Source organism: Mytilus trossulus, chromosome 14 (assembly GCF_036588685.1).
Source record: "Mytilus trossulus isolate FHL-02 chromosome 14, PNRI_Mtr1.1.1.hap1, whole genome shotgun sequence".
Lineage (NCBI taxonomy): Eukaryota > Metazoa > Mollusca > Bivalvia > Mytilida > Mytilidae > Mytilus > Mytilus trossulus.
In genome coordinates this window covers 81,512,688-81,656,866 of record NC_086386.1, presented here as the reverse complement: position 1 = coordinate 81,656,866, position 144,179 = coordinate 81,512,688, and the positions used below count along the sequence as shown (strand labels likewise).

Genomic DNA, 144,179 nt, shown 5'->3' with positions numbered 1-144,179 from the left:
TTAAACTTTCAAAAATGGATTCCTCATCCAAACTTTGTCTTTATGGGAAATTAAAAAATAATTGTCAGTCTGATGAATATTTAAATTGCAATAATTGTATACATAGGCAGTTACTCTCAAAATTTAGACTAAGTGATAATGTGATAAATCACTAAGCATTGAATTAGGAAGGTACAGAAACATTCCAAGAGCACAAAGATTATGTAAAAAATGTGAAGTCCTAGATAATGAATTTCATTTCTTTTTGTATTGTGACATTAACATACAGCCCGTAACAGAGAAGTGATCGAATTGGTGTTTCTTTACCGTCAAAATTAGCTACGTCATCGACAAACTTAATTGAGTAGTGACCGATGTTACGGCCAGAAATCGCCTTTAAATTGTAGCCAACAAAAGACACAAATCAATAGTAAAATTTAACAATATTTAATATACAAAAGTTTACAAAAGGTATTACACAAATATTACTGTTAACTTAACTGTCAAAATATGAGTCCACTCTTTTATCTGTATCCGGAAATCTTTCGGAATCCAATCTGAATATTATATTCACTACTAAGGTCACAATCTAGTATGATGTTGTTTGTAGAATAAAAGTGTCAATCCAAATGCTGTGAATACTAATGTCTATCAATGTCTATGTCCAAGTTTAATTATGAGAGTTTAACTTTAGTGTCTGTATATATAGTGTTGTCATGGAAAATTCTAGAACACTCTATAATGGAACATTGTGGAAAATCCTGGAAACTTACAACGTAAGTTTCTGGAATAACGTAGAAGTTTAAATTACGCATCTTTTATAAGGATCATTCTAGAAAGTTCCAATCATTCTGTGATTGTTCCAGTGATTCCTAAACTGCACAGTTATATAATTATTTGGTAAACAACTATCAGGCCATACAACACAAATAAGGCCAACATAAATAAACATAATAATTACAATATCATAACACCGAACTATTGGTACTTTAACGTTAAAAAGATTTACAATGCTGACAAACTTTCATGTGTCGATAATGAAGTTTAATACCGATAATATTGAAAATAATTCTAATGATATGAAACAAAATATGTCCATGCACCATCGATTGGGCGAAAAGTAGTCCTTTCTTCAAAGTCAGAACAGAAAAAAAGGTTTATGGAAGGACGTCTTGATAGTATTATTTCCTTTACAATTTTACCCCAAAATAAAAGAAATATACTGGTAAACAATTAAAAAGGTGTTTGATAGGAATGAAGTCCTTTATTTTTTCGGACTAATGTGTACCGTATGCGTGATGGATTTGAATTCAAACAATAACTTTGAAATGTTTTCTCATATGTATACACAAAATGGAGGACTGGTATTTGTACTTCTGTAAGAATATGTCTTCGTCCGTTTCATATGCCATACTTTGTTCTAGTACTAGAACACACCCGTGATATCGCGGGTCCGTGACTGAAGTAAAGTATATATAACTATGCGCAAGCCTTATTTTAGTCAGTTTAGTATGCTGATTATAAGATACGCAGTTTTCTCTGCTTTCAAATCTTCCTCTTTGAACCCGTCAAACTGGAACTTAACAATTATTGGTAATATTAAAATTATTTGGAAAACAAAAGGTCCTGGGATTGAGTATTTTTTAATCAACAGCATTGTCCTTTATGAGTAATAAATAAAGTTGAATCCTTTGATTTGCTGTTTTACGTCATACCCGTTAACAAATTGAAAACTGTACCTATACGCCTTATTTTTAGTCCAGATTTTTTAGTATTCGTATTGTTATCTTACAAAGTCTTACTTATTAAAATACTACAATAAGTAACAATTTGACAATTTAGTAGTGTCAACCGTGTGATTATGACCCGTGTTTTAATCCTGAATACACCGTTTAGTGGTGCGCCTGTCAGATGCGGAACGTACAGATAAGGTAATAGGTAACAGGTGAATATACTATTGGTATCGGTATAGGACTCGATGCGGAACATCTTAATTATTGGCAATATTAATTACGTGGAAAACAAAAGGGCCTGGAGTGGTGTAATTTCTAATCTACACCTTTGTTCTATATTAGTTATATATAAAGTTGAATTCTTTGATTCGTCGTTTTTACGTGATGACGGCTGACAAATTGGACCTCGTAATTTTAGTATTACAGATAGTTTAAACGGGAAAATTTTGTTCAGATATTTTTTTAATATGACAAAATAACGAGCAAAACTATTTCTTGCAATGGCACACACAGAGAATATTTTTTTAGTAAAAATCAGTAAAAAATAAATTCTCCAAAATATACCATGGCCAGGACCTGACAGTATTTAGCAGTGTACAAATAAAAATCGTCCGGAAAACTACGCTTGCTGTCATTTTGATGGATCATGCACATTTCACCTATTACCCATAAACAACATATTAGGTTCTCAATTACTAAAACAAGTTCTATAAGATAGTTCCAAATCAGAGTAAACATATTAACTTCCTTATATACAGTCGAATTTGTCTATAGGGTACACAAAGCTAGTTCTTAAAACGTTTGTATCAGGGAAAACATTTTTCTTTGACTTTTAAAACATGTAGGGTAAACGGATTTCCTAACCATTCACTTATAATATTCCGTATTTCTGATTTTTTGTTCGATAACGTAAATTATACGAATTTTTGTATGACTACGTGAACTTGTGCCTTTTTTTTTTTGCTGGTCTTTAGGAAGACAATTTACAATTGTGCAGTGAACGGAGGCACTTATACATAACCTTATAATTCTATTTGGAAACAAAAATAAATTCCCAATATATACATGTAGTATATGTCGTGTACATGATTGGATTTTGTAGATATAACTACCGCACAGAAAAAGTATCGTGGATTTCGAGGCTTTCATATTCAAGGTTTTGAATTCTACCCTTGTTGAAAACCTGTAGAGTTCTTTACAGTTCCTTAAAACATCAATTATTTTTTTGTAAATTGGGTGCCGTCTCCCTGAACATACTAACACTTAAGTCATATCTTTTCATTTTCATATTTTTTTCACTGTTTGTCTCTGTTGTCTTGATTGTTGGAACGATTAGTGGTACATGTATCTAACAATATTCACGAAAACTTTCTGAGAATTATGAATATTTCTTCTCTGTCAGATATGGATCATTACCAATGATAAAATGAAATGCCGTACATCACATCTTATAGAGGTTTAAATTTCAAATATTCGTCAATAACTTAAGATATATAGCAATTTTGTCTACAGCACTTCAAATGTTAAAGGGTACATGTGTATTTTTTACTTCGATTTGAAGGAAATTTATATCAGTTTTTTCTGTGACAAAGTACAAGCATGTCGGTATTGCAACAATGTATGATTGACATTATCCCGGGGACATAATAAACAGATAGGTATGAAAAAGAAAAGATATGGGGTATTCTGTATCAGACGAAAGAAAAACTATTACAGTGTCGAATCTCATAAATATTCACAGTGCAAGCAGTGTATAATAAATAATCGGTGATTTCTAAAATTAAATGAGCCTGGATACAGTGATGCAAATAATTCTTTATAACAACTTCAAAGAAACAATGTATAAACTACGGGGCCGTAGTGATAGTCCGACAGCTCAATAGTCCGACGGTTCGATGGTCCGACAGCTCGATGGTCCGACGGTTCGATAGTCCGACGGTTCGATAGTCCGACATATCATACCGGATATGATATAAATAGGTTACACTACAGACCTAAAAATGGTCCCTTAATCATTAAACTAAAACTTTTAGGAAATCCATTGAAGAATTAAAAAGTTATTTTAGTTTTAATACATCGACACATATACGGGCCCAGGTCATTTCATGTCCACTTTCAGGTCGTTGGTGTATCCCGATATGGACTTCTTAGCCCCTAAGAAAGACCGTATACAATAAAGATCGACCTGTTTTGGAAGAGAAAGTCGCTTAATTACACCACATTCGCCAATTAGTTGAAGCGTTAAATAAAGAAAGATGCTTATTAAACACAGGGTACATTTTATATTTCAAAAACATTTACAGCTATAGGTATATTCGACGTTCCGAATCCTCTAGTCCTATTAAATAAACCTTCGTAGGTATATATCGTCTTTATTCGACGTTTTTAATCGGATCTTTTTACTATCAATTCTGAACGGGCTCCATTCTGAACCACGAGACTTTTGATTGTTAAAAAAAATAAATCCGATAAGACAGCTGTGAACGGATCCAGTGACGAGAAGACGGACCTTAGGACGAACGAACAAACTTATATTAAGCCTTCTGTGTCTTAACACAAAACCGGAAGTTAGATTTCTACTTCTAATTGAAGAAATCATCTTACTATAAGCACAATGGCACAAATCGACAATTCTACCAAAATAGCTTCCTGCGGGAGCTTATAAAAGCTCCTACATTTGAGGGAAATTCATTGTTTATATTAATCAATATTATTAGTACCATCCAAATTTAGCTTAGCTATAAATGTTTCAGCATAAACCTGTGCGAGACGTATTGATTATGATCATTCTATTTGGTTAAAGTTGATTGATGTATATGCAGGTGCTTACCCTTCCGGAGCACATAGGATCACTCCGGTTTTTGGCGGCGTTCTAGTTTCTTAAGTCTTCAGTTTTCATATTTCTATGTTTTGCTTTGTGTACTATTGTTTGTCTATTTGTCTGGGTTTTTTTTTTGTAGCCATGGCGTTGTCAGTTTATTTTTGACTTATTAGTTTGAATGTCCCTCTGGTATCCTTCGCCTCTCTTTTATGAATTGCTATTTCATTTTTATGATTGTTTTTTCTGTATGATACGACACCTAAGTTAAATTACACATTTTGTCGGACTAAAAAATAATTTCTTTGTATATTCTTGTGATTCCTTACTTACTCAGTTGTTATTCATTAATATTGCTTACTAATTATCAAGGTTTACGCTTCATATTAAAATAAGACAATGTGTTTGTGATTGCCAACGACACAACTCTCCATACAAGACCACATGTCGTTAAAGTAAGCAATTATAGCTAGGTTACTGTATGATCTTCAACTTGGAGAATCGGATAACACTATAAAGCAATTGGGGGCTTCATAAAGGGCCCCTAAATTACCAGTATGACCAGTATAAAACAATTCAGATGAGAAAACCAATAAAAGAAAAACAAGCGTGAATATACAGCAACAAACAAAAACCACAGCCGGGTTAAACATTTTTCTGGATCCAAGATTCCCTTAGACAGTGGTGGTATACAGCACGATAAAAATCAGTTGAAAACGACCAAAAATCAGTTAAAAACGACCACAAATCATCAAATTGATATAGGCCAAATAAACATTTAACAATTATAATTATATTAAATAATTTGATAACAATTACACAATAAAACATACAGTACCATGAGTCCGTTTCCTGGTGTAAGTGGTATAGCGTTATCGCAAATATTTCTTTTGTTCTTTGCATTTTTGTTGGGTTTTTTTTTTTTTTGGGGGGGGGGGGGGGGTAACGGCATTTAGTTCTTGTATTTGCATTAGAAGAAGAATGTGTTACTAATCCGTTTGTGCTTTTTTTTGCATTTGTTGGTGATGTATTTCATTAATCAAATATTTTCATGCAAAACACTATAATCAAATTTGGAATGATTTACTAGTATCTTTGAAAAATATCACAAATTGTCAGCAAAAATTCAGTAGTTTTCATAACTAAATAGTTTTATCAAAAAGTTCACTTTTAAAATTACACAATGTTTAAAGAAAATACAACAATGTGTCAAAACTGAACCACTCCATAGCACACTGCGTTCCAGTATTGGTCTAAATTTCTCGTTCCATTATTATATTCCTCTTTCAATCTCATCATCCGTGCTTCTAGACTTCGCCATTTGCTTTTTCTTTTCGTGTAAGTAGTCTGTAGTGTAACCTATTTAAATCATATCCGGTGTGATATGTCGGACTATCGAACGGTCGGACTATAGAACCGTCGGACTATCGAACTGTCGGATTATCGAACCGTCGGACTATTGAACCGTCGGACTATCGAACCGTCGGACTGTCGAGCGGTCCCCATAAAGGGGCACTACAGCATGTACAGTGCAATTCGTTCTTGTTGTATGTAAACGTAAGCTATATTTGCATTCTCATGGAAACGAAAGAATAGAGATTGTAGACGATATAAAGAAAAAACTTCGACATAAACAATGAAAACTTACACATTGGACATGAAATATTTTGTCGATGAAGACAATTAAATTATGTCACTTCTGAAATAAGTTTGTCGATAACGGAACTTATTCTGACGGTAAAGAAACGCGAATTCGATCACTACTCTGTAACGGGCTGTATTTACAAGAAATCTACCCATATATGTGTTTAATTATAGCCAGTTGTGTAAGATGTCAATATCAGTGAAAATACATCTACCTCTCATGTAATCTTAGTAATTCCGAATACATCTATGGACCCATTTCCCATGTTATAATAGGAGATCTTAACATCGTCCAAGACCGAGAGTTAAAATAATTTCTCAGTAAAGGACCTAAATATCGTTCCCTGTCAATTTTTCGTTGGAATAAGTGTTGTAATATCATTCACGACTCACTCCGTACTTACTGTTTGAAATAGATAAAACGGGAAAAGGCTGACTCTTTTTTTAAATCAGTAATGAACATAGTTGTAATTACGTATTCAATATTTTAAAGAATATTTTTCTCTTACCATAAAAAACATAAAAAACATATTTTTCGTAGCAAACACAAACTAAAAGAACTAGCAACTATTAATTATATATATTAGTTACATATAAATATACTAAATAAATAAATGATTTGGAAAATACTTTAAAGGTATAAACAGTTATGAGAATTCAGTATGCAATTTTGTTCTATCCGGGCTCTCTAGTTCTAAACCTTGGTTCCGTCTGGGTTTTTTTTTGGTTCTGAGCCTTGGTTCTATCCGGGTTCTTTAGTTGGAAACCAAAGTAACTGGTTCAACATCCGGGTTGTTTGCTTATAGCAACCAAACTTCTTGGTTCCATCTGGGTTCCATTATCACTGAACTAGTATATATTTGTTTAGGGGCCAGCTGAAGGACGCCTCCGGGTGCGGGAATTTCTCGCTACATTGAAGACCTGTTGGTGACCTTCTGCTGTTGTGTTTTTTTATTTGGTCGGGTTGTTGTCTCTTTGACACATTCCCCATTTCCATTCTCAATTTTATCTATTCTAATGTTCCCGTTGAACTTGGAGATGACAACCGCAAGTATCCGAATATAAAGACAATGTCGGTAAAAGACGCTGTCATTAAATTGTTTTATAACATTAAACATTTCTGCATCGACGGATAATGGAGCTGTAAGGTATGTATCTTCTCATTTTAATTACTTTGATTAGAAAACTAGACAAAAATAAAGCATCGTATAGATTTTAAAAAATAAACCAAAATATATATTCATTATATCGAACATCCTTTTATCTATAAATCGGTCGTTCCGTTTTCATTTATTTTCCTTTACTCATCCCTTCTTTTCTTTTTATATTTCTAGAAGTTTTAAAAACACCAAATTAGGACAGGTCATTCAATTGGCAAAAACATATGCATCTAGCCACTTGACAACTTGCATATATATTTGATTAAACATTTATTTTCAAGTTCGACTGAATTTTATTTAATTGGCTTTGTAATTTCAGATTTGATAGAAGTACTTGTAACAAATCATTTTGATAAAAACACTGAATGTAGTAAGACATGTGAAGAGAAAGCGATGATTAATTTAAGTTTGAATGCTTTAATTAGTGGGAAAATAAGCTATAAAATATTACAAAAATGTATATGTACAATAAATTTGTCAAATTTGACACTCCATGTGAAGGGCATGCATATAATAAAGGGACCTTCAACAATGAACAAAGTTCATATCGCATAGTTACGTGTAGCTATAAAAGGCACCGAATGACAATGTAAAACAATTAAAATGAGAAAACTAACGGCCTACTTTATGTACAAAAAAGGAACGAAAAACAAATAAGTAACACATAAACAAGCGACAACCACTGATTTACAAGCTCCTGGCATGGGAGAGGTACATACATAATAAGGCGGGATTAAACATGTTAGCGTGATTCCAACCTTTCCCCTAACCGGGAACAATGCTTATTACCACAAAACACAAAATCAAATTTGAAATTTGAAAAAAGCGTCACTTTTACCGTTTCTGAGTGATCATGCCCCTGTATAAACATTGAAAATGCTGAATTTTCGTTTCAGTCCACATAAATAGGTTTATCTCTATCAAATGTTTGTAGCCCCTAAATCAAGTTCAATATTGGCGTCACTTTACTGATGACGAGCTATTAGATATAAGAAGATGTGGTACGAGTACCAATGATACAAATGTCAACACGGGGCCTTAAGAGAGGAATGAGTTATTAGATATAAGAAGATTTGGTACGAGTACCAATGCTACAAATGTCAACAGACAGGAATGAGTTATTAGATATAAGAAGATGTGGTACGAGTACCAGTGATACAAATGTCAACACGGGGCCTTAAGACAGGAATGAGTAAGATGTGGTACGAGTACCAATGATACAAATGTCAACACGGGGCCTAAAGAAAGGAAAAATCTGTTATTTCCATTATCTAACTTTAATTTGCCTCTACCAATTGTTATGAATCTTATACACAATGCTTATGGTCACAAAACGGTAAAAACTACATGAACCCTGCATCTATATATGTATGTGGAAGATAATTCAGGGTTTTTTTTCACGCGGGAGCATCTGTGGTCGTTAGACATATACTACATTTCTTAACTTCTATTAAATTTAACTTCTAATAAAAGTAACTTATATAATTTTTATTCATGATATCAGTACAGTTGGGTAGCAGACAGTTATATTTCAAGTTTAATGTGACCAGTTTGATTGAACTCTCTGCCTAAGTGTACTTTAAAGGTTCTTTGCACTGAGTTCGGATTATTGATATGCGTATAACTTCTGTGTGTACACGTGTGTCATTTGGTTTAACGAGAGAAATGATCGTGAAAGAACATCCAACGGGGGTCAAGTATAGCGAGACGATCGTGAAAGCTCTGGTACCGGATCTTGAAAGAATTTTAATGTAAATTAGTCTAGGTCAGAATCTGTAAAAAGATCGCTTAATTTTCAAAACGCGGAACAAATCCGAACAAAAAAATATGCCTGTAAAAATGGTTCAACTTCCTCAACATTACTGTGCAATAATATAAGTAAAATATGCAGTTCTTTACGAAAAAAAAACCAACACAAAAGGCGCAATTCATGACTATGATTTATTTTTAGAAAAAAACACGCTATTTGTACCTATAATGGTCATATTTCAATATATCCTGATAAATTTGAAATTTAATCTTTGGTGTATCTGATAGTACAGTAAAATAAAAGTATGTTCTTCCCTTGAAAGCTTGTTTACGAAAACCTTGAATGTTGTTGAATTTTCATCAAACTTGATCGTGAAAGATCAGGCAACGCATTATTTTGATCGTGAAAGATAATGCGTGACCAGACTTAATACTAATAATCAGTTATCAATATTTCTTTTACCAGTTTATATACCTGCAACTGGTTGAAACCTGTAAATATTTTGATTAGAATTAACAGTTGTTTTTTTATATTCAACTCTTTACATCGAAAGTTAAATAAAAACAACTAAAAACGTGTCTAAATCAATGTGACAAATTCAGCTCTGAGAATCGGTCTAGTACAATTCAGGCAGACCGCCATTATTTAGCCAATAACATGTGTATGCAACGTTGAAATCAAAATATTAACCATAAACCAAAATCTTACAACAATAAACAGTATCTTTCATGAACAATTTGAGATTGAATTTTAGTGAAGATTGCATGTCAACCAAATTTGTGATTTTTTTGTAAAATTTTGTGAAAAAATGCATATTTTCAATTTTTCTGAAAATGGGATTTTTGCTGAATTACCACATTTTCTCTGGTGTTTTTCAGAAAGTGCAAATGTGTAAAGAATAGGTAGCACTGTAGTTATGAAGTTTGGATACTACTTTACCAAATTTAATAGAAAAATGTATGGGATTTTTTTTAGTTTTATCACCATAGCAACCGATTTTCCCCTTGGAAACAGAGTTTTCATTTGCAGAATATTGCAGTTTAAGAGCTTAAATGTCCTGAATTTTTCATAACCGATAAAAAAAATACATAAAAGCTAACGCAAACTTTAAACTACAATCGTTAAGTGTTGTTGACCTCAATTGTTACCACGGAAAGACATAGTATCCATAGCAACATCCACTAAAAACCTGCATAAAAGAAATTTATGTAAAAAAAATATATAAAAAAATGGTTCAAATTGGAATATGACTTCATTCTTTGCTTCACTCAAAGTCTTGTCTGGGATTTTTTCTTCAGATTGTTCAATAAATGTAATATGTCATGAAAAGGGCTTGGACAAAGTGGGGAGGGGATAAGTTTTTTTTTTAAATGTTGCATACAAGTGGATACTTGAAAAGATAATTGCATTTCGACGTCCGAAGAAACATTGGTTTTCGCACTATTACTTTAGTGTAAGTTAATAGAAATCTATGAAATTTTAACACACGGTTATTTACCACAAAAAGAAGGTTGGGATTGATTTTAAGAGTTTTGGTCCCTATAGTTTAGGAATAAGGGGCCAAAAGGGGGCCCATTTATACATTTTTCTTGGTTTTCACACAATAACTTCAGTATAAGTATATAGAAATCTATAAAATGCAAACACAATGTTAAAGAACACTAAAGAAAGGTTGGGATTGATTTCGGGAGTTTTGGTCCCAAAAGTTTAGGAATTAGGGACCAAAAAGGGGCCCAATTAAGCATTTTTCTTGGTTTTCGCACCATAACTTTAGTTGAAGTACTAGTAAATAGAAATCTATGAAATTTTAACACAAGGTTTATGACCATAAAGGAAGTTTAGGATTTATTTTGGGAGTTTTGGTCCCAACAGTTTAGTAATAAGGGACCAAAAGGGTCAAAATTAAATTTTGTTTGATTTCATCAAAAATTGAATAATTAGGGTTTTTAAATATTTTCTGCATCTGTCCCTATAACCTTTACAAAAGACTGCATTAATCCCGAGATTTGGAATGGAACCACTAAGCTGAGAATGTCTGCATAAATACAAGATTAATAGCAGTTATAATTTGAAAACAAATTCCACATATTCAATTAACTGCAACACTAGAAACAGCGCAGTACATACCAATCTTATTTTTCTTTGTAATTATCAATGTTTTTTAGTCCCAACAAGTTGTAAACATTCATGAATACAAGACTTCAGTATCCCATGTGGAATGAAAAAAGTAAATTTCCAATGTCCCACTCTTTGTGCACACATTTGATCGATTCAAGGTACAAGGGCAAAAACTAAAATAAACACTTTCGTGCCGCAATTTTTTATTTTTTTTGGGGCCGGGGGGGGGGGGACTTGTAGTAGGTTTAACCCGTGTTCGTCAGTACATTAGTTGTCACAAAGTTAGTTTCTATTTTATAATTTTTGTTTGCCTCAATCAAATCTTATGAAACATGTACACACAGAGATCAAGTTTGAATTTTATTGGTTTCACTGTTAACTGTATAATTTGCCTTCTATGGCCTGGTTAACTTAAGAAATTTCTAAAAGTTACCATTTGATCTTAGGAGAACCTTTCTGGAGCCCTCTTTTCGTCATACATACACTACTTTATTTTTCAACTTTCATGTAGGTAGATTTTTTTTATCTTTTCGGAATAATGGTATGTAACCGTCTCATTAACAATTATACCACATCTTCTTTTTAAAATTAACAGAAAAGATAAAAAAAAATATGTATGTATGACGAAAAGAGGGCTCCAGAAAGGTTCTCAAATGGTAACTTTAAGAAATTTCTTTAGTTAACCAGGCATGCATGCTATTATTCCGACAGCCCATTGGTCCGACAGTCCATTTGTCCGACAGCCCATTAGTCCGACAGCCCTTTGGTCGGACAACCCATTAGTCCGAAAACCTATTTGTCCGACAGCACATTAGTCCGACAACCAATTAGTCTGACAACCCTTTAGAACAACAACCCAATAGTCCGACAATCCATTGCTCCGACAGCCCAATAGTCCAACACTTATCAAGTCAAGCATAAGGGTAACAGGATAAATGAAATTGTCTGTCTGTATTATTACGTTTAGATATAAAAACATGTTTTAAAGAAATAATTCCGTATATATAACATCAGACTTAGGTAGTTCGAATACTTTCTATATACTCAATTCGAAATCTGTATATAGAATAAAACAGAACAGAATATTTCATTTTTCCAAATTAAAGGGTCTATACAGAGCATATAAACAACATTTTCGGCTCTCCCTTGACACCATTTGCGATTATGGTCTTGAGGAAACGATGATAGTCCGTCGGACGGGGACGATAAATGGCTGACCCGTGTTAAGAGAGAGCCACATCTCTTGCACGTTAAAGACACCCTTGTAGATTTCGAAAAAGAGTAGGCTAATGCCGCTACAAGACAGCACTCGCACCCGCAAAGTGGAGAGGGATTAATATAAGTTGCAAAACTTGTTTCCCAATCCACTATAAATAAATATGTTTAAACTATATAAACAACCGGTGATGGTGCAAACTACTGATGATACCTCGCCCAAATGTTTAGTTTTTGAGTTTTGAATCTGAAAAAAAAGCATCACACAGTATAGCTGACTAATACAAATCCCGAATCCAATTTTCAGAAATCATTGTATTTAATTGTAGTTCCTCAAAAAAATATGACGATTTTTTTTAACTTGGCTGTCATGTGAAAAGTGTTCGGTAAACAGGAAGTGGTTTAGTGATGAATCTGAAAACTTATCACACGATATAGCCGACTTCAATAAACCTTTCAGAAATCCTTGTAATGTAGTTCATGAAAAAATTCAACGAAAATATTCATGGGACGGAGGGATGAACTGGACGGTTGGAAGGACGGACAGACAGACAGAGGCAAAACAGTATATCCCACTTTTTTTCTGTGAAAAAAAAAAAACAGTTTTTGGTTTTTGGTGAACTGTTTGGATATGCTTCAACTCAGAATCATCATATTGTTAAACAATGTAGGTGCCCACTATATACAGGTGTTGGATGATTTGGGCGATCATTGGAACTACTATGTTGCCATGGAAACTACACCAAAATTTTCAAAATTCTCAAAATGCTCAAAACTTCATGAAACTTCACAGTAATGATGAGCAACGTTGGAAGATGTGGCATTTGGAGTTGAAATTTCCAAAATAGGTCTCGTTACCATGGAAACAATAAGAATTTTGAGCAAACTGGATGAAACTTTACAGGAATGGTAACTGGCATAGGCAGAGTTGGATTTTGAAGTTGGAATTTTCAAAATGGCCGCCGTAGCCATGGAAACAGCAAAAATATCAAAAATTTCAAAATGTTCAAACTTAATGAAACTTTGCAAAAATGTTACTAGACATCTGTAGATATTCTCTTTGACTTTAGAATTGTCAAAATGGCTGCCGCTTACCTGGCAATAGGGGGAAGGGTGCCATCCGTTATTGCTAGCAATTACAAATCTAGTTGTTAACACTCTTATATCTGGTAATAGTTCTAAATTTGTTGAGGTAAAATTATCTTTTTATGACCTATCTATATGTGTTTGTGCTCAACCGATCCTTTTATTTCATGTTCGATACCCATTTGTTCCTTATTTGTTTTTTATACGTTCTACCTTTTAACTGCTTTATGACCGTATGTTTGAAGATGGATCTTGGTTCGACGGGATGAAATCACCGTGTTATCGCTTGGATAAAAAAAGAAGATGTGGTATGATTGCAAATGAGTCAACACTCCACAATAGACCAAAATGACACCAAAATTATCAACTATAGGTCACTGTACGGCCTTCAACAATTAGCATAGCCCAAACCGTGTAGTCACCAATAAAAGGCCCAGACATGACAACCTCAAACAATTCAAACAACAAAACTGACGGCCGTATTTCATATGCAAAAAAATAAACGGAAAACAAATATGTAACACAAAAACAAACGTTAACTACTTAATTTCAGGCTCTTGTCTAGGGACAGGCACATACTAACATAATGTGGTAGGGTTAAACATGTTAGCAGGGTGTACATCGTTTTGGAGCATGATATTACCTTGTTTAATTCGTTCCATCACTCGATTATAATTCGCTTATAATACGTGCATCATACGTTGCACCTTTTAAAACATGATTTTCAATTGTTTTGTTGTCTCTGGTGGTAGATTTGGGTTCTTAAAGGTGATATAACTCTATAAGCGCATATGTACCCGTTCCAGCGCTCGGATAATACCCTGTTAAATATTCGTTACTTCGCTTTTAATACGTGTGTTGTACGTTGCACCTTTTAGAATAGGATTTCTTATAGATGAAATACCCCTATTAGCGTGTATGTACTCGTAACGAATAGGGAAGAGGGAATAGGTAACGAATAGGGAATAGGTAACGAATAGGGAATAGGGAATAGGTAACGAATAGGGAATAGGGAATAGGGAATAGGTAACGAATAGGTAACGATTAGGGAATAGGGAATAGGTAACGAATAGGGAATAGGGAATAACCAACTTGACGCCCATTCAGTTTCCCCCATAATAGTCAAGTTTTCTTGTGTAAACATCGAGATGTGCTAGAAATGTGCTGAAAGAATTCCTCCCTCAAATTGTTATGAAGTGAGCATTCGATTGAAAAATGACACTCATCCTCAACTCTATCAGCTGTACATTACTATTTTTCAATTCTTAATGTAATGGGTGAGCACTGATTCTTAACTAACATATGCACTACCTTTCTTAAAATCTATATGTATTAGCGCCACATATTTTATTTTATTTTTCTTCCAATGTTTGCGGTACAACGCAAACCTTTGCGAAATAATGAAAACCTTTCTTTATCTATTTCTTTTTTAAGATTCATAGGAAACAGTTGTTATTAATAGAGGAGGCTGTGTATATTAAAATGTATTACTATTGTAGTCATTGCAAAGTAAAATCCTTGAATAATTAGATCATATCATTGACTTCAATAATGAGCAGAATAATATAAGAAAATGTGGTATGAATGCCAATAAGAAAACTCTTTATCTAAGTCACTATTCCTGATAGAAAACCATCATAGGCCAAAGTACGGTTTTCGACACGGAACATTAGCTTACACTGCATGAACAACAAACTATAAAGGCCCCCCAGAAACGATATCCTTGTTACTACTCGTATATATATTACAAAGAAAATTGAGTAAATTGCGGTTATACAAAAATCAACCCTGCTAATATAGCTATAACCAAATATAAATATACTACCAAAGTAAGCTCTCGTTGTGTAAAGTAGGTTGGCAAGAAATCTATATAGAATGAAGATGTTTTATTAATAAAATTATGTTCTCTCTATTTAAATTGCTATCCAAGCATCTTAAAAATACTTCATTATATCGAAATGAAAATTCAACGACTTTCTATCAAAGAATCTTGATCATATTCTGAGATTTTAAAAGAAAAATGTTTCCTTATTAAAAATTCATTTTTAAGCAGAAAGATAAATCTGTCCATTTGTCTTGGAGTTTCACAATTGTATGACATTATTTTGGATCTTTCAATTTAAATTTCAGTGGATATCGACAGGGGATTAATAAAGGAATCAAAACAGTAAAAATATATACAGATCAATGTGCTTGATTTCGAGATATTATCCATTTGAAATTTGGGCGGGAAAATAGTCTCTCTTGACTTTTCATAGCTATTTTATTGACAAGTTTACATTCTCAAAACTATCAAAAAGTAATTTGAATTCCTAAAACTTTTACAGATTGCTTATCATTATACATGTAAAAGATTTATAAAAAGATAAATGGGGTCAATGCCATTTTTTTTAAGGCATTCAAATGATTAAACCTGAGGTTTCCGAGGATCTGACAAAAAATCAAAAACATGGCAAGAGAACTGCAATGTACCTTAACTAACTTCTGAAGCTAAACCCAAGTTTTAGATTATCGATCTTATATATATATAATTTCTGAAGAAAAAAAATGATTCTATTTATAATAAGGCTCTTCGACCAAATCATAATCTTTTATAGAATCTACATGTACGATATGTTTAAAAAATAAACCTACCACGCCCCCTTTTTTCTAACCTTAAAACCATATTATTACATTATATATTACATTTGTTGAACATTATGAAATAAACAGAATAGACTGTTAGTGAAGCAAAGCAGTCATATTCCAATTTGAAAATAAACACCTTCTATTAATGTATTTTTTACATAAGTTTCTATTTATGCAATTTCAGAGTGGATGTTGCTAAGGATAATATGTGTTTCCATGGTAACAATTGAAGTCAACAACACTTGAGGATTGTAATTTAAAGTTTGCGTTAGCTTTTATGTATTTTTCTTATCAGAAAAATTCAGGACATTTAAGCTCTTAAACTGCAATATTCTGCAAATGAAAACTCCGTTCCAAGGAAAAAATCGGTTGCTATGGTGATAAAACTAAAAAAAAATCCCACACATTTTTCTATTAAATTTGGTAAAGTAGTATCCAAACTTCATAACTACAGTGCTCACTATTTTGTACACATTTGCACTTTTCTGAAAAACACCAGAGAAAATGTGGTAATTCAGCAAAAATCCCATTCTTAGAAAAGTTGAAAATATGCATTTTTTCACAAAATTTTACAAAAAAATCACAAATTTGGTTGACATGCAATCTTCACTTAAATGAAGCTTAAATCAAGTTCTTTCAATGTTACATATGAAAATTAATGAAAAATACATTATTCTATTCATAATCAGGCTCTGAATTGTGGTGATTTAGCTGATTTTTGAAAGATTTTACCACGCTTAACAACCAAGAAATAGAGTGTCCGTTACCATGGCAACCACTCATATTTTGCCACTCAAAGTTATTTTTTGAGCATTTTTCATTTATTGCTTCTACTAGACCAATTATAGAAAAAATCTGAAACCTTCATGTATCGCACTCAGCCTGGTTCTTACAAAGAGCTGTACTTAATTATCATATAATTGAAAAATAATTTGAACGTCTTCGTAGCTTCTGATCTTTCACGATCCTTTTCACGATCTTCAAAAAAGTAGTACATGATCTTTCACGATAAGAAAAATCAATTTTGTGTAAATATATCTTTTTTTACAAATTTTTTTATGTATCTTTCACGATTCGTTACCAGAGCTTTCACGATCGTCTCGCAACACTTGACCCCCCTTAGATACTATTTCACGATCATTTCTCTCGTTAAACCGAATGCCACCCGTGGCGTAAATATACTCATCATAGATACCAGGACTACATTTAAGTATATACGACGAACGCGCGTTTCGTCTACAAAAGACTCATCAGTAGCGCTCGAATCCAAAAAAAGTAAAAAAGGCCAAACAAAGTACAAAGTTGAAGAGCATTAAATTTTTCAGACGTAAAAGCAGACTATCCGTATCTATATATCTATGAAATGAAATGTAAGGTAAAATGATTGAAACATTTTGCATTATCTATCACAACTGGCAGCACATGGTACCACTGAAGAAATACATTTCTCTGGGATTTTTCACATAAATTAAAAGATTTATTTTTCATTTGAAACCAGCATTTTGAAACATTGAGAATGGAAATGTAGAATGTGTTAAAGTGATAGTTACACGATAAAAGAGCAGAAAGCTGTCGTAGGCCACCAATGGATATTTAACAAAGAGAAAGAGTTCCTCAACCGGAGGTGAGCTTCAGAAGGCCCTAAACAAAAACAAAAACCATCATAAAAATGAACATACGATTAAGATCATAATTAGACTTACAACAAGAGTGCACACGCTGAAATGTCTCGCATTCTTTACTAATCATTGATATTATATTGATAGTCCTAAATATAAAGCTTCACTATAACTATCACATAAACTTAACATAAACCAAGAAAACTAGACATTGAACAATGCGCCATGAAAATGAGGTCAAGGTCAGATGAATAAAATTGAGAATGGAAATGGGGAATGTGTCAAAGAGACAACAACCCGACCAAATAAAAAAACAACAGCAGAAGGTCACCAACAGGTCTTCAATGTAGCGAGAAATTCCTGCACCCGGAGGCGTCCTTCAGCTGCCCCCTAAACAAATATATACTAGTTCAGTGATAATGAACGCCATACTAATTTCCAAATTGTACACAAGAAACTCAAATTAAAATAATACAAGACTAACAAAGGCCAGAGGCTCCTGACTTGGGACAGGCGCAAAAATGCGGCGGGGTTAAACATGTTTGTGAGATCTCAACCCTCCCCATATACCTATGACAATAATACATAAATAACAACAGACTACTAGCAGTTAACTGACATGCCAGCTCCAGACTTCAATTAAACTGACTGACAGATTATGATTTCATCATATGAATATCAGGCACAATCCTTCCCGTTAGGGGTTAAGTATCATACCATCATAACATATATGAGAAGAACATAACCCGTGTCATGCCAACAACTGTTTTTAGAATAAATGTGTTCAGTTCCGACGCAAAGACCTTATCAGTGACTCAATATTAACGTCAAAATATGCAATCTTTAATGACTTGACAACAGTATCGTAATTATATCCCTTCTTAATAAGTCTATTCAAAGGTTTTGTAAGTTTCTGAGGTGAATACTTACACCTTTGTGCTTTATAAAGAATATTTCCATAAAAAAATGGATGTGGAATACCTGAACATATAAGAAGTCTGCATGTTGAGCTGTATTTACGAATGATGTCTTTATACCGATGATAAAATTTAGTAAATGTTTTGACTAGTTTGTGATATCGAAAACCCTGGTGTAATAATTTTTCAGTAATACATAAATTTCTCTCGTTAAAATGCATGCAAGACAGACATGTACAGCTAACAATTCTTCCATACAACAAATATAGTTGAACTATAGTTTAAGAAAAACAGAACAAAACGCAAAACACAACCACTGAGCCTTAAACCGTGAAAATGAGGTCAAGGTCAAATAAAACATGAGCGACTGACATATAGATCATAAAATATTTCCATACATCAAACATAGTTGATTAATTGCATATAGTATAAGAAAAAAATCCAAAACTCAAAAACTAAGCTTTGACCACTGAACCATAAAATAAGGTCAAGGTCAGCTATAAATGTACAGATTGTACATCTAACAATCATTTCATACACCAAATATAGTCGACCTATTGAATACCGTATAAGAAAAACAGACCAAAACACAAAAACGTAACTATAACCACGTCACTGAACCATAAAAAAATGAGACTAAGGTCATATGACACCTGACAGTAGGACATGTACACCTTACAGTCCTTCCATACACCAAATATACTAGACCTGTTACTTATAGTATCTGAAATATGGAATTGATCACCAAAACTTAACCTTGTTTACTGATCCATGAAATGAGGTCGAGGTCAAGTGAAACTGTCTGACCGGCAAGAGGAGCTTGCAAAGTACGCACATACCAAATATATTTATCATATATATATTCCTTAAAATAAGAGAGGATTTAATATTACAAACAATATTTACTTTTTTCAAATCTTCACTGAACCATGAAATAGAGATCAAGGACTTCGACAAGTGACTGACAGAAACCTCGTAACATGAGGCATATATATACAAAGTATGAAGCATCCAGGTCTCCCACCTTCTAAAATATAAAACAAGTTAGCTAACGCCGCCGCTGCCGAATCACTTTCCCTGTGTCGAGCTTTATGCAACAAAAGCCACAGGCTCGACAGAAACAAGAGACTCCTGACTTGGAACAGGCGCAAGAATGTATTTTATCTGCTTCTGAGTCGGGTTGTTGTCTCTTTAATATATACATTACCCATTTCAATTCTCAATTTTATTTGTGACATATCAACCCTCTTCCTATACGTCTAACAAATGTAAAAGAAACAAACACACAGCAATACCCACAGTATAACTCAGTTTAAAAGAAGTTCGAGTCCAATGTCAGAATAATTAACAAAAGAAACTAAGCAAAATGACAATGATTATAAAAAAGAAGATGTGGTATGATTGCCAATGAAACAACTCTCTACAAGAGACAAAATGACACAGAAATATACCATAAAAGATTACCGAACGGTCTTGAACTTGCAATGAACAAAGCCCATATCGTATAGTCAGCTATAAAAAGCCACGAAATGACAATGTATTACAATTCAAACGAGAAAACTAATTAAAGCATAATTTATTGTTCACTTTCATAAATCTTGAACATAAATGAAATCAATTATATAAGATCTATAAAGCAACGGAAATCAAATTTGTATATTCATATGAACTATGATATTTGTAATAACAGTAATATGTTTTTTTTACTTAACGAAGGTAACTCATTTAAGATACAATTGTTAATCTCACACAAGGCCTTCACACATTTAAACAAACAATTCATATAACAAGGCCACATTTAAAAATATTTTGATTTGCCCAAACCCTACCCAAAGGTTGAGACAGTGGGTAGGTAGGTAGGTAGGTAGGCATTTTTTTTTCTTTTTTTCAAAAAGAGAAATGGAAGTATCGGGTGTTTATTATTCTTCATGCCTATCTGATTAAAAAAAACTTCTTCAAATCAGGACAATAAAAGAATTTGAGTAGGCAGCTTTTTCTGGGTAGGTAGCGTTTGGGCAAACAAACCTATTCTTTTTTATGGCCCAATCAATGCATATAGAACAATTATCAATAGATATGTACACAATTACAAATATTTAGGACTCGGAGGTGCGAAGGGGACGCTGAGGTGCGATGGTCACGCTGAAGTGCGATTGTCCGCGCCGAAGTACGATGGTCCGCGCCGAAGTACGATGGTCCGCGACGAAGTACGATGGTCCGCGACGAAATACGATGGTTTGGCTTGACGTTTTTAAAAATATTGTGACGTTTTCAAATACAACGTTACATCAAATACAACAGAATACAGAATAAAACTGGAATTCGCAGGCAGGAGAATAAGATATTGTTGATCAAGTATCATGAAAGTTGGATGTGATGAAGTAAGGGATAAAAAAAAATAACCAACGATTCTAGTCTCGAACAATTTAACGTAATGCAGGTAGATATTACAAAAAAAGTTTAAAACTAGAGCAGGGAGCTTATTCACAAAGCATCCGTTAACTAACGGACCCGTTAATTTAACGGAAATGTTAACGGGTCCGTAAGCTAACGGATGCTTTGTGAATAAGCTCCCAGACGTCAAACGCGGCGTTTTGCATTTGCGCCGATCTGCATTTCATTTGCGCCGATTTTTTCTTTCATTTGCGCCGATTTTTCTTTTCATTTGCGCCGATATTTTTACAGGTAAATAACAGGTAAATTACAGGTGAAATGATATAAGAAGATGTGGTACGAGTGCCAATGAGACAACTCTCTATCCCAGTAATGTTATTTTCATTTATCATTAAAGACCTCTTTCGTCAGCCAGTTGTACATATGAAATGAATTGTCAATCATAACATGTATATAACTGTTGTCTCCTGTTTTAAATCAAAAAGTAAAAACCTATTAAGATAAAAGCACTTTGTTTATACTAAAATGACGAATTAAAAATAAATGTACAGCATTCAAATCCATAAAAACGGAATACATTCAAATCATAAATGCGAGTATGTATAGTAGGCAACACATCTAACATATTCCTTTCTTATGATTTCGTCTCTTCTACATTTGGTGTAATTGTCAATAAAGAAGGCCATCTTTTCTTTGTCTGGCATACGTACTGGTTGTGGCATTTCTAGAGTTCGCATTTTCTCACAAGGGAGCTATTAAACCAAGAATTCCACATGGTGAAGTTGAAATCATCCCTTCGTTAATTTTATGGACGCTATCACGAATTGGTTGACCGTTATGGAATGTGTACGTTGTCTACGAATGTATGAAATTTGTCATCAGAAGGAGCGGAGCGTCAGACAATGTCAAACGTGAAGAAGTCATCGATTTCATTTAGGGAAAGGAATGGAAACCCGAAACATTGGGATAGCCATTTACCAATTGCAATGTCACTTGATTTGTCTTTATACTATGTCCTAGGCCAATTAAAAGTATGAACTTACCTGTAAATCCAATTAGGAAAAAATATAAAATCGGCGCAAATGAAACTAGAGGCTCTAAAGAGCCTGTGTCGCTCACCTTGGTATATGTGAATATTAAACAAAGGAAGCAGATGAATTCATTACAAAATTGTGTTTTGTTGATGGTGATGTGTTTTTAAATCTTACTTTACTAAACAGTCTTGCTGCTTACAATTATCTCTATCTATAATGAAATTGGCCCAGTAGTATCAGTGGAAATGTTAATTAAAAATTTACAAATTTTATGAAAATTGTTAAAAATTGACTATAAAGGACAATAACTCCTTAGGGGGTCAATTGACCATTTCGGTCATGTTGACTTATTTATAGATCCTACTTTGCTGAACATTATTGCTGTTTACAGTTTATCTTTATCTATAATAATATTCCAGATAATAACCAAAAACAGCAAAATTTCCTTAAAATTACCGATTCACGGGCAGCAACCCAACAACAGGTTGTCAGATTCATCTTCCAATTACAGGGCAGATAGATATTGATCTGATAAACAAATTCACCCCAAGTCAGATTGCTCTAAATGCTTTGGTTTTGAGTTATAAGCCAAAAACTGCATTTTACCCCTATGTTCTATTTTTAGCCTTTGTGGCCATCTTGGTTGGTTGACCTGGTCACGCCACACATTTTTTAAACTAGATACCCCAAAGATGATTGTTGCCAAGTTTGGATTAATTTGGCCCAGTAGTTTCAGAGGAGAAGATTTTTGTAAAGAAAACTAAGATTTACGAAAAAATGGTTAAAAATTGACTATAAAGGGCAATAACTCCTAAACAGGTCAACTGACCATTTCGGTCATGTTGACTTATTTGTAGATAATACTTTGTTGAACATTATTGCTGTTTACAGTTTATCTCTATCTATAATAATATTCAAGATAAAAACCAAAAACAGCAAAATTTCCTTAAAATTACCAATTCAGGAGCAGCAACCCAACAACCAATTGACTGATTCATCTGAAAATTTCAGGGCAGATAGATCTTGACCTGATCAACATTTTTATCTCATGTCAAATTTCCTCAAAAGGTTTTGGTTTTTGAGTTATAAGCCAACTAGAGGCTCTAAAGAGCCTGTGTCGCTCACCTTGGTCTATGTGCATATTAAACAAAGGACACAAATGGATTCATGACAAAATTGTATTTTGGTGATGGTGATGTGTTTGAAGTTCTTACTTTACTGAACGGTTTTGCTTCTTACAATTATATCTATCATGAACTTTGCCCATTAGTAACAGAGAACTATATTTGGTAAAAATTTACATAAATTTACCAAATTAATGAAAATTGTTAAAAATTGACTATAAAGGGCAATAACTCCTTAAGGGGTCAATTGACCATTTAGGTCATGTTGACTTATTTGTAGATCTTACTTTGCTGAACATTATTGCTGTTTACAGTTTATCGCTATCTATAATAGTATTCAAGATAACCAAAAACGGCAAAATTTCTTTAAAAATTACCAATTGGAGGGCAGCAACCCAACAACCAGTTGTCCAATGCATCTGAAAAATTCAGGGCAGATAGATATTGACTTGATTAACAATTTAACTTCTTGTCACATTTGCTCTAGATGCTTTGGTTTCATAGTTATAAGCAAACTAGAGGCTCTAAAGAGCCTGTGTCGCTCACCTTGGTCTATGTGCATATTAAACAAAGGACACAAATGGATTCATGACAAAATTGTATTTTGGTGATGGTGATGTGTTTGAAGTTCTTACTTTACTGAACGATTTTGCTTCTTACAATTATATCTATCATGAACTTTGCCCATTAGTAACAGAGAACTATATTTGGTAAAAATTTACATAAATTTACCAAATTAATGAAAATTGTTAAAAATTTACTATAAAGGGCAATAACTCCTTAAGGGGTCAGTTGACCATTTAGGTCATGTTGACTTATTTGTAGATCTTACTTTGCTGAACATTATTGCTGTTTACAGTTTATCGCTATCTATAATAGTATTCAAGATAACCAAAAACGGCAAAATTTCTTTAAAAATTACCAATTGGAGGGCAGCAACCCAACAACCAGTTGTCCAATTCATCTGAAAAATTCAGGGCAGATAGATATTGACTTGATTAACAATTTAACTTCTTGTCAGATTTGCTCTAGATGCTTTGGTTTCATAGTTATAAGCAAAAAACTGCATTTTACCCCTATGTTCTATTTTTAGCCGTGGCGGCCATCTTGGTTGAATGGCCAGGTCATCGGACACATTTTTCAAACTAGATACCCCAAAGATGATTGTGGCCTAGTAGTTTCAGTGGAGATTTTGTAAAAGATTACTTAGATTTATGAAAAATGGTTAAAGATTGACTATAAAGGGCAATAACTCCTAAAGGGGTCAACTGACCATTTTGGTCATGTTGACTTATTTGTAGATCTTACTTTGCTGAACATTATTGCTGTTTACAATTTATCTCTATCTATAATAATATTCAAGATAATAACCAAAAACAGCAAAATTTCCTCAAAATTACCAATTCAGGGGCAGCAACCCAACAACCGATTGACCAATTCATCTGAAAATTTCAGGGCAGATAGTTCTTGACCTGATAAACATTTTTATCCCAAGTCAGATTTCCTCAAAATGCTTTGGTTTTTGAGTTATAAGCCAAAAACTGCATTTTACCCCTATGTTCTATTTTTAGCGGTGGCGGCCATCTTGGTTGGTTGACCAGGTCACGCCACACATTTTTTAAACTAGATACCCCAAAGATGATTGTTGCCAAGTTTGGATTAATTTGGCCCAGTAGTTTCAGAGGAGAAGATTTTTGTAAAAGATTACTTTAATTAACGAAAAATGGTTAAAAATTGACTATAAAGGGCAATAACTCCTAAACGGGTCAACTGACCATTTTGGTCATGTTGACTTATTTGTAGATCTTACTTTGCTGAACATTATTGCTGTTTACAGTTTATCTCTAACTATAATAATATTCAAGATAATAACCAAAAACAGCAAAATTTCTTCAAAATTACCAATTCAGGGGCAGCAACCCAACAACTGATTGACCGATTCATCTGAAAGTTTCAGGGCAGATAGATCTTGACCTGATAAACATTTTTACCCCATGTCAGATTTGCTCTAAATGCTTTGGTTTTTGAGTTATAAGCCAAAAACTGCATTTTACCCCTATGTTCTATTTTTAGCCGTGGCGGCCATCTTGGTTGGTTGACCGGGTCACGCCACACATTTTTTAAACTAGATACCCCAATGATGATTGTGGCCAAGTTTGGTTTGATTTGGCCCAGTAGTTTCAGAGGAGAAGATTTTTGTAAAAGTTAACGACGACGGACGACGACGGACGACGACAGACGACGACAGACGACGGACGACGGACGACGGACGCAAAGTGATGGGAAAAGCTCACTTGGCCCTTCGGGCCAGGTGAGCTAAAAACTGCATTTTACCCCTATGTTCTATTTTTAGCCGTGGCGGCCATCTTGGTTGGTTGACCAGGTCACGCCACACATTTTTAAAACTAAATACCCCAAAGATGATTGTGGCCAAGTTGGGATTAACTTGGCCCAGTAGTTTCAGAGGAGAAGATTTTTGTAAAAGATTACTTTAATTTACGAAAAATGGTTAAAAATTTACTATAAAGGGCAATAACTCCTAAACGGGTCAACTGACCATTTTGGTCATGTTGACTTATTTGTAGATCTTACTTTGCTGAACATTATTGCTGTTTACAGTTTATCTCTATCTATAATAATATTCAAGATAAAAACCAAAAACAGCAAAATTTCGTTAAAATTACCAATTCAGGGGCAGCAACCCAACAACCGATTGACCGATTCATCTGAAAATTTCAGGGCAGATAGATCTTGACCTGATAAACATATTAACCCCATGTCAGATTTGCTCTAAATGCTTTGGTTTTTGAGTTAAAAGCCAAAAACTGCATTTTACCCCTATGTTCTATTTTTAGCCCTGGCGGCCATCTTGGTTGGTTGACCGGGTCACGCCACACATTTTTTGAACTAGATACCCCAATGATGATTGTGGCCAAGTTTGGTTTGATTTGGCCCAGTAGTTTCAGAGGAGAAGATTTTTGTAAAAGTTAACAACGACGACGGACGACGGACGACGGACGCCGGACGCAAAGTGATGGGAAAAGCTCACTTGGCCCTTCGGGCCAGGTGAGCTAAAAATGAAATCGGCGCATATGAAAGAATGAAAATTTTCAAAATCGGCGTAAATGTCATACGCCCGTCAAACCATGGGGAACATAAAAAACTTAAAGTACATGTATGCCTCTCTTTCCGATAAGATTTCCCTCTAAGTTCAGCATTTTTGTGATTTTACTTTTTTCTCACGATTTTGTGTGGAAAATATAATAAAGAACTTACTTAATAGTATAAGCAAGGTTTTGCTATATCAAATATAGAATGTTCTTTTAGTTCCGAGATAAATCCAGATTTGTAAGAACACCGTCACTTAAGCCTCCTTTTTTATATTGTGGTTATAGAATTAAGCGTTCTACAACAAGTAAGGCCGAAAATAACCTGACTGGACCCTATACGTGTACTTCACAATTTATCTTATTTTCCTAAGCGGCGAATCAGCTTATTTCAAAAATGTTGGTGTTGATCGTTACAATTACTATATTTTATTTATATAGATCTACACTGAATCTTTTTTGTTCAATGTTCTACACGATATTTTCTGTTTCCATATATTGATTGATAAAATTAATAATGAATTAGATTAAAACAAATTAAGATAGTAAAGTCTTTGGTCGGAATTGAACAGGAACTAAAAGATATTTCAAATGCGAGGCTAGCAGCTACTTTTGTCAATTTTTAATAATGTATTTTTTTAAACATTTTGTTACTCACATGCAGACAGATCGTCGCACTTCAGCGTAACCACGAAAGCGTATAGTTATCAACAAGTTAGCGTCACAAAGTCACCATCGCACTTCACACTGTTTAAAGCGCCCATTTTATGACGTTATTTTGTCCAACCGTAAGAAAGCAAACCTAACGACTTCCAGTTATATACCCGTAGCTTGTTATACTTATATCTGAGAATTTTAGATTTCTCTATTATTTATATTTTTTATTTTTATAAAGTTTAGTACATATTGCACAACGATCGTGATCGTACCGGCCGTCCATAATGTTTTCTTCGAAAAGCTGAAATTTCCTTTGATGGATAAAAGACCTAGCAGGACAAAATATTTAGTACACTATAGAGTGTAAAATGAGTTAAATTTGAACATAAGGTTACCATAAATAATTTTGTTCATAACAATGGTCATTTATTCCAAGTTACATCAGTCTGAAATAAAACGAAGCAAAGTTGAAAACTGTAGAGATTTGTTAAGCGTGTAATCTCCGTGGAATGGACAATTTTTCAAAAATATCAATTTTAAAAGTTATTTATGTATGTGCCTGTCCCAAGTCAGGAGCCTGTAATTAAGTGGTTTTTCGCTTGTTTATGTGTTACATTTTTGTTTTTCGTTCATTTTTTACATAAATAAGGCCGTTAGTTTTCTCATTTGAATTGTTTTACATTGTCTTATCGGTGCCTTTTATAGCTGACTATGCGGTATGGGATTTTCTCATTGTTGAAGGCCGTGCGGTGACCTATAGTTGTTAATGTTGTGTCATTTTTGTTTTTTTGTGGGTAGTTGTCTCATTGGCAATTATACCACATCTTCTTTTTATATTCACATTCAACAGATCGATATCGATGTCAACATTAAATTTTAGTACAACTCCGATCTTTAGATATACTTATTACGGTTTATAATTTGATAAATGACGAAGTCGTCGAAATGTAACCTCCGTGGAATGTTATCTCCGTTAACATTTTGGTAAAGAGTGATTTCTATCACGTCCGCACTTTTATCGAGAATGACATGCCAAATAAACATATTAGATAGTTATAATGGATGGCGGATATATCACTAACAGATCAATGATATATTGTAACTCAGACGACATAAGAAGACAACATGTAACATTTTTTATAAATTAATTGTTTGAGTGTAACAGAGTTGTTTCTTTCTCAAATCTAGATGAAGAAAAAAGCCGAACCGGATGATTTTATATCAATCGCTATAATGCATGTAAACAATTTAGACCTGTTTTCAATATTTAAGATATGAAGCTTTATGATTAATATACATTTGATACCGAATTCAATACGATTTAACAAGTATGCAATTGCAAGAAGCCATAAAAGTTGCTCTTTCTTTTTTCGTGTTGCATAAGCAGAGAAGCTTTTAATTTCTTTCATCGAACTTAGTTCGTCGGTTGAAAGTGCCTGATATAAATTCCGTTATATTAATTAACATCACCTAGTATAACATTCTTTTCGGAATAAAAAGCAGTTAGATAGATTAAACAAAACTATCGGTCACAATGCTATATATATATATATAATCCAAATACCGTTTCGATCCCTAACATCACTGAAGAGACATTTATTGTCGAAATCCGGATATGGTGTAATAAAGAAATATTGACACCGAATGTTTGTGACACAACATCCTGTCCACAAGTTAACAAATTTTTTTTTCTGTGACGTATTAAATTTATATTAGGATCCATTTTGTTACATCTTGTGATCAATTTTATTTGGCAATCGTCAATGGCAGTCAGCAGGGTTAAAGAACATCAGTTGTTCGACCTGTTAGTCAAATGCGTTTTGTTTAAATATACTTTTTCACTCTTTTGGTCTTTTGGAAAATGTTGTTTGTGCTGTTTTTAGACCCTTCTACAACGAAATTTGTTTGACATGCACACGTATAAAAACTGCGGTTTTTATCCAACGCAGTCATAGGTTTGAACGTAGTTTTCAATTTAGACTCGTTTATATATCTATATATATATATATAAGTACGACTCGACTGAGTCAGTTTTATATATATATATTATAACGGTCTGTATTAGGGGAGGAGATCTACATTTCTGTATTCTGTAACTCTTTTGGCGATGTGTCTCTTTTCAGTTAGAAATATATGCCCTTCTCTGTAAAATTATTGGGTTCAATTCCTGCATTTGAAAACTTCCGTATATAACATTTTGACAATATATATTGTCTTGTCTGTATCAACAACATACGTATGACGACACTTCTCCGTATAGCCCCCCCCCCCCCCCCCCCCCCCACCTTTATACTGTCCCTGTACTGCATAAATAATACCACGTTTAAAATAAGTATAAAACTTGGAGAAAAAAAAGTATTTCAATTTCTTCGAAATAAGTTGGATAGCTGGGATAATAAACAAAAGTAAAGATGATATGAGGTATATTTTATCATATTTTCCTTGTGATTCGAGGTACTAGTAATGAGGAGTTGAACGTTCAGTTTAATAACAGTGACAGTACCGGTACCTAACCGACATTAAGAGAAATCTGATCACCAAAAATATTTTATCATTGATTACTCATTTGTCCAACACAATATAGAAAGAAACATTGCTTATCAATCAATTGTTTTGGTGAATAATGAAATATATTTAATATAAGTAGGTACTAAAAAAATGTTATACCCTAAAAAATTAAAGACAATGTCTTCCGTCCTCGAGCTTCAGTATGAACATTTAAGACGTACGAATTATGACAAAGTTTTGGTTCTGCAAATCCTTACAATTCTAATCAATGATCAATTTATATATTTTGGAATTATCAAGATACCTAAGGTTTTAAACTCCATCAATCAATGTTACATTCGACTGATTTGACTATTTTCTGTGTGTCATTTTCGTCAATAGCTCATCAACTCTTTCTATTCTTTCATATCTTTGGATTTCGAATACTTGTCGCTGGGCGTAAATGATGAAGATAGATAAAAAAAAAAGTGCTCGCTTCGGACGCATGGAATTTATAACTTGTTTTTTTTCGACCATTGTTGCAGATCTTTTTGTTACTTATCGGATTATCGTGGTCTGACATTTTCACAAACATTTTTTTAAGGTGAATAAAATAAAATAATTCCTGACGCAATGCACGAGAAGGATGTAAGGTTAAAATTGCCTACAATAGGAAACGAAATGATAAGTTAACTCATGCAAACCCGTGATTTTGGCGAAAAACAATGATGCTTATGAATGTACAAAATTTGCATCGCTTATTTCATTTGACCAGTTGCGTTTACAACCAATTTGAAAGATCAGCGTTTCTTTCGAAATGATCTACTAAAATATTGTAAATAATGAATTTAATATGCAGAAAACGTAAAGTTTCATTAATCTTTTAATCATGTATTTCTGTTGTTTTCAATTCACCTTATTCTTAAGTTTCAAAATTTATTTTTTAATCTATAATCCACCTCCTATATCTTGGATTATTTCAAATAACTAAAGAAAAAGTATATGATATTCAAGCGGAATACGATGCATAGTACTATAAGACTATTAGTATAAGAGGATCTACAAAGAGAAGCTGTGGTCGTTACGTATATACTGGTTGTTTAAAAATCAAAGTTGCGAGATTAAATAGGCTACAACTAACAAACAAAGAGGATGAATAAAATATCTATGGAAAATGATTTAATATTTTATATTTGCTCGATCATTTTTTTGTCGTGTCTCTCTCGTCATTGTTTTTTTCTATATATTTTTATTGAACCTTCTTAAATTCTTTATCAACGACAACGCGTTACTTCTCATTTATTTTTTTAATATTCTTCTCCCCGTCATAAATCCGCATGAAATATTTGCCACTGTACGTTCAGAAAACATCAATCAATAAATAATATCTCCTCTAAAATTGTATTATTATACTAACTGTAAACATCATCAAATAAGTGATTCGTTTAAATTTTTGTCAGCTATTATTAGTTACACAGTGTTAGTGACCTAAAACGATGAATACGGGGTCAGTAAATTCCACAAGGGATTTGAGCGAAAAGAGAACCTCATATGGAATTTACTGACCCTGTATATATCGTATTAGGTCACTATAACACTGTGTAAAGAATTTATCTTGCCGACTTTTTTTATTAGTTGAATTTTAGACTGGAGTCTCATTTGCAATCATACCACATCTTCTTATTATTATATTAAAGTGTTCAAGTGTTCAGTTTTAAGAAACATACTTCCATTGGTCTGCTAAGAAACTAATAGACACTTCTCGTCTCTCCTATTTGTTTTCTTCAAATTTCCTATACAATGAACAAAAAGGTATTGAGGAATATCAAAGGAAGTAACCCATCAAAGATACAAGATCATACAAGGATTGTGCTTTGGCTTCGAAGGAAATTTTCAAAATTAAAGTTCAGAGCAAGAAATTCATGCGTTATACGCTATACTTGTTCATTTTGAAATTAAAACAGTTGATTTATATATATGTTTTCGATATCAATATGACCACATCAAGGATAATCATCATGGTAACACAGATTGGTAAATAGGATGATGACAAAAAGGAGGAAGATTCAGTGGCAAATTATATGCGTATTCGGGTTGAAAGCATGTTATACATAGAGGGTTAGCAAACTCCATAGGGGGTGAGGCCGGAGGCCGAGTCCCCTTTTATGAATTTTATTCACCCCCTATGGGTCCGCAGGGGGTCAGTAGTTAACCGTATAACGAATTTATCGGACGCTGGACTTTTCTGCGGCGTTTTGTTGAAAAATAAACAATAAAACACAACAACATTAATAGATGACGTCGCCATATAACGCGTCATGAACCCCGTATGAAACTTAGTAACCCCATACGGTCTTATTGGGGGTCACCACGTTACGGCGTTTAACCAATCACAACGTGCTAATTCATATGTGGTCCGATAAAATTTTATAATTTATCCTGCTTTGTACAAGACTAAATGCTGAGTCGATTGTTTATCGTACGAGTTCGCACAGAAAAGGTCGAATTGGAGATTTATCACCTTAATTTGTGTTAAAGAGATAAAAAAAAACTTATATGTATAATAATAATGCAGACATAACTGAATATCATACTTAAATTTCAAATAACAAGAAAAAGAAATAAAGGTTTACGTGAATCAATAAAAGTTTTTAGCATTTTGGCATTGAAAATCACGACGTCAAAGGAAATAAAATGACGTTATATTTTTTTTTTTTTTTTATTGTTTTTCATCTAAACTGTCTCGATCATTAAAAATCAACGGTACGTAGCACATTAGATGCTAAAATTTATAGGGTGGATAGAATACACTTTGAAGATGTTCTATATTCTTTATAAACAAGTTTTGTTGCAATTTATATTTTATCATTTTTTATTCTGACGTTGGGCGCTTTAACGGAGAACAAGTGTTTAAAAATCAAGAACAGCGTGTTACCCAACGATCTTCAGCGTAGTCCATCGCACTTCAGCGTAACCATCGCTGTTCGGAGTACCATCGCACCTCCAAGTTCTACACAAGCATGAATACTGTGTCTGTGTTATAAACACATGTTTTGGTTTATTTCAAAGCACCATTATTTCTTTATGTTGGATTTCTATAGAATATTTTGTAAACTTGAGGTTACATGGTTACTAAACCTTGTACACAGATTAAATAAGGGGAGAAATTTGATTGTTTAACTTCCAGTGAATGTTATTTTCTTATATGCAATGAAATGTTATGTGAACGTTTTCTATAGTACTGAACAGGATAACACTTTACTCTTTCCAAGCATTTCTTTATTTGAAACAGAGATAAATTCTACACATTTGTTTGAAAAGTGCAAATTTACAAAGACTAATAAGGGAAAATAAATGATGGTAATCACCTATGATCTCTTAAATTCTTTGTATCAGTTGGCAACGTATTCCAAATGATTAGACCAGAATATTGAAAGTATGCAGACTTTGGCCTTGGTATATCAAGATGTCCAGATGTTGTTGACCTGCGAAAATAACTATATAGATCACTGCACGCAGTAAAGTACTTGTTACTGGCGCGAGTCCATTCATACATTTAAACATTAAAATGCCTTGAAAATATTTTATCCCCGTAAAAATGGTTATTCAATTAAGTTCTTTAAACATTGATATTTGATAACTAATCAAAAGGCTTATTCAAAATTTATCTTGCTGTGCGTATTTGTAGTTTATGAATCCGCTCAATGTTGAAATTTGCGGTAAAGCCCCATATGGTGCAACAATAATCAAATATTGGTAATATATAACTATTATCATAAAGGATAAGACCTTTACGAGGTAATTATCGTTTTAATCTATTCAGCAGGTATAATCTGCTTGAAAATATTTGGCATACTTTATCTACGTGAATTGACCATGATAGATTTTTATCAATATGGATACCAAGAAGTTCTTCTACTTCCACATTGTCAAATGCAGTTTGATTTTGCGATAACACATGTACACACAAGACATCATTACAATTCTCAAGTTTTCTCTCAGATCCCATAAGCATACATTTGGACTTATTGTTAAATTTATTATCATATTGTTTTTAGCGCACCATTCAATTACGTTTTCTCAAAGTCTTTATTTAAACAAGAGTTTAAGTTTGAAACAGATTTTGATGATGTATGCAAAGTTGTGTCATCTGCATATAGTTCAGACTCTGTGTTCTAATTTAAACGGGAGATCATTTATATAGATGAAGAATAATAAAGGTGGGATCCCAAATGTTACTTAATTGTAACCTGATTCAGTTATTCCAATGTTAACCTTACAATCTATTTGAGAGATAGGAAGACAAACAAAGATTTTTTTTTTAGTCTCGAACGATAACGCTGCTTATAATATCATTATTGTTCGAAGTTAATTTCACTTTGAGGTTCTGAAAAAAATCATCAACTCACTAACATTCCAACTGACTTCATTTTCAGAAAACGACAGCTGTAACAAACATAAACTTTAAGCTACCTCTTTACAAGCAGAACCAAATATAGTGAAAGTCCCAACTATTTACTGGTTTCCAAAGCTAAAACAAAACACCTTACAAATATGTATTTATTTCGTCTTCAAGCCATTGTTCCACTACTAAATTATCTATTTTTCTCACGAGTACACTTGGTACAATACAAAACCTTTATACTTTTTATACGTTCGGGCGATCTAGAGATATAGCGGGAGAAGTGAGATCTCAAAAACATGTTTAACTCCGCCGCTTTTTGCGCCTGTCACAAGTCAAGAGCCTCTGACCTTTGTTAGTCGTGTATGCTTTTTAATTTTAGTTTCTTGTGTAAAGTTGGAGTTAAGTATGACGTCAGTTATCACTGAACTAGTATAAATATCTGTTTTGTGGCCAGCTGAAGGACGCCTCCGGGGCGGGAGTTTTTATCTGCATTGAAGACCTATTGGTGACCTTCTGCTGTTGTCTGTTCTATGGTCGGGTTGTTGTCTCTTTGACACATTCCCCATTTCCATTCTCAATTTTACACATTCAATGTGGCGGGGTTAAACATCTTAGCGGACGACCAACCCGCCCCTAACTTGGGACAGTGATGTAACTGTTCAACGTAAGAACAGATTGTCAACATCAGTTAAAAAAAGGCTCATCAGTTAGATACAAATTGAAATTGATATAACAAAACACAGGGTGGGCGTGGGAGGGTACTTGTACATCCAAATAATGAAAAGACCCTTAGTACAGATCAGAGAGTACTGACAGCTTGTTCAAAGTCAATAACAACTCAGAAAAAGAAAACACGCATCTAAGAGTTATACCACGTTCACAGTTCACACTATGCCTTGCAGAATTTTAGATGCACTTTTTCATTTTTTAGATCTTTACACAATCTATAGAAATAATTTAGTTCTGTGTCATTATTAAACTTTTTTTATTTAATACAACCCCATATTTCTGAACCATATAATAATACAGGTTTCACTGTGTGATCAAAAATGTGCATTAGAGTGGAGATATTAGGTTTATAATTAGTAAAATATTTTGTATATTTAAAGAATGCTTTTAAGCCTTTTTAATATAACATGTTTTGGCTTCTGAAAAGCTGACAGATGCACTAACAGTAACGCCAAGATAAGTATAATGTTGGGTATTTTGGATGTACGTGTATATGAAAGCTGTGCATCTTTAATACGGTCAGATGTATTAAAAACTACAGATTTTTTTTTTTTTAAATTAACTTCTAACCCCCAATTTTGACAATAGATTTCCGGCTTATTTGATGCATTCTGTAAGCTTTTTTTAGATTCAGAAAGCAGTACAAGATCGTCAGCATAAAGAAGACAATTTAATGAAATATTTGATAGCAATACTTGGTCACAGGTTTCATCTAATAAAGATTTAAAATCATTTATAAATATTTTAAAGAGAATTGGGCTAAGATTATCTCAGGCCTGGTCTTACTCCAATATATGATCTAAAGTCTGAAGTTAACATGTTTCGTGTTTTTATACATAGTATGTTATTAGAATATATACTTTTGATTATATTGTAAAAATGAGTTCCAACTCCAATTTTAATAAGTTTATAAAACAGTCCAGTATGATTAACCGTATCAAAAGCTCTTCTAAAGTCAACAAAACATGTATATAATGGTTTCGAACCTTTTTGTGTGTGCTTATCTGTTAGAGTTTTTAAGCCGAAAAGATGATCACTAGTCATTTTACCTTTAGAGAAACCAATTTATTCTTGGGATATTATACCATGCTTTTCTAAATATTTTTCTAATCTGTTATTTAATATTCTAGTAAACAACTTTCCAATATTACTAATTTTTGCAATTCCCCTGTATTTACTAGGTTCTGAGGTGTCACCTGACTTATGTATAGAAAAATTTTACACCAAATTTTAGGAAAAATTCCACAAGTTAGGACATTATTAAACATTTTCAAAAGGGGTTGAGAAAAATGTAGAAAATTATATTTTAACATTTCATTTGATATTTGGTCAAATCCGCAGGCTTTTTTATTGTTTAAAGATTTCAGTGCATCAAGAACCTCTTTTTCTGAGATTTTAAAATCTAGCTCATTAAATTGCTTACATTTCTCTGCTTCAGCTAACAATTTATTTAAATCCTGGTTATTTATATTTTTAGCAGTATACTCAATTCCCTAAAATAGTTCAACCATTCTTCGGCTGACATATTGTCATGCGATTGTACTCTAGAATATCCACCATCCCTTAAAAATTTATTCAGAAGTTTCCAGTATAAGCTTTTGGATTGTTATTGTTTAAAGTATCAAAGTTGATTTACTAAATTTTGTCTATAGAGACGTATTGTGTTTTTTCTAGATTTTCTATAATGCTTTAAAGCACTATAATAAGATGATCGAATATATGGATCTTTATTATATTTTATAAATTTTCTTTATCAATGAGATGCTTTTTTAGGACTGATAGAGATAGATTTTCCCAATTAAGTTTTTTCTTTTTCTTGTTAGATTTTTTAAAACTATGATGTTTCTTTCTTAGACTTTTGTTTGCCACATCATAAATTACCTGATTAAAGTTATTAATTAAAGAATTGATTCCTGATTCTGTTTGATCAACATGTAATTTCATGAAATTGGACAGATCATTCTGAATTTCTGATGAAGACAACACATTTTGGAATTCCGCAGAAGATTTATCAGTCCATATGTATGAAGATTCTGTAGATTTACATTAGGAGTGAATAAGCATGCAACAAATTTAGCCATATTTGGCGAATTAGGTCGTTATCCTCTAATGATAGACATTTTAACAAATATGATAAAATATTGGAAAATAATTTATGTTAAAAATAATATTTTATTAACAAATGCATACTCTCTCTCAAATACATTATCTAAAGCTTGGAATAATTGTTGGGCTAGTAGTATTGATGCTATCTTAAAATTACTTGATTTAAAAGAGTATCAGGTGCTCTCATCTAAAATAAACATTAGAAATATGGTAAAAAAGAAATTATATTTAAAGTATTGCAGCATATAGAAGAAAGAATTATTTATTGATAAAAGACAAAATAAGACCTCTGGAAACAAACTTATCACTTATCGATTATTTAAACCAAATTTTAATTTTGAGCCTTATACTTATTGAAATTACCATATATTCAAAGATGTGTTTTAACAAGATTTAGAATTGGAGCTCACAAACATGTTATGAAAAAGGTCGTTACTCTAATATTAAACTAGAAAATAGAATATGCAAACTCTGCAATGAGGAAATAGAAGATGAGATGCATTTTCTTTTAACATGTAAAACTCTGGATTATGTTAGAAATCCCTTTCTAAACAAAATATATAGTAAAAATAAAAATATTTCAAAACTTGATAACAAAGCTCTTTTTATTTGGCTAATGGGAAATGAATATAAAACATTTTAATAATAATTTGTCAATTATTACAGGTTTTAAATATAAACAGAAATACAATATTAAATTAAATTTCTCTACATAAAGGTATAAAATTATATGTATCATCAAATATGCATTTACACAAGTTATTTCTTTTACATTTAATGAATTATTAGTATACTATGAGGTGCGCTATCCAATAAAGGGACCAGAGTAACATACAAATGGTCATATTATATTATATATTTTCATTATTACAAATTGTCTACTTCATTTGCTATAATATTTCATATTAATCAACTAAATCAAAATCAATCATATTATGTACTTTGTTTCACCTATTTTTAATTTACTTTACATTATGTTTGAAAATTATACTGTAATTGTTCTGCTGATTTTGGGCGCCATGATTGGCAAATAAAATATTTGTTGTTTGTTGTTGTCTAAACCGGGGTCGACCCGAATTAGTTAATACGGGTTAGATTCATGAAGTGTGAACGCCTTAACCCGGGGAGAACCCGAATTAAAATTACGCCTCATATTATCGATCGCTAAATTAACCCGACTTATCCAGTCGTTATAGCCGACTACATATCGATCGCTACATCAACGCGACTTATCCAGTCGATTTCCTATCGAGCTACATTAACTAGAGGTCACTGACCGACAGAAGGCACTGAATCATTCGTTTTGTTGGAATACAGAATACGGTTGGGCCAAGGTATATCATGTAATAGAGGTGACCGTGAAAATTCAGTGAAGCTACGGATGAGACATCCTGAATACGAATAGTTTTATCTTGTCAAAATTTACACACCAATCCAAAGTCCTTTATTCTTAATTGTATCTTCAAATTTCAAGTTTCCTGAGCGAAAATTCTATACATTAATAAAGCATCTCATAAAGACAAACACTCGATATGAATTTCTAGGCAAAATAAATTTGGATACGCAAACGTCAAGTTATTTTCAACAATATGAGGTGTTTTTTTTTCCGATTTGTGCAAGTGGTTATCTTCTCTTGATATCACTGGTAAAGAAAAAGAGTTTACTTTACAAATACAAGAAAGAAAATAAACGAAATTCGACAATCCCGGCTACAAACGTGTGTCTAACATGCACTTGCACTGCCCTATAATTACAATGGTAGAATAGAATAATATACAATTGGATGAAAATTATATATACATGTACATGTATTCATACTATTAAACGAGAATACCTCATTTGTGTGTCGGTTCTGTGTCCTATTGTTACCATGCATAGTCGCATTTGTCATGATTATTCAGTTTGGGTTATTTTGGGAGAAAAACGTCCGGGTATTGTTTCCGTCATCGGACCGACTTTTAAGTCATAGACAATATCGCCGGTTTTTAACTATTAAACATAATTTTCATAATTATTTGGAGAGAGGATAGTACTGCCATGTATACTATGATTATACTCCTTATAATAATAAATAGTATATAGAGAGACCCTATATGATATAGGAATGATTGCCATGTAGAAGCAACTTTAATGGAATGGATAGTTAATAGCAGATATACGTATGATTCCCTATAATTATAATTATATATATACATTGTACCACCTGTTTGAATTTCATCGTAATCCATTCAGTAGTTTTTGATTTTTTTTCGTTTATATTTGAATGGTAAGTTATTATTGTTACGTCTTACACGGCAAAAATGGCATTATGAACACGGGGCTTATTGATTAAATATGTAATAATACATAAAATTAAATATTTTAAAATTAGGTTTTATTTAATATTGATTAAACTGATGAACCAAGACAATTAATTATTGATAATACGCATAATTGATTTGTTTCTGTCCTACTTAAGCATCAAGAAATGGTCAAATGAAACATAGACCGAATACCGTGCATATGTACTATATAATCAACCTCTTTTCAGAAAAGGGTTGGTCCGAGCCCCACGAAGAACGCTCTTAATATGCCTCAGCAGTTTTATATCGTTTCTGAAATTCTCCAGAAAATATTTTACAAAAATTTATCCTACAACAGTTTATAATTTAAAACAAGCTCTAAATGCCTGTGATTTCACGGGTGTTTTCTAGTAAACTGTTATAATAATATAAGAGCCATTACGGTGATTTGAATTTTCTGTAATTAATAACATTTATCATCCCCACACAAACTTGTTCCAGGAAAAAAAAATCTCATTTCAGGTATAGAATTGTGATTTTTTTTCTGTGACAAGTGACAAGTGTTTTTGACCATCCATGAGAAGTTGCGGTCATCCGATGTTCAGCACTTCAGTACTTTGATTAATTTATGCTCCTGGTAGAATTACTTTTGATAATGTTTCATGCAATAAACAATATTTTACCCAGGATTTTTTTTATCAATTTATGAATTTCGAACAGCGGTTTACTACTATTGCCTTTATTAAACAATTTGCATAATCTCAACAATAATAAACATTTACATTTTATATTCTATATATTTCATAACAAGAGTCACACGAAGTTTCTTCCAAGTAAAATAGACTTTGAAGTCTAGCCTATGTTTCCTAGTTTAACAGCACAAGCAGTACTGCTTAGACAATATTCTACAGCAAAAGGAAAAGTTAACCAAAAATATTTACAGAAATTCTGTAAAAAAAACATAATGCTGAAAATTTTGTGTGAATGTGACATAATTTAAAAAAAATCATTATTATTGTAAAATTCAACTAATATTACATTATTCATGTCTAATTTCTCATGGTATTATTTACAGATTATGAAAGTAAACTTTGAGAGAGAAAAAAATAGGACTTCTCCTCTCGGACAGGTTGCTGTATCAGCTGCTTTACATTTTTATAAGACAACAACCATTTGATTTTCGGGGGGGGGGGGGGGGGGGGGGGCTATGGATTTTGTTTCCAGTTTCCAGAAAAAAGTATTTTTTTTCGATTCTGAGAAAAAAAAATGTTTAACCCTCAGCTGCCACTCTATGTAATGCTAAAATTGAAAGAAAAAGATAATTTCCGACTTGTTTTTCGTATTTTCGTAGCAGGCGAAAACAAATTTGTCCAGGAAAAAAATCCATAGTACCCCCCCACCTCAGAAAATCAAATGGTTGCTGCCTAAACACAGTATTGTATATATATTTTACCTGAATAATTGGATATTTTTAATATAAATAAAAGTTGGTGGGAAAAATTATGGACACTTTACTTATGCAGCAACCATTTGATTTTCGGGGGGGGGGGGGGGGGGGGGGGGGGGTGGAGGGGCTATGGTTTTTTTTTCTGTGCAAAATTTTTTGACAAACTGAAAACAATTTTTTTCTTTCAATTTAGCATTACATATAGTGGCAGCTGAGGGTGAAACAAACAATTTTTTTTTCTCAGGGACCAAAACAAATATTTTATTTTTTTCACCAAAACCTGGAAACAAGCTTTTTTTCCAAAAAAAAACCCATAGCCCCCCCCCCCCCCCCAAAAAAAAAAATAAACCAAATGGTTGCTGCCTTAGATTTATGATCAATGCATAATTTAATTTATAAAGAATTTGCCATTTGAATAGATTCATGTTGTAAAAAAACATCTCTATGAGGGGGAGGGGGCAATAGGGAGTCTGTTAACATGTTAGCAACACTTTGATTTTGGCATTAACAAATAACAACAAATGCAAAACGCTGATAACAGTTAACACAGTGGGTTGAAAACAGTTTTAAAACAGTTAAAACATAAAAAGGTATTGCATTGCCCCCTTTTTCCTCATTAACTTCTTTAGGTAGTTTTTGCTTTTATTAATGAAGCTTACTTAGTACAGAGATAATTATATAAGCAAGTTATTTGAATTTTATAATATAAGTACAATAGTCAATACTTACTTTTTTTCATATGTTTCTTCCTCCAGAAATTTTCTTCCCAATGTTATTTCTATTGTTATTGTTTGTGCTTTTGTCCATCCATGGACTGTCATTAATTTGTCAGATTTGTTTCTAGTATGAATGAAATTTTCTAAGACGTATAATAACAAACGCAAGACAGAAGACCTTTATTGTTGTTTCACTTATCCAATGTGTAACAGTTACTTTTATGTTCATGACCCTGACACACATTTTGCTAACGCTATATGACGTATGTTGAAAAAGGTAAACAATGCCACCGTCAAGTTGTGTAGGGGATCAAAAAAGGGTCCAATTACTTTGAAATTGAGGTAGCGTATGGAATTTCAGAAAACAACAATTTTTAATCACCATTTGATTCATTTCTTTAAATGTAACCAGTATTTTAGAGTACTTTCGAAACAGTTACAATGAAAAACTTTACTGTTGTGAATAAGAAACGCAGACAAAACCAGGTTCAAATTGACATGACTGGTGGTCACTAAAATTTATGTAGATCTATTACAGTAAAACACTTTGAATTCAAAATTGTATAGAGATATGAAATAGGTATCCCGGTTTCATTTAAGATTATTACCATTCTTTTCCGTCATTTGTATACGCAAACATTAGGTTATTACTTAAAATTCGATGTTTTGGCGAACAAACAAGATGATGAAATTTGAAAGTGTTTGAAAAATTATGAAGGCTTATACATTTTTTTTAATTTACCTTTTATTTGGGGATAAAGTATAAACACTGGAATGGTAGGGGATGTCATAACTTGTGTCTTTATCGTTTTTCTAAACAGATATAATGTTCGTTTACTTTTTCTTTGGTTGTTTGCTTACTTCTTTGTGTTTGCGCCTGATTTTTCCCCGTTCATAATAGGCATCAAATGTGTAGGGATGAAAAAGTAGTTAATTTAGATATATAGGAACAAGTAATATATACGGAAGCGTATTAGCGCCACACATTTTTTATTTATTTTTCTTCCTACGTTTGCGTTAGAACGCAAACCTTTGCGTTATAACGCAAACCTTTTGGTTGATACCACATCTTCTTATAATATTCTGCTCATTGGTATGATCTAATTATTCAAGCATTTTACTTTGCAATGACTACAAAGGTGATAAATTTTAATATATACAGCCTCCTCCATTAATAACTACTGTTTCCTTTGAATCTTAAAAAAGAAATAAGATAAAACAAATGTTCAAATGTTTGCGTTATAACACAAAGGTTTGCGTTTAAACGCAAAGGTCGTTATATCGCAAAGGTTTGCGTTATAACGAAAAAGGTTTGCGTTATAACGCAAAGGTTTGCGTTTAAACGCAAACATAGGAAGAAAAATTAAAAAAAAATGTATGGCGCTAATACGCTTCCGTAAATATATCTCCAACGGTTTTTCACATCTTTTTTAAAATATGATAATGTTATTGGCTATAAAGAAGGTGGTGTGCTCTGCAGTGTTACTATAGACTTCAAACACGTTGCTAGACATAAGACCGTTTAATACTGTATCATTTGATATTTTGTTTATGTGTACATGTCTTCCGACACATCTTTTTATATATACTTGAGGATCGAAAGATACCAGAGAAACAGTCAACCTCATTAATATAAAATAAACTGAAAACCCCATAGCTGATATAACGGGTCTTTTTTGTGTCTGTGTTTTTGAAATACATGTCATTATTTCGGGAATATGTATCAGGGGGTGATAACTCCATCGTGCCCGTTATACACAAATATAGGGAACTAGCACTCGCATATCTTTCTTTATAAAGTCACTGTTAGAAGTGCATGTATAACTAAGTCGACTTAATATTCACATCTTTAATCTTGTAACAGTACATGTATAGATAATATTCACAGTTATGAATTCCAATATAAAACTACATGTTATTTCATTCTTATATATAATGCAACTTGTTATTTCAAACTCTTTAAAACGACTGACCAATATAAAGTTTCTCACAAGATCGAGCTATATATAAACATATGTTCTTAATTTATGTAAGGCATTGATTTATGGATTGGTCTTAGATTATTTGGATAAACTTGTAAATGCTATTGCAGTTCAACTGTGCAACTATTATATCGTATAAAATGTCACATTAATCAAGTCGAAAGATCATTAAACTGATTAAGAACTGACCATCAAATCTAAAAAGTAATTGACCACGCCACACTTAAATTGAAAAGGATAAACAGACAAAAAATAATACACAAGACAAAACATTCAAAACTAAAAACTAAGCACACGAACCCCACCAAAAACTGGGGATGATCTCAAATGCTCCGGAAGGGTAGGCAGATCCTGCTCCACATGTGACACCCGTCTTGTTGCTCATGTTATTACAAACCCGGTAATATTCGTTACATAGTGTGTTAGTGACCTAATACGGTATGTATGGGGTCAGTTCATAATTCCATAGGGGGTAATCTTACCCACTATCTTAACGTGGTATTTAGACTAGTGGCTTATCAAAATAATCAAGAGCCCTACTTCCATTGGTCTATACAAAACAAATGCCAACATAAACAAATTGTTACCTTTAAATGTTTTGTTGAAACCCTTGAGATTTTTCCTCAAACTGTGTTGATTTTTAGAACGACGTCACAACAGTGTATTGCTTTTTACCATGCATTTGGATGTTATGGAATATAAAATAATATTAAAGTTGAAAAAGATATTTAAACAAATATGAAATTCGCAAGAACTGAGTTCTCTGAATAAAACAGCTGAGGACATGGTATTCAATATGGCTCATATATAGTACAACTGAAGTATTGGAGACTGGTCTTGATTGTGACTAAATGAGCAAGAGTTAGAGGTATAAGTGTCCTAAGCACTGCACTAATTATAACCCTTATCGTGCAAAGTAGACAGGTTTTATTTGTGACTAAATGAGCAAGGGTTAGTGGTATAAATTGCCCACGCGCCGCCCTAATTGTAACCCAGACCGTGCAAGGAGGTTGGTATTTTTTACGAGACGTAATGAGCAAAAGTTAGAGGTATAAATGGCCTAAGCACCGCCCTACCGGTAATTATAACGTTACCCTGGCCGTGCAATGAGACGTATTTACAAGACTAAATGAGCAAGAGTTAGAGGTAAAAATGGCCTATCTCTGATGTTAGAAGTTGTTACAAGAGAACTGACTTTTATTCAGTTGTTATTTCATAATTGAATTATTCGATCAGGGCTGACCTAAACTATTATTGACTTTTATTTGAATAATAATATAATTTGATAATAAAAAAAAAAATTGTAGGATATTACTTTTCAATTTCATTAAGGAGTTGAGGTTTTTGTTATTAGAAGCATATTCTCATAAAATGAAACACAACATTAAAACAGATACAAGAAGATTATTTATTATACTGACTTAAATAAATAAGGGCAATCATATCTATTTCCAAAATCTTCTAGGACCCCCAAATTCAGAATCAAACATGATGGGTGTTGTTTATTTTCATTGACCCCAAATATTAAAGAATATAGGCAGCTAAAATATAAGAAAAGAGAAAAATGCACAAAATTTATAAAGAAAATAAGAATGAAGAACCCCCATTTAGACTGCATTTTATAACATAATTAAGAGAAATATCCCAGAAATTATTTCTAATATAAATGATTTGTTCCAAAATGTGCCGTAAATTAAAATGTATTTTGTTTTTCGTTCTTCATTTCACTTCTTTTTTGGGTACGTTCCTGACCCCTTTCTTACTTTACATGGACCATGTTTCTCGGTTATCCCCCTTTGACGTCCTTTCCTATACACGTGTTTTTTTTTGGATTTTTACTGTCAAGACAAAGTAAGTTAATGGATATTTCATATGCATAGTAAAATTTAACAGTTATTCAATTTAAAGAATCGTATTTAAACATCTGGATTAATAAATGTCAATTACGTAAATCATAACATAATGAATCGATAGGAACCAGTGGCGGATCCCGAAAATTTCATAAGTGGGGGCCTACTGACTGACTTAAGAGAGGGTCCGCTTCAGTCACGCTTAAATGATTCCTTATATGAGCAAACAAAAACAAAAATTCAAAAGGGGGGAGGCAGGCCAAATCCGCCTCTGGGAACTGGCTGACGTCAGTCACGTATTTACCTTGATATAAACGAGAGTGCGGATGGGGGGTTAACAGTGAATAGACAAAATGGGTAAAAAAAAAATAATGGAGAAAATGAGGTGGCTTAATTAGACCCCACAATATATGAGACCCACATTAAGGACAAAATCCGATAGAATGATACCCTGATGTAACCTCACAGTCTTTAACAATTGCCAAATGTCCATTGTTTCATAGTCTCAGGAATTTTTGCCATAAATACAAGTGCAATGTATTCTAATATCAACCATTAATTTATATTAAAATATTATTATAAAACAATAAAATCATAATTATCTCAAATCAACAATCTGACGAATTTTATAGAGTTTATGATTATTTTTGTATTTTTAAAATGTCTCTGTTGAACAAATTAAAGGGAAATCACACTATTGTTTATACGCATCGATCTCGGTGCCGCCATAGTGTCGTAACTGTATTATAACGTCGCCGTTTTCGATTCCGTCGTAAAGGTTGTTAATTTGTGAAATAGCTAGCCTGGAAAACCTGGCCCAATCATACTGCGTCGATAGCGGAGCTAATCAGTAGCCAGGACCCCAGGCTAGTGAAATAGCGAGCCGCTCGAAGGGACGTTCCACTAAAGCAGGAGAAATGATAATAGACATATATATCATATTTTTTACAACTGATATATGTTGTACTAGCGAGTTTCTAGATTGTATTGGGGTTAACGGCAAATACTGCAGAATATAAGGCAAGAGAAAATAAAGATTAGAGAATGATGAGGTGCTTAAATATAAAAAATAAAAAAAATAAATGAATGACCCTTTATCCAGACCATTATGATAAAAGAATGTATCAATACAAAACACAAAATCATCATGCATAATCAAAACTAAGAACGTTGGAAATTCATAGCATATTCAATGTACTTTAGTATCCTCTCCAACCATTTCCTATATTACGAAGTCGCTGACATACTTTTTTTTTTAAATTTTCTGATGTATATGTTCAATATCTAATTGCATTATAAATTTCAAAAAATTCTATTGATGGGCTATTAACTGATTTTGGCCGTAGGTTCAAAAATGAAAATGCTACTCGAAACGGATAAAATGTACATGCAAAAAAATAGCCGAAAGTGGTCATGATATGGCACATGTTTGGCAGCGTATCGCCGCGATGCAGTATGTAGGATTCAGCGTATATATATATATATATATTTATATTATTTTTTTTTTTTGGGGGGGGATACTTATAGACCAAGAGTAACATGCTATTACAGCATGTAAGCATACAGCTTCCGGAATCTGTATTTTTCTGTCTTACAGATGGTTGTAAATAAGACCATGAGTTTCAACTTTCAGTTTTCTCATATCACATACATCATATTTATAGTCTTCTATACTACATGTATGAATAATTCATCAAACATCCCATTTCATATAAGAGTCAAAACTCATATGTCCTATTTCTGAATATGCATAAACTTGCCACTGGACGTAAATGTGTGAAGTGCTATTTGAAATCGATTTTTTTTATTTCACATGTGACGACAGAAATGATTCAAGTGTCGTTCATCTTTCCCAAATGTTCCTTTGATATATAAGGCCTCTGAACACTGAACCATGCTGAACAGTTGGGGCAAGTTTGGATACAATATGCAAGCTTGATACGGTCTAAATTTGGATTTTAGTCAAATTTTTGACATATTATAGGTTTCTGACACAAAATAAATGTGGTCAAAGGTATTAAAAATCTATTGTGCAATACTGTGCAATTGGAGATTTTTTCTTAAGATATTTCGAAAAATTTGCAGAAAAAAATGAAACACAACCCCACCCCTCTTGGAGTAAATTCCCCGAATCTCAAATTCCCAGTCTTCTGTTTGTGGTTTGGACTGAATTTACATCAACAGATATAAACAATTTATCAAAGTTGTATAAGCATTGGTGAAAGCGTTCTTGAGTTATAATTGTCCGAAAACTGTAAAATCCATTTTTTTAAAGAATAAAACCCCGTAACTTGGAAACGTAAAATCAAAATTCATAAGTAGAAAGGGAGCTCACCTAAATAGATGTAAACGATTCATCAAAGTTTTACGGCAATTGGTGAACGCGTTTTTCATTTAAAGGCATAAGAAACCTCAAATCAAAAAAAAATTGTGCATATGTTTCTTATAACGCAATGGATAGTTTTCATTATTAAACTTTTTTCACCGGTCATTCGTTTATTATGACTTTAATGTCCGACATGTTGACGACAGACGGACAGACAGAAGTATACAATAATACGTCCCGTAACAGGGCGTATAAAAATTCAACACGAACTATACATTTCAATCAGTTTAGTTGAAGTCTGGAGCTGGCATGTCAGTTAACTGCTAGTAGTCTGATGTGATTTGTGTATTACAAATTTATGTCATTAAAAAAAATACATCTTCTGACATCGAACTCGGACTAAAACTCAGTAATAAGCACATTACAATTCTTGAATTGAATTGTAATGTGCTTATTGTTATGCGTTTACTTTTCTGCATTGGCTAGAGGTATAGGGGAGGGTTGAGATCTCACAAACATGTTAACCCCGCCGCATTTTTACGCCTATCACCAAGTCAGGAGACTCTGGCCTTTGTTAGTCTTGTATTATTTTAACTTTTAGTTTCATGTGTACAATTTGGAGTTAAGTGTTGCGTTCATTTTCACTAAACTAGTATATATTATCTTCAAGTAAAAAGTCAATATCAAAACTATGCCAAAATGGGAATTATTTATTTTCCCTTTTTCATTTTTAACGTGTTTATTTCAAATTACAAAAGCCATTAATTTGATTTATATACAGGCAATGAGCCTATCATTTGTATTAACATATTATCAATTATTGCAAAGGTAACACAACAAAGACGTAGACACAATAACTTCTATCGAACACGTTATGCTGTAATAGATAATTTTATCACCCCATGTGAAAATGTTTGTGCTGCGTAAAATGTAAAGTGCAAACCATATAAAGTTAAACAAACTATTCATTTAAAATGAACATTACAACACCAAAGTTTCTTTCCTGAACAAAAAAAAATAAATACTGTATCGTAGACCAAATGTTTTTTTCAAAATGTCAAAAATTCCAATATAGTATATAAAATCAGATTTTAAAAAGTGGCATATTTAGCTCGATATTCATCCAAAAATATGCACCATCTCGCCAGACTCGCAACTAATTGGAGTTTAAGTTACTTAAGTTTAATTATGAATTCGTCATTTACAGTTTTAAAGAGTAAACAAAATGAACTTTGTTTGATATATCTGAGCTTACGTTTTATTGTATTCATACATTACAGGATGTCTTTTTTCAAGTTAGAGATTTTGAAATGCAGCATTTACTGGTCTTTCAATAATTTATTGTATTATAGATGATTTATTTCCACATTGTCACTCTCCTCTCTGACACATTTATTTCTACATTGTCACTCTTCGCTCTGACACATTTATTTCTACATTGTCACTCTCCTCTCTGACACATTTATTTCCACATTGTCACTCTTCGCTCTGACACATTTATTTCCACAATGTCACTCACCGCTCTGACACATTTATTTCCACATTGTCACTCTTCGCTCTGACACATTTATTTCCACATTGTCACTCTCCTCTCTGACACATTTATTTCCACATTGTCACTCTCCTCTCCGACACATTTATTTCTACATTGTCACTCTTCGCTCTGACATTTTTATTTCCACATTGTCATTCTCCGCTCTGACACATTTATTTCTACATTGTCACTCTCCGATCTGACACATTTATTTCCACATTGTCACACTCCGCTCTGACACATTTATTTCCACATTGTCACTCTTCGCTCTGACACATTTATTTCTACATTGTCTCTCTTCGCTCTGACACATTTATTTCTACATTGTCACTCTTCGCTCTGACACATTTATTTCTACATTGTCACTCTTCGCTCTGACACATTTATTTCCACATTGTCACTCTTCGTTCTGACACATTTATTTCCACATTGTCACTCTTCGCTCTGACACATTTATTTCCACATTGTCACTCTCCTCTCTGACACATTTATTTCCACATTGTCACTCTTCGCTCTGACACATTTATTTCTACATTGTCTCTCTTCGCTCTGACACATTTATTTCCACATTGTCACTCTTCGCTCTGACACAATTATTTTTACATTGTCACTCTTCGCTCTGACATATTTATTTCCACATTGTCACTCTCCTCTCTGACTCATTTATTTCCACATTGTCACTCTCCGATCTGACACATTTATTTCCACATTGTCTCTCTCCGATCTGACATATTTATTTCCACATTGTCACTCTCCGATCTGACACATTTATTTCCACATTGTCTCTCTCCGATCTGACATATTTATTTCCACATTGTCTCTCTCCGATCTGACACATTTATTTCCACATTGTCTCTCTCCGTTCTGACACATTTATTTCCACATTGTCGTTCTCCGCTCTGACATATTTATTTCCACATTGTCTCTCTCCGATCTGACACGTTTATTTCCACATTAAGACGTCTTCCACAATGAACCAATCATTCATACATTAATATTGGAAATATATATGAGGTATATTTAAGATACGGATAAAAAAAAAGTAGAAAACGCTTTGAAAATGTCTTTATAGAATATATGATTTACAAATGAAACAACAGTTTATAAAATATAAATGAGTTCCTCTAGAAAATTTTGAAATGGTGTAACCTTCAAAAAGCAAAGTCTACTTTTACTGTCGTGAAGCCAGGATTATCACACCAATCTTATAGTCTCTATTCCTAGTCTCTTAAGTGTCCTATAACATCTGACATGCCTAAGAAAAAACATGATAAAAGTGATTAATTTTGCACATTTTGGGGTAATATTCATTGGTCAGTTGACAATACAATTAGTCAAAGAGTAAAGTGACTTGTTTAGATAGATTAGTGACAGTTTAATATTTGTGACAGAGTCAAACTAGTAAGCACTGAAGGGCCTTAGCAACTATACATGTATATGGTCATGGTATATGGTGATCAATGAATCCATGGCCAATAAAATCATAACCCCTCTACTTGATCAACAAGAAACAGAATGGCCACCTCTATCTGATTGAATTTACATCATGACCCCCCCTACTTTTTTTGCAGACTCCCTGGAGATAAATAATGACCGATCCCTAAATACGAATACGGTGGGGTTAAAGAATCCTAGCGCCACCCCTATCAATAAAGTATTGAAGTCCCCCCTTTTTTTCCCCGAGCTACATATACCTTAACGTTTGGGGTTAATACTCAATCAACTATTGCAAAAAGAAGGTATCCTACGACGTGAATCTAGTCTGTGATTTAGAAATTCAAGGTTTTTTTCAAATAATTTTAAATCTATACGCATAAAACTTAGTAACTGCATTGTATATAGTTCTACCTTGATCTAAAAAAAAAGCCCAAAAGGGAAGAAATCCCATACTGACGATAAAACTTTTAATCAAAGAATAGAGTACTAAGAAGGCTTGGCTATGTCCATAAATCTGAAACAAGCTCAATTAATGCCGTTTCTTATTATTAAAGATTACCAGTACAGTGACCGTTACTGTACTATCAATAATTCTAATATGACGTGCTTCTTTCGCTTTGTAAACAACACTGTGATAAAATTCTCGATATATCTATACTTAGCGCAGACTCCGTGGTGTACATAATAATGGCTGTTACAATATACTTCCCACGTAAATCCACATGTATTGAAACCTATTTGCAAACCCTTTGTCGATTTAATTGTTTTAAAAATTGCAATTCAGAAAAGACAAAATCACTTTTATTCTTATTCGGATGCACAATAAAAAGAAGTAATGCATAAGAGCTCGGAGAAACCAACAAAATAAAAATTAAATAAAATTCCGCGAAAGTCTATTAATGTTTTTGGCGCATTGAAGTCATTTTAAAACATGACGTCATACAAATGAAAACTCTAGAGTTGAACGTTTTCTGTTACGTTAACTATTGATATGTCGTTTACAAATGTATTAAAATTGATTATCAAGGTAGGTTATGTTTGATTTTCTATTCTATTGCATTATTCGCATATGTACTGATTTCAGCAAGTCAACATGGCGGCTCATTGGTTACAAAATGTCAACTTTGGATTTGACGGTAGCTCACGGGAAAAAACATATAAATCAACATAACAATTGTTGGTTTTGAGAATGAAACATATTTTTTTTCAGCGGTTGTTCACGAAATAATCCGTGCAAGCTACGGATCTATTAAAATGATGAGCTTTATCTATCAGGGAGTAAAAAAGAACAGCCATACACACATATTTATACCCACCCTCGCTTCAGTTTTTTTAATGATCGTATTTGTCCTATTAGAATCGAAATAATTCATGGAAGCCATAGATTATTGGAAATTTACACATGGCCTGGGCCGTGATATTCCTTGATTTTATCCCTCGCTAACGCTCAGGATAAAATTCGAATATCACGGCCCAGGCCATGTGTAAATTTCCAATAATCTATGGCTTCCATGAATTATTTCTTAAATATAAACTGTCCTTAAGCTAGCTCCTCCTGCAGCTTAGCCTGTGTAACGTCCATATTTGGTTAATTTATTGTTGCGTTACTTCCGCACATTCATTTGGGGAATAGTTTTGTAAAAAAAACTTTCTTGTAAAAAAAAATGACTTGTGTTAAGATTTTAATAGAACAATAATCTAAATTGGCCGACCAAAGAAAACAAATACGCTAAAACAATGGTTTATATAGTAAAACTTCCTATATGAGTGGCGGACAGGGAGTACCTTTCTCTTTTCTCCCGCCCTGAAAACATGAAAAGCTATTTGTCTGGTCTATGGTCGGGTTGTTGTCTCTTTGAAACATTCCCTATTTCCATTCTCAATTTTATAGTGTATAGGGTGCTAATTTTAAGAGAAATCGATCAAATGTCTTGTTTGTTTATGGCTCGTCCCCGTCTTGTCCTTTCACAAGATAGAGGTGTTGTTGATTCTGCAGCAAGAATCTCAATAACGTTTTCACTGACTGCTGTCTGTTTGCATTGAATTTGTAAAGCTGATCAATGGTCACCTAGTCTGATGGTGCCGTTTCCCGATGAATTTGTTTTTTAAGTACAAATCCAAACTATAGAAACGCAGGATGTTTGCAAATACGGACGATTTTTGTGACATTATAAGTGCAATTTCGTAAAGAAATCAATTCGTTTTAAAAGGATTGCCGAAAAACGCTGCATAATAAAAAATAAAATTCTATTGGAAAATAATACGGGATATAGTTTATCGAAAATACATAGTACAAGCAGTCGTTGAAAATCAGACAGAAAATCATTTTTGGAATGGAATTAACAAAGAATAATAAAAAAAAGTGTCCTTGAACTTGGATAATTTAAAGCATGCACAACTTTCTCCAAATGTTCCAAGTGAAACCAGTTTCGGAATATTATTGGAATGTACAGAAAATATAGTTCCGGAAGCTTGTAAAAATAGATTGTCAATACGGTAATCGTATATGCGCCGTTTATCCAGGACAGCAACATCGGAATGAGGAAAAAGTCATTTTGGGATGTCAACCCCGAAGTTAATGCGCACTCGATGGGACGAAATAAAATTAGAGCATTCAGACCCTGTTTCTTTTTTTTTCTTTCAATTCCGTTTTTCGAAACATATTATTTCTATAGAGGATGCATGTATGTTCTCAGATTTTTTTTATTGTATTAATTTTCACGAAAGACATACTATTGAAGTTACATTGAAAATAGTTTGCAAGGTTTGTCCGTAACCCAATCGTGTACATCAGACGGAGAATATACTATATTGTGTATATTGAAAACATGTATTATTTTATCTTTCACTTTTATAACTGACGGAATGTTTTTATTAGTAACCTTTTTTGATGGCTTTATTAGAAATACGTCTTTTAGACACAACAATTTGAAATTTAATTGTATCGTCCTGAACATGCCTGAAATATTTGCCACTGTTCATTTTGCAACCTCAAATCATTCAATTCAAAATGTACATGGAAATCACTTAATGATTTTTTTGAAGCTGAATGTGCATCCTGTTAGTTTGAAATAAAACTCAATCAGTAGAATTAATAGGAAATTTACAAAACTAGACAAGGGAAATGAAAACAAAATAACAAACATCACTCAGATCCCGTTACATATTTTGCCAATGCCTCTCAATAATTCAAACGTTACTGTATATTAAGTAGCGTCATCCTTTTTCTGCCAAATTCTATTCATATCGGTCAACTTCGAAACAATTTATCTATAAAAAAGACCAACACCAAACAAGGATGGTGACACGTATCTCTATACATACACAGGCTCACAATATACTCCTGGAAATTGGGCTCAAGTAGAATATAGGGACAAATAGTTCCGGTTAAAAAATATATATTTATATGCTAAAAAAATAGAAAATCATACGTACAAAGATACTTAATGTATTAAAATAACGTTGAAGTTGTTCCTATTAGTGAGGTCGGCAGTCGGCACTTATTTATCTATGTATGCTTAAAAGTAAGATCGGCAGGTCGACATTCGGCACTCATTCGTCTATGTTTTCTATGTTAAATTGTAAACTAATATTTAACGTTTTCTGTGCCATGGGCCGATTTTAGGCCGATTTGTATAAACTACGTTGACTGCCACGGGCCGATTTTCGGCCGATGTTTTTTTTCTTGACGTCGAACAATAGGTTTCAGTGACGTCGCTTTTTTTGTGTACTGTGGGAGGGGCTACGGCACGATGCTTAGTTGCATGCAAAGTGCTTTCAATTTTTCATTAAGCCGCGTTGGCCATACTTTTATGCAATTTTTAATGTCTTTTAATTTGTGTGGATTTTCTGCTGATTTTTCTTTTTTGTATTGTATAAAAAAAACAAAAACAAAGAAATATTACAGTTTCACTAAATAATGATAGCAGTCGAAAAACCAATTTTGATGCACTGCATGTGCAACTTTTATGCAATAATGATTCTTCAGTACGCTGAATCGAAATCAAACAATACAACAAGCATAAAACATTCAATGAGCGAATTGCAATCCAAATAGAATGACCGATAAAAATCAATTTAAACCAGATGCTCCGCAGGGCGTAGCTTTATACGACCGCAGAGGTTGAACCCTGAACGGTTGGGGCAAGTATGGACACAACATTCAACTTGGATTCCGCTCTAAATTTGGATTGTGATTAAATAGTTGACACAGCATAGGTTTCTGACACAGAATGAATGTATTCAAATGAACTTAAAATTTTTGTTTTCTCTTAGAGCAATTCACTATGCTGTTGAATATTAATCCTCTCAAAAAAATGTTTGAAGAAATTTTCTTTTTTTATTTATAAAATTTCAAATGAGAAAAATTGAACCCAATTTTTTAATCACATCCCCCTTTCCCTTATTCCAAAACTAATTTCAATTAAAATATTCTAATGGAGTTTGCAACAATTACTACTCATTTAAATACATCATAAAATATTAAGATGTAAAAAAACTGCTTGTTATCACTGAATGGTAAAGATTATTTAAATTTATCAGTTGGTAGTAAAAAGTGAATATACATTGTATATTGTATATAACAAAGATTTAAGTTGATTCTGGACAAAGAAAGATAACTCCAATTAAAAAAAAATTCTTGCAGATATTTCTTGCTTACTATACTGGACGAAGAAAGATAACTCTTAATTAAAAAAAAATTTGCTATTTCACAATATTGTGAAATTAGATATTTCTTGCCATTGCACAATACTGTGCAATTGAAAAGACTTGCTATTGCACAATACTTAATATAATAATTTTAGATCCTGATTTGGACCAACTTGAAAACTGGGCCCATAATCAAAAATCTAAGTACATGTTTAGATTCAGCATATCAAAGAGGCCCAAGAATTTAATTTTTGTTAAAATCAAACTTAGTTTAATTTTGGACCCTTTGCACTCTAATTTAGACCAATTTTAAAACTGGACCAAAAATTAAGAATCTACATACACAGTTAGATTTGGCATATCAAAGAACCCCAACTATTCAATTTTTGATGAAATCAAACAATGTTTAATTTTGGACCTCGATTTGGGCCAACTTGAAAACTGGGCCAATAATCAAAAATCTAAGTACATTTTTAGATTCAGCATATCAAAGAACCCCAAGGTTTCTATTTTTGTTAAAATCAAACTAAGTTTAATTTTGGACCCTTTGGACCTTAATGTAGACCAATTTGAAAACGGGACCAAAAATTAAGAATCTACATACACAGTTAGATTCGGCATATTAAAGAACCCCAATTGTTCAATTTTGATGAAATCAAACAAAGTTTAATTTTGGACCCTTTGGGTCCCTTTTTCCTTAACTGTTGGGACCAAAACTCCCAAAATCAATACCAACCTTCCTTTTATAGTCATAAATATTGAGTTTAAATTTCATAGATTTCTATTTACTTTAACTAAAGTTATTGTGCGAAAACCAAGAATAATACTTATTTGGGCCCTTTTTTGGCCCCTAATTCCTAAACTGTTGAAACCAAAACTCCCAAAATCGATCCCAACCTTTCTTTTGTGGTCATAAACCTTGTGTCAAAATTTCATAGATTTCTATTAACTTAAACTAAAGTTATAGTGCGAAAACCAAGAAAATGCTTATTTGGACCCTTTTTGGTCCCTAATTCCTAAAATGTTGGGACCAAAATTTCCAAAATCAATACTACTTACGTTTGCCCATGGAATTTTAAAAAGTCATATTTCATAAAAGTATTACCGAAAAAGAATAATATTTCTACGCATAGAGAAGAAAGAGGTCTCAAAATTGTCAATCAATCACTGAAAGACGTCATACCCTTTTACTCAAAATCTTATGACGCGACGTTATTGTTAACGTCACTGACGGCAAATATTCTTGTGTACTTTAGAAAAAAACAAGCTTGGCAGTAAACGGAAAGTTGCGGATTTTTTCCCGGCACTGACCAGCCCACCAATATATATGTAACACTCCCAAACGTGTCCTTCCCCCCAAACGTGTTCGATTCCCCCAAACGTGTCTTTTCTCCCTATACGTGTCCGAAATGTACAATATTCCCCAAACGTGTCCGATTTCATAACCCCCAAACGTGTCCGATAATTGTTATTTGCCAAAACGTGTCCAATATTTAACGCCAAAACGTCACACGTCTTGTAGCGCTAATACATGTATCTCCTAAATAAAATTGCTGATAACGTTGACGGCAATTATATGATGGGAGACACAGGTGATGAAGTTGTCATTTATCAGATTTAGTTAGTTCAATGTTCAATGTAGGGTTTTAATGATTATAATAATTGCAAAATTAATCTTTCATTATTAATAAACTTTTATATTTATCTGCATATTGCATTGCATTGCACAGCATTTTTTTCTCTCACTTTTGTCAATAGTTTGTGTGTATTTTAAAATCTTATCAAATCATAAACTGGTTATCCGTTATTTTAATAAATTTTAGTTTTCCAGCATCACTAAATAAACACGATAATGAGACATAACGTCCAGTGCCACATATTTCATGCATAGGTTTTATAGATTCTTTTTTTATGAATATTATTATTGTGTGATCAACGCCCGTTTTAATTGCAAATTTATTTTGTAGTGTATAAATAAACTTTAGACTGTTGATTACGTATTGTCCAGACACAAGTACTTTATGTATATTTAGAGCGAACACTTGTTTTGCAAGTTTTAATGTTTTTACAGTTATACTGTACACATTAACTTTAAACTGATGATCGCGTATTGTCCAGTTGCAAGTATTTCATGCATATTTAGAAAGAACATACAAGTTTTAATGTTTTTGCAGTTCTATTTAGAGAGAACATAGGCTACCTGTTTTTATTTTTTGTTTTTTACTGTTCTATTGTTAAGATAAACTTTAGACTGTTTGTTGCGTATTGTCCAGTTGCAAGTATTTCATGCATATTTAGAGAAAACATACAAGTTTTAATGTTTTTTCAGTTCTACTGAATAAATTAACTTTAGACTGTTGATTGCGAATTGTCCAGTTGCCAGTATTTCATGCATAATTAGGGAGAACATTAAAGTTTAATGCGCAGAGAAATGGACACTTTGACCCGTAAACTGTACAGTTTAACTAAACATGTTTGCTTACAATTTACATACGATATAGCCGAAACGACACCCCCACTTTAACCCAGTTTAATTCTGCCGGTTTAAAAAAGTACTAACATGTCTATTTATATTTTTAATGAAATGGTAAAATTAGTATACGTTAATGAAATAGCAATAACCAAGTAAAGCTTGATATGGACACGTTTGGGGGTTAGTTGGGAAATGGACACGTTTGGGCGTTTATACAAATGATACGCTTTGGCGCTGTTTTCAACTAGACATGTTTGGTGGAATCGGACACGTTTGGGTGGCAGAACACGTTTCTGAGTGTTAAATATATAACACTAAGTTTTTCAATCATAAAAAAGATCCAAACTGTCCTACTTTTAATAATGAACTATATTTAATCATCATTCATTCCAATTTACTCAGTAATATCGATTTACTCATTAAATATTCCTTCCGCTGGAACTATGTACCCTTATACACTACTTGAACCGGAAATTGTTAGTTTTTAGTCTTTCTCCATATATATAAGAGATCGTAATAAATTAGTGACGACGTTTGGAATATTTTTTCCGTGACTATCATGCATTTGGGGGGGGGGGGGGGGTCTGCGACTGTCATACAAGTAAGAGGTTTGGCTAGCCATAAAACCAGGTCCAATTCACTATTTTTTCGGAGTCATTTTTTGTTTGTTGGATATTTTACTTTTTATTAATATTAGCACTTTCTTGAATCTGTTAATTAACTCATTTAGTAAATGATTGTTTTCCTGCTTAATTTTAATAATTTTAATATACATTTTTGTCTCCTTTTCATCCCTTTTCTCCTTTCTTCGGTCCCTTTTCTCCTTCCTCCCACCCTCTATCCCTGTCTCCCTTTATCCAAGGACGCAGGACATTTGAGCGAACAAATTAAAACTATCAAGGGGACATTTGAGCGCCAACATTAGAGCCCATTTAAGCGCCAGGTTAATCCGCTCACCTGTATTTTCGATAGCCCATTTTAACGAAAATTTACTTCGTTGAATAATGCTCATCTTACTATATGTACCACGAACAGTAATTTATATTGGTTAGATGTTTTCCTCGATACTATTATGAAATTACAAACAACAACATATATATAAAAATACGAAGCATAGATAAAGAGAAAGATCAGGTCCTATTAATGCAATTCTATGAACAGTCTTGTACAAGGGGTTTATCTAGAGCCCATTACGTACATTCTCTAGGTTATAAATTTAAGGCTAGAAAAGACTTTTAACATTTGATTTAACTTTTAAGACTTTAAGTGCTGTATTTTAATTGAAATGTTTTATATTGTTTTATGTTGTACTGTCTTGAGTCTATTAGTGCTGTATTTGAATGAACATGTTTTATATTGTTCTGTCTTGAGTCTATTAAACATTTAAAAAAAATATTTTATATTATTTATTTACTGAAAAGGGTTAAAAATGTTTCGCTTCAATAGGCTTTGACAATTTTAATTTTTGTTAAAATGGGTTAAAAATCTGGCGCTAAAACTTCCTATTTTTTTCTCGCTAAAATGTCCTATTGCCGTTAAATTCTTTCTCACACCCCTCTATCCCTGTCTCCCTTTACCCTGTTCGCCGCTCCTTCCTCACACCCCTCTATCCCTGTCTTCCTGTACCCTGTCCGCCCCTCCTTCCTCACACCCCATTATCCCTGTCTCCCTTTACCCTGTCCGCCGCTTCTTTCTCACACCCCTCTATCCCTGTCTCCCTTTACCCTGTCCGCCCTCCTTCCTCACACCCCTCTATCCCTGTCTTCCTGTACCCTGTCCGCCCCTCCTTCCTCACACCCCATTATCCCTGTCTCCCTTTACCCTGTCCGCCGCTTCTTTCTCACACCCCTCTTTCCCTGTCTCCCTTTACCCTGTCCGCCCTCCTTCCTCACACCCCTCTATCCCTGTCTCCCTTTACCCTGTCCGCCCCTCCTTCCTCACACCCTCTATCTCTGTCTCCCTTTACCCTGTCCGCCGCTCCTTCCTCACACCCCTCTATCCCTGTCTCCCTTTACCCTGTCCGACCCTCCTACAGTTTTGTATATCACTCGTGCTGTACTTTAAATGTGCAAGACATATGTATGACAATTACACAAACTATTCGGGTAAAGTCAAAGAGAATTTGCGTGCTATATATACTTACCATTATATGTATAACAAGTTATTTCAACATGAAATTAAAAAATATCTGAACCCAAGCCATTTGTTTTATATGATATATAAACAAAAACGTGGACAAATTACATTTTATACCAAACGTTTGTTGATGACACTGTTTAAAGGTGTCTTCTGTCACGTCCGCGTTATGGTAGGAGTGCTTGTTTGTCTAATCACAATAACTCCGGTTGAAATATTAATATCTATATCTTAATTTTCGTCTACGAGGCATTAAAACTATCGATATCTGTAGCTGTTAGTAAGAACAGGATAAAAAAAGATATGAAAAGGGTATATTAAGGGTGTGTAATAATTGTCAGATATTTTGATACTAGTAATAAACCTTCTTAATGACAGAAACAGACGCCTTGGGTGTACACGGATACTTGTGTTCCTTACCTACACAACAGACGAAAAATATATACATAAGTTGTCATTTTGAAAATCTAATTTCGGGTATGCAACACCGAGGACGATATTAATTAAATCCCTTTAAATTGGTTTCAATAATCATGTATAAAAGTGAAAAGTGTTTGCAAAATGTTAGAATTATTAATATGAAAATGATATGGTACGATTGCTAAAGGTAAAATTACCGGAACAAAACCCCTATAGTGCCTTAAAGAAGCAGACCATATCATACTTGAGAGAAAGCATTTTTTTAGATTGAAGTTTTGAAGTACCATAAAACATATCTTTTTACAAATTATGACTTGGATGGAGAGTTTTCTCATTGGCACTCATACCACATCTTCTTATGATTTCTCATTTGAAAAAAGGTATCAAAAGGGATTGGGAGCTAGTGGCATCCTCTCCCTATATACATATGAACACAGAAAATATATTTTATAATGACAATTACCGAAAAGGAAGACACAAAAATCAAAAAGCCTGGGATTCTTTCTCTTTATATACAAGTTCTTTAGGATTAGCTTCTGTCCTAGTTTTTTAACAATCCATTCTTTATTAATGTAAACAAATGTAATCCAAGACTGCCTGTACATGTGAACTGTAAGAATCAAAGTCCATTTATCAGAAATACATGTATACTATAAATGGAAAAAAAATGTTATGATTTCAAACATTTGCTTCAAACACTATAAAAAGTCATCAAAATAAGTTGAAGGCTCGACAAAAAGGCTATAACTCAAATTATGGACAACTCTGTTTAGGGGGTCTTGAAATCTTTTGACAATTTCCGAAGTGCTAATTTATAACATAACTACTTACTTTATAATTCACGACTACATTTTTTTTCAAATACACCCCCTCCTCTTAACTTGCTGTTTGATGCATAAAACATGAAGAAATGGAATGAGAATAAAAAAAATATTGGCAAGTAACACTGTGATACTGTTTACACCAATGACTATACGTACGACAATGCAATCGAGCTCAGCACCATGATGGTAACTCGATCGGACAAAATAAAAAAAACCAACAGCACACTAAAGTATCATATAAATGTATGATCGACAGAAACCCAATATACTTTGAATATGAACCAGCTACCTTGAATTATCATTGATGTTGGCATATTGATTGATAAATCAACTGTTACTTTCCAAATGAACAAGAATGGCGAATATAAATCCATTCATTCCTTGTTTTGAATAGTGTTCTGCAACATTTTTACATGCTTTCCATACAAAATACATACTTTGTATGTGATTATCTCTCAACGCCACTCTTGTATGGTCGCTTCAGAACTTTGGATACATTTTTAGGCGTATTATTGTCCACCACACTGTAAGTTATGCTACTTTTGTATTATAATGTATATTTTTTTATCGCCCTTAAAATTTTGTATATTTGCTTTATATAAAGTGTCCTCTTTTTCGATTAAATTTTGGTATGGAAACGCCATTTGTGTCATAAATATTTGTAAACATTTTTTTGACATTGTATTAAAAATTGTATTTTTGACTACGTATGTGTTTGTAAAATTACACAAGGTTGTTTTTATTTTATCTTTTGTACCTTTTACCTGTTGACATCCTACGGAAGCGTATTAGGGACATAGAAAAAATAAAATTTGCATTGAACTTTTTTTTCAAAGTCAAAATTTTGACTTTTCTAATCTCGAAATTTTGACTTTAACTTGAAATTTTGACTTTTAAAATCACGAAATTTTGACTTAAACTTGAAATTTTGACTTTCTAAAGTCTTAAAATTTCTACTTTTTGAAAAGTCGAAATTTTGACTTTTTTGAAACTCGAAATTTCGAATTACAAAAAGTAGAAATTTCCACTTTAAACTCGAAATTTTGACTTATTCAAAACTCAAAATTTCGGTTAATTTAAAACTCGAAATTTCAACTTTTTTAAAACTCGAAATTTCGACTTATTTTAAACCCGAAATTTCAACTTATTTTAAACTCATAACTTCGACTTTTTTAAAACTCGAAATTTCGACTTATTTTAAACCCGAAATTTCAACTTATTTTAAACTCAAAATTTCGACTTTTTGTAAACTCAAAATTTCGACTTTTTTAAAACTCGAAATTTCGACTTATTTTAAACCCGAAATTTCAACTTATTTTAAACTCATAACTTCGACTTTTTTTAAAACTCGAAATTTCGATTTATTTTAAACCCGAAATTTCAACTTATTTTAAACTCAAAATTTCGACTTTTTGTAAACTCAAATTTCAAATGTTGAAATCTCGAAATTTTTATTTTTTTTAATTACTTTTAAAACTTTGATGTTAGTATTCAAACACAGTTATAACAATTTTAGAAGGAGTAGACATGGACGCAAATTATTAAAGCGTCTTCCACACATTTTGTCAATTTATATTCAGAAATTGGTTTTGTTCTTGAATTAAGATATGGATTAGTATTTAATATTGAGGAAATCATTCGTAAACAGAACATGCATGTTGCAAGAACCCCCCCCCCCCCCCCCATTATTTCATTTTTTAGTTTCCACGACACTGTCATAGTATCGTCAGATCTGAGGACATTTAGCATCACAGTTTCAAAGGCCTGTTTGGTATCCCAATAGCAAGTCACTGACTTTGCCTTGTTTAAACAAAATGCCATTCATATTCAGGACGACCAATGAGTTGCTCAGTTTTCTAGTTTATTCTTATAACACAACTATTAACCCTTGTCTTTATATATTAGACTGTTGAATAAAAGTATGTCGTAATATAGGTGTGTCGGAATAGCGGGGGTGTCTTGATACACATATCTGAAGTTCAGACTTGAAATATGTATTTGAACGTGAAACATATTTTATTTCTTCTTCGCCAAGAACAAGATTTTCTATCTAAAATAACCTCTCTAACATGGTTTAGTTTATTAAAATATGCTTATGAAGTTTGTGATGTATATGGCTCTCCGCCTCGCTGATATAAATGACTGTGAATGTGGTAATCGCAAACGTATAAATACTGAGGAAAAGTCGAAATTTTAAGTTTAAAGAAAGTTGAAATTTTGAGTTTAAAAGAAGTCGAAAGTTTGTGTTTAAAAGAAGTCGAAATTTCGAGTTTAAATGAAGTCGAAATTTCGAGTTTAGAGAAGGCGAAATTTCGAGTTTAGAAAAAGTCGAAATTTCGAGTTTTAAAAGAGTTGAAATTTCGAGTTTTAAAAGAGTCAAAATTTCAAGATAAGAAAAGTTAAAATTTCGAGTTAAAGTCGAAATTTTGAGATTTGAAATGCCAAAATTTTGACTTTGAAAAAAAAGGTCACTACCAATTTTATTTTTTTCTATGGCCCTAATACGCTTCCGTAACATCCAATAAAGATGTGTTTGGAGAAATTTGTGCTTTTTCAATGCCTGTTGGATTCAACCGGTTAGACTAACTCACCCCCGGGATCGGACAGAACAAATAGTTTAAATAACTAAGAATGTTCTTATGTACACGAAACACAACCGTTATATCTTTGATGGGTTACTTCCTTTCTTATTCCATTATATATACTAAAAGTTTTTCTTTGTATCGGAAATTTAAAATAATAGGACGAGTGACGAGACGCGTTTATCTGACAAAAGGATTAGACGAATTCCCTACTTGATAACGTATACACTACTGCAATTAAAGGGAATATCTAATTTTCTGAACGTGCAGTGGTCAATATTTCATGCAGATTAATGACATAGAGAAGAACTTTCAAACAATGATTTAGATACTGCGTGCATTAAGCTTGAAAATGAACTTTAAAGGACTATAAAAAGCCAGTCAAACAAAACCAGGACGAAAGGAGAGACGACAACAAAAAACTCAAAAGAATAATATCAAATGTAAAAAAAAATAAAATCCATGCATAGATTTTTTTTAAAGAAGGCAACACTTTTTGTTGGTTTGTTGTTATACAGCGGAAACTAAAAAAAAATACATATTTTCTTTTTAGTTGTTTTATCTACATAGGCATGTTTATACAGTATAACACATGTTAACAAGAAAGAAAGAAACCCAGAGGAATAAAGCTGTAATAAAAGATTTAAAAGCATAACTTGAAAGTATTAAAAAATTAGCAAGAGATTATGAATCTATGTTTATGAAATAATTGATAAAGTCATGCGTACGCTGTTATGAATGCGATTCAGTAATCTGTACATTTGCGTACATTGTTATGAATGCGTTTCCGTAGTCTGTACATTTGCGTACATTGTTATGAATGCGTTTCCGTAGTCTGTACATTTGCGTACATTGTTTTGAATGCGATTCAGTAGTCTGTACATTTGTGTACGTTGTTATGAATGCGATTCAGTAGTCTGTACATTTGCGTACATTGTTATGAATGCGATTCAGTATTCTGTACATTTGTGTACATTGTAATGAATGCGATTCAGTAATCTGTACATTTGCGTACGCTGTAATGAATGCGTTTCCGTAGTCTGTACATTTGCGTACATTGTTATGAATGCGATTCAGTAATCTGTACATTTGCGTACATTGTTATGAATGCGTTTCCGTAGTCTGTACATTTGCGTACATTGTTATGAATGCGATTCAGTAATCTGTACATTTGCGTACATTGTTATGAATGCGTTTTCGTAGTCTGTACATTTGCGTACATTGTTATGAATGCGTTTCCGTAATCTGTACATTTGCGTACATTGTTATGAATGCGATTCAGTAATCTGTACATTTGCGTACGTTGTTATGCATTCGTTTCCGTAGTCTGTACATTTGCGTACGTTGTTATGAATGCGTTTCAGTAATCTGTACATTTGCGTACATTGTTATGAATGCGTTTCAGTAATCTGTACATTTGCGTACGTTGTTATGAATGCGTTTCCGTAGTCTGTACATTTGCGTACGTTGTTATGAATGCGTTTCAGTAATCTGTACATTTGCGTACATTGTTATGAATGCGTTTCCGTAATCTGTACATTTGCGTACATTGTTATGAATGCGATTCAGTAATCTGTACATTTGCGTACGTTGTTATGCATTCGTTTCCGTAGTCTGTACATTTGCGTACGTTGTTATGAATGCGTTTCAGTAATCTGTACATTTGCGTACATTGTTATGAATGCGTTTCAGTAATCTGTACATTTGCGTACGTTGTTATGAATGCGTTTCCGTAGTCTGTACATTTGCGTACGTTTTTATGAATGCGTTTCAGTAATCTGTACATTTGCGTACATTGTTATGAATGCGTTTCAGTAATCTGTACATTTGCGTACGTTGTTATGAATGCGTTTCAGTAATCTGTACATTTGCGTACGCTGTAATGAATGCGATTCAGTAATCTGTTAAACTTTTCATTGAGTAACCCAACAACACAAATCTACATACGGCATTAAAAAAAGGACATTGGTCTAGATTCTATAGATAGGAAAACAAGTCAAAATTTCAGTTATAGTAAGAAGACTTTTTAAAGTAATGATTGCTCTTAAATGACGATTTTTTTAAATCCTCTCTCGTATTTTGGGTAACAACTTAAGAAGATAGAGATATTTTTGTCATAAAGTCATAAAGTGACTAAGGCAGCAACCATTTGATTTTCTGTGGGGGGGGGGGGGCTATGGGTTTTTTTTTCTGTACAAACTTTTTTTTTCGCCTATCTATTTTTTAAGCGACAAACCGAAAACAATTTTTTCCTTTCAATTTTAGCATTACATATAGTGGCAGCTGAGGGTGAAACAAACAATTTTTTTTTCTCAGGGTTCAAAACAAATTATTTTTTTCACCAAAAACTGGAAACAAAATTTTTTTTCCAAAAAAACCCATAGCCACCCCCCCCCCCCCCCCCCCCCCCCGAAAATCAAATGGTTGCTGCCTAAACTATTCAAGTTTATAATTTTGTTTATTACGTGCTTCGTGTCTCTAAATTCTTATTTTCCTTACAACGTTTTGGGGGATTTTTATTTCATATGTTTCCATGTTTAGTGTTTTATAAAACGGGTTAAAATCATTTACCAAAACTGTTATATGGTGTCGTTTTGTGTCGCCTGAATAACAACTTATGTCATTGTTCTGTAATTTAAAAATATTCCGTAATCTTATGTTTATTCGGCATGCCATACTCGACAAAAGTGCGGACGTGATAGAGAGCACTCTTTACCAATACGTCAATGGAGATTTCATTCCACGCGGAGGTAACATTTCGATGATTTAGTCTTTTATCAAACATGAAATGTGTATTAGATGCTGGAGGAAATTTTTAAAATAAAATAGGGATTTCTTGGAATTTGACTTTGAGTGCGATATCCTGGGATTCCCGTTCTAGAAATAGTTATGGATTTTTTTGGAAAAAATAGTTTGTTTCAAGTTTTTGGAGAAAAAAAATAATAATTTTTGACACTGATTCAAATAAATTGTTTGTTTCACCCTCAGCTGCCTTGTTTTCGACTTGTCGCCAAAAAAATGGAGTTCGCAAAATCTTTTTTCTCCTGGTGGTCCTTGAAGAAAATCTGCTAGTCCTCACTAAATTAATCTATTGAAAAAAAAATTGTGTCAGTCCTATGCAAAATTTTGGTTGTGAAATCTTGAGGACTTTTCGCGAACTCTGTGTTCTTCGCCGAAGGCGGAAAAAAAGTTTGTCCAGAAAAATCCATTGAATTCTTTTTAATTGGAATGCATTTAATTTATACTTCATTAACTTAAAACACTTCCAAACTCTTAAATGATGCACGTGTTGTTTTTAATGCATTTATTATGATTGTAATTTGTTGCATTCCAAAATTTGACCTCGATACGACAACCTTTCATGCTGGCTGTTCAAAACTCCTTCTTCTGAAAATAAACACAGTGATAGCTGTTGACTTCTTTACAAAAAAGGGAGGTTCATAGAAGAGCCCTGATATATCGCTTTACCTATAATAATAATAATCATCTTTATTCTCATAAACCATAAGGTACAACGATACAGAGATATAAATACATAGAGCAATGAAAACAAACGTATTGATAATAAACATCCACAAAATACATACACGCAGGCATACACTAACTATCGTTAAATGCACACACACACATATATCAGTGTCTAAACTTACACAGCGTATAGATGTCTTTATCTTCCAATATATTAAAAAAACATGCAAACTGAAATGTCTCCTTAAATAATCCATGATTTAAGGATTTTGGTGAATTTAACATTTGTGAATGCCATTCCTGTCTAAATTTATCATGTAGGAACATCTTTATCGAACGAATAAGCCAGTCTGAGCTAGGAAAAAGCTGTCTTAATATAGGAAAAGCCAGTATCATCAAAAACTTTAACCATCGACGATGGCGATTCAAAATGATTGTCGACCGACAATTTGTATAATAATTGATAAGCCAAATAAGACAGTTTTGAATGAATGTTCCGTATGAGGTGCTGACCAAAGTTTTGTTACTTTGTAGCCGACCCATCATCCAAGATGGCGCCAGTGGGGGACTTAGTTTAACATAGAACCCTATGGGAAATGCATTCAAATGAATTCTTTTAGAGAACAACTGAATGGAATGTAGTTAAACATAGCACAAATGTTCCTTATGGGGTGCTGACCAAGTGTTGTTATTTTGTAGCCGATCCATCGTCCAAGATGGACGCCAGCGGGGGACTTAGTTTAACATATTGCCCTTTGATTTGCATATACATGACTTCTTTTAGAGAACCACTGAATGGAATGAAATTAAAACATAGCATGAAGGTTCCTTATGAGGTGCTGACCAAGAGTTGTTTCTTTGTAGCCCATCCATCATCTAAGATGGCCGTCAACAGGAAACTTAGTTTAACATAGGACCCTAAGAAAAATACATACATGTTACGCGCGATGTTCGTACCTAACTAGAAAGTCGATGTAGTTGACAAAATGCAAGTCCAAAATATACAATTTTGTGATATCATATTCTTTGCTATTGTACCTTTTTAAAAACAATTTTTTTTTAAAATAAAAACGACAAAAAAAAATTGTTTAAACTATGTTTTATGCTGTATGCGACAAGCTTCATTAAAAAAAAACCCGGCTTTTTTTAGGCTGTCTCGCGTAACATTTTTCATTTATTGTAACCACTAAACTATGATTTTCGTCCTAATTATTTCATATTTTGAAAAACGTTTTGTTCCATTATTAAACAGAAAGGTTCCTTCAGTCTTTTATGCATATTTTTATGACGTTTTAATGACATCATAGAAATAAAATCGTTCCATAATACAAGGACAAATCTGTCATTTTCATGATTTTTTAAATGTTATTGATCTTAATTTTTCAAAAATCTAAAATACATGAATTTTCAATAAGTAGTTTAAAACGCATCGTCGGATTTTGTAGAGTCTTACAAGAATGTCGCACTTGCTTAATAACAACGTTTCAGTCAAAGTTTTGGTTTGAACGTTACGCAATTTTCGCGACGTTGTGTTACGCTTACATGTACGAACATCGCTCGTAACTTATGACACATTTCTTCGTTTAGAGAACCACTGAATTGAATGAAACCAAACATGTTTGTTCCTTTCCATTTGAGGTGCTGGCCAAGTGTTGTTACTTTGTAGCTTTTTTTTTAATATAATTTCGAAAAACCAAGAAAAGTCAGGTGAGCAATATCTTAAAAAGCCTCTAGTTTATTTTTTTACTAAAATTGCCGGTCCTGCTAAATAGCATACCAAGAAAGTTAAATTCATGAATTTTATCTGTCTGCCCCATGAAGGAAAATTTTAAATCTGCACAAGGCCTTCCGCTGGAAAATATCATGACTTTGCTTTTGTTAACATTTACCTTCAGTCTCCATATATTACAATACTCTCCAAATTTGTTTAATATTTTTTGTTACCCTTATAGAAATTACCTTAATTGTTCTAATCAGAATCGAATAATTGAAGCAAGCTATATTTTATTGTAGTTTTAACATGGGTAGGCAATATACTCGTGTTATTTTATTCACTACCGCTCGGGCAAAAATAATTACGAATATAATGCATACCCATGTTAAAACTACAATAAAGGATAGCTAGTATCAATTATTTCTTTATTTGTCATTTCGGGGTCTTTTAAAGATGACTATGCAATAATGGGTTTGCTTGAATCGTTAACGGCATATAGTTGTTAACTTTAGTGCATTTGGTCTCTGGTCAGTTGTCTCATAGGCACATCGTATTTCTATTGAATTTGATAAATTATTTTTGTGTCCAGCATAAAGCGGCGAAGTATCAGTACCTTTTAGTGAGGCTATTGAAAACATCATTGTATAATAAATAAATGATTGATTATTAATTACTTGACGTCCAGTGGCAAATATTTCATGCATGTTAAGGACGATGATGATAATGTCGAGATCGCTTTATGGCTAACCATACTGCATGGGGGTTTCGGTCCGTGTAACACTTATCAATTCAAAGTTTTAAATAGTTTTGAAATTTTAGATTTTGGGAATTTTTATCAAAGTTTTGAAATATCAAAATTTCAAATTGTGTCTAAGTTTTGAAATTTTGAAATTTTAACCAAATTATTAGAATATCAAAATTCCAATATCGTTTTTTAAATTTGTTAGTTTAGGAATTTGATCAAACTTTTAAAATGCTAAACCTTACGTGCAATTTTGATTATTTCACTTTTTGAAAGTTTGATTTTTTTAAATTTTGAATAAAATATCAAAAATAGAAAGGGGCAAAAAGAGGAGTACCTGTAAAAAGCAAACGAAATAAAAGCAGAACGAAACGAAACAATATGAATTGAAAATATACTGATACTTAAAAGTTAATGTATGCAATAAAATCACAGACAGACAGTTTTAAGCGGTGAAAAATGAACAACTCCCATGCAGTAGGTCAAACAGTATGGTTAGCTATAGGTTGAGCATGTATATATATTTTCTACTGAACTCTAAGCAATAAAAAGGCTCAGTACACGGTTAGATCTGTAAATTTTGCTTTCGCATTTTTTTTTTGTTCTTCCCTCGCCGGGATTCGAACCCATTCTTCTGTGATATCTTGACACCAAATCGCCTGCACTTTAGCTGTCCTACTAGACCACACGAAGCTTTCAGTGGCCGTGTGCTACCTTCCCTCGTCAGTTTTAATCTAGCGGCGTACCGCAGTACATGATATATAAAGGATTGAGATGTTATTGTTACAGATCAGCTAAATTATCTATAGTAAAGGATTCTACAAATCAATGTAATATACAGTCACAGAAAATAATTATATTTATAAGTACGTTTGAGTCAGTGAAACATCTACAACAGATTTATCCATCGGATCGCCATCAATGACGGTGAAACATGGCTGTGAACATTATGTATATACAACTCGTCTAAACATCAACCCAACAATGTTGGATTTGTAATATATATTTACGCTGAAATTAAGAGTACTAAGATCAGGTATTAGTAGATTGGAGCGAAGATACTGTTACAAGGTATCTACATAAACTCATCATAGATGGATACCAGAATATAAATTTTACCGGTTTTTGCGCCAGACGCGCGTTTCGTCTTAAAAAGACTTATCATTGACGCTCGAATCAAATTAAGTTAAAAAGGCAACTAAAGTCAAATTAAATTAAAAAGGCCAAATCAAGTAAATTTCTATATCCAACTTATAGCTGTGGTTTTGTAAAAGTTAAAACCATTCATATCATAGATAAACGTATATCATAAACATTATTTTCAGCATTCATATCTATGTAATAGTTGACGCTGTACTACATTAAGCGCCCATCCATCCATTTGTAGGTGTCGGCATTTTTAAAACTGAAAATTATTTTCAAAAGTTTATATCAGCAATAAATGATAATCTTTTGGAGGATCAAATATATAGAAAGTCCCTTTTTTTATTTTGTTACTTCCACGAGGGGCTTCGATAATGGTACATTAAAATATTCTGATCCCCAATTTGATGAAAAATAATATTCTGTGCAAGCAGAGGACAAAAGAAAAATTCTGAATCAAAATTTTCTCCATGTCTTATATAGTGTTAAATTTTGAACCAGATAAGTTGATTGATAGCGATGAAAAACTTAATAAACTTGTTCGCACTTCGACAAAACAACCACATCCAACTTTTAAAGTCAAATGGTTGCTCCCTTATAGACATTGTTTGGACTGGATATCATATACGTAGCTCCATTATGGGTCCTAAATACACCACTGTTTTTATAAAGTAAATAAAAGGAAAGGGATTCGTTTTTGTATTAAGGGATATTATTGTTCTGTATTTGCATTTTGTTATTTGAGCATTTTTAAGTAATCGTACGACAATCAACTTTGAGCAAAATAACAGAACACATGTACATCCATTCAGAATGGGGCGTGTAAAGAGAAGCCACACTGGCAGCTGCATGATGGATTTTTCCATTTGTTGCCATACACCAATGTTGCTTTTGAAAAAAAACCAGTACAATGTAAAACGTCGAATTTTAAGTAAAGAATTCATCTACGGAACGCTGACACTGAAATTTGTTGTTTGTGGCCAGTGACAAATATTTCATGAATGTTCAGGAAAAAATTAGCAATAAATACAACAGGGAGAGAGTCTGCATAATAAAGACATAACCTTTCAATTAGTTTACTTGAGGTCTGGAGCTGGCGTATGGCAGTAACTGCTAGCTTTATATATACTAGAACACACCCGCGAAATCGCGGGCATTCAGAGTGTAGTTTAAAGTATGTAAAGTGTTGTTGGAAGAATTTTGTAAAATATTGAATGATTTTTTTTGTAATCAATGAATTGAGTAAAATATTTAATGACTGGAGAATTCCAGAAAAGGTATCAAAAGTTCACATGAATAATTTTAGCGCTTATCTGTTTATCATGAACATTCATTACTATATAAATATAGTGTGTTTTCTTTCAATTCTAAGTTTACTAATGGATCCATAGTGGTCATTGATATAATATACGGACCCTCTCTATTTAATAAACTCTGTGACTGCCGTGAAACTTGAAAATGATAGGATATAGGAATCTGAAAATACACTTTATTCTTTGTATATATATGTTCAAAGTATACAGAAAAACGCAAACCGGAAGTCTAATCTGACTTAAAATTTCGTCCAATGACGGGACAATATCCGGATGCCTTTTTCTCGTTTTTCTCCAAAAATAACCTAATCTGAATAATTATATGAATGGATGACAAATGGCACTATGCACTGTACCTATAGGACACAGGCGTGTTGATCAATTAATTGTGGAAAGAAGAGAAGCGACACCCAAAATTGAGGTTTTCTCGTTTAATAGTATAGATATATATATATAGTAGTCCTTTGTTAATTTATTATCATTGTCATTTTGATTAGTTTCTTTTTCTGACATAGGACTTGTATTTTCTTTTCAAGTACGTTTTACTGTGTGATTTACATTCTTCATTGTCTAGAGGTATTAAGGGGGGGGGGGGGGGGGGGGTTGTGATCTCATGAAACATGTTTAACCCCGCCGCACTTGTGCGCCTGTCCAAATTCAGGAGCCTCTGTCCTTTTAAGTCTTGTATGATTTTAAATTTAGTTCATTGTTATATTTTCGGAGTTTAGTATGACGTCTATAATCACTGAACAAGTCAGTGACACTTTTTTGTCTAGGGGCCAGCTGAAGCACGCCTAGCACACCGTTCATTGCGACGCTACACATTACATATTCCTTCTGTATCATTTCTTGGAACTGAAATAAATCATAAATGGCAATATATTATCGTGATGCAATCGATGAAAAAGAAAACAAAAAATTGCATGCGACCGAAGCGCTTTTCTGGATCTACCTTCATCGGGAACGTCAAAAAGGCGAATACTACTATTTGGTTTACTGCGAGTTGGTCAGTTTTCACTAAATGTTGGGCACTGGGAACACCAAATAACTCTGAATTATTTATCTCAAACGCTGACCTTGTATAAGAGATTTAAATCTACTTATTTGATTCCGGTTTCAGAGGGTGCGGGAATTTCTAGCTACATTGAAGACCTGTAGGTGACCTTCTGCTGCTGTTTTTTATTTGGTCGGGTTGTTGTCTCTTTGACACATTCCCCATTTCCATTCTCAATTTTATTAAAAAAAAAATTCTGAAAGATGCACAACCTTAAAATTTCAGGATACTGTTATCCCATGTGATGTCTAATATGTTTTATAAAAAAAACACGACTTCTTCTTTTCATTATTTATTTTGTGATTAAAAAAGATTTGAAATATTTCGTGCTATTTATTTATAACTAAGAATGGTTGTTTTTAGAGCCGTGTTTACATCAGTGTTGACAGATACCCCACTTGTTAAAGGCCTAGTTCACATCAGTGTTGACAGATACCCCTCTTGTTGAAGGCCTAGTTCACATCAGTGTTGACAGATACCCCTCTTGTTGAAGGCCGTGTTTACATCAGTTTTCACATTCCCCTCTTGTTGAAGGCCTAGTTCACATCAGTGTTGACAGATACCATTCTTGTTGAAGGCCTAGTTCACATCAGTGTTGACAGATACCCCTCTTGTTGAAGGCTTAGTTCACATCAGTGTTGACAGATACCCTCTTGGTGAAGGCCGTGTTTACATCAGTGTTGACAGATACCCCTCTTGTTGAAGGCCGTGTTTACATCAGTTTTCACATTCCCCTCTTGTTGAAGGCCTAGTTCACATCAGTGTTGAGAGATACCCTCTTGTTGAAGGCCGTGTTTACATCAGTGTTGACATATACCCCTCTTGTTGAAGGCTTAGTTCACATCAGTGTTGACAGATACCCCTCTTGTTGAAGGCCTAGTTCACATCAGTGTTGACAGATACCCCTCTTGTTGAAGGCCTAGTTCACATCAGTGTTGACAGATACCCCACTTGTTAAAGGCCTAGTTCACATCAGTGTTGACAGATACCCCTCTTGTTGAAGGCCTAGTTCACATCAGTGTTGACATATACCCCTCTTGTTGAAGGCCGTGTTTACATCAGTTTTCACATTCCCCTCTTGTTGAAGGCCTAGTTCACATCAGTGTTGACAGATACCATTCTTGTTGAAGGCCTAGTTCACATCAGTGTTGACAGATACCCCTCTTGTTGAAGGCTTAGTTCACATCAGTGTTGACAGATACCCTCTTGGTGAAGGCCGTGTTTACATCAGTGTTGACAGATACCCCTCTTGTTGAAGGCCGTGTTTACATCAGTTTTCACATTCCCCTCTTGTTGAAGGCCTAGTTCACATCAGTGTTGAGAGATACCCTCTTGTTGAAGGCCGTGTTTACATCAGTGTTGACATATACCCCTCTTGTTGAAGGCTTAGTTCACATCAGTGTTGACAGATACCCCTCTTGTTGAAGGCCTAGTTCACATCAGTGTTGACAGATACCCCTCTTGTTGAAGGCCTAGTTCACATCAGTGTTGACAGATACCCCTCTTGTTGAAGGCTTAGTTCACATCAGTGTTGACAGATACCCCTCTTGTTGAAGGCCTAGTTCACATCAGTGTTGACAGATACTCCTCTTGTTGAAGGCCGTGTTTACATCAGTGTTGACAGATACCCCTCTTGTTGAAGGCCGTGTTTACATCAGTGTTGACAGATACCCCTCTTGTTGAAGGCCTAGTTCACATCAGTGTTGACAGATACCCCTCTTGTTGAAGGCCTAGTTCACATCAGTGTTGACATATACCTCTCTTGTTGAAGGCCGTGTTTACATCAGTGTTGACAGATACCCCTCTTGTTGAAGGCCTAGTTCACATCAGTGTTGACAGATATCCCTCTTGTTGAAGGCCGTGTTTACATCAGTGTTGACAGATACCCCTCTTGTTGAAGGCCTATAATTGCTTACATCCACATCATTTGAACTTTGGTGGAATGTTGCCTTATTGACAATCATACCACATCTCCTTATTTTTAATTAAACAATAGTAATTCGTCCATCCTTTTTCTTGCTTGAACTTTTTTATTACTGATCACGTAACATTAGATGTATTACTATTAACGATTGGGACGTTTAGTGTGTACCTTTAAATGAATTCTTGATTTTTTTCAGATGAATTATGGCCACTAACAATAACATTTGTGATGTTTGTCGGCAGACATCAACTGTAACACACTGGTGTTTGGAATGTGAGGAAGCTTTATGTAGCTATTGTATTGAGCATCACAAGGAACGGAAACTAACCCGGAAACACAAACCAATACCCATTTCGAAATATGAGTCTCTGCCTTCCTTTATAACCGACATTCACCGATCATGTGTCGATCATAACGAGATATACCAATTGTACTGCAGTAAACATGACAAAACTTTGTGTTATTTGTGTATAATTGACCATGGGAAATGTGGTGTCATCCCACTCGAAGATGTAAATAAAAATAAAATTCAACATTTAGAATTACGTATGGGAGACATTCTAAAAAACATTGAAACAATCAAGAATGAAAGAGATTCCAATATGTCCACCATCCAGAAATATATAGCCGAAGTAAAAACTGTTAGAAAAGAAATAAACAAACTTTTAGATAAACTAGAAAAAGATATTAACGAAAAGAAAAATGAATGTCGAGAGAAAATCAAGAAGATTACATCGAAACTGAATAAAAGAGAAACGGAAACAGTAAAATGTCGGACCATTGTCGATAATATAAAACAAAATGCCACTGACTTGCAGACTTTTGAAATATTAAAAGATATTGAAGAAATAATAACAGAAAAAGAACAATACCTCCAAACGGGAATCGACAACGTTGAAGTAGTTGTAGATACAGGACTGCTCAATATCATGAATATTGTACATGATTTAAAGACAATAGGGACGTTTGATATTAAGACACATAAACGATTTGTCTCACAAGAACCAAGCACTATAACAAACAAGTTATTCCTCAAGTGTAAGAAAATTGACAATATTAAATTAAGTCTGCGGAAGGAGATCTCAATAAGTCAAAGTAATATCACTTGTATCAGAGGTTGTTGCATATCTCCTAATGGTCAATTTTTGTTCACAGATCGCTTAAAGTGTTGTGTATATCAGCTTAATGCGGTGTTTGTTTTGAGGAATACTTGGTTAATTGAGCCTTCTTTGGGATACGGAATAGTATGTCTTGATGCACAAACGGTGGTTATTTCATCCGGGATTCATTGTTTTAAACCTGGCCTTGCCGTTTTAAACCTTCAACTACAGAAAAAGAAAACTTTTATAGAACTTCCAGGTCGTACTTACGGCGTTACAAAAGATGGCCAATCATTATTTACCTGTGTTCAAAATCAGGGTATTTATGAAATAAATTTGACAGATTTTAAAACTACAAGAATAATAAGGTGCGACATTACATCATCTTCCCATATAGCTGTATATGCCGACAAAATATACTATACTGACAATAACGAAGATTGTGTGATTTGTTGTGATCGTAAGGGATTACACATTTGGACCTTTAAAGATGTGTCTGTTCTTCAGAACCCACGGGGTATAGCAGTGGATGACGGCAATGTGTTTGTAGTTGGTGAAATGACAAACAACGTTATAGCCATATCAAGTGATGGAAACAGTTACAGGGAACTTCTCACCAAACACGAAGGTCTCTCTTCTCCGTCTGCCATTTTCGTTGATAGAAAGAAGAAAAACATTCTAGTTGCTAATACTGGAACAAAAGCGTTTCTTTACAATTTTTCATTTCAGTGATTTAAATAAATGTTAAAAGAAACATAAATGAATTAGAGTTGGTCCATTTTTTACCCGCAAACATAACCAAGATGGCTACCATGGCTAATAATAGAACATAGGGGGAAAATATAAATTTCGGCTTATATCTCAGAAACCAAAGCATTAATTTTAAGGAAATTTTGCCGATTCTGGTTATTATCTTGAATATGTTTATAGATAGAAACAAACTGTACATCACTAATGTTCAGCAAAGTAGGATCTACGAATAAGTCAACATGACTAAAATGGTTAGTTTACCCCTTAAGGAGGCTCGCGGGTATAAGATTTTCGGAAAAAAATTTATTAGTTTTTCATTACAAGTTTTATTTATTACCGTGAGTAGTATAAGTTTCATTTATTACCGTGAGTAGTTGTTACTTTATCATTTGGCACAAAAATCATTCCAACAAAACAATTTGTGTTGGCCCAGGTGACTTTTAAAATGTTAATATCATTGAAAAAGCTCCAAAGTATCTCCCTTTAAATCAAAATTGCCATTTTTTTACTCACCGGTGACCTATATTTATTGTTGTTTTCGAGTCAGCTGTGCATAAACTAAATAATTGTAAAATTTAAGCGATTTCTGCAATTTAGTTCTTTTTGTATTTCGATATTACCGGTATTTCTCCTATTAGTTCATCAGAAAAAAAGGATATTACATTTTATTTAAATAAACAAGGCCGTTAGTTTCTCGTTTGAATTGTTTTACATGGTCTTATCGGGGCCTTCTATAGGTGACTATGCAGTATGGGAGTTACTCATTGTTGAAGGCCGTACGTTGACCTATAGTTGTTAATGTCTGTGTCATTTTGGTCCTTTGTGGATAGTTGTCTCATTTGCAATCATACCACATCTTCTTTTTAATATTAACAAAAATGTATGCTTTTTTCGAAGGAAGATTGTGAGCGTAAATGAACGGTGACCCAATTTTTTTTATAAATCAATGCATGACCAAAATTGTCAATTGATCACTTAAGGAGTTATTGTCCTTTATGGTCTTTTTTAACAATTTTTATAAATTTTGGAATTTTTTACAAAAGATTTTCCTCTGTAACTTTTGCGTCAAGTTCATGTAAGATAGTTATAATTGTAATCAGCAAACATGTTCAGTAAAGTTAGATCTACAAACACATCACCATCACCAAATCACAATTTTGTCATAAATCGATCTGTTTCCTTTGTTTACTATGCACATAGACCAAGGTGAGCTCTAGTTATTTATTATTTAGTGATATTTCTTTTAAAGTTGTTTGATTACGTGTTAAGAAAGTAAACACTTTTATTGTGATCTTTTTTTCATAAATAAAAGATATAAAATATATTTCAAAACTGTGGGGGAACTGGTTTTATACATGAAATACAGAGATTAACTGAGAAGAGAGCCGTGGTGTAGTGGTTAGTGCATGGACTACTGAGACAAAGGTTCCTGGTTCGATTCCCGTTCGGGGATGAAAATTTCAGGAACTCAATTTTCGGCTCTCACTTGACACCATTTGCGTATGCATAAAGCTACTTAATTTAAGAATTTCCTTAGTAAACACTTAAGTTAAGGAAACTTCGACCTTTTTATCTAAGTGGCATGCATAAAAAAATCTTAAACTAAGTATTTCCTTAGTAAAATCTTAGTTGTTTTAAGTCACGCCCACAAAACTTAAGTGGTATGCATAAAACTCCATATACTAAGGAAACGCCTGAGATAACACTTAAGTCTAAGGTATCTATAGAGCTTCCTTAAGTTTTCAAAAATGGTAAAAAATCAATCGAAAGTATGCGTTTTTTGCAGAACATTAATAGGTTACCTAAAGTTAAGTTGATGCAATAACTTTATCAATAATAAAATAATAATTATTCGTTTATTTGTTGCTAAATGTTAACGATCATCGTAATTTTCTTCAAATTACGTATAATCAACAAATCAAGAGATAACAGTGGGTAGTTATCTACTATTTCTCACATCTCGTGTGTATACCGAAAGGTACTCAGTTTTTATACTCGTGTAATTCGTGGTTCTATTTTTCTTTTGTTTACTCTGTACGTGCACGTATTGAATTTTTAATTAAGTTAAATTTTAAAGATGTTGGGCATTTCACTTACAGGGACAGACAAAATGCCCTAGTTTGTATTTGGATTCGTGGACAAAAATTTCTACCCTCCCCCTTTTTCTGTAAAAGGGAAACTAAAAATTCGATGTTTATATAAAATTCATGATACCTTACATGTTTCAATTTTTTTTAATATTTCCTTATATATATTAATTGAGATATATTGCGGTTTCGAAAATTTACGTCAATTAAGATGTTGAGAATATGCCTACTGTAATAATTTATTTTAGTTAAGATTCACGTAAGACTTTTGAAAAATGCCCTTGTATGTATTTGGATTTGTGGACAACAATTTTTACCTCCCCCCTTTTTTTTGTTATGAAAGGGAAACTAAAAATGTTAATTTCACATCAACATAGATTTTTTCAAACCATAAGCAAATGTAAGCAAGGGGGTGGAAAGGGAGATGTCAGCGCATAATAAGGTGAACTATTAGTAATTATTTTATTGAATAATGTGTTTTGTAAAATGTTTTGTTTTGTAAAATGATTTGCTTACAATGCAACCCTTAGTCTTGTGCTACGCCACTGAAACATTGATCATGTTTTGTTAAAGTTTAAAATATATTGTTGTATCCAGAAAGTATTACACCCATGAAAAGATGATTAAAGATTAAGTAGAGGAAAGTCTTGAATTACCGAAATATTTTTCTTCCAATGCTCATCCGTAAAAAAAACCAACCTTAAAAAGGGTTGTCTTATATGCGCCTATTGTTCATCATTATACTATGTTTATACGGTATATTGCATTTTTTTACATACCAATATCAATTTTACCCAAGCTCTTTAAAATAAAAGCATACATTGTTCAATAAATGTAAATGATCATAACAAACTTTTACACGGATGAGTACATGTGAAGAGCTAGTATATATAGTATGGTAATTAGAGAAAGGTTCCGATTTAGGTATTCCTTAGTTAAGTGAAGACTTAAGTAAGTTTATGCATACCGCTTAAGAATTTTACGTAACTAAGGAAAAACTTAGTGAAATCTAAGTTTAAGGAATACTTAAGTTAAGATGTTTTATGCATACGGCCCATGGTCTTAAGGAAACGATGATAGTCCGTCGGAAGGGGACGATAAATGGCTGACCCGTGTAAAGAGAGAGCCATATCTCTTGAACGTTAAAGACACCCATGTAGATTTCGATAAAGAGTAGGCTAATGCCGCTACAAGGCAGCACTCGCACCCGCAAAGTGGAAAGGGATTAACATAAGTTGCAAGACTTGTTTCCCAATCCACTATGAATAAATTTGTTTAAACTAAATTAATTGAGAAGAAAATAAAACTGTGATATTACATGATCAATTGAGGGCTACTTAAATGTCACAAGATTTTCGAGATGATTTTCAGATCTAAAACCTGCTTTTTGTCGAGCCATAGGGATAGTGATCCGGCGTCGTTAGCTGACTTCTTAAAAGCTTTATATTTAAGAAGGTGGATGACCTGGATGCTTCATACTTTGTTAATGGATGCCTGGTGTTACAAAGTTTCAGTCACACACATGTCCAATGTCCTTGACATCATTTTCATGGTTCAATGACTAATTGAAAAAAAAGTTCAGATTTTTTGTAATGTTAAATTCTCTCTTAATATGAGGAAGGCGTTACCTTAAATGCCAGCTTTATATAATAATGTCCTATATATATTGATTGGTTGTTGGTTGTTTAACGTTCAGTGACAAATATTTCATGCATGTTCAGAACGAATGTCCAAGGCTACATTTACGTATTGTTTATGTCTATAATAAAATTATAAGTTCAGATGGAAAATGGTATTTGTCCTGAAAAAATATTCTGATTCCCAAATTGATGAATAAAAAAGCATAGGAAAAAATATATTTCGAATCCAGGGGTGGTGTTCTCGAAGCTATCTTAGGATTAGGACGTGTCCTAAGTCTATCTTATGACAAGTCTTTGTCCTAAGTCGTGTTCTCGAAGCTCTCTTAACTTATGATATATCTCATTTTTGGTCCTAACTTTAGGACACCCAACAAGGTGTCTTAAGAGCATCCTATCTTCATCCTAGTGTAATAAAGTTTGGATTTCGCTTTTTGCTCATTATTTTACGTGAAAATTAACATGAAATGAAACGCACCATCGGTTATTAGATCGTATATAAAGAAAAGGTGCATGATTTTAAACTTTGAACTTCGTGTTTCACGATACGATTAAACTAAAAATTTAATTCTCTTTTCAAAACAAATTGTTTTCAAGTTTAAATAACAATCTTTTTTTATATAATTACATTAAGAATTATGCAATTTATTCTGTACATGTTATCATAAAATTCGTAAACAATTTTCTTAAATATTTTCGTCATTAATAAATGTTTTATCAACACATATCTTTAACGATTTAAAATTTCGACTTAGGATATGTTTAGGACGTCCTAACATACGATTCGTCTGAGATAGCTTCGAGACACAACTTAAGAGTGTCCTAAGTTGATCTTAAGTCCGTCCTAAAATTGGTCTTATCTATGACTTAGGACGAATCTTAGGATACTTTCGAGAACACCACCCCTGGATCTTTACCAAAAATGATTTTATCTTTCAGATATGCAAAATAAATTTAACTTTTATATATCTAAAAACATAAAAACTTCCCAAACCGCACATGTCAGTCTGTACACAGTATATTTATAGGTGATAATAAGGCTGTATTTTCCAATTTGTTATGATAAACCTTAAAACTAGTGTTAAATTTTGACTAAATAATTCTAAATGATAGCGCTAAAGGGCTTCGGTAAAAAAAAAATCTGACTCGAATAAAAAAAACATTTGTATTTCTGATCATCTTCAGTTTGTGAGTTCTACATCAATATCATGTACTACAATCCCCTTCCCTTTCATGAATTTGACCTTCCGAATTAGACTATTTACCGGATTTGTAATCACATAAGCAACACGACGGGTGCCGCATGTGGAGCAGGATCTGCTTACCCTTCCGGAGCACCTGAGATCACCCCTAGTTTTTGGTGGGGTTCGTGTTGTTTATTCTTTAGTTTTCTATGTTGTGTCATGTGTACTGTTGTTTTTCTGTTTGTCTTTTTCATTTTTAGCCATGGCGTTGTCAGTTTGTTTTAGATTTACGAGTTTGACTGTCCCTTTGGTATCTTTTGTCCCTTTTCTACTATTAAATTCAGAGTCGGTTTTATGTCATTTCTTGCATATATTTTTTTGTTACATGTACATAATGTAGATTACTTTTCAAGTTGTTATATGACAGCAAAATAAAATTGAGAATGGAAATGGGAAATACAAGCATGTAAAAAATTTGCTTTTGAGTTATGCTTAATCATGTCATAGTTGTTTTCAAGAAGACACATTTGGTTTCAGACAATAACTTGAGTTAAGTAAATGGATTTCCATGAAATTTTACTAGGAGGTTCAATACACAAAAGGAAGATAAGAATTGATTTTGGGGTTATAGTACAACATTATTGGGGGTATTTTTTTTTTTAATTTTGAGGTTTTCTTCCAAAAATTACCTTATTTACATTAATTATACTCATCTAGTATATATATAGATGCAACAAATACTGATTTGTCATGAGATGCACTCAAAATAGGGTGTTTTAAATAATTAATCTGTAGTCTGTGCATTTTTCCTATGATGTACATGTACTTCTTGATAATGTTGATGTGAGTATCATAATAAAGAAAATATGTTTGGTAACCATATAAGTATACATTCACAATTGACATGCACCAGTGCAAGAAAAGGATCTTCTTTCCCTTTAATTCCAAAAATTGCACATTATTTTTTTTCTCACTGAAACACATAAGTTATTTGGTAAATTAAATATTTGTCAATGTTTGAAACTTTCAGTAATAAAAATTCAGTTTAGCTTGTATGAATGTTTCACTGATTGTGTGAAAATTTTAACAGCAATGTGCAAAACACTTGAAAAAATTGCATTTTCTGCAGAATTATTGTTAACTTTCCTCACAATAAATTCACAAGGACATAGAACTAACATATTGTCCATGCTATTCTGATCTGAGTTTTATACATACATATACTGGCATGGCTGTGCTGTTTCAAGTTGTTTTCTTTTTGATTTCTTGAGAAGTATTTGTTTAACCTGTTCAGTCACTATAAAGTGTTACAATTCTTATTTAGATGCAACACATTAATAGTGGCCAAAAAGGTACTGCTTACACATTTTAAATATTTTTGTAGGACTTGCTATCATATGAAATTAAGGAGATTTCAAATTAGCCCATATTGAAGTTTAAAGGATCCAAAATTAAAATATGTTTGATTTCAACTGACATAAAAAAAAATTGTGTTATTTATATGCTCAATATACATCTGCGGTCGTATCATGCTGTGCATGGCAAAGCATTTTATTGCCTCTAGGTTTGTACATTTTTGTTTGTTTTGGTCATGAAAATAAATTTGTAGTTCTGTTGTGAAGTTGCTAACATGAGAGTGCCCAAATTGCACCTATATTGTGAGTTTTTTTCACCAACTTTTTTTATGAACCAGACAAAAGTTTATTCTATGCTTATTTATTGGACTATCCTTGTTTACAATATACTTACATGGTTTCCTATTTAATTTTGAGTTCATCTAGAGTCATAGAAAAATGGGTTTCAACTGACCTCCAAACAATCCATGATTCTGTAATGAGGTCAGTACCCAAATTCCATACATCATGTACATCATTACATGTTATTTCAAATCCTTAAACTGGAATTAAACAGATGTTTTGTTTTATTTCTTCAAATATTTCAATAAATTTGACATTATTCCATGCTTAAACTTTTATGTTTTGAAGAAAAGGATGCTGGTAACAAATTTAATTTACTCATTTTAAAAAGATGATAATTAAAGAAAACTTGTAAGATTTCCACAGCTTTTTTTGTTGAATAGGTGCAATTTTAGTTACTGAGACAGAGTGCAGTTTTGGTACTGTAATGTTATATAACCATATTAAGTGTGTATTGCTAAATAGGTTCAAATGTGAACCTGATAGTGATATAGTGATAAATTACTTGGTAGAGTGAAAATGTTTTTGATCAGGTTTAAACTGATGCATAAAATATACAGGTGACTGTTGCAGCTTGAATTTTTAAGGATGTAGCCCACAAACATGATAATCTCCCAAGTAATGTATGCCCTGTACATGTATATACCTATCAAAGTCATGGTATTATCATGGGTTATCATATTATATAATTAACTCCCATCTTCCCATAAATCCAATTTTGGACAATATGGGAGCATACAATATATAGTTTGTACTAAAATGTACTACTCAGACTCAAGTCTCCAAGTCTCCTTTTATGATCTAAGTGATCGTCATTGTGCAGGATAAACTAGGAATAAAGTTTGTTCAGTAGGTATTTAATCACAATTCCATCTCCTGGGACTGTATCTATTAAAGTGCACATTTATTGTCATTTTTTTAACCAACTTTTTTTTAAAACCAGACAGATTGTGAATTATGGGGGGGGGGGGGGGGGGGGGGAGTAATCATAAGTTTTGAATTAGTCTGTGGGTTTCATGACTTACCGTGATCACATTCAACAGTATAACCAACGTCATTATCACTCTTCTTTGATACGGGGAATTATGTGGCAGATGAACATAAGTAGTCATGGTCAACCACAACCAGTGCACCGGAGTTTACCCCGCATGCCGCATGGCCATGATGGCCATTATAAAAAAATATTCGAAATGTATTGCCTGCAGAGTTTTTCACTGTGTTCCCAAGATTGGACGGAACTTTTACACCAAACATGTTATCGTCTACTATGATTTTGTGACTTTTAAATACAGTACCTGTGGTTATTTAGGTAATTTGTTTTGACCTCACTGATAATGGAATGTTGTAGCAGACGAAACATAGCGTCAGATGTTGTTGTCTTAACTTCGGTAATTTCCGTGGTACGATAAAATTTAAATAAACTACACAAGTTACCAAAATTTATGAATTCTTGTTTTTGCAAACAAATAAAAATTCATGTCGTATTTAACATCGAATTTGTTCGGTTCTGCCTGTTTATACAAGATCGCGATTGAACGAGAATTTTGGCAGCCATTAAAAAAAAATTCGTACGAGATTTAACGAGAGTGACGAAACTTTTCAGATGGGTCGTCTAGAAAGAGTTATCGTTCTTTGTCCCAAAACGATGCTTCTACCATAAGTACCAGCATAGCTGGCATATTAAATGTAATAGGATAACTAAATTTGATATGTGCGTACCTTGCATGGTCCTCATGCCCGCAAGACAGTTTTCACTTGACCTCGACCTCATTTCATGGATCAGTGAACAAGGTTAAGTTTCATATCTCAGATACTATAAGCAATAGGTCTACTTTATTTGGTGTATGAAATGATTGAAAGATGTACATGTTTAGCTGGCAGTTGTCATCTGACCTTGACCTCATTTTCATGGTTCAGTGGTCTAAGTTTAGTTTTTGAGTTTTTTTTGTTTTTTTTTCTATTTCTAATTGCAATAGGTCAACTATATTTGGTGTTTGGAAGTATTGTTATGATCTATTTGTCAGTCGCGCAGGTTTTGTTTGAGGTCAACTATATTTGTTGTATGGAAGAATTGTTAGCTGTTCATGACTGCCTGTAATGGTTCATCTGACCTTGACCTCATTTCATGGTTCATTGGTCAATTTTTAGTTTTATTGGTTAAGTTTATGTGACAGTTGTAATATAGCTTTATATTTAGGACATATATCAATGATCAGTAAAGTAGGAGAGACATTTCAGCGTGTGCACTCTTGTTAAGATTTTGTTTAGCAAAATAGTTTGCAAGGTGATATGTCGTCGTGAGATCCCGAAGAATTAGCACACACAAATTGTTATCGAAGCTATGGGAGCACGGACAGATTTTTACTTATTGCATGATGCTTCAGACCTAGACCATCTTTGTACTGATGATTACAAAACCTTGTACCACCATTATTGCTATGAATCTTACACTAGCAGACACAACTGCAGTTATTTTATTAGCTGAATCAAATTATTGTGCGTCTGTAAAAGTGTTTCCTGACATACATAGAAGGTCGTCAAATTCCTGATTGGAAAAAGTTTCTTTGAGTCAGTGAAACTATTAGGCCTTTATCAGCTTTCTTGGCGAATCGATTGATCAGCATCATGGTATATCAACAGTTACTATGATACATGAGGAAGTCATATTCTAGCTAGCACTTTCAAGGACTCTAAATCAGCTCAGAAGGAGTATTCAGGTTTTAAGAATTATTTGGCACGCCTGATGAAGAAGTTGCTCGAATGGTTTTACTTGCTATTTATGTATACAAAGAGTTCGTTGTGAAAGAAATCACAGGTAGTATAAAAATAAAGTCACAAGATACAAATGTTCTGATCTTAAGCGTTCATGCAGCATACGCATGAGCTATGGTTTCAATCAGGCACTATAATTTGCACAAAAGCTTTGCAATATACGGTTCATGTCTACGAACTATGTAAAAGTCTCGGGTTTGCCATCTGTAATATTCTACCAGTCGAACAAGCTGTAACAGTATGCGATACAACTTTTGCGGCCCTGTTTAAGATAGGTAAGCGCACTGTTTTTTTTTTTTTATTTTTGAAATTAAATGATTTCTTTCCAATTGTGACATCACTGAATCTATAGATGCAGCTCGAGATCTTGTGGTTAGGTAGTCAAAACTTAAAATAGATCATTGTGACCTTAACAAATTGAACGTAAAATTGGCTACAATTTAAACGTTCTCACTTATCAAAACTTCCTTATTGTGAATCTACTTTTTAACAATATGTGATAAGAGCTTCACTCCAGACGTAAATTTGATGTATATTAACCCCCGGCAGTAGGTATAGATAATAGTAAATTTGATGTCTTCCCAAATAGCAAAACTACCCTAACATTCTCTTCTTCAGTTCAAATGGGAAATGAATAATGCCTTGGTTCTGTCTATATCGAAGGTCAGATGCCATCCGAATTTCTGCAAGACTTGGTTTGTTCTTGCAATAGGGGGACATCGGTGTTTTCAAATCGATGTTTTCAATCTATCATGTACAGAAATTTATGCCCATGTCAGGCAAAATGTAAATACTCGTCTGGTTGCAGCTAGAAACGAAGATGACGATGTAAAAGATTTCATTTATCTGTGTGTACCTAATGAATCCTTGTTAGTGTGGCGTAATCAGTTCCATCTAAGATTTGATGGTCAGTTCTTAATCAGTTTAATGATCTTTCATCTTGTTTAATGTGACACTTTATACGATACATTAATTGCACAGTTGAACTGCAATAGCATTTATAAGTTTATCCAAATAATCTAAGACCATTAATCAATGCCTTACATAAATTAAGAAGATGTTTATAGCTCGATCTTGTGAGAAACTTTATGTATTGGTCAGTTATATTGGAGTAGTAGCTTGAAGTAACATGTTGTTCTATATATAGAGCTGGAATTTATTAACGTTTTATATTGGAAGTTATAATTGTGAACCATTAAATATATATATTATATATACATGTACTTTTATAAATACGATTAAACATGTGAACATTAACTCTGTGACTTTATGGTGATATATATATACTACATGTATAGCTAGTTCCCTTTATTAACGGGCAAGATGTTGTTCTTGTTCCCGGATAATGACAGGTAGTGCCAACACACAATAACACACACAAGAGAAAGACCCGTTATATCAGCTATCGATTGAAAATTAAGCAGTCCATAATATTTTCTAAACAATAAATAAAACATCTACTCTATTTTGAAGTCGTTGGAAATAAAGTAATAATCTATTTAGAGGTGATTCCGAAAGATTTTTGAAAAAAATAATTAAAAAAGAAACTCTGCCATATGTTCTCTGACCATGGCGTGGTTGGTTGGCTTTAACTACAGGAGACCATAGAACGTAGTAGGTACTCCTTGTCTCGATCACAATTTTCTATTTGCATTTGTTTCCAACCTATTGTTGGATATTGAAATAGGTCAAGGTCATTGTTATTTAACAGCTGTTTGAAAATTTCAAACTTGCACCCACTATGCAAAAAAGTCAATCTAAAGTCATTTTTAGCGATATAAGTATAAAATAAGTTCTAAATATAGATATAAAAGATATTTTTCTATAAATTGGTAGTTTTTTTGTGTGCTCTAAATGCATATATTTAGGATCGAGATACAAGCCAACTAAGTGTGACTGTGCATTTTTCTTGATTTAAAAAAAAAACGTGACCACGGTAGACAACGACGACAACGCTATTTCGACGAGGCTTTTTCTCTTCTTTTCAAAGATATATAATATTGCCGTGTGTTAAATCGATAAAATTTGTTGATTGGGCACCCTACTATTATGTTTAATTGTGTTGAGAATAATTATATTCAGATATTAATTTTAACTTGTTTATTACTAATCTTATCTTATTTACATGTGACGATGATGAATGTATCTAATGCATGTCAGTGACAATAAAATTATATAAATAATAGATGTTTATGGGTGTAATTCACATAGGGAGTTAATGATGTTAAAAAAAGATGAATTTGAATTTGGTAACTTGTTTAAATATCAAAATAATAGTCAATGTTTAAAATCTAAAACATCTCTTTCATTTCATCTTTGCTCCGTATGATAACAAATTGTATTAAAATTATATATTGAATTTAAAATAATTATTTTGTGCCATATTTTATACTTCAGCCCGGTCATATTTTAAGATATTTGCACATGTACTATTTTAAAATACAATGGATAACACTATAAAAAATTCTTAGCCAGTTTACCATAAAATAGAATATTAAAATGGATAAAAAAAGAAAAGTGACTAAAAGAAAAATTAAGATCTGAGATCTCAATATTAAAAGTTAAGAGACTTTATCTGATTCACGTGTAGTTTTTAAGATTCCTTTCACAATAGCATGATCGGTATATATTGTTGTTGTGCTTGTATACGGATGATTTTCAACTTCATGTCTTTATTGTTGATATTATTATCAGAATATATGCCCTTTTCAGTTTTTAATGAATGCTATTTATAAGCGTTTGTTTCAAAACTACACACTAGTATAACTGTCACTACATGCACTATGTATACATTCATTGTCACATATTATTTGTTTAATGCATCCAGTACTTTTTTTTTTTTTGCATGAAGTTGGAATAATAGATTTCTACCTTTTTCCTATTTATGAGTTCATTACTTATGTTAAGCGTTTCTTTGAAATTACTACAACCCAGTATCAGTCGTGTTATTTCAATCTTGTTGCAGCAGAAAGTATTCCATTTAATTGGATCAATACTATCCAGTATTTCCTTTTTCATCTCTACATAACATTTCTCTCTTACAGTACTTAATACTGGACAAGAGGTAACCATATGAACAATAAAATTGAGAATGGAAATGGGGAATGTGTCAAAGAGACAACAACCCGACCAAAATGAAAAAACACAACAGCAGAAGGTCACCAACAGGTCTTCAATGTAGCGAGAAATTCCCGCACCCGGAGGCGTCCTTCAGCTGGCCCCTAAACAAATATATACTAGTTCAGTGATAATGAACGCCATACTAATTTCCAAATTGTACACAAGAAACTAAAATTTAAATAATACAAGACTAACAAAGGCCAGAGGCTCCTGACTTGGGACAGGCGCAAAAATGCGGCGGGGTTAAACATGTATGTCTTCATTTTCTGTATTGCACAATTGACATAACGGTTCTGCTATAAAGTGTGTGAGCTTGTGTTTGTCTGAATGTAAGATATATGATCCCGTCATCATTCTGGCTTTTATAATTGCTTTTCTAAGCGCAAGTCTTGGTTTATTTTGTAGATTCCGTACTTGAGCTGTTTTTAGAATTTCTTAGTTTTCTATATTCATATTTTTAAGACTGGTTTTAGTATGAGCTTCAGATTTTAATTGAGCATTCCAATATTGGTTTACTTTTTTCTTAATTTCTTCTTTCCATATATCTCTTTTTGGAAGGTTTTTCTGTAAATAGCTGATGCAAGGAAGATCATACATCTCAAGTATATTCATTTTTCTGCTGAATTTTTTTTTCTTTTTGTCATAGTTAGTGGCAATTTGTCTATTCATAACATCTTTAATTTTGATGTTGTCATATGATACTATGGAGTATACAAGTATTTGTAATAAAAACTATAAATCCTAAAAAAGCGCCAGGCCCGGAAATCATAAGTCATAAGATGCCTAAAATTTGTTCCGAAAGAATTGCAATTCCATTATGTATTATATTTAATAAATCCTTGTAGCTGTGCAAGTATTCATCCAGCTGAAAAATTGCAAATGTTATAGCCTTATTTAAAAGGGGAAAGGGGGGGGGGGGGTGTTCATTACCTTCCAATTATAGACCTATATCACTCATTAGTTGCATAGGCAAAGTCATGGAACGTGTTGTATATAACTATGTTTACAACCACTTACAAAGACTTAAATTAATTTATGAGTATCAATCGGGTTTTCTTCCTAAATTTTCAACGGTTCACCAACTGTTAATATATATAATTGCATATTGAACTCACTTGAAAAGAAAGATATAAGCTGTTTTGTTTTTTTGCAATTTCTCCAGAGCCTTTGATAAAGTTTGGCATGATGGTTTATTACATAAAATGAAGGCTTTTGGTATAAATGAAAATATGTTAAAAAGGTTTAGAAGCTACTTAAGTAATAGAAAACAAAGAATGGTTATCAAGCTATTTTCTTCAAAACTTTGCAGTATTTCAGCTGTGGAGTTCTGCAAGGGTCGGTCCTTGGACCATTACTTTTTTTATTATATATATTAATGATATTGCAAAAAGACTGCAAACTGTGCAAACTCTTCGCAGATGACACGTCGTTCAGCTGTGCGGATCGTGATGCTTTTCAGATAGAAACTGTTACAAACCATGATCTGGAAAAGCTGAACGAATGGTCCAAAAAATGGTTAAGGTTTTTTAATCCAGATAAAACAGAAATTATGTTATTTTCTTATGTTGAAACCAACTTTATATTCAATGATAAAAATATACCTATTACAAATATTTATAAACATTTAGGGGCTATATATATTTTATTGTGAAACTACCCCTTTACAACGGGGACAAGCGCCAGCGGGGTTCTGACACTCTGCATCAAAAATGCACATCATGGTATGTACAAACAACATTATATGATTTTAGTTAAAATGGTATAAGATACTTGCAAAAGGCTTTTAAAGTCTTATCAATACATTAACGCTAAAATATCATAATACATAGTTTCATAGGCATAAATACTTGGAAATCTTTCGTCCATAAAAGATTAAAAAATTCAAACTTAAAACTAAAAACGTTCACACACAGTTCAAGATACATTGGAAATCTTATCAATTTCAAAAGAACGTTCATTCATTACGTCTACAAGGTATTTTTTAACGATCTTATCTAAACTATTACCTAAGTCTGGAGGATACAAGTAGCCCATATCACCTATCATGAACTGTTATGTTTGATAAGGGTGGCAAACGATAATAGAAAAGGTTAAACACTGTGTACATGTATGGAAAAGTAGGAAGCTTACATTTAAAGATAAAACACATATAGTAAAAAATATGATACTTTCTCTTTGTTCTTACGAGATCGAAATACGAGGAATTCCGGATAAATATACTAAAGAGCTAAATAATATAATTTGGAACTTTATATGGGACGGTAAAGTGAACCAGGTAGATAGAAATGTATGTTGTTTGGACGAAATAAAAGGGATGATGGGAATGGTAAGTATAGATACGTTTATAAAAAGCAAACAAACAAAACTAGTATATCGTTTAATTCATGAGCCATTGGAAAGCTGGAATGCGATCGGTAAGTATTGGCTTCGGAAATTTGACGAAAAATATAATGACACTTTTTTTGTATGTAAATGTTCAAGTTTGAACGGTTTAGATATGAACCAACTACCAAAAATTTATCAGAAAATTATAAATACGTGGTCGGGATTTATTCAAAATATTGAAATACCTCCATATAAAAGGGCTATTTTAAATACGAGGTTATTTGGAAACTCTTCTATTCGTTTCAAAAATAAATCATTGTTCTACTCTTCTTTTTTAAAAAGCGGTTTCACAACTATCCAGGACATTTGGAATTTAGAAACTACAGATTTCATCAGCTGCAATGAAATTTATAAGAAGTTGATTGATCGAAGAAATTGTATTTCCGAACTTTCAAAAATTAAGCAGGCAATTCCTAAAGATTTCGTGCAAATTTTGAAATCTTGCGGAAACCAGAATTTGCATCATGAAAGTAAATTAAAGATTTCAAATGACCTTGAGAACCGTCACTTAAACAAAAAAAAAATCAAACCATCAAAGTTAAAACTCAATTATATTCGCACGGTTTTAAATAAAGATGTATCTCCAAAATGTGAAATTAAGTAGGAGGAAATATTTGGAACAAATTTACCATTGGAAAATATTTGGTCGGGACTAAAATTTTTGAAAATTGAAAATAAAGTAAAAGAATTCCAATGGAAATCCTTGCACAATATTTTATATACTGAAGAAAGATTAAAAAAAATGAAGATATCAAATGGAAAATGCCACATTTGTCAAAATGACAATAATATAGAAACCCTGCAACACTTATTTTTCAGTTGTAGTACATCACAGTTAATTTAAAAAAACCTCCAAGAAATACTTATTAAGTCAAAAATAGGAATAAATAATCCTTTTGGTGAAAAGGAGGTTCTATTGGGTATAAACACGGAACAACTAAAATGTGATAATTTTTTAAACATTATAATCATATATTTTAAATGGACACTATGGAAAATTAGGAATTCAATAAAACGCCTAAAACACCACAAGATATTTATAAAATCTGGAAACAAAACTTGAAATATAATCTAAAATTTGTTCTTCTTTTGAAAGGCGTTGATATCATTGATAAGACAAAATTGGAGTCTGTAATAATGAAAATTTAGACATTTTTTATACAGCTTGAGTCAAAGTACATTTTTTATGGTTTATAGTATTAGAATAATTATTGTATCAAAATCAAATGATAAAAAAAGTATTAGCCTATCATGGTTATTGTAGTAAATGCACATCTTATATGTGGGTATCTTATAATTATTTACTTACTATTTTGAAATTAAAGTGTAGAACTGTTAGATGCTTCTAACATTATATGGATATTATATTTTTTACACTAAATGTATTCCAAGGTTAAAAGTGGATAACTTTTTTTTATTGCCTTCTATTTCCCCTGGATAGATGGTTTCCTGTTGTAAACAGGGACCCTTAGCCTGATCCTGGACGACTAAGGTAATTGTACTCAGGAAATATTAAGAAATAAAACGTTTGTATGTCTAAAAAAAAAAAAAAAAAAAAAAAAAAGCACAGCCAGTAGTGGTGAATCAATGATACTTTTCACACAGTTTTGCAATCGGCAAATTGCAGTATAAGCAATAAAGAAAGGCTACTGCTGTTCAAAACTCGTAAATCTATGGACTAAAAACAAAATCGGGGTAACAAACGAAATCTGAGGGAAACGCATTAAAGATAAGAGGAGAACAACGACACAACGTAAAAATTTAACACACACAGAAACGGACTAAGCATTAGACAAAATCCTACGAGAATAACAAATAAAACATCAAAACCAAATACATGAGTTTGGGATAGAAAAGTACCGTGCCACGTCTTATAGTACTGCGAATTCACACTCAAATATAAGAGAAAAAAAACGAAACAACGGAAACACCGTTAAAATGTAACACACACAGAAACGAACTATAATATAACAATGGCCATATTCCGGACTTGGTACAGGACATTTTTCATGAAAAAAATGTTGGTTTAAACTTTGTTTTGTGGCATGCAAAACCTCGCACTTTAATAAGTTTTACCCTTGTCCGTCTCTCATCCGTACGTCCCAAACATTGTAGACCAGATCAATTTTGAATATTGGTGGCTCACTTTAACAATTCTAGAGTCTCTATACGGATTGGCAAATTGCTGAATTTCCAAAATCAAATGGTATCACACTTACATGTATACACAATCCTGATTACCCTTGAGAGGGACAGTCAAACTCCTAATCGAATAAAACTGACAACGCCTAGCTAAAAATAAGAGAAGACAAACAATAGAAAGTATGACACAACGTAAAAAACTAAACAATAAACAACACGAACCACATTGGGGGTGACCTCAGATGCCCCGGAAGGGTAAGTTGATCCTGTTCTACATGTGGCACCCATCGTGTTGCTTATATTATAACCACAGTGTATCATCAGTACAGCGGATAAAGGTACTAACCAAGCGGGCATGATCAATTTTGAACTTACACGGTAACGAAAATCTTTGCTTTATCAATATTCAATGTACATTTCTCAACATTTGAAATTCCTGCTCCCAAATAATTTTCGCATAGACTTTTCCTATTCATAAAAAAACTTTGATATTCGAAGAAGAACAATTAACAAGTTTATGTGCATATAGTCAATGTCAACACTAATTTTCAGTTTCGATACAGTTTGTTGAGACATTTACATGTTTTATCTGAACGAAACCTAATACAGGGCAAAAGTAAAAGTTACCAATCATGAACATACCTGTGATTATTCATTCCTTGAAACTTTTTGGGTAATAAGCGAGTATGAAAATAAAGTTTTTGTGTACGGTGTACAACAACTTAACTAAGCACCGTACATAAGGATTTATGTGGTTAGCTAAACACCATACACAACTCTTCTTTTGGGATAAAATATAAAAAAATAACATATGTATGAAAGATTTTAATGCCAATTTTCGGACACGCTATATTTATTACACACACACACACACACACACAGTGGCCTTTTATCAGAAAAAGAGTTGCAATGCATATAGAATATATCGGATGAGACGAGGGCCAACTTATTTGACAAGTATTTTCACATGTGTTTAGTAATCGTTCTTGTTTTGGGAATTTAATAATCAACCTATGACCAAATCATTTCTTAAAAAAACAATTATGTTTAGATTGAAGTACACACTAATATTATGTGAAAAATACAAAGACTTTCGTTACCGTGCAAGATAAAATTTGCCCACGCCCGCTTGGTTAGTACCTATATCCGCTGTGCGATGATACACGGTGATAACACATCCGATAAATAGTCTAAATTCTGTAGGTCACGGAAAGGTAAGAAACCAACTCGTGATAGCGTCAGTAAAATTAACGTAGGGATGATTTTACTTCACCATTTGGAACTCTTGGTAAAATAGCTTCCTTGTGAACAGCCACTCTGTCCCAGGAAAAATATGATCGGGAATATCGTACCAAAAGTCCATTTACCAATTACCGATTTGATTCTGTTATTACACACACGGACAAAATTGGCTTTTGCCAATGCAAAGCATGATGAGTTGAAAGTTATGTATCAGCGGTTTAACACACTTACCATAAAAAATAATGTCAATAGCATTAAGCTGAACAACAACTTAATGTAATTAAAAGATTTGAAAACCTTAAAAATTACTCACATTACGCACAGGTAAATTTCTGCTAGCTCTTCATTGTAAATAAAAATTAATGTCCCTCATAAGGGAGACAATTTAAATAGGGATCTCTAAATACTAGGTCAATAGCAGGAATTGGCAAATTGACTATTTGGAGATATATACCCCATATGCAGATGCTGCGGGAATGTTGGAAAGCTGAAATCACTTCTATTGTCGTAAAGTTTTGTTTTCAACTGACCCTGATTGTCAATGTCTAGATGTAAGTCAAGATATGAGGCCGACTTCACTGTATATCTCCAGATATGCCCTTTCTCAACGTGGACAATGGCTTTAATTTTAGTGTCTGTTCCGTTACGTTTGCCTCGATCAAATGTTATGCAACTTGTACGCAATGTTTATAACGGTTACAAACCACAAAACACGAAAAAGTTTACATTTTAGTTGTGTCACTTCTCTATTTACAGTTATGCCCCTTATAAAAAAGGAAAAAAATGCTGATGTTTTTTTTTCGTTTAACTTTAGTTTGTCTCAACCAAATTCAATAAATTTTATTCACAATACTTTGAATGCTTTGCATAGTTGACATGTTTAAATATTGTTTTTTTTTTAGATCACTGTGTGAGCTAATGCCATCACCTGTCGGTGTAATTATAAACTATTTAAAAAACTTTTCTTCTGAAACTACTAGGCCAAAACCTTCAAACTTGAACTAAATGTTCCTTAGGGTATCTAGTTTATAAATTGTATCCAAAATTAAGATCCACCGACAAACATAACTGTCATGGCTTGAGATAGAACAAAGTGGTAAAATGCAGTTGTTGGCTTATATTGCAAAAACTAAAGCTTGTAAAGCAAATCTGACATTGGGTAATATTGATAAACTGGTCAAGATCTATTAGAACTTAAATTTTCAGACGAATCGAACAACTCTTCTTGGGTTGCTGCCACTGAATTGATAGTTTAACGAAAAAGTGCAGTTTTTTGTTTTTTTAATTATTATTAGTTAAAGATAGATATTAACTGTCAACAGCAATAATGTTCAGCATGAACAAAGTAAGATCAACATAAAAGTTAAATGATCGAAATTGTCAATTGACCCCTTAAGGAGTTATTGCCCTTTAAAGACAATTTTCACGATTTGTTCATCTAGTTCAACATTTTAAAATCATCTCCCCTTAAATAACAGATGAGCGATTCAGGCTCTTGAGAGAGCATCTTGTTAGTTTAACTATGCGATCCAAATTATGTTAGAAGCCAGACATATATATATATACATGTCAATATTTTATTCATTTTAAATAATGCAAACAACATTGTTATTGAATTTCCTTCAATCACTTTATGATGTATTACTTGTTAGCATATGTATATCTAGGAATATGAGGAGACCCTATATATTCCGAATAAGGTTAGTAGGAAGGCGAGACTTATTTCAATACACGTAAAAGAGAAGTTACGACACATTTAAATGTATTGTTTAATATTGTTATATGAAAGTTGTTTATATCAAATTGTCATTGTTGACATAATAAAATAAAAAAATGTGGTATGATTTCGAATGAGACAACTCTCCAAAAGAGACATAATGACACAGAAATCAACAACCATAGGTTACCGTTCAGCCTTCAACAATTAGCAAAGCTAATACCGCATAATTAGGTATAAAAAGCCCCAAAATGACAATATAAAACAATTCAAATTAGAAAACTAACGGCCTTGCATATTTTAAAAAAATAAAAGAACTGCAAACAAACATGTAACACAAAACAAACGATAACCATTGATTAACAGGTTCTTCATAATGTGGCGGTGTTAAACATGTTAGCGGGATACCAACCCTCTCCTAACCTTAGTCAGTGGTATCACAGTTCAACATAGAAACAAACCATAAAATTCAGTTGAAAAAGGCTCAACTCATCGAACAAAATTACAAGTGGACGTGGCCGGGTACTTGTACATCCCAACAACAGAAAGTATTGTTGTCCAGACCAATGACAGTAGGTTCTTTCAATTGAACACTTTAATATAAAAAAAATAGAAGATGAGGTATGATTTCAAATGAAACAATTCTAGTTCAAATTTAAAATAAGAAAGATAGTCTGTAAGATACAGTCGTTAGATAGAGTGCTAGTGACCTAATACGATATACACGTGAAAAGTAAAATCACGAAAATACTGACTTCGGGGTAAATTCTAATCGCAAAGTCCCTATCAAATGACAAACTCAAATAATAAAACACACCAAACGAATTGACAACAGCGAGTGTAAACTATGTCATCTATCTTAAACAGGATCAAGATTTAACATAATAACATTAACGGTACCAATTTTCCTGCACCTGATGCGCATTTCGACAATACATGTCTCTTCAGTGATGCTATTGGCCAAACTATTTGAAATCCAAACTTATATAAAAGGTGAAGAGCTATAATCCAAAAGGTCCAAAAAGTATAGCAAAAAAAGCTTTGCATGAGGGAGATACATTCCTTAATTTATAATAATTTCTATCATTTTGTAACAGCAAATTTTAATAACACAAATAATCTGTATTTACATAATATCATGATATATTTTGAAAGCAAGAATTTAAAGTTCTTCAAAAGAAGGTTATCAATCAAGTAACATTCTAACTCACGATTTGAAAAAAAAACCTAAATATTCGGAGAAATGAAATTCAATAAAAAAAAACAAAAAAAACACACTGACACTAAAGACTAAGGTACACGAGCCTATCAATAAACCGATCTCGGGAGCAAATATATCTAACGACCTCATAAAAATGAAAGATTAATTGTTGCAACACGTCTGTGGCAAATAAACAATAAATACGATAAGCAAGTATTGTATTAATTAAGACCACCCAGGATAATGGTCAGGGAGGATTTTGACTGCCACTTGAAAATTAGGGTATATAGGATAGGGACAGAAATACTGACTTGCTACAGGCCATCTCTGGGCCCCTCGACGTGTTGTTGCAAGGGTTTTTCACGTGCAATGCGCAAGGCATCCGATTAAACCGAAATTGACTTCGAACTTGTATAGATTTTGCTTAAATAAGATAAGATAAGAATAAGATAAGAAAACTTTATTTTGATTCGGCATGAGTACAAATAAGCAACACAAGCTCTTGGCCGAATATAAAAACATATAAATAACATAAAAACAGTGCATTTTGACATATAAAACAACCTGTAATACAAAGTTGAAATCTCACATACATAGCATGCAATAAAAATAAGCAATTGTGCATCGGACTACTAACACAAATGTTCCTGGTTCGATTCCCGTTTGGGATGAAAATTTCAGGAACTCAATTTTCGGCTCTCCCTTGACACCATTTGCGAGTATGGTCTTGAGGAAACGATGATAGTCCGTCGGACGGGGACGATAAATGGCTGACCCGTGTTAAGAGAGAGCCATATCTCTTGCACGTTAAAGACACCCTTGTAGATTTCGAAAAAGAGTAGGCTAATGCCGCTACAAGGCAGCACTCGCACCCGCAAAGTGGAAAGGGATTAATATAAGTTGCAACACTTGTTTCCCAATCCACTATAAATAAATATGTTTGAACTAAAAATAAGCAACACTTTTCGAGTGAAGTAAAACATGCTTGACCAGAGCAACCAAAAGCAGCATAAATAATAAAACAGTTCAAGAATCTGCATGCAGAACAGTGAAATTCCAAACCGTTCCAGGACTGAACAAGACTTTTAAAGTGTGAGAAACTGTTTTTAGTCCTGACTGTTCCATAAAGTAGCAGCAGCAAATTTGAACGATTTTTTTTACCTTAGCGGGTTGACTTTACCTGTGGAATTTCAAGAATATTTACATACCTGAAAGAATATTTAGATTTTTTGACATTCACCAAATTATTTTGTAAGCTCACAGGAGCGATGTTGTTTAAAATTTTAAAAGTTTCTAGAGTCATTGTTCCTATCCGTCTGATCTGCAAAAAAGGCACCTTAACTTTAAATAAGAGGTCCTCGTAGGAGCTGGTAAAATCCTCATAAACAAAATGGAGTACTCTTTCCTGCACTTTTTCTATTTTTTTGGAATTTTTCTCAGTGCAAAAATGCCATGTCAAAGAGCAAAAATTAAAATTACTAAGAATAAAGTATGAAATATAGTAAGTTTACTAAGTCTATCCAAAAATGAGCCTAAACGTTTTAAAACATTTAATTGCTGTGACACCTTCCTACAGATTGAGCTGATATGAACATCAAAATTTAGCTGGTAGTCTATTTCAATGCTTAACAATTTTACTGTTTTTTCACATTTGTGGTTCGAATTTTGAACATGTATAGATGGGTTCTTTTCAAAGGTCTTTTTGCCAACAGCCAAAACTTGAAATTTGTCAGGATTTGCTTATTTACCCTGAACCACTCAATAAGTATTTTTGAATCAGATTCCAAAGTTGAAATTAATAAATCAAAATCTGGAGTACAAAAAGATAAAGTATTGTTATCTGCATAGTTATATAAACTACCATTTTTAACAAAAAGAAAAATATCATTCATAAATATGTTAAACAATAATGGCCCTAGTATCGAACCCTGTGGTACGCCTTTATGGATGTCAGCCCAACCACTCAGAACATTGTTGACTTTAATTTGCTGTTTTCGATTAGATAAATAGGACTTTAAAAAAGCAACTGCATTGGGGATTAAACCATATGCTGATAATTTATCTAGCATAATATTGTGAGGCAGGCTTAGTTCTAGTCTTTTTGTACAACAAATATTTCATTATAACACATGTGGTAAATTAATTGGAAAAATATGTCCTTCGACTCCCAGTTTTAAAAGTTTTTTCAAAAAGTCCATCATGCCAAATTAAATCAAATGCCTTGGTAAAGTCTATATCTGCTTTTTGTGTTTTAAAGATATATTTGTTCAGTATTGCCTTTATTGTAAATATATGATCAGTTGTACGGTAATCTGGTCTGAATCCGGCTTGAAAATTGTTATATATATTATGATCATCTAGGTATCCGTTAAGTCTAGTTTGTAATAAGTCAAAAATGTTTTCAAAAGCAGCTTGTAAGACATAGGCATCTGTAATTATCACAACAATTGATATCACCATTCTTATGTATAAATGTGGTAAATGTGATATTCCAGCAATCTGGAAATACACCCGATGACAAAATCCTATTAAATAAATTGACGAAGGAAGGTTATAACTTATTTTTACAACATTTTATAAATTCATTAGGAATCATATCAATGTCTGTTTGTTTTTTGTTGTTTAACTGATGAATACCTTTACGGATCTCTCCACAAGTAAAATGGATATCTAGAGGGTCTGTATCTAAAAGATCTATAGCTGTAGGTATAAAATTTGGGGCTTTATCTTTATTTGCTGCATATAAATCATTTATATATTTGTGCCAATCAGAGATACTAATTAGATTAGTTTAGGCAGTTAGTCTACCAAAACAATTTCGGATTATTTTCATGTAGAGTGTCCAGTTTTGTAACTAAATCATTGACAAACTTTCGTCTTGCTTATTTCAAAGATTTGTTATATTCTTTGCGAAGTCTACGAAAATTACTTCGCATATGTGCATTATTTGGATACTGTTGCATTTTCGGTTACACGCCATTAGTCCGACAGCCCATTAGTCCGACAACCCATTGCTCCGACAGCCCAATACTCCGACAACCCGTAAGTCCGACACTTATTAAGCCAAGTATAAGGGTATCAGGGTAAAATAAAACTTGTCTGTCTGTATATTTATTTTAAGCAATAACTCCGTATATATATAACATAAGGCTGAGGTAGTCCGAATACTTTCTATACACTCAATTCGAAATCTGTATATACTAGTAGAATAGAACAGAAAATATTATTTCACTTTCCAAGTTAAAGGGTATATAAACAGCATATAAATCAAGAATATTGTTATTGGCCTTTAAACTGCACTCGTTCTATTTGAACAGTCAAAATATGTCATACACAGTCACCGTCCCGATATCACTTTTCCTCATGAATATTTGTAATTTAAGAAAAAGAAGTTGCCGAAATGTTCATGTCCGTCATATTTGTTTTTCGTTTTGTTGTAAATCATCAGTCCTGCACTTCCTTCAAGCATTATAAAAGAGGCATATTTTTCTAGATTTTGAAATAAGCTCGGGATATAAAATTGGTATCACTACAAAAAAAATTAAGTGTCATCTCTCAGACTATGTCTGATCGATCGCTATTAGAAGTGCTGTGTTCTGTCTCCGTATTTCGTGGATTCACATTCCCGTACATGATACCGTATTCATAATTGGAATTTCTTATCTTTTCTGAGCACATATTTCGTCCTAGTTGTCATCTTATTTTTATAAATGTGGGTATGTATTTGTCTCTTGGGTTTTCTCAATTTGACTGACGCTTCATTAGTCCCTTATTTCTGCGACAAAATTAATTTATTAAATAAATTAATAATTTAAATAAAACTAAGATGTGTGATACAAGGGGTAGAAAGTGTTGCGACTGAAGAGGGCGGGTAGTGTTATCAAACTCCGATATACTTCTTGATGTAGTTATTAGGGATGAAACATCACTCCCCTGATACTCGAAAGGGGGTAACCGACGATCTAGTGAAAGATCAGACACACACAGAAAACACAGCGAACTAGAACAGCACAGACTGAAAATGCAAAGAAAAATAAAATACCCAGACACGTAAAACAAAAGAGGGATCAGGGAAGAACTGAGCAGTTGCAATAAGCATGTGTATCAACTCGTATGTACTGCGACTCATATCTCGCATGAAAAGAATAATTGGGATCAAAACGGAAAACTACAAATGTTACAGAGAACGGAATTGGTCTTTTTAGAGAAAGTTTACCCATACACATAAGAACAATGCAATGTCGGAATAATGGGCTGTCGGAGTAATGGAATGTCGGAGTAATGGGCTGTCGGAATAATGGTTGTCGGACTAATGGGATGTCAACGCATTTTCTTGTCTAAATTGCGAAGTTCTTTTTTCAAAATGAAGCAATTACCAATATACCAGTCATGCTTCTTTTCTTTTTGAATAATTTGAAATTAAATGATTTCTTTGCCGCTTTAATCGTGATATTAATGTTAAGTTGGAGTATTAATATCTTTTTCCTGGACCATTGAGGATTCCATTTTTTCTATCTTCATCATTTTCTAGCTCAGATATGTATTCATTTTTACCATTTTCTACAAAATAAATTTCTGGGATTAGGAAAGTAAAATTGTAATCTTGTTTGAATTGTTTATGTTTATACTAATTCAAGTTTTCAAACTAAACCATAAAAACAAAGACCTGATAGTTCATCAGGGGGAAGTACACATAGAAAAGGAAAACTATTTACAATGTCTTCACTGACAATAACACAATCTATATTACTTCTACCATTTGGACGAAAATAGGTGAAGTTACCTAGGGAGTCACCCATCACTGTCATTAATAATTCTCATTTTTGACTCGATACAAAGATCAATACTATATTTGCATTGATCATTTTCAGTTGTATCCTTGTTTTGTCTTATAGTTACATCTCTAAATTCAGTGGATGTCGTTTGTTTATGTGTCATATTTGTTTTTCGTTTATTTTTTTTTACATAAATAAGGCCGTTAGTTTTCTCGTTTGAATTGCTTTACATTGTCTTATCGGGGCCTGTTGTAGATGACTATGCGGTATTGACTTTGCTCATTGTTGAAGGCCTTACGGTGACCTACAGTTGTTAATGTCTGTGTCATTTTGGTCTTTTGTGGATAGTTGTTTCATTGGCAATAATACCGCATCTTCTTTTTTATATTAATGGGTCATTTTCAGAGTAGTTTGTTTCAAGATAATTATTATCTATATGTGAAATGTGATCTAGTTCGATATAATGAAACACATCTCTAGTCCAGGCATTAAAGTCTCCAATTTAAATAACTTTCCCCTTTTGGGAGAAGTTGTCTATAGAGCTTTTAAGATTTTCAAATAATGAATCATGATCAGGGAAAACTGAGGCCATTCTTGGTTTAATATAAACAGTGCAAATAAAATACCTGTTGTGTTTTATTTAATGTAATTAATAAATAGTGTATGGTAGATATAACTTCATTTATGATATTTAAAGTTGAAAGTTCTTTTTTATATACTATAATTCCGCCTGATCGTCTACTCCTCTCAGCTTTAGCTTTGGTTGCATGACATGTAAGTAGCCAGGCAGAGAAATCTTCGACTTCCCAGATGTTCAAGATTTTACAAATCTAAAGCTATTACATGTTTTGCCAAAAATGAAATAGTTCAACTTCACTTTAATTGTATAAATTTCAAGATTAATGCAAAAACATGCTCTAACTTGATTGGTAGGCAATTGTTAGTGAGAAGAACCGACCGGAACTCGTGGCGTGAATCATTAAACTGAAAATTGTTGTCATATATAACTGATGTGATGAATATAATTGTTTAACAATTATTTCCTTGTTATGAATATTCAAAATTCCTTATGTATTTGTGTACTGTTTTCCAAGTGTTTATTTCGCCACATATTCCTATGATAACGAATACAAGTTTAAGTTGTAGTCATTTAAGTAAACATTTGTCAATCTTCCATAGTATCCAGACAACAGATACAATAATTAATGGAGATAATGTACATATACCAAGGGAAAACTTGCTGCAAATCATTATTATTTGATGTTTCATTGCATTTAAAAGAAAATGAGTACTTTGTGGCAAATACACCAAGATTTTTATAAAAATCCACAGCCTTTATTTTTATTATAAATGAAACATAGTTTACTCACTTGCTTTTGTATGATGTGCAAGTGCTTATTAAAAAAAAATGCTAAGCAACCTGTAAATTCCGAAACACCTCGTGCTTGCGGAGTCACTAAGTCTGAGTGCACTCTGAAAGGTGTACTTGACTTGGTCCATATTATTATTTGTTTTAACCAATAACTACATTCATTAACTTGTATTAAAGAAATCAATTCTAGCACTACAAGCAATAAACCTATACCTATAAGTCACCAGTTTTAAAGAAATCAATTCTAGCACTACAAGCAATAAACCTATACCTTTAAGTCACCAGTTTTAAAGAAATCAATGCTAGCACTACAAGCAATAAACCTATAAGTCACTAAAATTCGAATGATGAGAGTACCACGGATAATGCATGGCTTTGGATTTTCAATAAAATTTCCATATGTATAGCATTGAATCAACACAAGGGTACAACATCCTAATTAAAAAAGCTGCATCAATTTCATGCATTGTAAAGCACTTCGTTGAATTGACCTTCAAAAAAAGACTATTTTAGCTATCGAATTGTTAGGACGAACATTTTAGACATGTGCCTTGCATGGATGCTGGTCAATAGAAGTATTGTCACTTGTTCTTGTTCTTTAGAGCCCATGCTATAGTGGGGCATCCCTTCAGGATAGAGACGTTAACTTTGATGATTCGTTTGAAGATTATACACGATTAGGACCCTTGCAACAATTCTTTCAGGAGTATATAGGTAGCCCGTTGCAAAGCAAAATTCTCTCCCTACCCTCATCCCCCGGTGTCCGATCCGTTGTATTTATTGGTGTAGTGACCTTCAATCGGAAAACTGACAATCCTAGTCGATTAAGATTAAAGTAGCGGGTTCGAACTCTGAATCTCGGTGTTGAATAGCTAGTGATTTTAGTAGTTACTACTTGGAACACTGAGCCACTGAGGTCAACTCACTATGTAGTGTAAGATAATAATTATATTTCAATCACTAACACACGGAGAGATTGGGTTCAACATGCTAATCAGAATAAGGCGTTTGTGAAGATGTAATGGATGTTAATTTAAGGACCTCCATCGACTTACCATTACCACACATCGACGGCTGGTTGATAGTCGAGATAATCCAGATATGGCGGTACTCTTTTTAATACACGATTGTGCGGTTTCAGTTAATCAAAAATCATATGACCCTAAACCTATGTAAATTTACGTTTAAAAAATAATTTTATACATGGGTATATTTATATTCAGCCGTCCATAAAAATGTATCACTCTTTCAATAGATATAATTTCTTTATCGACCATTTCGTCCTCTCTCTGTTTTCTCTCCATTGAATGAGATCTTCCTTTACCAATATGGTCGTTTTCTGTGTAAACAGAAAAAAATATATCACATTAGTCTATTTATCTGTTAAGTAATATCGACTGTGATCGAACACCCAAGAGAGAGGGATTGATGTTGATACAATAGTTGTTAATACCGAATCACGCGTAAGAGAGAAATTATTATTATTACAATATACAGTAATACAATTATTTAATACCGAGAACATAATTTATTGTGACTTGCGTCTATCTCCACGTCTGCGTCAAAACATCCCCCCGCCTCAACAGAAGTTTGAGACATAGTATAAAATTGTTGCCATCCTGTGTTGAAATGCCATGATATAGCCTGAAATATAAATGATACAATTTGTAAACATACTTGAAACAATCAATGTCTAAATGACATTGGTAAGAACTAAACGGAGAACAATAATGAATATCTAACACATCAGTTGCAGACACAAAAATAGAATAAACATTAAAATTGCCAATGTCTCAAAGGGTTCCCATCTAGTGCTAACACATTTGACCTGAAATATAACTGATATGAAGATGGTCAATATATTTGAATTATCACAAGAGCTAGCGTTTTTTTGTTTCAATTTCCAGATAGTTATTGAAGGTATTTTAACAGTATAGCTCGGAAAATACCCGTGCTGACTGCTGAGAAGATGTTTAGTACAAGTATATTCACTTTAGGTTGATAGCTATTTTTTCTATGATAAGGTTGTTTAATTATTTCCAACAGTCTCTGCTCATTTGGTTACTAATTTTTCGTAACCAGTATCTAGCTAATGTATGACCAGGATGTAATCCGTCACTGTAAAGTTCAAAATTGAAGTAGTTGCGGTTTTCAGGATGTTTATGAGCTTTAACTTTTCTGTGATTTTGAATGTCAGTAGTAAATTGTAGACTTATACTCCTAGTGCTGTGTTGATGTTTCTTATGTAGCTGTTTAGAGTATGGATTTGTTCCTCTAATTGTTTGTCCTGACTTTCAAATTGTTCCGGGGATGAGTGTCTTAATGATTTGTTGTATTTGGATATAGAATATACAGGAAGTTCAAGAATTGAGATTTTGATGTTTGGATATTCTTTTATTGGTTTGATTATTTTCTCAATATATTTTACGCATTTGTCTACTGTAGAGTTGTCAGTGGATCTTATGGATATATAACGGCCGTCTTTTCGTGTGAGGTTACAAGTACCTAACTAAACATATAACCAAATATTGCCTGTTGTTGTTAGCTTGCTGCTTAAGTTTGCTTTCAGCCAGTCGTAACAGTTTTGAAAAGTTTCACTACCTTTGCACCACCATTGAATATGTTGAGTAACAGGATGGTCTGAAAATAATTTATTTTTTATTTTATTCCTTTTTTATTCCTTTACTATCTGATAAAAGCACTGGAGTATAAGCTCTTTTATTTGATGGAGATATTTCTGGCTTGCTAAGCTAAGCTGTTTGTGAAGTTTATTCAGTGACATATGTGGAGTAGAAGTTAGTGATTCTTGATTAGTTCAATGTTAGATATATATGTTAAGCACTATATTGATATATGTATGGCACTATACTATTCTATATGCAAGCTAAATATTGTATATATAAGCACTGGAAGCAGTAAATCTGATATTAATTTTGGGCAATATCTGTGAAATGGGTTCAGCCTTAAATACAATTTAGCAATTTAGTATATATTGGTATATCACAAAAGTTTATTTGCAATTACGTAAATACTGTGAATGAAAAAGCTTTAATAAAATCTTTTATTGATTTTAAAGACTTTGAATTTCGCGCCTCTGAAAAAAAAAAAAAAATGGCGTCAAAATTTTCTGACAGGTATCGTCAGTGGATATTCACTAAAACCCTATTTAATTGTGAGCGTTTTTAGTTAAATATTAATGCAAAGATATAACGACTTTGTATGTACAAAATAACACAATGTAACTAAAGGTAAACACAAAAAACTTTCAAATATTCGCTCCAAGTCAGATTCACGTCTTCACTCTCACACACTCATTTTCATCAAAGGTTATCTCGCAAAGGTCGCCCCGGTCATAACCGGGAATCGGCCGGCGCACGGCAGAAAGTTGTGTCCGCAAAGACCCGGGGACCTCACTCGTCTCAACAACTGGTGACCCCCGACCAGTCGGCACACAGGTACACGGGAAAAACGATATATTGAAAAAAAAAACCAACCACGACTTTTGTTATGTTATCAGACATTTGGCTCCTGTAATAATTTGAAAGTTGAAAGGTTTTTGAAATTTCCTTAATTAAACATTTGTTTCTTTTCCCTGAAACGCTTGCTTATACTGTCCTTGAACAGTGTCCAGAGCAGCATGACGGTCGGTGGTACGACGACTCTTGTCGTAAAATCTGTCTGCTGTCTCCGGGTTGTGGGCCATGTGTTTGGCCAAAGCCGTCTGTTCCTGGCGGTCGGCTCCTGCCTCGCGCATGGTAGTAACAGCCAGCTTGCGATTCAAGCTGGCTGTTAACTTTGGCAAGTCCTTGCCAATGGACTTGCCAAACTTCTGCCACTCGGCATTTACCATCTTGGACATGGACTGCAAAAGAGAATATATGTATAAGTAACTTTATCAGAGTAAGTGCAACCTGTAATTACGTAACGATATCAGTAGCATACAACCAAGAAGGATTGCATTTGCTGCATCAAATATACATTTATTGATTTTGCTTGCACTAAATTGTAACCCTTATATTGCCAAAGTGGCCATTGTGACATTGTTATTTGGTTCACTAACAAATTTTCACTAATTAAATGGCAGAACAAAGATGATAAAATAAATCTTCAGTTTGAAATTGAATATTATTCACTTACCGAGGATGAAATTTGCGTGCCAGTCTTGGTGACAAACATGTAATTGGTGTTGTTCATTACATGTTTGCCAAATTTCTTTAGAAAAGCCAAAACCTCGACAGTGACCCGTATTGGGCACTTCTTCCCTGATTTCGCCTCTTTGTGTTCGTACACCTGAAAATGACAGTTAAACTTGTATATAAAAACATATATACTTATACTACTCTCTGTACAACAACATCTGACAAACATAAACAAGTGAGGTAGTAGTTATCATGTGATCGGCTACTTGTATTTTTTGACGTGTACAGCTGTACGCACCTGGTGCAGCCAGGAAAATTAAAGTGCGTATTTGAAATGATTATTTCAGTACATGCTGAATCCCTACAAGATTAACTAAGGCCAAACGCTCTGGACTTGAGACAAGCGCCAAACATTAATAGATGAAGTGTTATTCTCATACTGGCGTTTACTGTTTCGTACCAATTTCTTTAAATGCCACTTGAACAGATTATCAATTGTTTACTTATAATTGCCACAATATTGATTCATTACCAAAAGAAACTAAAAACTGAACGCATGTAATGTTACTTTCAATATGACTTGAGACGTGGATAATTTATTATGATTTTAATCTATATTTACTTACCAAGAGTTCTACATCCTCTCCCTTGGCCGATTTGGCCTTCACCACCTGGTCTTTTGTGAGGTGCGTAATTTCCCCTGCTCTCTTGGCTTTGGTCAAGATGAGCAGGGTCATGAGACAATTACGCACCTCCAGCTGTTCGGGTGCGGTTAACGCTCTTGTGCCTGCCTCCTCCAAGATGTTGTGGCGGAATGAATGGCGGTCTCCGCTCAAGTAGGAGCCCACCATCCATCCCTCTATGGCAATGTCCAATTCCCCGGCTGCCTGTCTGAAAGAAAGGGAAAAAAACGTCTTAAGCTTATCTATATGCCGTAATTTGTGTGTAATATATAATTTGAAGGTGACGTGACTTCTAATCCAAATGACCAAACAGATATGTGTTTATACAGCCGACGTGTGTTTCTACGAGTGACGTGTGGTTGGTGTTATTTTCGTCCGGTACTTTAAAGGTATTAAAATTTGTACAAGAAATCAACGAAACATCCCAGAACAAGGTGATAAACCCAGTGGTTGTAAATAATAATCGATAAAAAAGACATTTGGTGTGGACACATGTTCAAGGATGTGACTTCCTATAAATGTTTAATGTAATTTGTATCGTATTCTTACCAGTTATACTGGTGAAGGGTCAGGTAAAAAGGGTGATTAAGTAATTCTCTTTAAACCCTTAAAATATAGAGTGTAGAATTGTACCTTTCAACTAGTCTCTTGTTTATGTCCTCTTTGAGGGACTTGGCCATATTTTTTTAACTTGTTGACTAGTGTGAGGAGCCGGATGGGTGTATATTGAATATGCCTCATCCATTTGCTGGAGCCGGAGAGGTAATTCAGGTAGTTGGCCAGGCTATGAAGGTAGGCCTTCATGCTCTCCGGTTGGCTTCTGAAAAAAATGAAACATTTTTATGAATTAATTAAAAAAAACCCACATAGAATGAATATATCTTTAATGCGTACCAACAAATAACAGCACTACCCTCTAGTACAGGGGATATGTACACTTGTTAGATCAATTGTACTGTATTTTTGTTATGTTCTAATTCTTTGCAATAACCCCCTACACTGCAATCAATAGTTATTACAAGCACCTGATTAATAATTTAATACGCCAGCCGCGCGTTTCGTCTACATAAGAGTCGTCAGTGACGATGAAATAAAAATAGTTATCCAACGAAAACATGTAGTTGAAGTTGAAGATCAGTCAGGACTTAAAAATGACACACAGTGGTGGCCAATACGGGTAAGATTATCTATTTCTCGGATAAAATGTGATTTAAGTGTAATATGATTTGTACATTTACTGTTGAAATTGCTTATATAAGGATAATTACTTTTTGGCCTGGAGCTGCTGGTCAATGAGACCATTGGCCTCCCCAATTCTTTCTAAACCATCAATGGCTCCCTTGGACAAGCTGTCCAAGAAAAAAATGATGGCACAGGTGTAGGATTGCGTGGTCCCCAGCGACTTTTTGGATCCCGTAGCTCGATCAGAGAGATTTTCTGAATAAAAGAAAAATATAATCAGATATTATGGTCACCTGTTACAATACAACTTCAGAGGAATTTAATAACTTTCAGTGCTATAAGGTTTACCAGGCACAGGTGTGAAAGAACCCAATGTTGGGTCATTTGAACACTAATGCACACAATACAGATAGAAATACTGTGTAATAGTTTTTCAGTTAATGCATATGAAAAAAATAATCATAGATAGACGGGACTTTTAAATTTTGTATTTACATAGTTATCAAATGTATCAGGATTATAATTTTGTACGCCAGACGGGCGTGTTGTCTAGTAAAGATTTATCTCTGACGGTTAAATTCCACAAAATGTAAACAAAAACACAAGTACAGTACGAAACGAAAGAGCCTTGAGAAGCATGTTACAGGAATTTTGTGCATAGGTACAGGTTATTTAAATAATACATACCCATAATCTACAATTGAGTGTTGAAGGTGAGTCTTCTCCTCACTGACGTAAACATGGGCTGCCGACTCGTCAAAGGCCTTCTGGTAGTCTGCATCTGTGCGTGTCATGTCGTGTCAACGCCGCAAATGGAACAGACCCGTCTGCCCCCATACTGACGCTTGGCTGGTTCACGTACAGGGATATAATCCTGCACGTCAACAGCCAAGTGGGCAGGGGTCTTGACGGCCAGATGTCGTGTGACATTCACGACGCTGGCACCACACCCTGGGACTGGACAGTCCAATCTCTGTCGTTTCTGAAAATGAACCACGAGATGAAAAAATTGCCAACGAAACCGTTGATCCACGACGAAGGAACGAAATTAATTGATGTTATGACACTGTAATAGTGATTTTAAAACCCATTCATTCGCTTTAAATTTGTTTTTTTAACACATTAACGTCAGTGTAGGCATTCATAGAACTATTAAAAACTATTCACTATTGTAATGTTCACACTTGGAACATACAATACATATATTATAAAAAGTAAAACACAAATTCCCATACGCTTCGGCTATTACGTAAAGATTATTTATACGCTATGGGAACACCACGAACAATTTGTCTGTGTAACTGAATTGGAACAATAAAGGTTTCGAGTATCGTCATTGTCACATTTATAAAGCGAACAGTATAAAAACCAGTGTTCAATAGGGATGGAGTTGTAAAGGTTGAAACGATATAGGATACGATTAATGTGTTACTGATACCAGTAAATAGGTGTCATGCAGGCATGTACATCTAAGGGTTCAATAGTGATGGTGTCGGTAGGTTCGTATGATATAGGTAAGGATTAGTGTTAATGAAACTACTATATAGGAGTCATGCATGTCTATCTTAGTGTTCAATAGTGAAGGTCTTCGGTAGGTTAAAACGATGTAGACTATGATTAACATCTTAATCATACCAGTACATATGAGTTCTGCATGTCTATTTTAGGGTTCAATAGTGATGATATTCGGTAAGTTCATACGATGTCGGTGATGATTAATATGTTAATGATATCAGTAAATAGCAGTCATGCATGTATATTTCACTATCAAATCGTAAATAAGGATGTCCATGCAACATTATGTATTACTTACTGTCTCTCCTTTCCTCTGTTTGGTGTGGACGGCTCTCTTCACGGGCTGTTTTTCCGTCACCACTTACATTACTTCCACATCTGAATCCACCTGTGCAGGTGCAGGCACAGTTACTTTTGGAAACGACAAAGTGGTCTGTTTCAATTTCTTTTTGGTCATTAAAAAAGTATAAATAACACTGATATGTAGTTCAACAGAACAAAAACAAATATTTATACGCAACAATAGGTACATGCAAGATACGATGTGTGTCATATGGCAACACCCCTTTCTGGAGATGTTTGTATTCATTTTCTGACGATGTTGTTTTGTTTTGTTTTTTATTTTCCATTGGTTCATTTTCGTAATATTTACATGTCATACTTCTTTGGGATTCCCTTCAGTGATTATGGTCATTACAATTTGTTAGGACTATTTGCTATTTATAATATACCTAGCTGTTATACAAGTGTGGGGTTACAAACAAAATAAGTGTTTTAGTTCTGGAAATTTACGCTCGTATCCAACGTTTGAACGTTTGGTTTGTCTATTATGGATGTCGCCACCCTTTTTTTAATTGTACATGTTGTGTTTTTTAGTTTTCTTTTCGGTCTTTCTGTTATATACGTTTATTCATTCTTACCTGGGAAGGGCGCTGTGGCAGCTTTGAAGGGGGCTGGGAAAGGCGTTTGGAACGGCGGGAGGATCGCTGTGGAGGGCGCTGGGTTATATCCTCCCGCCGATCCTCCTTCAATTGTCGAATGTGCTCTTTTGTTATCAGGAATTCGTCCCCGGATGCTGTAAAAAATAGTTTACATTAGTCACAGTTCATGCTCTGTGAGATGAATATGCATATACGTATTTTATGTTCATTTGTGTTGTACATCATTTACTATCATTTATTCCAGTGAAGCAAAATAAGTGGTTATTCATGATATTCTGGTATTTACCGAGTATCAATAGTGATAAGAAAACATGTGTTTATGCTTCAAAGGAATATGGTGTCGTCCTTTTATCATGGTTATGGCACTGGGTCTACAACACCCATTTAATAATTCCTTTTATGATGGACTAATCAGTAGTTTGCGAAAGTATTCATCCTTTTCAGATTCCGCATTACTACTGTTTCAGACAGTATGGTCATTAGTATTAGCGCAGGTGCCGACATCTCCTCATTTGCAGAGGAAAGAATTAAGGTGTTTACTTACAAAGTATTTCTATACGGTCGTTGTCGTCCTCGGAATCCAAAGGAACTGAAAATTATAAAATGATGCTCTGTCATAATGCACTTTCAACACTGTCCACAACTTTAAATTTTACTATCACCACACTGTTATCATAGTCTTTATATGAATTTAAAAAGGATTGGTATTAATTGTACTATCACCACACTGTTATTATCGTCGCTATATGAATTAAAAAAGGATTGGTATAGTTATATGTATTATTATTAATAACCTGAGTCATAAGAAGCATCACTAAACATTATGTACATGTAGCACCGTTGCAAAATCTCTCTCTCGCTATTGGAAAGAACAAGACAAACGTTTGTGAGCATTGCCCATCCTTTTTAATTTGTTTTATAGTTTATGTATGAGTGAATTGATAACACATGAGTTAATCATTGTATTTTATGAAAATCCACAACATCAATTGCTCTTTATTGCACCTGAATTTTCGGTATTTCAATGCCAGTTTCATGACCAATACACCTATCGATAGTTGTTAAGCGCATAATTTACTTACTAGTCCTTTGGAAAGCTGACGGTCGTATCAGCACCTGCTCTTTTCCTGTTAACATAGAAAAAGGTTAGTTTAATTTAAAGTAGATGATGACGTTTCGTTGAAATTTAACCGTATATGTATCAAATTGGCGGATATCATTAAATTGTAGTTGATATAATATTGAGGTTTTGGTGATCTTTAAATTCATCTACTACACCAACAATAAGTCCTTTGTGACCAGCTACCCTTTTTGTAGTCTCGATTTTTTGAAAATACTCTTCCACTTTAACACATAATTGATCAATAATGACCCAAATAAAGGCAGTATACCGCTGTTCGAAAGTCATAAATCGGTTGAGAGTCAAAAAATTCAGATGCGGGTTACAAATTAAAATTGAGGGAAACGCATCAGATATAGGAGTAGAACAACGACACAAAAGAAACACAACATTAAAATGTAACACACACAGAATAGACAACGGCCATTTTCATTACTGGGTACAGGACATGTTAAGAAGAATTGTTGTTTACTCACTTTTCAAAGACTTATCCGAGTTATGATGGTGTAGCTCGGCTGTCACCACTACTGAGTTGTTGTTGGTGGTGGTGTTGGCCTTCTCATCTATTCAATAAAGATATTTGAAAGTTTTCATTTATATATATGTTTATTATGAATATGACGGAAAAATACAACAATCCAAAACTAATACGTTTTTACGCGCTACACGGTTTGTGTAAATGCAATTGATCGGTCTTTCCCCAGCGTTGATAGTAGATCGAGAAAACATGTGATCGTATACATGTAATAAAAGGCAACACCAATTTGCACACACCTGCTATTAGAGTTTCGCGTTTTTTTAGCTCATTTAGGAATTGACATAAACTTACCAATATGACACTCAGTGGTTTCTTCTGCCGCAGGCGTTGGCAGGGTCTGATCATCTGCAATTAAATACATATGTATGTTATTATTAAAATATTGATAAATAATACAAATCTACAATTAAAGCCGTCACGTGATCGTATACATATTTAAAGTGATAACAATTTTTGGGCAGAGACAAGGCTATAAAATGTCATTAACTTACCGAGATCTGTCAGTGTATCAGGTTCGTCTGTCTGCTCCTCAGGAGGAGTATTGTCTGCAACTGAAAATATGTTAGTGTTATCATTGACCTGTTGATGATTTATATACAGATATATAGGAAAAGCGGTGATCCGTTGTCATTTGCAACGACAGATGATTTGCATGAATAGACAATTGTATTGAAATGTGTTAATCTACAGTTGGGAGAAGGGTGTGTGAAACTGTGATTGTATACATATAATAAAGTGATAACACCTTCTTGGCAGATGCATGGAATGACAGCTATCGCGTACGTGAACAGTTTATATGAGGGAGTACGACAGTTCATTGAAAATACAAGTCTCGTTGACTTACCAATGTCAGTGGGTGTGTGGCCTTCTCCCATCTCGACTGTCTGCTCCTCGGGAGGAGTATTGTCTGCAATTTAAAAAAAAAATCGTGTTATAATGGACATATTGATGATTTATACAGATACAAAGATAAAGCGGTGACCCGTTGTCATTTTCAACGGCAGATGATTTGCATGAATCGAGAATTGTATTGAAATGTGTTAATCTACAGTTGATGGAAGGATGTTTGAACATGTGATTGCACACATATAATACATTGATAACAGCTTTTGTAGAGTTCACAGTTCTGCGTACGTGTATAGCGTATATGTGGGGGATATGCTTCATGTAGAATTTGGCAAGTAACTTACCAGTAGGATGGACACTGTGGACATCCTATGAGAGGTTCAACTGCTCCAACGAGACATTTAGTGTGTCGTTTTCTTCAAAGAAGATACGTCCATGTTATAATTGATATATTGTGGAATATTAAAACAAAGTGAAGTAGATGTCCGTAGTCAAATTCTACAACAGATACAACGCATTAATTATCTGTTCAATTGAACCATGTTTGTTCACCGTAAAGAAAAGGAAAAAAGTTAGAATGTGATCGGTTACGTATCATAACGCCGACAGACTACTTGCAGCGAAGTATCATCACAGTTTCTTGTTACAGAATAGCGCCGTACGTTACTGGGATTAATTTAACAAGTGTCAATGACTTACCAGGGAGAGGACAGACATTCCGGGAATCATCATCATCACCCGAATCCTGATGGTTTCCGTCCACAGTTCCTGCAATAAAGATTCGTTCATTTTATCTTTGATATATTGAGGAATAATACAAAAATGAGTAAACCAGAGTCCCGAACTCATTTTGACGACACACTATACGCATGCATCAATTTTTCTAATGACACGTGTTTGTCTACCATTGACAGACGAAAGAGTAAACCTGAGATCGGCTACATATAATAAAGTGACAATAGCATTGGCACGGTCCGGCCGCCACAGTTGCGCGTCGTTGTACAGCATATGTTAAAATGGAATAGTGTTAATTTCAAATTTATCAGTGACTTACCATCTTCAATGTCCAACGCCCGCCACTTGTCACCCTCCTCTGACAGGTTATACAGACAAGGCGGTATCTTAAATGATTGTATATCTGCAATAAAGATATGTGCAGGTAACTATTGATACCATAAGGAGTGATACATAATATGACCAGAGGCCCGTACTCATTTCCGACAACGGACTATTCGCATCCATCGAAAGTTCTACTCAAGTGTGTTTGTGTAGCGTTAAGAGAAAATTGATTAAACATGTGGTTGCGAGAAGGATGTGTGAAACTGTGATTGTATACATATAATGAAGTGATAACACCTTCTTGGCAGATGCATGGAATGACAGCTATCGCGTACGTGAACAGTTTATATGAGGGAGTACGACAGTTCATTGAGAATAAAAGTGTCTTGACTTACCAACACCAATGGGTGTGTGGCCTTCTCCGCCGATCTCGTCGGGCTGTTCCTCAGGAAGAGTATTGTCTGCAACTGAAAATATGTTAGTGTTATCATTGACCTGTTGATGATTTATACAGATATATAGGAAAAGCGGTGATCCGTTGGCATTTGCAACGACAGATGATTTGCATGAATCGACAATTGTATTGAAATGTGTTAATCTACAGTTGCGAGAAGGATGTGTGAAACTGTGATTGTATACATATAATGAAGTGATAACACCTTCTTGGCAGATGCATGGAATGACAGGTATCGCGTACGTGAACAGTTAATATGAAGGAGTACGACAGTTCATTGAAAATAAAAGTGTCATTGACTTACCAACATCAATATCAGTGCCCATCTGGCCTTCATCCACAGAGTGAATATCTGCAATAAAGATATGTGCATGTGACTAATTATACCATGAGGAGTGATAAATAATTTGACCAGAGGTCCGTACTCATTTCCAACAACGGACTATTGACATCAATGCAAAGTTCTACTCAAAAGAGTTTGTGAAGCGTTCAGAGAAGAATGATTAAACATTTGGTTGATCTACAGTTGGGAGAAGGATGTGTGAAACTGTGATTGTATACATATAATAAAGTGATAACACCTTTTTGGCAGATGCAGGGAATGACAGCTATCGCGTACGTGAACAGTTTATATGAGGGAGTACGACAGTTCATTGAAAATAAAAGTGTCATTGACTTACCAACAACAGTGGCCTTCTGTCTGTCCTGTGTTGACGGGGTTATCTGGCTCATGTCTGAAATAAAGATATGTCCATGTTATTAATCAGGAGTTGAGGAGTAATAGCCAAAAAACTACAAGAGTTCAGAAGTGACGCGTCAGTGTACTGTGTGTGAGGAGGTTTTGGGGGTAAATTGATGTAGTGTTGTTAACTTACCGAAATCCCAGTCTGGATCCGACCAATCCTTAGAGGTGGAGGCCTTTTGGGTGGAGGATAAGATCCAGTTGTTTTTTCTTAGCCAGTTGTACGGTGTCGTCCGTCTTGATGAATCTGGTTCTTCTGTAATAGTAAAACCCTTCATTTACATGTACAGTTAATGTTAGTCTAATGTTGTCATTGATAGGAAACGTGTGTTACTTGACGTTATGCAAACATAATAAAAGGGGTGTTGATCTACAGTTGACAGAAGGAGGTTTGAACCTGTGATCGCAAACATATAAGACTCTGATAACAAATTTCGGCACCCACATGGATTGACAGTTTCGCGTACGCGAACAGTGTCTATGAGGGAGTTCATTGACTGAGCAAGATCAGTGTCAAATGTTGCTGATTTATACAGATACAAAGGGAAAGTGTTAACCCGTTGTCATTTGCGACGACAGACTACTGCCATGAATCGAGAGTTGTATTGAAAACACTTGAAAGAAGGATGCTGCAATGAGTGATAGCATACATGTAATAAAATTATAACACATAAAGATATGTGCATGCTATTAGTGATAAAAATACAAGAGTCCCCAAATCACGCGTCAGTATACTGTGTGTGATGAGGGTATGGGGTTAATGGATGTAGTGTCATTAACTTACCGACTGGATCCTTTGAGGTGTAGGTCTGTGAGGTGGAGGCCTTTGAGGTAGACCAGGGTCTATACAATTCCTCGGAGGTGTAGGCCTGTGAGTTTGAGGGCTTTAATGTGGAGGCTAACAGCCATTTTTTGGGTGTCGTGCGTCTTGATGATGCACATGGTTCTTCTGTAATAGTGAACCACTTAATTTACATGAAAACTTTAACATGTACAGTTAATGTTAGTCAAATGTTGTCATTGATAGGAAACGTGTGTTACTTGCCGTTATGTAAAAATAATGAAAGGGGTGTTGATCTACAGTTGAGAGAAGGAGGTTTGAATTTGTGATCGCATACATATAATACAGTGATAACATCTTTTCGGCACCTACATGGATTGACAGTTTCGCGAAGGGGAATAGTGTAAATCAGGGAGTAAGACGGTTCATCCTAAATATTGTCATTGACTTACCAATATCAGTAGCCTCCTGTGTTTCCTGCGTACTGGGGCTCATGTCTGCAATAAAGATATGTCCATGTTATGATTGATGAGCTGAGGAGTAATACCCCAAGAATACAAGAGTCCCGAAGTCACGCGTCAGGGTACTGTGTGTGTGCTTATTACAATAATATTTAACAATCCTTTGAGGTGGCAGCCTTTGAGGTGGAGGCTACCATCCAGTTGTACGGTGTGGCTGGTGTCGACGATGGTTGTTTTGTAATAGTAAACCACTTAATCTACATCAAAACTTTAACCAGAATTGCATTATCATAATATAAACCTCTTTATCTGCCATTGAGAGTAGAATAAGTAAACATGTGATTGGCTACATATATTGCAGCTTCTTCCATCAGAGGTTGGCGTCACTCTTCTTCGTATCTCAGGATATAATTGGGTTATTCAAGAATTGTCATTGACTTACCTATATCAGGCAGTGAGTCTGTATTGTGGGATGACTGCTGACCTATATCAGGCAATGACTCTGTATTTTGGGGAGACTCCTGGCTGGATCTTACAAGCTTTTATATATATATATATATATATAACCGCAGTTTTTATACGTGTGCATGTCAAACAAATTTCGTTGTAGAAGGGTCTAAAAACAGCACAAACAACATTTTCCAAAAGACCAAAAGAGTGAAAAAGTATATTTAAACAAAACGCATTTGACTAACAGGTCGAACAACTGATGTTCTTTAACCCTGCTGACTGCCATTGACGATTGCCAAATTAAATTGATCACAAGATGTAACAAAATGGATCCTAATATAAATTAAATACGTCACAGAAAAGAAAAAAAAATGTTAACTTGTGGACAGGATGTTGTGCCACAAACATTCGGTGTCAATATTTCTTTAGTACACCATATCCGGATTTCGACATATATTTATTTATTTGGTTAATATATATTCTGAAGCTATATATAGTTAACTCAGTATATAACCGCCAATCCAATATGTTACGCAATGAGAAGCGGGATGTTTTTTTGTCTTTGAGACGACCCATCCATTTTACCTGTAAACTGTAGGTGTCATTAGTCGGTGTCGAGAGATATTGAAAAGGTTTAATAGTAACTGAAAAATAATTAACGTGTCTTTCAGCATTTCAATGGTATTTTGTGTGTTAAAAAAACAAATGTCCAGTTAATTGATGACATTAATGGAAAATAACTACAGGCTCTCAAGAGCCTGTATCGCTCACCTGAAAAAACCTGGGTTTTTTAATTCATATAAAAAAAACCATAAAATTTGACTACAAATTAACAACACTTGGTCAGCACCTCATAAGGAACATTCATGCCATGTTTGGTTTCATTCCATTCAGTGGTTCTCTTAAAGAAGTCATTTGTATGCATTTCCCATAGGGTCCTATGTTAAACTAAGTCCCCCGCTGGCTGCCATCTTGGATGATGGATCGGCTACAAAGTAACAACACTTGGTCAGCACCCAATAAGGAACATTCATGTTATGTTTGGTTTTATTCCATTCAGTGGTTCTCTAAAAGAAGTCATTTGTATACATTTCCCATATGGTCCTATGTTAAAATAAGTCCCCCGCTGGCGGCAATCTTGGATGATGGATCGGCAACAAAGTAACAACACTTGGTTAGCACCTCATAAGGTACATTCATGCCATGTTTGGTTTCATTCCATTCAGTGGTTCTCTAAAAGAAGTCATTTGTATGCATTTCCCATAGGGTCCTATGTTTTACTAAGTCCCCCGCTGGCGGCCATCTTGGATGATGGATCGGCTACAAAGTAACAACACTTTGTCAGCACCTCTTAAGGAACATTCATGCCATGTTTGGTTCCATTCCATTCAGTGGTTCTCTAGAAGAAGTTCATAATGTAAATTGTTAACGACGACGACGGACGACGGACGCCAAGTGGTGAGAAAAGCGAAGGGCCAAGTGAGCTAAAAATAAATGAAGAAACTTACTTAAATAAAGACTATTAGTCCCCGAGGGTATCACCAGCCCAGTAGCCAGTACTTCGGTACTGGCATGAAAATACGGATTGTTTGTGTTATTAAAATTTGCTGTTACAAAATATTAGAAATTATTAGAAATTAAGGAATGTATCTCCCTCATGCAAAGCTCTGATTCCTTTCACGAATTTGACTATACTTTTTGGACCTTTTGGATTATAGCTCTTCATCTTTTATATAAGATTTGGATTTCAAATATCTTGGCCACGAGCATCACTGAAGAGACATGTTTTGTCGAAATGCGCATCTGGTGCAACAAAATTGGTACCGTTGATTTTATTACAGGTTAATATCTAAGACAAATTTACTTATACATCTCAAGTTATGGGTATTTTTCAACAAAACCGTGATTTCTTGTCCCAGCCACTTAAAAAAATGTGTTAAATCTTTACAAGTGAGTTTTTGTACAGTCAGTACATGCTATTAGATTTAACATTTTTAAGCAAAGAAACATACGATTTTAAGAGGGACTAATAAGCTGTTGATTCCTGAAAGATTCAAAATAACCAAAAATAGCATGTCCCTAAACGCCTTATTCAACATTCATTCTCAATGTTTGCAAGAGATACAAACATAAGGGTCTTACAAAAGATTTTATGCTTTTATAACGGCAGTTTAAGTGTTGGAAAAAAGAGCACATCATATGGACCAGAGTGATACCGTATTTATGTTACGGTTCAAATCTCCTTTCCTTTAAAAATCATGAAAAAATATCAGTGTACAGCTTAGTAAGTGCTTTGATGAATAGAATCATTCTTGTGACTATGCAATTTAGGGATTGTGGGGAAAATAAAACGTGTGAAAATGTCCACTACAAAACGGTCAAATACGAAACAAGTATTGGAGATTTTGTATTTGTTCAATAATATTCATGCAAAACAAAAGGTTAGTTTCATGTAATTTTCAGTATGTTATCACCATAGAATATATGATCTAACTGTCTTCATTATGGCATTAAAACAGTTAAATGATATTTTGAATAGTATTGAAATTGACACAGCCACCAGTGAAAGTGTTAACGGTCTAGTAAATGACATAGGTCGTGTACTTTCAGAGACTGTATTTGGTCAATCAAAAAAGAAAATACACAACCCCGACCATGAAAACAAACCATAGTTCAACAAAGAATGTCGAAGCAAACTAGATGAATTTCATAAAAGCAATAGTACATAAAATAAAGCAAAATCAGATGCAAACAAAACCGTATTAAATCACACAGCTCGAGAATATAAAAAAAGTCTACAAGTTAACTATCACAAATGCAAAGACAAATGTTCAAATGAGCTGAGAACATTGTCAAAGCATGACACAAAAGGATTTTGGAAAACACAAACAAAAATCTTTATCCTTTATCCAGAACAGCCTGTGATGTAAAACTACCTACTGTATCTATGTTTTTTTTATCATCCTGAACACATATAATAGAAAGAAAATGAGGTACGAGTGTCATTGAGACAACTCTCCACAAGAGACATAATACAGTAAAATTAACACTTCACAGTGAGCAATGCCCATAGTCTGCTATTTATTACAAAGACCCCGAAATGACTTGGGTAACACAACTCAAGTAATGGCCTTATTCAAGGAAACAAAATATGGTCACTTGGTCTTCTCCCGACCGCCAGTAAAACGCTTGCCAAAGTAGGGCGTCCATTTGGCTGTTCGGGATGTATTAAGTTCGAAGTCACGTCCCGTCAGAATGGGGACATTTAAGCAGATGCCTCGTGTACAGGGAGTGCCACGCTCTTTGCACTTTAAGAACTCTTGAAACTACTTTTCAGGGGTCCATTGGTGGCCTGTTGCAAGGCCAAATTTCTGTCCCTATCTAGTTATCGTCAATTTCCAGTGGCAGTTTAAATTTACCCGACCATCATCCCAAATCCTAGTAGCATCTATTATGAGAACCTACCTATTGTTTGTATTGATAACTTGTTCTCATCCTGAACATGCATGAACTATTTGCCACTGGGCAACAATCAGTCAATCAGATCTGACAATAATCACAGTGAAAATATTCTAATGTTGCAATAACATTGTGGGCATATTTTTTTATCCTGGTAATTTTTAATAGTTTGACGAATTTATGACAGTTTTATTTCCGAAATAAACTATTAAATCGAGAACAATGAATGAAGCAGAAACAACGTTACTCAACAGTTACGGATATCCTCTTGTAAACGTTTATTACAGTTACGGATATCAGTTTTTATAGTTACCCATATTCTCGAGAGTTTTTCAAATGACGAATTCTCCATTCAGCGTTTGAACTATGAAAAGAAGCTTTGTATTTCAAACTTGGTAAATAGTTATCAAAGGTATCAGGATTAAAATTTAGTACGCCAGACGCGCGTTTCGTCTACATATTACTCATCAGTGACGCCAATAGTTATAAAGCCAAACAAATATAAATTTGAAGAGCACTGAGGACAAAAAATTCCAAACCAAGTTGCTTTCTTTAAAAAAAGAAAAGCAATACATGAACCTTAGACCGCTGACTGCCGGGTCACCAAAAGATTATTGCTGAATTTGTGTTTGCTTTTGAATTGAAATAATCGACTGTGAATAGAAGAAGCCAGTTGAAGATATATATTTACAGCTTCTATTTGAGTAGTTATTCAAAAGCTCGACTATTTTATTTATTACTTGGGAATGTACCTAATGTTTCCAAATATAACCATTTGGCAAATTCCAATTTCTACTAACCGGATGACTTATGCAAATTGCACACACCTGTCGCAATATAAATTTATGCACTCAGTTTACTTTAAAATCTAGAATTTTGGATGCATTTATTTCATTTATCATATCTTTATATCTTATATAGTTTATATCTGACCTCTTTGTAGCCGGTGAGACCTATGTAAGTGAAATCATGAGAGGGATATAACATGGTCTATATAACCTCATTGTAGCTGGTGAGAAAAATGTCTAGTCTTAAAAAGTATACAAAATGGTCTATATCTGACCTCATTGTAGCTGGTGAAATAAATGCCAGTATAGTCTTAAACGTATATGACAGTCTATATCTGACCTCATTGTAGCCGGCGAGACCAATGTCAGTACAGTCTTAAACGTATATAACATGGTCTATATCTGACCTCATTGTAGCTGGTGAAGTCAATTTCAGTACATTATTAGGACGTATATAAGATGTAAAATTGAGAATGGAAATGGGGAATGTGTCAAAGAGACAACCACCCGACCAAAATAAAAAAACACAACAGCAAGATGGTCTATATCTGACCTCATTGTAGCCAGTGAAACAAATATCAGTACAATATAAAGACGTCTATAACACAGTCTTTATCTGACCTTATTGTAGCCGGTGCGACCAATGTCAGTACAGTCTAAAATGTATATGACATGATCTATATCAGACCTCATTGTAGCTGGTGAAGTTAATGTCAGTACATTATAAGGACATATATAAGATGGTCTATATCTGACCTCATTGTAGCCGGTGAGAGCTATGTCAGTTCAATCATGAAAGGTATATAACATGGTTTATATCTGACCTCATTGTAGCCGGCGAGACCAATGTCAGTACAGTCTTAAACGTATAAAACATGGTCTATATCTGACCTCATTGTAGCTGGTGAAGTTAATTTCAGTACATTATAAGGACGTTTATTAAATGGTCTATATCTGACCTCATTGTAGCTGGTGAAATAAATGCCAGTATAGTCTTAAACGTATATGACAGTCTATATCAGACCTCATTGTAGCCGGCGAGACCAATGTCAGTACAGTCTTAAACGTATATAACATGGTCTATATCTGACCTCATTGTAGCTGGTGAAGTTAATTTCAGTACATTATTAGGACGTATATAAGATGGTCTATATCTGACCTCATTGTAGCCAGTGAAACAAATATCAGTACAATATAAAGACGTTTATAACACAGTCTTTATCTGACCTTATTGTAGCCGGTGCGACCAATGTCAGTACAGTCTAAAATATGTATATAACATGATCTATATCAGACCTCATTGTAGCTGGTGAAGTTAATGTCAGTACATTATAAGGACATATATAAGATGGTCTATATCTGACCTCATTGTAGCCGGTGAGAGCTATGTCAGTTCAATCATGAAAGGTATATAACATGGTTTATATCTGACCTCATTGTAGCCGGCGAGACCAATGTCAGTACAGTCTTAAACGTATATAACATGGTCTATATCTGACCTCATTGTAGCTGGTGAAGTTAATTTCAGTACATTATAAGGACGTTTATTAAATGGTCTATATCTGACCTCATTGTAGCTGGTGAAACAAAAGTCGGTACAATATAAAGACGTTTATAACACAGTTTTTATCTGACCTCACTGTAGCTGCTGAGACTAATGTCAGTACAGTCTTAAACGTATATAACATGGTTTGACCTTATTATAGCTGGCGAAGTTACTGTCAGTACATTATTAGGACAAATATAAGATGGTCTATATCTGACCTCATTGTTCAAAATTAGCTATTTCTCAATGTTCAGGCGTATTTCGATATTTAAGTCCCTCGTTACAGAAAATAAATAAGGGGAAACTCAAAGCATGCAAATCGAGCCAAACATGTGAAAACAAAACATAAAACTTCAACATACGATAATATGGGATGTATGAAAAAGCACAAAACAATTGCATGACAATAACTCTTTACCACAGTCTACCGAATTATAATGTTTATTGAATTTGCTATAAGTTATAAGAGGGGCAACACAATGGGTGCCACATGTGGAGCAGGATCTGCTTAACTATCCAGATCACCTAAGATCATCCCTAGTTTTTGGGTGGGTTCTTGTTGCTTAATATAAATCAAATAAAAAAAAACCTCGCAGGAACAAATGCAATAGTATTCGAAACTCCATAAACACATTTTATTGTGAATTCACTGAATCGAAGGCTATCAGTGAATTGAAAGATATGAAATTTTAATTAGTTTGAAAATAAAACAAATAACAATTAAACTGCTTTTTTTGCATTGAATTAGAACTATATTGATAAAGGCTGCATAATATTATTTAGCTAAACAAAGAAATTTGCTAACTTTGGTATACAATTTATAACTTCTGTTTCTAAAAGGATGTAAAATACATGTATTGTACCGTACAGTATGGGTAAGTAATGTCGCAAAATGTAAAACTGAAAACAAGAAAGTGTGTTTATTTGTATATAGTCTGTAAGTCATCTCATAATACATTTTTACAATTACGTCACCATCAAACCATTCTATGATTTTCTAAATTTTTAAATGGCAGTCCTGCTAGAATATAGACAAGACAAGACAAGACAAATACTTTATTAAAGTCTCACCACTTGTTACATATAAAATATACAGCTTTTTAAAACACAAATTAACAACAAGAGCCACTCTATAAAGAGTTATGAGAGACTATAAAACAATTTTTTTTTAAATTATAATACAAATACAACTTAAGTCAACTATCACGAATATAAAATACATTTTCGCTTTATTAAAATTTCATAGCAGATTTTGGCAGTATAAAATACCATATTTTCATTTGTAAAAAGAAATATAAATTTCTCATTATCAGACATATGTAAAAAATTCTCATCAACAATACTAGCATGGTTAAAAATAACATTACGAATCTCTGAATATACAGGACAGTTTAACAAAACATGTTTTTCATCTTCAACGTCACCAGTACAGTTAAAACATAATCTATTTTCAATATCAATATTCTCATAACGACCAGTTTCAATTCTGATGGGTGCTACACCGCATCTAAATTTTGCTAAAGCACTCCTGTATCTACCTGGTATATTAAAAATTAAATAATTTTCTACGCCATATACATTTTTAAACATTCTATATGTACGTAATTTATTTTTATCATCTGACATAATCTTGTCATACCATTCTCCCTTAAATTTTTCAAAACATACATTTTCAATATTCTTAATTAAATCCTTGTTCAAAATAGCACCATTGCACAAATATTCCATATCAAGTTCTTTAAACTTATTTTTGACTCTAAAATGCCAATTTTTTACTTTTTTACATGTGTTACCCCATATAAACACTTTTTTATTTACTCTATCATCATTCATTTTATTAAAACGTGTCCAGTTTCTAAAAACACTAGTCCACTGTTTGATTTTACATGGCATCCAGCCCATGTCACCATACAAAGACATATTAGGCGTGTATTTTCCTACACCCATGAAAAAACGCATGGCTATTTTTAATACTATTTATACATGAAAAATCACGTGTTCCCCATATAGAGGCACCATAATCTATTACAGACCATACAAGTGTATCAAATAATTTTGTAAATGTACAATATTGAAATCCACCATTAGCTTTACATTTGGATATTAACAGACCCAACGATCTACTGGCGGCTTTAGCAACTGCTTTTGCCATATTATCATAGCTTAAATGCTCAGTAAACAATAAACCTAAATATGTGTATTGGGAAACAATATCTACATTGTTACTATTAAACAAAAATGAAAAATTTGATTTAGATACAGACTGTGTTCTAAAATGTACTATTTTAGATTTTTCTAAGTTAACAGTTAGGTCATTAGTACAACACCATATATTCAAAACATCTAATATTTTTTGTAAATCACTCTCATTCTCAGTGATAAAAACAAGATCATCTGCATATAACAACATGCTAACTTTATCATTTTCAATGTCTATACCTATGTTCAATTTCTTGACCTCATCAACAATATCATTAATATAAATATTAAATAATAAAGGCGAAAGGATACACCCTTGTTTTAGACCACAATTTACGTCAAACCAATCGGTTAAGTTACCATTTACTTTAACACAAGCCTGTACATTGTTATAAAGAGAATAAAGTGATTTTAACATTTTTGAACTAATACCAAGTGTTTTTAATTTACAAAATAATAAATTTCTATTTATCCAATCGTAAGCTTTTTTGAAGTCAATGAATGCCACATATGTTGATTGTTTACGAAGTTTTCTAGTTTCTATAATAGTAGCCAATGTACTTAAATGGTGAACAGTACTACGTCCTTTTCTAAAACCATTTTGCTCGTCACATAAGAAGTCAATATCATCAAGCTTATATGTTAGTCGAGAGTTCAATACTCCACAATACAATTTGTAGGAAACTGGTGCCAAAGTTATACCACGGTACGACAAGGGATCTCTCGGATCTGATGTTGAGCTCTTTGGAATAGGCGTTATAATCCCTTTTGACCACATTGCTGGAACTTTACCAGAGTCAAAACAAATATTGAATACTCTAGTTAGTGCATTTAACATAGTTTGGTTCTTATACAATTCAACTGGTATTTCGTCATATCCTGGTGATTTACCATTTTTGGAACTTTTTAAAACATTAAATACTTCTTCCACAGATATTTCACAATCTAACATATCATCATATATAACATCTACATCATTTTCACATATATTTACATCACTATCATCATTTCTATTAAACATATTAGAGAAATCACACTTCCATTTATTTAAAACTTCATCTTTATCACTAGAAATTTGACCATTATCTAATTTTACTTCCATAGGAATATAATTTTGGCGCTCACTACCTACACCAATTTTTCCAATTTTTCGCCAAAACTCTTTTGGGTTTCCACACGAATTACTCAATTCTTCCTGCATGGAGTACCAATATTGGCGTTTTGCCTTTTGAACCGCTTTATCAAATAGTTTCCTTTTATTCACAAATACTTGTCGAAAAAACTTTTTCTGATTTTGAATTTTACACTTAATCCATATTTTTTCGGATGCACAAACGTCGTTCCATAATTCAGTTAACTCCTCACTCCACCAAGGTTTCTTACATCTCCTTCTTTTGTTATTTACGCCGTCGGATAAGACAATCACTTTAGATGATAATTTTGTAGACATTTCCGTTTTAATAACATTCACAAATGCATCATACATATTGTTAATCTTGTCTTGCGTTACATTTGAAAATTCCAAATTTTGAATAATAATATCAATATCATTCAGAGCAGATTCCGAACTGAGCCAGTCTTCTGGTATATTTTTGATGTCATATTTGGTTTTAGTTTTAAGACTGTTTTTTGGTTGCGCAGCATTTTTATTACTTTGACTAAATTTCAACGTTATTTCCCAAGTCAGTAGAGAATGATCTGGAATAATTTTCTGAAGATCAAATTTACCATTAGCACATATTTGCTCTATAATTAAACTAGTTCTTGTAACTTTAAATTTGTTGAAAATATCCAGCATTTCGTACGGTACTACGCAGTAATCCACAACGCTCAGACCGCGGGTAGATACATAGGTGTAGTCATTTAATAGGGTATTTCTTCCATTTAAAATACAACAGCTAATATCTGTAAGAAATTCACAAAAGACCTTCCCATAACTGTTACACTGAAAGTCTACAACATGTCTGTCTGATAGATTATCAATACCAGTTAGTGAATCAACAAAGTCCGAACATCGGCTATTCCAGTCACCACACATATAGAAGGGGTTTCCTTGAGAAACAATGTATACTTTAGTCATTAAGTTGTCAAAGAATTCATGAACGTTAACTGCACGTGTGGAATTTTCGGGAGGAAGATAAACAGCACAGACATAAAGAACGTTATTGGCATTGGTTTTGTTCTCAAGTTTAATCCATAAAATTCCCTCAGTGTCATTATCTGCAATTGTAACATCAAATTCATTGCATATGCTATTTCGTATTAAAATTCCAACACCACCCGATCCGGATTTTGCTCTGACATGAATATGTTTACGATTAAGACCAAACCACTGATAACCTTCAACGCTAATAACGTTATCCCCAGTAAGATGCGTCTCCGCTAGTCCAAGTATATCTAAATCATAATGTTTTACACATGAGATTAAAAACATATATTTATCGCTATTTACATCAGACTTCCAACCATTAATATAACAAAATCCGCAGTTTACCTATTTATGCCCATCACGGCTATTCTGATTATGACCTCCGTTCTGACCTCTGTAATTTCCTTGTCCCCGACCGTTCAAATTCCTTTCTGACTGATTATGGTTATCATTGGTAGATTGTCCATTTCTATAGGTTGACCTTTGATCCGTGTTATGGCTATTTCCACCTCTAGTGTTTCCACGCCCACGATCATTTCGTCTGTAATAGCCACGATTACCACTCACATTATTGACTATCGTATCGTCTCGGTCTCCGCGTCTTTGTGTATTGGTGTTGGTGTCACGTGTACTTTTATCGTGTCTAGCCCTTACCACTGATCCTCTGATCTCAAGCTTGTCGTTACCAATTGCGTTGACAATACTTCTCAAATTAGAGTTCAATAGGCGTTGTGCGCTTGGAATGGCATTGTTAATATAGACATCTTTATAGATACGAGTGTTTCTTAATTCACGTTTTTTCTCCATTACCTTTTGTTTGTCCTCCTTATTTTGTAACTTTACTATAACAATTCCGGGTTTACCTGTGTGGTTATTCTTTTTTCGCTCTACAGCGGCAACTTGAATACTATTTAAATGTAATCCAACTTTGATTAAATCGTCAACTTTACAAGCAATATTTTCTTTTTCTGTTTCGGGAAGATTTTTTATCACCAATGAGAGATTGTCTTCACTGATCACTTGAGATTGCTTTTTATTTTCTTTAACCACATCTGAATATGATTGTTCTAAGGAGACGACTTTTTCGGACACTGTTTTTAATTCTGTTTTAAATTCTTCTCTAACTTTTTTCATTTCTTCAGTCACTTTTTGGTCGATCATATTCGCTACTTGTTTTGGAATGTTAGTTTCAATATCACCCATCCGTTTAGTTAAGATGTCACAAAATTTATTCATGCTATTGGCTAGTCCAACCACTAAATTCTTTAGCTCACATATATCATCGAGTTTGTCTGAACAGTGTTTATTTTGTGTACATTGACTATGAGGTGACCCGTCAATCAGATTTACACGGTTATTGTGTACAGTTTCTGGTTTCAGTTTTTTTGCATTTTCTGAATAGAGATCGGAATCAGATTCATGCGGTCTTTTTAATCGATTGTTATTACTTACAGTTTTTTCATTTAGTACATCGACACTGATATCCGCCGTTGTTATTAACTGGTTTACTACTGACGTCGCCATTACTGACTGGACATACGATCCTGCAGATTTTGAATTTAGCGGGTCGAATTCTAGTAGGTCAAGTCCCTGCATTTCACAGCATCAATATCTTATTTTGCCTTTAGGGACTCACTAGTATAATTGTCTATGGTTCTAAATCACAAAAATCCACATACAAATCAGAAATATTGAGATTTTTTTCTAAGAAAAAAAAGGCGACCATTCAAATCGACACATGCGAAGTAGATATTCTTCTCAAGAAACAGAAAAATTAGAAGACACATGCAAGCTTATAATTGATAACTTAGATTTGGTTATTTCTTACAGAATGAGGACCACAGCTATGGAAGCCGAAAAGGGAAGCGTATGATTCAGAATACAAAAAAGAAAGTAATTTGTAGTTAGACATGAGGAAGAATAGAAAATTCTGTGATTCAAGATATATCTTTGTTACTTTTTAATGGTGACTCTGAACATAAACATTACGAAATACCAAGAGGATCTGATGATTATTGACCAACAGAAACTACAGCTTTTTTCATATGGTACAAATTTAACATTCAAAATCTCATATATTTACCTTGTTGAGACTTGCCAATCCTCACATTCTTATAACATACATATGTAGCCTTGACCATTAATTTAACTGTCTCAGATTAATTACACTACTTGTTTACTCATTAAAAGGACTATCACAAAATATATTAACAGAAAATAAAATAATAATAAAATCAGAGCCACAGGCATTTTAATGAAAATAAGAGACATTTATAACAACACTCAATAAAGGTTGAAGGAATGGTATCTGAGTGGCAGAGAAGAGAGATGGTGAAGAAAATTAGAACACGGAGGAGGACAGATTCCCAGAACTGTATCGAATGTTTTGTCTGCGTTCCTTGATACCAGAAGCTGAAGAGAGAATATTCGGTGTTTTGAGGAATATATCTTTAAGGACCACTTACAGGCAGGCAAAATATATTGTAGACAACTGTATGCTTCGGTTAAAGGTCAGTGAAAAAAATGATGATGATGATAGGTTGGATTCCTTCAAACGTCAGGAATCTATTATAAGTAAGCAGGCATATTTACTTCCGCGAAGATGAAACACAATAATTTCTGCTCAAATAGTCACAATAAGATCAACCTTAATTCAAGCTCACTATGAGAAAATATCTGATTTTTTTGTCTGGAAAACATGTCTGGTGGCAAGTGAATGATGGTAATATCGAGTTTTTAGATGGTCCAGATGAGGAGGAATATCGTCCTAGTGGTCCAACTGTGCATCACTTCAGCACTTCCAACCTGAAAACAGAATATGAGCACTTAAATATAAATTGGGAGAAAGGTGTCAACAGGATATCAGAAGGCAATTTCCAACTACCATGTCTTAAAGTTAAAATATACAAGTAAGGGCAGTCGTCAAAAGTAAAACAAATATATATGTTACACATAATTTTGTTAAATGTATCGGTGAAAATGCTACGCATAAAACTAGTACTTTCCCAATGAGTTTAATTAGTAAATAGTACGAGGTCTCAGGCAATCCACACTAACAAGTAAAAGAGCACCAGTCTTACCTTCTGTGAAAATGTTACATGTATCTGTGAATATGCTACGCATAGAACTTGTACTTTCCCAATGAGTTTAATTGTGAAAATGTTACACATAATTTTGTTAAATGTATCGGTGAAAATGCTACGCATAAAACTAGTACTTTCCCAATGAGTTTAATTGTGAAAATGTTACACATAATTTTGTTAAATGTATCGGTGAAAATGCTACGCATTAAACTAGTACTTTCCCAATGAGTTTAATTGTGAAAATGTTACACATAATTTTGTTAAATGTATCGGTGAAAATGCTACGCATAAAACTAGTACTTTCCCAATGAGTTTAATTGTGAAAATGTTACACATAATTTTGTTGAATGTATCGGTGAAAATGCTACGCATAAAACTAGTACTTTCCCAATGAGTTTAATTGTGTCATTTTATTCGGGAACCTTTAACGAGAAAGGCATGGATAGGAATTGTCAATACTGATTGCTGCCTGCCCGAGCGATGTTCATTAGTACGAGGTCTCAGGCAATCGACACTAAAAAGTAAAACAGCACCGGTCTTACCTTCTGTGAAAATGTTACATGTATCTGTGAATATGCTACGCATAGAACTTGTACTTTCCCAATGAGTTTAATTGTGAAAATGTTACACATAATTTTGTTAAATGTATCGGTGAAAATGCTACGCATAAAACTAGTACTTTCCCAATGAGTTTAATTGTGAAAATGTTACACATAATTTTGTTAAATGTATCGGTGAAAATGCTACGCATAAAACTAGTACTTTCCCAATGAGTTTAATTAGTAAATAGTACGAGGTCTCAGGCAATCCACACTAACAAGTAAAAGAGCACCGGTCTTACCTTCTGTGAAAATGTTACATGTATCTGTGAATATGCTACGCATAGAACTTGTACTTTCCCAATGAGTTTAATTGTGAAAATGTTACACATAATTTTGTTAAATGTATCGGTGAAAATGCTACGCATAAAACTATTACTTTCCCAATGAGTTTAATTGTGAAAATGTTACACATAATTTTGTTAAATGTATCGGTGAAAATGCTACGCATAAAACTAGTACTTTCCCAATAAGTTTAATTGTGAAAATGTTACACATAATTTTGTTAAATGTATCGGTGAACATGCTACGCATAAAACTAGTACTTTCCAAATAAGTTTAATTGTGAAAATGTTACACATAATTTTACATGTATCTGTGAATATGCTACGCATAGAACTTGTACTTTCCCAATGAGTTTAATTGTGAAAATGTTACACATAATTTTGTGATATGTATCGGTGAAAATGCTACGCATAACACTAGTACTTTCCCAATGAGTTTAATTGTGAAAATGTTACACATAATTTTGTGAAATGTATCGGTGAAAATGCTACGCATAAAACTAGTACTTTCCCAATGAGTTTAATTGTGAAAATGTTACACATAATTTTGTTAAATGTATCGGTGAAAATGCTACGCATAAAACTAGTACTTTCCCAATGAGTTTAATTAGTAAATAGTACGAGGTCTCAGGCAATCCACACTAACAAGTAAAAGAGCACCGGTCTTAAATCTGTGAAAATGTTACATGTATCTGTGAATATGCTACGCATAGAACTTGTACTTTCCCAATGAGTTTAATTGTGAAAATGTTACACATAATTTTGTTAAATGTATCGGTGAAAATGCTACGCATAAAACTAGTACTTTCCCAATGAGTTTAATTGTGAAAATGTTACACATAATTTTGTTAAATGTATCGGTGAAAATGCTACGCATAAAACTAGTACTTTCCCAATTATTTAATTGTGAAAATGTTACACATAATTTTGTTAAATTTTTCGGTGAAAATGCTACGCATAAAACTTGTACTTTCCCAATGAGTTTAATTGTGTCATTTTATTCGGGAACCTTTAACGAGAAAGGCATTGATAGGAATTGTCAATACTGATTGCTGCCTGCCTGAGCGATGTACATTAGTACGAGGTCTCAGGCAATCGACACTAAAAAGTAAAACAGCACCGGTCTTACCTTATGTGAAAATGTTACATGTATCTGTGAATATGCTACGCATAGAACTTGTACTTTCCCAATGAGTTTAATTGTGAAAATGTTACACATAATTTTGTTAAATGTATCGGTGAAAATGCTACGCATTAAACTAGTACTTTCCCAATGAGTTTAATTGTGAAAATGTTACACATAATTTTGTTAAATGTATCGGTGAAAATGCTACGCATAAAACTAGTACTTTCCCAATGAGTTTAATTGTGAAAATGTTACACGTAATTTTGTTGAATGTATCGGTGAAAATGCTACGCATAAAACTAGTACTTTCCCAATGAGTTTAATTGTGTCATTTTATTCGGGAACCTTTAACGAGAAAGGCATGGATAGGAATTGTCAATACTGATTGCTGCCTGCCCGAGCGATGTTCATTAGTACGAGGTCTCAGGCAATCGACACTAAAAAGTAAAACAGCACCGGTCTTACCTTCTGTGAAAATGTTACATGTATCTGTGAATATGCTACGCATAGAACTTGTACTTTCCCAATGAGTTTAATTGTGAAAATGTTACACATAATTTTGTTAAATGTATCGGTGAAAATGCTACGCATAAAACTAGTACTTTCCCAATGAGTTTAATTGTGAAAATGTTACACATAATTTTGTTAAATGTATCGGTGAAAATGCTACGCATAAAACTAGTACTTTCCCAATGAGTTTAATTAGTAAATAGTACGAGGTCTCAGGCAATCCACACTAACAAGTAAAAGAGCACCTGTCTTACCTTCTGTGAAAATGTTACATGTATCTGTGAATATGCTACGCATATAACTTGTACTTTCCCAATGAGTTTAATTGTGAAAATGTTACACATAATTTTGTTAAATGTATCGGTGAAAATGCTACGCATAAAACTAGTACTTTCCCAATGAGTTTAATTGTGAAAATGTTACACATAATTTTGTTAAATGTATCGGTGAAAATGCTACGCAGAAAACTAGTACTTTCCCAATGAGTTTAATTGTGAAAATGTTACACATAATTTTGTTAAATGTATCGGTGAACATGCTACGCATAAAACTAGTACTTTCCCAATGAGTTTTAATTGTGAAAATGTTACACATAATTTTGTTAAATGTATCGGTGAACATGCTACGCATAAAACTAGTACTTTCCCAATGAGTTTAATTGTGAAAATGTTACACATAATTTTGTTAAATGTATCGGTGAACATGCTACGCATAAAACTAGTACTTTCCAAATGAGTTTAATTGTGAAAATGTTACACATAATTTTACATGTATCTGTGAATATGCTACGCATAGAACTTGTATTTTCCCAATGAGTTTAATTGTGAAAATGTTTCACATAATTTTGTGATATGTATCGGTGAAAATGCTACGCATAAAGTAATACTTTCCCAATGAGTTTAATTGTGAAAATGTTACACATAATTTTGTTAAATGTATCGGTGAAAATGCTACGCATGAAACTAGTACTTTCCCAATGAGTTTAATTGTGAAAATGTTACACATAATTTTGTTAAATGTATCGGTGAAAATGCTACGCATAAAACTAGTACTTTCCCAATTATTTAATTGTGAAAATGTTACACATAATTTTGTTAAATTTTTCGGTGAAAATGCTACGCATAAAACTTGTACTTTCCCAATGAGTTTAATTGTGTCATTTTATTCGGGAACCTTTAACGAGAAAGGCATTGATAGGAATTGTCAATACTGATTGCTGCCTGCCTGAGCGATGTACATTAGTACGAGGTCTCAGGCAATCGACACTAAAAAGTAAAACAGCACCGGTCTTACCTTATGTGAAAATGTTACATGTATCTGTGAATATGCTACGCATAGAACTTGTACTTTCCCAATGAGTTTAATTGTGAAAATGTTACACATAATTTTGTTAAATGTATCGGTGAAAATGCTACGCATAAAACTAGTACTTTCCCAATGAGTTTAATTAGTAAATAGTACGAGGTCTCAGGCAATCCACACTAACAAGTAAAAGAGCACCAGTCTTACCTGCTGTGAAAATGTTACATGTATCTGTGAATATGCTACGCATATAACTTGTACTTTCCCAATGAGTTTAATTGTGAAAATGTTACACATAATTTTGTTAAATGTATCGGTGAAAATGCTACGCATAAAACTAGTACTTTCCCAATGAGTTTAATTGTGAAAATGTTACACATAATTTTGTTAAATGTATCGGTGAAAATGCTACGCATAAAACTAGTACATTCCCAATGAGTTTAATTGTGAAAATGTTACACATAATTTTGTTAAATGTATCGGTGAAAATGCTACGCATAAAACTAGTACTTTCCCAATGAGTTAAATTGTGAAAATGTTACACATAATTTTGTTGAATGTATCGGTGAAAATGCTACGCATAAAACTAGTACTTTCCCAATGAGTTTAATTGTGTCATTTTATTCGGGAACCTTTAACGAGAAAGGCATGGATAGGAATTGTCAATACTGATTGCTGCCTGCCCGAGCGATGTTCATTAGTACGAGGTCTCAGGCAATCGACACTAAAAAGTAAAACAGCACCGGTCTTACCTTCTGTGAAAATGTTACATGTATCTGTGAATATGCTACGCATAGAACTTGTACTTTCCCAATGAGTTTAATTGTGAAAATGTTACACATAATTTTGTTAAATGTATCGGTGAAAATGCTACGCATAAAACTAGTACTTTCCCAATGAGTTTAATTGTGAAAATGTTACACATAACACATAATGTTGTTAAATGTATCGGTGAAAATGCTACGCATAAAACTAGTACTTTCCCAATGAGTTTAATTGTGAAAATGTTACACATAATTTTGTTAAATGTATCGGTGAAAATGCTACGCATAAAACTAGTACTTTCCAAATGAGTTTAATTGTGAAAATGTTACACATAATTTTACATGTATCTGTGAATATGCTACGCATAGAACTTGTATTTTCCCAATGAGTTTAATTGTGAAAATGTTTCACATAATTTTGTGATATGTATCGGTGAAAATGCTACGCATAAAGTAATACTTTCCCAATGAGTTTAATTGTGAAAATGTTACACATAATTTTGTTAAATGTATCGGTGAAAATGCTACGCATGAAACTAGTACTTTCCCAATGAGTTTAATTGTGAAAATGTTACACATAATTTTGTTAAATGTATCGGTGAAAATGCTACGCATAAAACTAGTACTTTCCCAATTATTTAATTGTGAAAATGTTACACATAATTTTGTTAAATTTTTCGGTGAAAATGCTACGCATAAAACTTGTACTTTCCCAATGAGTTTAATTGTGTCATTTTATTCGGGAACCTTTAACGAGAAAGGCATTGATAGGAATTGTCAATACTGATTGCTGCCTGCCTGAGCGATGTACATTAGTACGAGGTCTCAGGCAATCGACACTAAAAAGTAAAACAGCACCGGTCTTACCTTATGTGAAAATGTTACATGTATCTGTGAATATGCTACGCATAGAACTTGTACTTTCCCAATGAGTTTAATTGTGAAAATGTTACACATAATTTTGTTAAATGTATCGGTGAAAATGCTACGCATAAAACTAGTACTTTCCCAATGAGTTTAATTAGTAAATAGTACGAGGTCTCAGGCAATCCACACTAACAAGTAAAAGAGCACCAGTCTTACCTTCTGTGAAAATGTTACATGTATCTGTGAATATGCTACGCATATAACTTGTACTTTCCCAATGAGTTTAATTGTGAAAATGTTACACATAATTTTGTTAAATGTATCGGTGAAAATGCTACGCATAAAACTAGTACTTTCCCAATGAGTTTAATTGTGAAAATGTTACACATAATTTTGTTAAATGTATCGGTGAAAATGCTACGCATAAAACTAGTACATTCCCAATGAGTTTAATTGTGAAAATGTTACACATAATTTTGTTAAATGTATCGGTGAAAATGCTACGCATAAAACTAGTACTTTCCCAATGAGTTAAATTGTGAAAATGTTACACATAATTTTGTTGAATGTATCGGTGAAAATGCTACGCATAAAACTAGTACTTTCCCAATGAGTTTAATTGTGTCATTTTATTCGGGAACCTTTAACGAGAAAGGCATGGATAGGAATTGTCAATACTGATTGCTGCCTGCCCGAGCGATGTTCATTAGTACGAGGTCTCAGGCAATCGACACTAAAAAGTAAAACAGCACCGGTCTTACCTTCTGTGAAAATGTTACATGTATCTGTGAATATGCTACGCATAGAACTTGTACTTTCCCAATGAGTTTAATTGTGAAAATGTTACACATAATTTTGTTAAATGTATCGGTGAAAATGCTACGCATAAAACTAGTACTTTCCCAATGAGTTTAATTGTGAAAATGTTACACATAACACATAATGTTGTTAAATGTATCGGTGAAAATGCTACGCATAAAACTAGTACTTTCCCAATGAGTTTAATTGTGAAAATGTTACACATAATTTTGTTAAATGTATCGGTGAAAATGCTACGCAGAAAACTAGTACTTTCCCAATGAGTTTAATTGTGAAAATGTTACACATAATTTTGTTAAATGTATCGGTGAACATGCTACGCATAAAACTAGTACTTTCCCAATGAGTTTAATTGTGAAAATGTTACACATAATTTTGTTAAATGTATCGGTGAACATGCTACGCATAAAACTAGTACTTTCCAAATGAGTTTAATTGTGAAAATGTTACACATAATTTTACATGTATCTGTGAATATGCTACGCATAGAACTTGTATTTTCCCAATGAGTTTAATTGTGAAAATGTTACACATAATTTTGTGATATGTATCGGTGAATATGCTACGTTTTTTTGTATGTAAATGTTCAAGTTTGAACGGTTTAGATATGAACCAACTACCAAAAATTTATCAGAAAATTATAAATACGTGGTCAGGATTTATTCAAAATATTGAAATACCTCCATATAAAAGGGCTATTTTAAATACGAGGTTATTTGGAAACTCTTCTATTCGTTTCAAAAATAAATCATTGTTCTACTCTTCTTTTTTAAAAAGCGGTTTCACAACTATCCAGGACATTTGGAATTTAGAAACTACAGATTTCATCAGCTGCAATGAAATTTATAAGAAGTTGATTGATCGAAGAAATTGTATTTCCGAACTTTCAAAAATTAAGCAGGCAATTCCTAAAGATTTCGTGCAAATTTTGAAATCTTGCGGAAACCAGAATTTGCATCATGAAAGTAAATTAAAGATTTCAAATGACCTTGAGAACCGTCACTTAAACAAAAAAAAAAAATCAAACCATCAAAGTTAAAACTCAATTATATTCGCACGGTTTTAAATAAAGATGCATCTCCAAAATGTGAAATTAAGTAGGAGGAAATATTTGGAACAAATTTACCATTGGAAAATATTTGGTCGGGACTAAAATTTTTGAAAATTGAAAATAAAGTAAAAGAATTCCAATGGAAATCCTTGCACAATATTTTATATACTGAAGAAAGATTAAAAAAAATGAAGATATCAAATGGAAAATGCCACATTTGTCAAAATGACAATAATATAGAAACCCTGCAACACTTATTTTTCAGTTGTAGTACATCACAGTTAATTTAAAAAAACCTCCAAGAAATACTTATTAAGTCAAAAATAGGAATAAATAATCCTTTTGGTGAAAAGGAGGTTCTATTGGGTATAAACACGGAACAACTAAAATGTGATAATTTTTTAAACATTATAATCATATATTTTAAATGGACACTATGGAAAATTAGGAATTCAATAAAACGCCTAAAACACCACAAGATATTTATAAAATCTGGAAACAAAACTTGAAATATAATCTAAAATTTGTTCTTCTTTTGAAAGGCGTTGATATCATTGATAAGACAAAATTGGAGTCTGTAATAATGAAAATTTAGACATTTTTTATACAGCTTGAGTCAAAGTACATTTTTTATGGTTTATAGTATTAGAATAATTATTGTATCAAAATCAAATGATAAAAAAAGTATTAGCCTATCATGGTTATTGTAGTAAATGCACATCTTTTATGTGGGTATCTTATAATTATTTACTTACTATTTTGAAATTAAAGTGTAGAACTGTTAGATGCTTCTAACATTATATGGATATTATATTTTTTACACTAAATGTATTCCAAGGTTAAAAGTGGATAACTTTTTTTTATTGCCTTCTATTTCCCCTGGATAGATGGTTTCCTGTTGTAAACAGGGACCCTTAGCCTGATCCTGGACGACTAAGGTAATTGTACTCAGGAAATATTAAGAAATAAAACGTTTGTATGTCTAAAAAAAAAAAAAAAAAAAAAAAAAAGCACAGCCAGTAGTGGTGAATCAATGATACTTTTCACACAGTTTTGCAATCGGCAAATTGCAGTATAAGCAATAAAGAAAGGCTACTGCTGTTCAAAACTCGTAAATCTATGGACTAAAAACAAAATCGGGGTAACAAACGAAATCTGAGGGAAACGCATTAAAGATAAGAGGAGAACAACGACACAACGTAAAAATTTAACACACACAGAAACGGACTAAGCATTAGACAAAATCCTACGAGAATAACAAATAAAACATCAAAACCAAATACATGAGTTTGGGATAGAAAAGTACCGTGCCACGTCTTATAGTACTGCGAATTCACACTCAAATATAAGAGAAAAAAAACGAAACAACGGAAACACCGTTAAAATGTAACACACACAGAAACGAACTATAATATAACAATGGCCATATTCCGGACTTGGTACAGGACATTTTTCATGAAAAAAATGTTGGTTTAAACTTTGTTTTGTGGCATGCAAAACCTCGCACTTTAATAAGTTTTACCCTTGTCCGTCTCTCATCCGTACGTCCCAAACATTGTAGACCAGATCAATTTTGAATATTGGTGGCTCACTTTAACAATTCTAGAGTCTCTATACGGATTGCCAAATTGCTGAATTTCCAAAATCAAATGGTATCACACTTACATGTATACACAATCCTGATTACCCTTGAGAGGGACAGTCAAACTCCTAATCGAATAAAACTGACAACGCCTAGCTAAAAATAAGAGAAGACAAACAATAGAAAGTATGACACAACGTAAAAAACTAAACAATAAACAACACGAACCACATTAGGGGTGACCTCAGATGCCCCGGAAGGGTAAGTTGATCCTGTTCTACATGTGGCACCCATCGTGTTGCTTATATTATAACCACAGTGTATCATCAGTACAGCGGATAAAGGTACTAACCAAGCGGGCATGATCAATTTTGAACTTACACGGTAACGAAAATCTTTGCTTTATCAATATTCAATGTACATTTCTCAACATTTGAAATTCCTGCTCCCAAATAATTTTCGCATAGACTTTTCCTATTCATAAAAAAACTTTGATATTCGAAGAAGAACAATTAACAAGTTTATGTGCATATAGTCAATGTCAACACTAATTTTCAGTTTCGATACAGTTTGTTGAGACATTTACATGTTTTATCTGAACGAAACCTAATACAGGGCAAAAGTAAAAGTTACCAATCATGAACATACCTGTGATTATTCATTCCTTGAAACTTTTTGGGTAATAAGCGAGTATGAAAATAAAGTTTTTGTGTACGGTGTACAACAACTTAACTAAGCACCGTACATAAGGATTTATGTGGTTAGCTAAACACCATACACAACTCTTCTTTTGGGATAAAATATAAAAAAATAACATATGTATGAAAGATTTTAATGCCAATTTTCGGACACGCTATATTTATTACACACATACACACACAGTGGCCTTTTATCAGAAAAAGAGTTGCAATGCATATAGAATATATCGGATGAGACGAGGGCCAACTTATTTGACAAGTATTTTCACATGTGTTTAGTAATCGTTCTTGTTTTGGGAATTTAATAATCAACCTATGACCAAATCATTTCTTAAAAAAACAATTATGTTTAGATTGAAGTACACACTAATATTATGTGAAAAATACAAAGATTTTCGTTACCGTGCAAGATAAAATTTGCCCACGCCCGCTTGGTTAGTACCTATATCCGCTGTGCGATGATACACGGTGATAACACATCCGATAAATAGTCTAAATTCTGTAGGTCACGGAAAGGTAAGAAACTAACTCGTGATAGCGTCAGTAAAATTAACGTAGGGATGATTTAACTTCACCATTTGGAACTCTTGGTAAAATAGCTTCCTTGTGAACAGCCACTCTGTCCCAGGAAAAATATGATCGGGAATATCGTACCAAAAGTCCATTTACCAATTACCGATTTGATTCTGTTATTACACACACGGACAAAATTGGCTTTTGCCAATGCAAAGCATGATGAGTTGAAAGTTATGTATCAGCGGTTTAACACACTTACCATAAAAAATAATGTCAATAGCATTAAGCTGAACAACAACTTAATGTAATTAAAAGATTTGAAAACCTTAAAAATTACTCACATTACGCACAGGTAAATTTCTGCTAGCTCTTCATTGTAAATAAAAATTAATGTCCCTCATAAGGGAGACAATTTAAATAGGGATCTCTAAATACTAGGTCAATAGCAGGAATTGGCAAATTGACTATTTGGAGATATATACCCCATATGCAGATGCTGCGGGAATGTTGGAAAGCTGAAATCACTTCTATTGTCGTAAAGTTTTGTTTTCAACTGACCCTAATTGTCAATGTCTAGATGTAAGTCAAGATATGAGGCCGACTTCACTGTATATCTCCAGATATGCCCTTTCTCAACGTGGACAATGGCTTTAATTTTAGTGTCTGTTCCGTTACGTTTGCCTCGATCAAATGTTATGCAACTTGTACGCAATGTTTATAACGGTTACAAACCACAAAACACGAAAAAGTTTACATTTTAGTTGTGTCACTTCTCTATTTACAGTTATGCCCCTTATAAAAAAGGAAAAAAATGCTGATGTTTTTTTTTCGTTTAACTTTAGTTTGTCTCAACCAAATTCAATAAATTTTATTCACAATACTTTGAATGCTTTGCATAGTTGACATGTTTAAATATTGTTTTTTTTTTTAGATCACTGTGTGAGCTAATGCCATCACCTGTCGGTGTAATTATAAACTATTTAAAAAACTTTTCTTCTGAAACTACTAGGCCAAAACCTTCAAACTTGAACTAAATGTTCCTTAGGGTATCTAGTTTATAAATTGTATCCAAAATTAAGATCCACCGACAAACATAACTGTCATGGCTTGAGATAGAACAAAGTGGTAAAATGCAGTTGTTGGCTTATATTGCAAAAACTAAAGCTTGTAAAGCAAATCTGACATTGGGTAATATTGATAAACTGGTCAAGATCTATTAGAACTTAAATTTTCAGACGAATCGAACAACTCTTCTTGGGTTGCTGCCACTGAATTTATAGTTTAACGAAAAAGTGCAGTTTTTTGTTTTTTTAATTATTATTAGTTAAAGATAGATATTAACTGTCAACAGCAATAATGTTCAGCATGAACAAAGTAAGATCAACATAAAAGTTAAATGATCGAAATTGTCAATTGACCCCTTAAGGAGTTATTGCCCTTTAAAGACAATTTTCACGATTTGTTCATCTAGTTCAACATTTTAAAATCATCTCCCCTTAAATAACAGATGAGCGATTCAGGCTCTTGAGAGAGCATCTTGTTAGTTTAACTATGCGATCCAAATTATGTTAGAAGCCAGACATATATATATATACATGTCAATATTTTATTCATTTTAAATAATGCAAACAACATTGTTATTGAATTTCCTTCAATCACTTTATGATGTATTACTTGTTAGCATATGTATATCTAGGAATATGAGGAGACCCTATATATTCCGAATAAGGTTAGTAGGAAGGCGAGACTTATTTCAATACACGTAAAAGAGAAGTTACGACACATTTAAATGTATTGTTTAATATTGTTATATGAAAGTTGTTTATATCAAATTGTCATTGTTGACATAATAAAATAAAAAAATGTGGTATGATTTCGAATGAGACAACTCTCCACAAGAGACATAATGACACAGAAATCAACAACCATAGGTTACCGTTCAGCCTTCAACAATTAGCAAAGCTAATACCGCATAATTAGGTATAAAAAGCCCCAAAATGACAATATAAAACAATTCA

The 144,179-nt window shown here is 33.4% G+C and overlaps 1 protein-coding gene across 1 annotated transcript; it reads left to right on the top strand.

Moving 5' to 3' along the window:
- Positions 1–44,911: 44,911 nt before the first annotated feature.
- LOC134696194 (uncharacterized) lies at positions 44,912–76,580 on the top strand. Its single transcript, XM_063557863.1, has 2 exons — positions 44,912–44,988; positions 74,924–76,580. Exon 2 carries the CDS (start codon positions 74,931–74,933, stop codon positions 76,557–76,559), a length of 1,629 nt encoding a protein of 542 aa, XP_063413933.1. The 5' UTR covers positions 44,912–44,988; positions 74,924–74,930; the 3' UTR covers positions 76,560–76,580.
- Positions 76,581–144,179: the final 67,599 nt, after the last annotated feature.

What these genes read in the sequence shown, in the direction of transcription:
- LOC134696194 (XM_063557863.1), top strand. Translation starts at nt 74,931, where the DNA reads ATGGCCACTAACAATAACATTTGTGATGTTTGTCGGCAGACATCAACT.